This window comes from Capricornis sumatraensis, chromosome X (assembly GCF_032405125.1).
Source record: "Capricornis sumatraensis isolate serow.1 chromosome X, serow.2, whole genome shotgun sequence".
Classification (NCBI taxonomy): Eukaryota; Metazoa; Chordata; class Mammalia; order Artiodactyla; family Bovidae; genus Capricornis; species Capricornis sumatraensis.
Genome location: NC_091092.1, coordinates 56,000,480 through 56,144,658, shown reverse-complemented (window position 1 = coordinate 56,144,658; position 144,179 = coordinate 56,000,480). Strand labels below are relative to the sequence as shown.

At 41.4% G+C, this 144,179-nt stretch overlaps 1 pseudogene; it reads left to right on the top strand.

Moving 5' to 3' along the window:
- The first annotated feature begins 44,566 nt into the window (after nucleotides 1-44,566).
- LOC138071673 (pre-rRNA-processing protein TSR2 homolog pseudogene) lies at nucleotides 44,567-143,403 on the top strand (annotated as a pseudogene).
- The last annotated feature ends 776 nt before the right edge of the window (nucleotides 143,404-144,179 follow it).

Below are 144,179 nucleotides of genomic sequence, written 5' to 3'. Positions count from 1 at the left end.
TGGCAATTTGTGGCTACTGCTTCATCACTAGAGGCCCCTGTGTGTCTAGGGATGCCATGAGGAATGCACTGGTGGAGTAGGGGGGAAAGGCAGTTCCACCTTTCTCACAGCTAGGCTGCTGTGGAGGTGAGAACACTAAGAGCTAAGCAGTTGTGCTTACTATGCAGGCAGACTCTTCCCCAGCCAGCAGTCCTGATGCTGGGGCCTCCCACGCAGGCCTCAGCGGGGCTCGCCGTGTGACTGCAGCAGGGCTGCCGGATCAGCTCTTCCCCCCACCCCCTGGTCCTCCCCTCTCGCATCCAGTGCTGAAGTGAAGGCTCTCTGGGAAGCCAAGCTCCCAGCTAGCAGAGGTCATTTTAAAATAACCTGCAGAAGTCCTTTGAAGACATCGCTGTCGTGGCAGATAAAGGAAACTCAGGGGCTACAGCGTGCCTGGATTTTTAAAAAGCATCTGACAGTGTTGGGCTTGGAGATGAATGGGCAACATGGGTAATGGGGAAGGCCGGTAGGTGGTGTGAGGGCTGAATTAAAAATAGCACCTGGCCCTTTTGTAAGTGTGTCTTTGAAGGGTCTCTCCTACAAAATGCCAATGGCTACACTCAGTTTCTCTCAAGCCAGACTCATCTAAGAGCCCACTTAATTCGTGCCAATAGAACTTCAGCCTATTCAACACAGCTGCAGGGCTGGCTCCATAACCCTGACCTTGGAAAGGGAACCCCCGGGCACAGCATTTTGGACTCCCAGCTAAGACTCCCCCCATGCAGGGCTCCTGCTTCTGTGTTTCCCTCACCTTAACTATTGAATACAGTAGCGCAATAGGGATGCAATATGATGTTAAGCCTACGTATAACCATGCCTTCCCAAGATCTAATTAACACCTGCCAACTGATGCTCACTGTGGCAGCAAGTCTCAAGGGCCACATGGATTGGGGGCACGGGAAAGACCCCTCCACGTGATTGCACTTGGTCCTCCAGTATCTCCTGTTTGAGAAGCATGGCTGTCACTGACAGAGTGCTGAACTGGTGGTGGGAGAGCAGGGTTTGGGCTGTGTGCCATCATTTGTTAGGAGTGTGGCCTTGAACATATCACCTCCCTTCTCTCCACCTGGTTTCCTGATCTGTGGGGTGATGACTTCTGTGGTTCCTCTCGCTCCGAAGATCTGTGATTCCATCCTGACATTTCTTTCTGGACCTACCTGCATAAGAATCACCTGTGGGTAGAAACAGGCAGATCCCTAGATCCCTGGCCAGGCTCCTGACTCAGCATCTGAGGGCGGAGCTGGGGGACCTACACACCTAACAAATTGCCCAAAGAGTCACGATTTCTGTAGAATCAGAGAACCACTCTGCCCTTGCAGCAGTGTGGTGCTTTGTAACCTTTTGGACAAGGAAATCTCTGTAACGTGTTGTGAAGACCTCCCGGGGTGCTGCACAGCACCTCGTGTAATGTAGAAGTGTATTCACAGGTAGATTACTAGCTACAGTGGGTTCTGTTGCTTTATTGCCTGTGAAACTGGGGCTTGGCCTCCCTGGCTGGGTGTTGTGGGTTAATAGAGTGCCTACCCACTGGGCCATGTCTTTGTTCCCTTCATGCTTCCATCTTTTTCTTAAATTGAAGTATAATTGATTTACAGTGTTGTGTTAATTATTGCTGTACAGCAAAGTGACTCGGTTATACATACACACACACATGCACGCACACACATATACATTCTTTTTCATATTCTTTTCCATATGGCTTATCCCAGGATATTGATTATAGTTCCCTGTGTGATAGAGTAGGACCTTGTTGTCATGCTTCCATCTTTAAAGGCCAGCTGTGACCTTTGGTTTCCATGTAGATGTCTACTCATTGTGCATGGAGAAAGGATTTTGGGAAAGGCCTGTGCTGGTAGTGAGGTTCTTAGAAAGCTGTGGAAAAGGGAGCAAGCTGGAGAGAGAGTCACCAATGAAGGTTGAGGGTTCTTGGGAGGGGAGCCTCTTCTGATTTACTTCTTTTTTTTGCTTCCTTGCATGGTACTTGGTGCAAGGTGGGTGCTCACAGTGTGTTTGTTGAATAAGTGACCATATACACCATCATCACCCATACACTCACACACATACACACTTTTTCATACATTTGAGTTCTTGCTGCATGCCGGATGTTTCCAGGCCCTTTAAGAGCCACCCATGTCCTCCTTGGTGTTTGTGGGTCTCAAGTGAAGTTCCCTCCTTCCCTTCCTCCTCCCAGGAAACATATGACACCTTTACTGGGCATCCCAGGTTGGAGAAGGGGATGAGGGGCTGCAGCCATGGGAGCCCACCCTCTGCTCTCACCGTCCTCTCCCATCCTCTCAACTCAGGGGTGGCAGATGACCCCAAGTTTCCTGTTCCACGCCTCAAGATGCCAGGAGAGAGCAAGTGACTTTTGCTGTTCTTCTATTTATATTTTTAATTACAAGTAACTGGGGACAGGGTGAAACATTTTAGCAATTTAATCTTAGTGTAAAATCGTGTATTTTCACTTCATTAACTAAAAGGGAAATCAAATGGCTTATCAAAGGTTGAGCTTCCCATTGCATATGAGTCTGAGATTCCTGAAGCAGGATTTGTAACATCTATAAAAGGCCCTTGGCTGTCTCTGGGGATCACCGGCTTTATTATGCTGACTGCAGCATCATCCAATGACATTTGGACCTGGAGTCGGGCGGGTGCACTGGTGGCAGTCAGCCCTGCCTGCTGGCTGGGCTCCTGAAGCTGGTGGCATCAAATCTATTTTGAGTCACAGAGAAGTAAGCAGAGTCTCCAGCTGTGTATTAAGTATCTACAGAGGCAGAACAAAATCACCCCACAACCTAGTGGGTTCACACCATGAACAATTGTTATCTCACAATTTGTTTGGGTTAGGAATCGGGGTAAAACTTAGCTGGGAGCCACTAACTTGAGTCCTTTTAAAAAGTTGCCGTCCTGATTGCTACAGTCACGTCCAGCTTTGACTAAGGGGGCCAGTGATCCTCTTCTCCGCTCACTCACATGGACCTCTCCAAATGGCTGTGTCCTGGCAGGGCAGCTGCCTCCCCCATGAGGAGTGACCCAAGAGAGAGTGAGAGAGTATGAGAACTTAAAGAAAAGAAAACCACGATGGAAACTAGACTGTCAATGATCTAATCTCAGAAGTTACGTGCCATCACTTCTGCCACATTCTGCTCTGTTAGAAGTGAGTCGTTGGGTCCAGCCCAAATCTAGCATGAGGGTGTTATTCAAGGGACATGAATACCATGAGGAGGGACCACTGGGCGATATCTAAGAGGCCACCTTCCATATCACTTACTGCCATTTGCAAGGGGACCTGGGAAGAGAAGTTATCATTGAAGATGGAGGACTAATTGACACCCTCTTCAGACCTTCCTTCAAACAGTCGCCTTCTTTTCTTCTTGTAAGGACTTCTCCTCACCTCCAAAACATCATCACAGGGTGCCTCATCGATTTATGGTGGAAACAAATAAATCACTTTAAAATTTTTGACCTCATGAGAAACTCAGTTGTGCAGGTAGTGTCTGGTGATGGAAACTGACAGAGGCCTCAGTGTCTCAATGTGGCAAAGTGTGCAGCAGTCCCTAGAGAAGCATAGTCCCTAGAGAAGGGAGGAGAGAGGATGGGAGAACCACCAAGGCTGACCAAGAGCCGCTACTGGAGTTTCGTGAGAAAGAGGAGAGAAACGGGGTGAGTAGTGACCAAAAAGAGCAGGTTTCAGATGGAAAGGTGGAAAGATGACTCGGGGTATTTTGTTGCATATGCTATAGTATGAATTTTCCTCCTTGTCCCCTCTACTCTCTCCAGTCTTCTCCAGGGTCTCTTAGGAAAGTTCTGCCTTGCTCCTCACTTGATCTTAGCCAAAAGTCCGAGAAGCGATGCCTTGCTCCTCAAAGCATTCTGGAGTTTGGTATGTGATTTGTTCACCAAAACACTGGGCTGAGCTTAGCCTCAGAGTAAGCCAGTTTCCTTCCAATTATAGATTTCTTTGCTTTCATGATATGCCTTGAGGAGCAGATCTTAGTCATCACTCCACCCCCATGATATGGCCCAGTCTTGGCAAACCTGGACTAGGTATCATAGACTGGGGAATGTTTGTGGGGTCAGAGCGTGCACTCATATCCACATTTTTTTATGGAACATCTAGCAGGTACCAGAAACAGTGCAAGGCTAGAGGGGAAGCAAACAACACAAAACAGCTCTTGTCCCCTAGAGATGGAAGACAGTGGACAGAGGAGCTAAGAAACAAGAACTTGACATAATATAGCATGTGCAGAAAGGGTTAGGAGACGGTGTGAGGGTTGAGCCAGGGGTAGCATGACTTGTGGCTGTAGGTGGGGAGAGTGTGAGATTTCCTGGAGGCTGGACTTGCAGATGTCAAGGGAGCAGGCTTCAAAATCGGTGTAGAGACAGACACAAGCATATTATTGCGGGAAGCTGGGATCCTCCAGCTTGGAAGGCTTGGGGTCCACACTCAACTGTGGTGGGGGGCAGGGTAGCAGTGGCAGCATCAGTTTGAACTTCTATCCAGAAATGTTTGAAAGCCACACAAGGGAGCTTCATGAGTCTTCAGAGGGATTCAATAGGTCCATTGTGCTTTGCTCTGGGATATGTCTGGAAGCTCTGTTGAGGGGGGTGGCTAGAGGTTTGGTCATGATCGGTGTTAGCGGGACTAGACTCCTGGATCAGGAAAGTGGTCAGGGGTGTGGACAGGAAGGACTGGGTGCGAGAAGCAAAGCGACTGCTGACTCCCTGGGGCTTGGTAACAGGTGGGACAGGTGAATTAAGGAGGAAGGAGGAGGCCTAACTGTCAGGCTTGAAGCCAGGATTGCTGGGAAAAGGTGACTGCAGACAAACACAGGGAGCGCCGATCAGAAGGCCTGGGGGCTGGCCAGCTTTGTGAGGATGGTGCTGAGGATGCTGTTGGCTGATCTAGCAAATGCAAAACCAGGTATCCAGTTAAATTTGCTTTTCAGATAAACATTAAATAAGCTTTTGGTGTGTAGAAGTATAAGCCATACAGTATTTGAGATAAGCATAACTGTCATATATGTATACTCAGAATTTATTCTTCATTCGTCTGAAATTCATATTCAGCCTCCTGCCTTTTGCCTGCAGCCCTAGCTGAGCAGCCTCGTCACCTGGGGGTCAGGCTTGGCTTCCTGCTGTGCCTCTTTCTGGGGAGGAGGTCAAGCAGCAGTGGTTAACTGTGTGGGCCCTGGAGTTAGAGCAGCTGAGTTTGAATCCGCTATCTGCTGCTTATTACCTGTGTGACGTCATGAAGTGACTCAACCTCCCTGAAAGCTCAAGTAGGAAGTGGGGAGAATGAGTCCTGTCTTGACCACCTACCAGGGCAATTGTGGGGGCCAAATGAGGCAGCAGTGTGTGGTAGCACTTTGAAAACCATGCGGCATCTCGAGGCAGTGTGATGGTCCCCATGTGGGTTGGCTATGGATTGGAGAAGTAGGCTGAAGAAGATGAATACTTTAGCCTCATTAAGAAACCTGCTGGCTGGTGTGGGATTTGGGGCTCTAATTAATTCTAAATATCAAATACTGAGTGGCAGCTTTTTCTTTCTTCTTTCTAGAAGCTGAGGGAGGGAAGGAGAGGGGAGCAGACCAGCAATGTCCACGCACTCCCACCTCCGGGACTTCATCATGTCCGAGGGAGAAATATTCTCCAAATAGCTTGTGCTTCATTTCCCTGAAGCTGTCACGCAGCTGAGACCAGAGCTCCAGGTCCTCCCAGGTACCTGTGTCATTGTCACACTGCCATTCCCCAAATCCATTCCTGCTCCTCAGCTGCCTAACTCTGGCAGGGGGAGGGGCCAGGAGCCTGAATTCAGAGTGCATCTCTCCAAAGGGGTGGGGCCTTGGAGGCAGGCAGGGCGTCAGAACACAGGGATGAGACAGACACTCAACCGATCACAGCCTGGCACTTGAATAGAATTCCAGGGAAAGGGCATATTTATCAGAAAACAAATAGAGGGGTGGCAGGTATCAGCACAGAAAGCGTGCGTGTGTAATTGTGATTTTCCTCCAAAGCTTGACAACCAAGTCAGGGCAATGTGAAAGAGCCAAGGCAAATGATGGCAATTCTCATCCCTTTTATTGCTTGAGCTGTGCAGTGGTCACAGAAAAACCAACCACAAAACAAAGCCACAAAGCACAGAACTCCACAGCCTGTTAGCAGATGCAAAGATTCCCTATGTCAAAATGCTGGGACCCTAAACCTGCCCAGACGTGGTCAGATGGCTGTGTGTGTGGAGGGAGGGGCCATTTGTTTCTTGCAATAAATTCAGGAAGGAATTTTTCCTCTTTTGGCAGTACAATGCTGTCCCTGCTCTTTAGATTAACCTTAAAGTCTGGTATGGGCAGAATTATGACTCCTCACCCCCCAATCTTATGTTGAAGTCCTAATCCCCGGTAGCTAAGATAGTGACTGTATTTGGAAATAGGGCCTCTGAAGCAATGATTAAGATAAAGTGAGGTCAAGGAGAGAAGCCTCAAAATAAACCAAAATCGCCACCACCCTGATCCTGGACATGGATGGATCCAGCCTCCAGAACTGTGAGAAGATCAATGTCTCTGGTTTAAGCCCCCCAGTCTGTGGGCCTTTGCTCTGACAGCCCTGAACTAATACAGGACTATCCCTGCAGGCTCTTCCTAGTACAGTCGTGTCCCATACAGTTATTCAGGGCTTACAGGGATGTACTGGTCAGAACTTTGCAGTGTCTCAAACCACTGGATAAAGACTGGGCGTCTTCTTGGCACCATAATTGTATTTAGAAATTTCAAGGGAAACGGTTTAGATATAAACTCCCCATGAGCATATCTTATAGCAGAATGTCAAAATTTCACATGAATTTTTAAGACCTGGTGAGTTACCATGAGTTTGATGGTACACTGACTCAATGGACATGAGTTTGGGCAGGCTCTGGGAGTTGGTGATGGACAGAGAAGCCTAGCATGCTGCAGTCCATGGGGTTGCAAAGAGTCAGACACGATTGAGTGACTGAACTGAAATGAGTTACCCTAAACAAACTTGCTGCTTGCTTCTGGAAAAGTATTCAGATTTAAATCATGGAAAAGCTTGTAAGCCACTGTTAAATGTTGCTGTTCAATGGCTCAGTCATATCTGACTCTTTGCGAACCCATTGACTGTAGCATGCCAGTCTTCCCTGTCCTTTACTATTTCCCAGAGTTTGTTCAAACTCATGTCCATTGAGTCAGTGATGCCATCCAATCATCTCATCCTCTGTTGCCCCCTTCTCCTCCTGCCCTCAACCTTTCTCAGCATCAGGGTGTTTTCCAATGAATCAGCTCTTTGCATCAGGTGACCAAAGTATTGGAGTTTCAGCATCAGTCCTTCCAATGAATATTCAGGGCTAATTTCCTTTAGGATTGACTGGTTTGATTTTGCTATCCAAGAGTCTTCTCCAACACCACAATTCAAAGCATCAATTTTTCAGCACTCAGGCTTCTTTATGGTCCTACACTCACATCTGTGGATGACTATTGGAAAAACTGTAGCTTTGACTAGACTGATCTTTCTTGGCAAAGTGATGCCTCTGCTTTTTAATACGCTATCTAGGCTTAGCATAGCTTTCCTTCCAATGAGCAAATGTCTTTTAATTTCATGGCTACAGTCCCCATTCACAGTGATTTTGGAGCCCAAGGCAAACAAACAAACAAACAAACAAACCAAGCTGTCACTGCTTCTACTTTTTCCCCTTACATTTGCCATGAAATGATGGGTTTGGATGCCATGATCTTAGTTTTTTGAATGTTGCGTTTCAAGGAAGATTCTTCACTTTCTTCTTTCACCGTCATCAAGAGGCTCTCCCTCTCCCTTTTCACTTTCTGCCATTAGAGGGGTATCATCTGCATGGCATGGCTCGTAGCTTCATTGAGCTACACAAGCCCCTCCACGATGACAAGACTGTGATCCCTGAAGGGACAGTGTTAGGTGACTAGGTGATGAGGATGTAATGAAAGGTTTTGATTAGGGAATCTGACCTGGATTGTTTCTGTTCTGCAATATTCTAGGTGTGTGCTTGCTTCTTAGACAACATTTAATCAAAACATCAGTAATTTAAAACCCACAACTCCTACCTGAGATCAGGAATGGCTAAGGTAGGGTATGAGGGTGGGAGAGGAATTAGGCAGAATGTTTAGCTGTTTATTTTATTATTGGATTTCTTGTTGGTACCTGTGGTGATTAATTTTATATGTCAGCTTGACCGGGCTAAGGGATTTTCAGTTAGCTAGTAAAACATGATTTCTGAGTGTCCATAAAGGTGTCTCTTTTGGAAGACTAGTATTTGAGTCAGTGGACTTGAGAAAAGAAGATCACCCTCAACAATGCATGAGGACATCATCCAATCCTTTGGAGGCCTGACTAGAACAAAAACTCGGAGGAAGAATGAATTCAGTCGCTATGCTTGAGCATAGATACATTGAGGAAACATTGAAACATTGAGGAAACATAGAAACGTTGAGGAAACACGCATGGTTTCCTGTCATTGGACGTAGGTCCTTCCAGTTCTCAGGCTTTTGGACTCAGACCATGCCTTCATTGGGTTTGTTTTTTTTTTAATGTCAAGATTCTCAATCAGAAATAATCCACTTTACAAATGAATTTTCTTTATTTTTTCTTTTTTAATTAATTAATTAAATTTTAATTGAAGGATAATTGCTTTACAGAATTTTGTTGTTTTCTGTCAAACCTCACCATGAATCAGCCATAGGTATACATATATCCCCTTCCTTTTGAACTTCCTTCCCAACTCCCTCTCCATCCCACCCCTCTAGGTTGATACAGAGGCCCTGTTTGAGTTTCCTGAGCCATACAGCAAATTCCCATTGGCTATCTGTTTTACATATGGTAATGTAAGTTTCCATGCTACGAAAGAGTAATGTCAGCTTCTTGATTCTCAGGCTCTTTGCACTCAGACTGGATGACACCACCAGGTTTCCTTGATTTTCAGCTTGCAGACAGCAGATCACGGGACTTCTTGGCCTCCTGTAACAGTGTGACACAACTCTTACTTCATGTATATATATATATATATATATATATATATATATATATATATATATATATATGTGTGTGTGTGTGTATATACATATATATATATATATATATATATGGTTATGGTTATATGCTATTGATTCTGTTTCTCCAGAGAACTCTGACTAACACAGTGCCCATGGTTGTAGAAGGTGGTAAGTTATAGCAGAGAGTATGGCGAAGATGGATTGGATACTCAGCACTTCTGCTTTCTCTCCCTAGACACAGAGGAAGACTACATTTCTCAGGCAACTTTGTGGTTGCCTTGGGGCATATGACCAGGTTCTGGCCAACAGTATGTGGGCAGAAGTGACAGTGTGGCATTTCTAAGGCTGGCCATAAAGTTTCCTGGACAACTGTCAATGTTCTCCTTGCCCCTTGTTTAGAGACTGTGGAAGCTCTTTGCTGAAGACTGCAGCATCACTAGATGGAATTAACCCTCATCTCTGGATCACTATGTGGAAAAGCATCACCAATGAAAACTGCCCAGTCCACATATGATCTTGATGTCAATGAGGGATTCATCTTTACTGTGTTAAACAGCTGAGATTCAGGGGTTGTATGTCATAGCAGCTAGGTCTACCTGTCCTGAGCAATACAGGAACAGAGAGCTTTGATGACTCATCAAATAATTATTGAATGTCCATTATATTCCACCTACCATGTTAAGTGCTACTGCTGCTGCTCAGTTGCTTCAGTTGTGCCGACTCTTTGCGACCCTATGGACTGTAGCCTGCCAGGCTCCTCTGTCCGTGGGATTCTCTAAGCAAGAATATTGGAGTGGGGTGCCATGCCCTCCTCCAGGGGATCTTTCCGACCCAGGAATCGAACCTGCATCTCTTACATCTCCTGCATTGACAGGTGGATTCTTTACCACTAGCACCACCTGGGAAGCCCATGTTAAGTGTTAGGAATGAGCCAATCAGACATGATCCCTGCACTCTGAACGTCCAGTTCCACGATTGCTCAGATATATATAAAATTCCAACTGTGAAGTGATAAAACAGAAAGGTACATGGCTTGGTGAGAATGTATAATAAGGGGGTTTGATCTGTTCTGTGGGGGAGGGGACTAAAGACGACAGTGACAGCTGACGTGTCTGCCTTCAGACAGACAGAGAAAGCACTTCCCTCTTCCTTACCTGGGTAATGCCTAATGTGTAGGCATTACTTAGGTAAGGAAGAGGAAAGTGCTTTCCAGGCAGAAGGAGCAAATAGCTTGTGTGTCAAACTGAAAGGAGGCCAGAGGGGTTGATTCTTTGGTAATTTTTAGCTAGAGTAACCTGCTCATTAGTCAAAAACTTGCTCATTTGGTTCTTTTAATAGCATCCCTTCTTCATCATTAGGGCTGAGCTGCAGGAATGCCTTCATCCACATTTCTTATTTACCAGAGATTCTAAGACAGAGAGAAACAAATGTGGTGAGAGGGAACTTTCTAAATGGATCCCTTGGCATAATCAGGGTTCCATTTTAATGATAAACAGGAGCTTCTCATTTGAAGCTATTGTAGTTTATCACATCAGAGCCAAGGATTATTGACACTAAAACCTCAACAAGGTGTCACAATCTGCTTGGGGACCCCTTAATCCATGGGATATTGATACCACTGACCATAACAACTTCTTTGGAGGGGAAATAAAATAACTGTATGATATTGCTGTGGCACAATAAAAATGGAAGTTGTAAATTTGACAATGTGAAATAGTTTATTTTCTTTTTTATAGAACAGATGTTGTTTGACCTAGAAGAGGGAATAATATTATAGGAATTGTGATCAGTCTGAAGGAAAAAAAGGGATGTCTAAAAATAAAATACAAATAGCAGCTGCTTGAATTGTCTTCCTAATATGTCAGAGTTGACAGCTCTTACTTTTTCATTTGAGTAGGGATTTGCAAGAAGGCATTTGGTTGGGAAGATTGTTTCAGGAGGGCATCCACCATGTGTGGTGCATGGCCCCTTTTGGCAAGAAGAAGCTTCATAGTCACAGGACATCTCTGAAGGTCTGGAATTAAACCCTGGAACTGAAAGCAGTCTCAGATCCATGAATCAGAGACTCTCAAGAGCCCACTTCTTTTGCCATGGCATGCCCTGGCTTTCTTTCTCTTTCTCTTCCCTCTTGACCACTGATTTTGATGACACATTGACATGTAGATTTCCATTTTTACACATGGCCCCTATTCTCTACCATCATACTATTTCTTCTTCACTAGAGTATCTCAGGGAAAACTGGAAAGAGGAAGAAAATGTAATTATGAAACCACTATAGTTTGAGAACCATGGAGAAACCTTTCAATTTATGGTTTTGTTCCATTGAAACTTGCCATTAGTTACAGACAAATAACAGCTATTGGTTTACTCACAAGATAATGCAATCCTGTCTTGTTTTGTCTCCTCCAGCTGAATCTACTTTAGGAACATCACCTTGGGGCTCTGACTTGCTCTCGTTCCTGGGATTATCTTGATTGGAGCTATCAACATGGAACCACATGGTGTGATTCTGGATCCTATCCCTCAGCCCACAGGAACTGGCTATTCCTTGAGGACACAATTCATGACACCCTCAAGTTCCTGTCAGTTAGGTCTCCCTCCACAATGGTTATGCAGACCATGGCTTCCCTGGTAGTGATCTGTCCCCTTGAGTCATGCTACTGGCCTTGGCTTCCTTGGACTCCTTGGTAGAAACAATCTCTTGATCCATATCTGAACTTGTTTTTCCTCCTAAACCCTTCCCCCAGTTTCTCACTTCAGCCCTGTGGAATACAAACACTCAGCCTTGTTTCTTTTCCTTCACCCAACATGTCTTGCTGAATACAGCTCCTAAAATCCCTCTCACATCTGTCTACTTTCCTTCCATTCCCTGCTATCTCTACCTCAGTTCAGGCCCCCATTGTCTCTTGATGTTGTTCAGTCACTAAGTCATGTCCAACTCTTTGCGACCCCATGGACTGCAGTACGCCAGGCTTCTCTGTCCTTCACTATCTCTCAGAGTTTGCACAAATTCATGTCCATTGAGTTGGTGATGTTATCTAACCTTCTTGTTTCTTACTTGGACTATTTCAACAATCTTCCCATGTCGGTAGAGTATTTCCTCCTTTAATCCATCCTCTGCTCTTTCTGGAAGCCAGAGGGGTCTTTCTAGAATGAAAATCTAACCAGCTACTTCCTTGATTGAAACCTTTCTACAGCTGTCCATAACTGCAATGATAATTCAAACTTTTAAATGGGGTTTCTTGATCAGGCTCTGGCCTGTTTCTCCAGCCTCATTTCTCGTTTCTTCCTCCTCAGTCAGACTAGACTTGGCTTTCAAAGCAGACTAAACTTCATTAGGTCCCCAAGAATGTGTCTTGTTCTTATTCATCTCCAGGCCTTTGACCATGTGCTTCCCTTTGCCTGCAGTCTCCATTCTCCTTCATCTGACACAGTGTTGTTCTTTTCTCTGATCTCATCCTAGATGCCACTTCCCCCATCTTAAGTGCTGACTTAGCATCGTACCTATCTTGATTAGCATACTGATCATGATGAATTTGGGGCTTTCCTAGTGGCTCAGATGGTTAAGAATCTGCTTGCAGTGTGAGAGACCTGGGTTCAATCCCTGGGTTGGGAAGATCCCTTGGAGAAAGGAAATGGGTACCCACTCCAGTATTCTTGCCTGGGAAATTCCACGGACAGAGGAGCCTGGTGGGCTATAGTCCATGGGGTTGCAAAGAGTCAGACACAAATGAGCGACTTTCACAGTGAATTTTAATTGGGCTATATGTATCTCTTCCTGCTACTTTGTGATCTCTTTGAAGTCCAATGCCACATCTTCTTCCATGCTATATTCACGGTCCCTTACATGATCTCTGCCCACAAGGAGATCACAGAGTCACCTGCTACTTTGGGTACAGCAAATGTTTGTAACATTAATGGAGAAATGACAACTGAGGAGCAACTTCCAGGCATGACAATTGGATGCCCCTGTCCAGTGCCCTGGTGCTTCTTTTTTCTTCCTGTAGATGATAACATGGGTCCACAGGCAAGTTCTGCATTGAAGAAATTGGGAGGTCTGGTTGCCTTGCTGTTGGCAAAAGGCGTGGGGATCCTTTTGGAAGTTCATATATTTCCACTAGGAAGTCATGACAAACAGCCTGTGCTCTGCTGTAGTTGACATTAAAGAAGACCAGCAAGCCATTTTTTAGATGCCAGAGCAGCTGAAATTCAGATCACGGTAGAACAGATACCATCCATTTTTATTTTTATACAAATGTGCTGAATTCCATCCCTTTCTCTGGGCTGCCCTGTCACAGGGGAATTCATGATGTTCACTGGCCATTTATTTGTCTCTGGCCTTGCTCTTCCCAGAGGGAGGCACATCCTTTGGATTGATGGCACAATTGCTGCAAAGGGTACTATTTTGAAGTAATATCAGGAGGCTTTTGTATTCTGTGGCTCAGTGAAACCAGGGAGATGCAGCGTTGGTTACAGCGGGAAGGAAGCTCTGATGATTGCTAAGCAAACCCCAAGTAATCCTGCAGCCTCCTGCTAGGATTGAGGGTTGGGATTGGAACAGAGCCAGAGGGCGACTCTATTTGTTAGGTCCTGACCGCCTTGATGCCACAGGTATTTCCTGAATATCTGTTATGTGTCATTATGTCCTGTTCTCAGGAAGCCCCTTAGTCTTTACAAAATGCCTTTTCAACCCATCTCTCTCTCCCCAAAAGGAAGGTTTATTTTCTCTTCCTTCTTCCAGCAGAGTTGGCAACCAGAAGACCCTTCTGAGCACTCTGCAATTTGGGACAATCACAATAGGCCACTAGGGTAGCTGGAACCCAGTAAAGTTGATGGGAAAGTGGCACTGTCAGCTGCCTGGGAACCTGTGAAGGGAATAGCAACATGCTGACCCTTTCCACAGCTCCTGGAGATCACATGCTCTCTCTCTGCACCCATGGCCAGGGTTCATGGCTCCAGGTGGGATTTCCCTGAGGACTCTGCATGGGCTGCTAAGTAGAAGCTTCCACTGGCTGTTGCCCACTTAAAAGTGCTTGCTGACTTGTGCCTGTGTCTGTGAGTGGGAGGGAATCCTAGAAATTCTGAATTTAGGCAAATTCAGGTTAAACAGGTTCCTTTCAAATTATATATGGTTTATGCCAAACAAAACTTGGATTCATTCCTGGAAGAAAGGTTTGACTGTTTTCTTCTGTGTCCACTTGTACTATATTTCATCTGATTTATTCTTACCAATGCTCTGTATTTTTAACCTTTTAGCCTCTTTAGTGGAGTTACAGACCAGCCTGTATCAAAAAAAAGGAAGCTGAGTTTCCTGTTTGTTCATTCTGCACTCATTCATTCACAAATGTTTGTTGGACCCCTTTTATGTGTCAGGCACAGGCAGAGAGGTGAAAATAGTCAAGGTCCCTATCCTCAAAGATCTTGCATTTTTTGTGGGGGAAATAAATAATCAATAGTCATGGTAATAAATGTAAAATTGCAGTGATGACAAGTTCTGGTCCAAGGATCAGGAAGGGCTCTCAGAGGAAGTACTCTCATGATCAAATCTCAAATCCTCCAGGATCTTCCTCTAGGTAGCCAGAGATGCTAGGCCTGGCCTCAAGGACAATTGCATGGAGAAAGAGTTCAGTTTTATAGACAACATCACTGCTCTTGGCAAGCGAGGGGAATGGCCATGTGGCAAGTTTGTGGAGTAGCTTATAGCAGGTGTCAGCTTCATTTTAAGTATATAATTCCCTATTTGACATTCCATCTGATAACAACTTGAGCCAAACTTTTGGGAGTATTTATTCCCTGTGAAAAAGTGAGTATCTGTGGTGCTCATTTTCACCCTCAGCTGGTAACAACATTCCTAAATTTCCTGGCTTCTAATTTAGCAGGCTTTCAACTTGGCCTCTCCATGGAGGCCACAGGACATAGTGGAAAGAAAAAAAAAATTTTTTAATTAGGCAGGTCTGGATTCACATTTTGGTTCTGTAACTTCCAAGTGTGATCTCAAGCAAATTTCTTAACTTCTCTGAGTTTCAGTTTCCTCATGTGTTTTTTAAGTGTACAGTTCAATGATTTTTATTGAGTTTACTGTGTTGCACCACCATCACTATAACTCAGTTTTAGAACATTTTCAGCACATTTTCCTCATCTATTAAAGGATAAGAATAATACTATTAATATTAATAGGTTTTTATAAGGATGAAATGAGATCTTTATAAAAATAGATACTTCTGTGTTTGTAACACAGAAAATGTTTTTAAAGAATGGTATACAAGGTGACTTCAGCAAAATACCAGAAGAAGAAAATCTAAAACTCTGCCTCTTGAGAAAAAGAATGAAAAAATGACAGTACTATGAGAATCAACATTGGAAATATGCAAGTTAAATGTTTTCATCAACCTAGGGGAACACTTATTTTTAAAAGTACACAACTGAATCTCAGTAATAGCAGCAAGCTTTATGATGTTTTCATTGACCCTAGTCCAATCCACAACCACTCATTGCAGAGATAGTCTTGAAATTAACAGTCAATATTCCTGATTCTGGAGGGAGCAGAACAGATTTCAAGGAAAGAATTGTCATTATTTCATCTGTCTGGTGGTTCCTCGGAAGATCTACTCAAAAGCTTTCTGTTTATTTTACCTGACTCAGAAGTCACCCAGTGCTAAAGTTGCTACCCTGGAACATATATCAAAAACACTTACAGGCAAATATTTTTGTCTTTGCTGCTTGCGGCAATTGGTAACAACTGGGACAAACACTAGACTAACCAAAAATGTTTCGGGGAAAGGCTGGGGGTTGAGATGTCTATAAGTGTTGTATAAAACTCCCAAAATTGATATCATCCAGTTTTAGCAAAAAGAAGCAAAAATGAACAGGGCCGCAGAGACCTGTGGGCCACCATCAAGTCTACCAACATTTGCATAACAGGAGTCCCAGAAGAAAAGGAGTGAGACAAAGGAGCAAAAGAACATCCAAGGAAATAATGACTGAACAAATGCCCAGTTTTTGGAAAAACATTCACCTGTACATCCAAGAAGCTTGAAAGTGGCAAGAGAGAAGTGACCCTTCACATACAAGGGAGCCTCAATAAAATTAATAGTTGATTTCTCACCAGAAACTATGTGGGGCCAGAAGACAGTGGGATGAAATAGTCAAGGTGCAAAAAGAAAAACGTCTTTCAACCAAGGATTCTATATCCAGGAAAACATTGTTGAAAGAAATTTAAGAAGACCTAAATAAATGGAAAGACAGTCCATGCTGATGGATTAGAAGACATTAATAATATGGTTAAAATGACAATACTCCCCATATTAATGTAAAGATTCAGTGCAATCTCTACTAAACTTGCATCTATCACAGAAATTGACAAGCTGATCCTAAAATTCATATGGAAATGTAAGTGAACATTGATAGCCAAAGCAATATTGTAAGAGAAGGACAAAGTTGGAGAACTCACATTTCCTGATTTCAAAACTTACTACGATGTGTAAGTAATCAAGACAGTGTGGTAGTAAGTATAGAGACAGACATAAAGATCAATGGAAGAGAATCAGGAGCCCAGAAATAAACCCTTACAGTTACGGTCAATTGATATTTGGCAAGGATGGCAAGAAAATTCAATGGTGAAAAGTAGTCTTTTAAAGAAATGGGACAACTGGATATCCAGTTGGGAAAAGAATGAATGTATCTGTACTTCACACCATATACAAATATTTACCCAAAATCTATCAAAAACCTAAATGTAAAAGCTAAGCACACTATGGAGAAAGTGAAAAGGTAATTCACATAATGGAAGAAAATATTTGCCAACCATATACTTATAAGGGATTTGTATCCAGGACAAAATTTTGTAATAAAAAGACAGATAGCCAAATTAGCAAATAGACATATTAATCTTAGTAGACGTTTCTTCAAAGGAGATATGAAAATGATCAAGAAATACATGAAAAGATGTTCACCATCATTAGGGAAGTACAAATCAAAACTACAATGAGATATTACTTAATACTCACTAGGAAGGCTATAATTTTTGAAAAAAAGGAAAGTGCAAGCATTGGCAAAGATGTGTAGAAATTGGAATCCTTATACACTGCTGGTGGCTGTGTAAAATGATGCAGCTGCTGTGGAAATCCGTTTGGCAGTTCCTCAAAAAGTTAAACATAGAGTTACCATGCAACCCAGCAATTCGACTCCTAGGTATATATCCAAGAGAAATGAAAACATATGTCTGCACAAAACTTGTATGCAAATATTCAGATTACCATTATCCATAATAGTCCAACTACTCAAATGTTCATACAATGGAATATTATTCAGCCATAAAAGCATTAAGTACTGACACAGCTACAACATGGATGAACCCTGAAAACATTATGCTGAGTGAAAGGAGCCAAACACAAAATCCACATATTGCATGATTCCCATTTACATTAAATATCCACAATAAGCAAATCCATAGAGACAGAAGGTAGATTAGTGCTTGCCAGGGCATGGAGGTATAGGGAGGGGAGTAGAAAGTGACTGCTAACAGGTAAGGGTTTTTTTTGAGGTGGGGTAATGGAAATGTTCTGGAATTGGATTGTGATAATGGTTGTACAACTTTGTGAACATACAAAAAAAACCCACATTGAATTGTGTGTTTTAAATGGTGAATGTTATGTTATATGAATTTTATAGACTTTATTTTTTATTTAATTTTTTGTTTGCTATAACCTGTTTTTATTTTTATTATTTTTATTTTTTATTTTTATTTATTTATTTATTTTACTTTACAATACTGTATTGGTTTTGTCATACGTCAACATGATAAAATTTATATTCATGGAAAAACTAAGCAAAAGTACAGAGATTTCCCATATACTCCCTGTCCCCCACCTCCCAAAACATACAACCTCCTCCAGTATCAGCATCCTGTACCAGAGATGTACATTTGTTATAACTGATGAACTTACATTGACACATCATAATCACTCAGTCTCAGAGTCTATAGTCCATAGTGCAACCTATATCTCCTATAGTTTATAATAGGGCTCACTCCTGGTGTACATTCTATGAGTTCCAACAAATGTTAATGACATGTACCCATCATTAACAGAGCATAGAGAATGGTTTTACCATGCTACAAATCTGTGCTCTGCTGATTTGTCCCTCCCTAGCCTCTAATCCCTGACAATAGCTGTTTTACTATCTACATAGTTTTGTCTTTTCTAGAATGTTATACAGTTGAAACCATATAGTATGTAGTCTTTTCAGATAGGCTTCTTTCACTTAGTAAGCCATGTGAATTTTTTCTCAATAAGTTGCCCAGAAAAACGGGTAGAACAAATCATAGTAATGCCATGATGTTGGTGGTAGTTATTACTACAAAAACTTCTTGAGGAAAAGAAACTAGAAATAATTTTTCACTCATCATTTGTTGACTTACTACAATATGCATGGAATAATGTATTCAAATATAAATAAGGCAAGATGGCTCAAGGCACTTAGAGTTTAGTAGGGGAGAGAGACACATAAACAGAAAATTAAATTATCAGTTAGTCATTCAGCAAATATTCCTTGGATGCCTCCTAAATGCCAAACCACGTATAGTGTGGCAAGTGTGGTCATGGGATGTCCATCGGGGCATGTAAGCCCAGCGTGGGGGAGAAGACAGAACCCTGGTCAAATTCACCCAATGGTGGGGTCAGTGTAAACATGACACTCTGGGAGGGTTAAGGACATACTGGATGGAGCATGTCTGAAACAGTGGGTCAGGATGGAGAGGGTATATGAGGATACTTAACCCAGAAAAGAGAAGGCTCGGTGAGAACTAATTGCTTTTCACTAAGTGTCTGATCCCCAGTGAGCAAGGAGCAGTCTTAAGGGGTCAGGCTCATGGGGCCAAGGTGAGGCACTGGGAATAGGTGTGATGTGTCATTCTGGCGGATGGGCAAGGATCCGAGGGGCTGTACTATAAGGAGAGGGCCAAGATCAAAGCAGAAAACGAGTCTAAAACAGGGCAACAGCTTCAGGGCCAAGACATGAACAGAAGTTGAAATACAAAACCAAACAAGGGTGAAACCCAGAGTGGGTGAGGAGAAGGATTTGTGAATAGAGGGAGCAAAGTGACTCCACGATCTGGAGACAAATTTCCTTCATTTGAGTTTCATAGCAAGTTCGGCCACTTGCTAGCTTAATGACCTCGAGCAATTCACTTCACTCCTCTGTACCTCAGTTTCTCCAACTGGAGATAACAATGAAAGAAAGTGAAAGTGTTAGTCACTCAGTTGTGTCCAAGTCTGTGACCCCATCTACTGTAGCTTGCCAGGCTCCTCTGTCCATGGAGTTCTCCAGGTAAGAATACTGGAAATAGTTGCCATTCCCTTTTCCAGGGACTGACCCAGGGATTGAACCCACATCTCCTGCATTGCAGGCAGACTGTGCCTGACAGGAAGACACGGCCTGGATAATGGACCTCAAGGAGAGCCCAGGGGTTGCCACTTACCACAAATTTCTCTCCTCCTCTCCTAACAGTTCTACCAATAGAACTTTCTTTGGACGTCCAAGCCCCTCTCAGAATGTAAATCCATTTCACCAAGTCCTTCTAGAATCTGAAGATTACCGATGAAATTGGGGTTGCAACAGGGGCAACAGTGACTGAGTAGGAGGGTCTGTAACTGTGGTGGATCCGGAGGAATGCTTCCCAACCAAGGCTACACAATGGAAACACCTGGAGCTTTTGTACTATATGAATGCCTGGGTCTCACCTCCACAGATTCAGAATTAACTGTTGGTGTGGATTCTAGCCTGTTTTAAAAAAGCTCTCCAGGCGATTCTATTGTGTAGCCAGGGTTGAGGACCACTCAGCTAAAGATAATGGCAAAGCAAGAGCAAATGGTCTAGACCAAGTAGTCAACCTGGGAAACTTCAGTAGTCTCCATTTCTTTCAATTCACCACTTTTAACATGTGATATGCATGACACTATCCAGAGCTGTGACCCAACCAGCCTGGATACATGGGCAGGCAAGTACCACCAAGCTTCAGATACACAAGAGCTTCTGACTGTGGAAGTATGGGCTTTCCCTCGACAATGTCTGCCGCAGAGAGCCAGGAGCCTTGCTGGGTGCTTCCATGCAGATAGTGGTTTACAGGATTAGCTCTTTGAGTGAGTAAATAATGAATTTGTAATGTTAATTTGGAAAAGGATTTGTTTTGCTGAATTTATTTATTTTGGATTATTTGCCTTAAAATGTTGGAATGTGTTTAAAACAAAGAAGACTAGATCTTAACCCCCTTTTAATTTATTAGGCATATAATTATTTTGGGTGGTCAAACAAAGCTTGATTACCTGATGTGGTATAATGTGGCCATAATCTGATTGCCACAATCTCCACAAATGGTGATGTGATATATGTGTGCAACCATCAGCTACCAATCTTATAAACATGAGCAAATGGACAAGAGCAGGATTTTGGCCTCCAATCTACAAAAGCATTAAGTGTACCAACTTTCTAAGCCAAGGAAAAAGCAACACATGACTTGCCAAGATTCACAAAATTGACACTCTGTGCTGTCTATAAAATTATGCTAAGATTAGCCTGCAGTCATCAAAATCTTAGATGATAACCTATCTGAAAATTGCCACTGGTGGCTCTTGGAAAAAAAAAAAAATGTTTGCCATATGGCTGAGGGTGCCTTGCCAGTTTACTACAAATTTCCCAGTCAAGGAGGCAGATGAACCACTAAAGTCCCCTCAACCATCTCAGTAAGAGCTCAGCTTGTCAAGGCATGGAATTGCTTAGGATCAGGCTACTTCTGTGATGGAATTATCCTTGAATGTGGCTGTCGTGCCCAGCAATTATAATGTGGGGAGCTGAGAGAGCACTTAATCTTAGAGATGTGCAGTATGGGTATATAGGGTCATGACCTGGCTCCTATTTCTGGATCTGCCCACCTGTGTCTCCATATATGAATTTGGAACTCCCCTTTCTTCCATCCAGCAACTGTTATGAAGTGCCCACTAAATGCAAGGTATTGAAGGTTCAAAGATGAGTGTAATACGACCACTGTGTTTGAGGACCTCATAGTGCAGCAGTAAGTTTAGGCATATAGATCAATGTAATAGAACAGAGTCTAGAACTTGACACCCTCATATACTGTTCTCTACCACTAATGTTTTACCTTGTGGAGTATGACACATAAATGGATATACCTTTAAGATTCATCCACAGTGCTTTTAAGATTCATCCAAATTGGCACTTATATCAGCGATTGATTCCTTTCTGTTGCTGAGTAGTATTCCACTGTATGGATGTCTTGCAATTTGTTTAGCTTTTCACTTGCTAAGGGACATTTGGATTGTTTACACTTTATGACTATTATAAATAAAGCTGCTTTAAGCATTAATATACATGCTTTCATATGGACTTAAAATCTAATTTCTCTGGGAAATTTTCTGTGTAAGCAATCACATCATCTGCAAATAAGCTCAATTTTATTCCTTCTTTTCAATCTGCATGCCCTTTAGTTCTTTTTCTTTCTTTATTGCACTAAATCTTTCAGTATGATGTTGGATAAGACTGGTAGAAGCAGACATTCTTGCCTTATTCCCAACCTTAAGGGGAAAGCATTCGGTCTTCCTGGAGAAGGAAATAGCAACCCATTCCAGTATTCTTGCCTGGAGAATTCCATGGACAGACCTGGCAGGCTGCAGTCCATGGGGTTGAAAAAAGTCTGACACAATTGAGCGACTTCCACTTTCATTTCACTTATTCCGTCTTCTACTGCTGTGCTGTTAACTGTAAGTATTTTTATGGTTGCCCTTTATCAGTTCAGGAAGTTTCTATCACAAATGTATGCTGGAGTTTGTCAAGCAATTCCCTTGCATCTATTAAAAGAATCATGTCGTTTTTTTCCTTAGGGTGTTAATATTGTGAATTTTATCCAGAGATTATTGATTATTGAACCAACTTTGTGATTTCAGGATAAATCCCACTTGCTTGCAACATTATTACTTTTACATATTACTGAGTTTGATTTGCTAATATTTTGTTGAGAAATTTTGCATTCATGAAGAATATTAGGCTGTACTTTTCTCATAATTACTTTCAGCCTCATAAAATGAATTGGAAAGTATTTCCTTCTCTTCTAATTTTGGGAAGAGATTATATAAAATGGGCTTTATATCTTCTATAAGTATTTGGTAGAAGTCATCAATGAATCCATCAAGGACTACTGATTTCTGTGGGGGAAGTTTTTAAAATGCAGGTTCAATATCTTTCATAGATATAGCTATTTTGATTATGTATTTTATATTTGATGAGTTTTGGTAGACTGTAATTCTCAAGGATTGACTCATTTTGTCTAAGTGTTTATGGGGTTCTCAGTTTAAGAATGCTGAAGTGGTTCCCCATTCCTTTCTCCTGTGGACCACATTTTGGAATGTTCAAACTACCAAACAATTGACTCATTAGATATGCTAGCAAAGTAATGATCAAAATTCTCCAAGCTAGGCTACAACAGTACGTGAGCCTAGAATTTCCAGATGTTCAAGCTAGATTTAGAAAAGGCAGAGGAACTGGAGATCAAATTGCCAACATCCACTGGATTGCAGAAAAAGCAAGGGAATTCCAGAAAAACATCTACTTCTGCTTCATTGACTACATGAAAGACTTTGACTGTGTGGATCACAACAAACTGTGGAAAATTATTGAAGACATACCAGATAGCAGACCACCACACCTGCCTCCTGCAAACCTGTATGCGGGTCAAGAAGCAACAGTTAGAATCAGACATGGAACAACAGACTGGTTCCAAATTGGGAAAGGAGAATGTCAAGACTGTATATTGTCACCCTGCTTATTTAACTTCTATGCAGAATACATCATGTGAAATGCTGGGCTGGATGATGCACAAGCTGGAATCAAGATTGCCGGAAGAAATATCAATAACCTCAGATGTGCAGATGACACCACCCTTATGGCAGAAAGCAAAGAGGAACTAAAGAGCCTCTTGATGAAGGTGAAAGAGGAGAGTGGAAAAGCTGGCTTAAAACTCAACATTCAAAAAACTAATATCATGATATCCAGTCCCATCACTTCATGGCAAATAGATGTGGAAACAGTGGAAACAGTGACAGACTTTGTTTTCTTGGGCTCCAAAATCACTGCAAACAGTGACTGCAGCCATGAAGTTAAAAGATGCTTGCTCCTTGGAAGAAAAGTTATTACCAACCTAGACAGCATATTAAGAAGCAGAGACATTACTTTGTCAGCAAAGGTCCATCTAGTCAAAGCTCTGATTTTTCCAGTAGTCATGTATGGATGTGAGAGTTGGACTATAAAGAAAGCTGAGCACCAAAGAATTGATGCTTTTGAGCTGTGGTGTTGGAGAAGACTCTTGAGAGTCCCTTGGACAGCAAGGAGATCCAACCAGTCCATCCTAAAGGAAATCAGTCCTGAATATTCATTGGAAGGACTGATGCTGAAGCTGAAAGTCCAATACTTTGGCCACCTGATGTGAAGAACTGACTCATTTGAAAAGACACTGATGCTGGGAAAGATTGAAGGCAGGAGCAGAAGGGGATGACAGATGTTGAGACAGTTGGATGGCATCACTAACTCAATGTACATGAGTTTGAGTAAACTCCAGGTGTTGGTGATGGACAGAGAAGTCTGGCGTGCTGCAGTTCATGGGATCGCAAAGAGTCAGACACGACCGAGTGACTGAACTGAACTGAACTGAGGCTCGCTCAGGCCTTCCATGCCCTGGTGTCTTGCTGTCTTTCTGACTTCATTGGCCACCACTCTCTTCCTCATTGCCTCCACTGCAAGCATGCTTGCCTCTGCTGTTCCTCAAATAAGCTGATCCTCCCCTTGCCTCAGGGCCTTAGCAAGTGCTTTTTCCTTTGCCTCAGTTCAGTTCAGTTCAGTCGCTCAGTCGTGTCTGACTCTTTGCGACCCCATGAATCGTAGCACGCCAGGCCTCCCTGTCCATCACCATCTCCCGGAGTTCACTCAGACTCACGTCCATCGAGTCCGTGATGCCATCCAGCCATCTCATCCTCTGTCGTCCCCTTCTCTTCCTGCCCCCAATCCCTCCCAGCATCAGTCTTTTTCAATGAGTCAACTCTTCACATGAGGTGTCCAAAGTACTGGAGCTTCAGCTTTAGCATCATTCCTTCCAAAGAAATCCCAGGGTTGATCTCCTTCAGAATGGACTGGTTGGATCTCCTTGCAGTCCAAGGGACTCTCAGGAGTCTTCTCCAACACCACAGTTCAAACACATCAATTCTTCAGTGCTCAGCCTTCTTCACAGTCCAACTCTCACATCGATACATGACCACAGGAAAAACCATAGCCTTGATTAGACGGACCTTAGTTGGCAAAGTAATGTCTCTGCTTTTGAATATACTATCTAGGTTGGTCATAACTTTTCTTTCAAGGAGTAAGCGTCTTTTAATTTCATGGCTGCAGTCACCATCTGCAGTGATAGAATCCTCTTTCTTCTGGTTTCTCTTCCCCTTCTTCATGAAAGTGAAAGTAGCTCAGTCATGTCTGACTCTTTGAGATCCCATTGACTATACAGTGCATGGAATTCTCCAGGCCAGAATACTGGAGTGGGTAGCCTTTCTCTTCTCCAAGGGATCTTCCCAACCCAGAGATCAAACCCAGGTCTCCTACACTGCAGGAAATTCTTTACCATCTGATCCACAAGGGAAGCCCACCTTCATGGTTTTCCTCAAATGTTAATCCTCTTAGGGAGGATTTGCCTGCCCATCGTGTTTAAATTTATAATCCTTCCCTCTCCCAAACCTTTATTTCCCTTCTCTGCATCATTCTTTCTAATAGTAGTTTTCACCAACTAACAAACAATGTAATGGCTTGTTGACTACATTTCATTTTCTGCCCATTCCCCCACCTACCTAGAAAGCATATTGAAAAGCAGAGACATTACTTTGTCAACAAAGGTTCGTTTAGTCAAGGCTATGGTTTTTCCAGTGGTCATGTATGGATGCGAGAGTTGGACCGTGACGAAAGCTGAGTGCCGAAGAATTGATGCTTTTGAACTGTGGTGTTGGAGAAGACTCTTGAGAGTCCCTTGGACTGCGAGGAGATTCAACCAGTCCATTCTAAAGGAGATCAACCCTGGGTGTTCTTTGGAAGGAATGATGCTGAAGCTGAAACTCCAGTACTCTGGCCACCTCATGAGAAGAGTTGACTCATTGGAAAAGACTCTGATGCTGGGAGGGATTGGAGGCAGGAGGAGAAGGGGACAACAGAGGATGAGATGGCTGGATGGCATCACCGACTCGATAAGCATGAGTTTGAGCTCTGGGAGATGGTGATAGACAGGGAGGCCTGGCACGCTGCGATTCGTGGGGTCACAGTCAGACACAACTGAGTGACTGAACTGAACTGAACTGATACCCCCATTGGAATGTAAACTCACAAGCAGGCAAGGATATTCATTTTGATCATCAGTGTATTCCAAGCACCTATCAAAATGCCTGATGCTTGAAAAATATTTGTTGAATAATGAATGGATGAATGAATTCTTTTTACTACTCTTTGATGCCTCAACAAAAATAACATTTTTTTTTTGTAATAAAAGCTACTGTTTATTGAGGGTCTTCCACTCAGATGCTGTGTGTGTTTCATCTTGTTTAACTATCCAAATTATCTGAAAGATAGGCTGTATCATGTGTATACACTTCTTCCTTCTTACAGAGGAAGAAGACTGCTACTAGAGAGAATACAAAACGAGAGAGAGGTTAATAGCAGCGACCATTTGTTGAACATGTGCTACTAAGTATCAGCTATTATCCCAATAGCTTACCATGCTCTATCTCATTTAATCCTCCTAAAAGTCTAAGCGTTATTATTTTTCTCATTTTGCCAATGAGAAAACTGAACCATAGTGATTTTGAATGACATGCCCAGGGTTACACCACTGCTTCAAAGTGGCCTTGGGGTTTGAACGCTGCCAATGGATTTCAGGGCCCAGGCTCTTCTCTTGTACGCCCTAGTGTACTCTCAAGAAATGAGAGTCAAAGATAATGATGCCTAAGTTTCTGGCTGGAGCAGTTGGGGAGATGTTGATGTTATTACAGATGTGGATATGGCTTTGAGAGGAATCCATTTGGAGAAAGAAGAAAATCAAGTGTAGTTTGACTCATTCAAAGATGTTTATGAGATGTTCATGATGATGTTCATGAGAACTCCCAGGGAAGATGTAAAGACAGCAGTAGACTGGAGACCTCAATTTGTAAACCATGTGCAGAGAGCTGGTATTTAAAGCCATAGGGATGGATGTAATCATGGTCCCTTGTGTGTCTGTGGTATGCACACATGTGTTGTAGCTAAAGGCGGCCTGGGAAAGAGAGAATCCATCCCAAATGTATGAATGAAGCTGCCCTTGGAGGTGAGTCCAAGCCCAGCTTGCATGGGATCCCCTAGCTACCACCATGCTGAGCTGGAGATGGATCGTTTTTCTGTCGGCATTGAAAAGCACCTCCCCTTCTTTCCAGCCATCTCTCAGAACCTCTAGTTTCAATTATCTGCGTTACAGTTCCTGTCAAAACCCAGAGGAAGCCATTGATATTCAAGAGTGCCAGTTTTAGGGAATTCCTCCAGTGTTTCAAAGCTGTATCCCTATATCATTCCAGAACTCCAGGAAGCTACAGACCTGGTCTCTATCACTCTGTCCCCCAGTGGAATTGCCTTCACAGAACTATAGCTTAACATTATACATTTGGATTTTCCTGAGGGTCTACATAATAGATAGCATATGTGGACTATTGGTACATTTCTTGGGTAAAAAGTTCTGTTAAATATACCATCCATTATGTGACTCAAGTTCCCTTAAGCAAAGACCTAGGCAACAAATTTTTCTGAAAGTTCTGAAATGAGAAACAGGTTTTCTACTTGTTTTTGTGACCTGCTCGAGGTTCTCTAGGCCATCACCTGTTCATCTTCACCTTATCTCTCAGGTACCTCAGAGTTTAATTGGTGCTCATTTTAAACAGTTTCTCTTCATCTAGGTCAGGAGTCACTAACTGGGACCAAATATTGCATATAGATGATTAACATTCAGCTAGCTTTGTATTTAAAAACAATCACATGGCTTTGGGGATGAATATATCTACATGTAGAATATATATACATTTAAGATATCTCTCGATTGTCTTAAATGTATCCTGATTTGCACATCTATGCTGCCTGCCTGGTGCCTGTAGAGTTTGCAACCTCTGACCCAGATCTTTCCATGTCATCATTTTTCCTCCCCTCAATTCCTTATTAATACCTGGCCCTTCTAGTTCATAGCTCTTATTTAAAAATTTTTCATTTCATTGTATTGCCACTCAAATATTGTGTTTAGGTTGCCTAAAATCCTTCTGGAGAAGTAGATTACCAAAGAAGAAAGCAAGGGAGGAATAAACTGGGAGGTTGGTATTAACATATATACACTACTAGATGTTGGTGTTGTTCAGTCGCTAAGTCATGTCTGACTCTTTGCAACCCCATGGACTGCAGCACTCCAGGCTTCCCTGACCGTCACTATATCCCAGAGTTTGCTCAAAATCATGTCCATGTAGTCGATGATGCCATCCAATCATCTTATCTTCTATTGCCCTCTCCTCCTTCTGCCCTCAATCTTTCCCAGCATCAGGGTCTTTTCCCATGAATTGGCATATTGAATTGGGTGGCCAAACTATTGGAGCTTCAGCATCAGTCCTTCCAATGAATAATCAGGCTTGATTTCCTTTAAGATTGACTGGTTTGATCTCCTTGCAGTCCAAGGGACTCTCAAGAGTCTTCTACTGTGCATAAAATAGGTAATCAACAAAGACCTACTGTATAGCACAGGGAGCTTTACTCAGTACCCTGTAATAACCTATATGAGAAAAGAATCGGAAAAAGAACTGATGTATGTATAACTGAACCACTTTGCTGTACTCCTAAAACTAACACAATTTTATAAACCATCTATGCATGTGCTGTGTGCTTAGTCATTCCGTTGTGCCCGACTCTTTGTGACCTCATGGACTGTAGCCCTCCAGGCTGCTCTGTCCATGGGGATTCTCCAGGCAAGAATACTGGAGTAGGTTGCCATGCCCTCCTCCACGTGATCTTTCCAACCCAGGGATCAAACCCAGGTCTTCCACATTGCAGGTGGATTCTTTACTGTCTGAGCTACCAGAGAAACCCAAGAATACTGGAATTTGAAGGCTATCCCTTCCCCAGGGGATCTTCCTGACCCAGGAATCGAACTGGGGTCTCCTGCATTTCAGGCTGATTCTTTAACAGCTGAGCTACCAGGGAAGCTCTAAATCAGCTATACTCCAATATAAAAGAAAAATTTAGAAAACTCAAACTTTGTTTACATTTCCACATGCATTTGTATTTCCAAGGCTAATTATTTGAGGGATTGCTTCCATCTCATCACCACATGAAACTGCGTTGGAATTCCCATGAAGGCTCAGCCAACAAGCACTTTCAGAGCTCACAGTGTTCAGGGTTGCCAAAGAACCAAAGGAAATGTGGGGGCCCCATTCCTTGGAAGGATGACAGGGATGTGAAATGGAGGTAGTTTAGTTGAAAGGGCATTTCTCTTAAGGATCCTATTATGAAACTGGAGGGTGAATATTAAGATTTATTAGTTAGACTAAGACCCTGTGCCTTCTGAAAGATGGTCAGCTGATGACAATATTAATAGGTCCTGTGTCAAGGTGGGTCATCTCGCTTTTGTCCCCTGGACATTTTTGCAACTGTGTTCAGTGCTAAGCTGGGTATCCAGGTTAGACTCTCTGCTCCTATTTTCCTCTATGAACATTTTTCTACCTTGTCTTAAAGGGCAAGAACATGGAAGTCTGCCATCAAATTAGTGAGCTTTGTGAAGTGGGTAGTAAATAGCCTGTGGATTAGGAGGCTCAAAGAAGGATTTACAATGATTTGTGAGTCATTGATCTCACCTCTTTTCAGTTAGCAAGGATCAATCAGGGATTTCTTTACAACATGTGTCCCACCCACTTCACACATGCTTTCGAGGTGGCCAGGTCTGAACAGCTCAGCGGCAGCAGGGATGTTGGGGACTATGGAGTCTAACTCCCACCTAGTGTCTGAATACCTGGCTGTTTTCATCTTACTCCTGTTGGAATGCCACAAATGATAGAGATTTCACTACCTCGTGAAGTGTGGATTCCAGTGTTGCACTTCTTTAAATGTTGAGTGTCTCTTCTGTCAAATTAAGATCTAAGTGATATAATGGAAAGAGCCAGCGTAGAGGACAGAACTGAAGTCAAGATTCAGTTTCCCTTGCTTGACTCTTGGCAAATCCCACTGTCTCTCCAAGGCCCAGTTTTAGAGAAGAATAATTGTACTTCTTCATGGCATGGGCCTGAGTATTCAAGGAGACCATATAAGTGTATGTCCATTGTTTGGCACGGTAAAGGAATTCAATAATACTTGGTTTAGACTCTGCATTTCCAATGCAGAGGGTGCAGTTTCAATCCTTGGTCACAGAGCTAAGATCCACATGCCATGTGGCGCAGCCAATAAATAAATAAAACATAAAATCTTTACATGTAGTTTGAGCTTTTCCTCTGGTGACTACATACAATCCCTTCTCCTTGTGATGTCCCCACTAATAAACTAAACACACTGACAGCACACCCATCTGGAACCATCACCCCAGTAGCTGAAACCCTGGCCATCCTGAAAGGCTTTCCTATGCTGTGAGTTCAGACCCTTCCTTTCTGATTGACCTTCTCTGGACTTGGCCTACTTTCACACAGCAACCCTAAAAGCGTGGGGCCCAGCCAGGGTCCCCATATGTCATGCAGAAAAGCCTACCCACTAGCCAGAGTCTGTCAGCTCCAGTCCCAGGTCTAGCTAGCTTAGGAGCCCATGCTTCCACAGAGCCCCTCTCTCCTTGTTGAAAAGCTCTTCAGTCATATTACGGCCTGATGGCAAAATGGCCTGCAGCCTCCAGGGATAGACCGCTTGCCAGCCTATCTTTAATTTTAATACTTCAATTATCCTCTAGTGCCTCTTTATGACTGCCATCACTTTCTGCTAATTTCTTGATTATTCTGCCCAGGCAGTAGAAGAGCCAATCTTCTTCCGCGTTCCCAATTTTCATATCCTTTAACTGTAATTAGCCTTTATCAGACTCTAGATACGTCTCATCAGAATCCAGTCTTTAAATCGCAGAACTATTGGGGAATGAGGGGCTCAGGTTCTGCAGCCCTGATATGGAGGCCCTGTGGAAACCTGGCCGATTCTATGCCAGTCACTCCTTACAAAGGGTGTGAGGTTGGTGGAAATATCTGAGTCTAGGGGCCAGGCCACTTTCCTGTGACCTTGGCTGGTTGGGTAGCCTTAGGTCAAAAAATATCTCTCTCTGTGCAACTTGCCTCACCTGTTCTAAGATTTTCTATGAAGACAACAGTGAATTCACTGATGGAGAAATGCTTTGAAAACCACAAGTTCTGAATTTATGCCAGGCTTGTATTACCATTAATGATCACCAGCGAGCATCTGACGGGCTGTCTGTGAGTATGGCTAGGATGTTTGTTCATATATGGGCCACTAGGCGTGAGGCTGGGGCCTCAGCTGGTCTGGATCTACTAGTGCTGCTGTGGGTCTAGGGTTCCAGGCATAGCCTTTTTGGTGAGGGCTTACCCATTCAGTCTTTACCTTACCAAGCCTACCACACCAGTGTGTTTAAGATCTAATCTTTCCTATCCATACTGTTGTTAACCTGCCACTGGCTTTACCCAGGGCACAGCCACTTCTATTCTATCCAGAACCTGAACTCCAGGGGTTCCCCTCCCATTGTTGGGACCCCATTTCTCTGACTACTTCATTAGCAGTCAGCACCTTCTCTCTGATTTCCTCGTATCCTGACCCATCCTGCACCTAACATACATCTTAACATTCACGATATATCAAGACACATCCAGAAATGATGTGAAAGCAGATATTTGGAGCTTCCATGGCCCAGTCAAGTTGACACTTGAAATTAGCCATCACAAGTCCACCCCTTGTCAACCTGGCACCTACACGCATCTTTGTAAACCATACTTAATCTTCAAATGAAGAAAATATTAAGATTGTCATTCTGTTTTCCATGATACAACTATCCTGCACACAAGTGAACATGTGTCAAGTCCTTTCCCAGAAGAGGAGGTAAAGTCCTTGAGTGATGTTTACTGTCCTTCACACACTGTCACTGAAATACTATGATGGAAAATTACAGCAGTGGTAACCTGTGCAAGCCAGAGCTTTCACGTGACATCTATGTACTATGCAGTGCTTTGCTGCTGCTGCTGCTGCTAAGTCGCTTCAGTTGTGTCCGACTCTGTGCGACCCCAAAGATAGCAGTCCACCAGACTCTGCTGTCCCCGGGATTCTCCAGGCAAGAGTACTGGAGTGGGTTGCCATTGCCTTCTCTGATGCACTCCTTTATGTTCTACCAAAGGCTTTCGCTCACATGTGAAACAACATCTAGTCCACTTCAGAATGAGCTAGAATGCCAACTTCTAGAGAAGGCGTTTAGTGATGTGAATGCCAAATTTTCTTTGCCTTTTGATAAGCTGGATAAGATCCTATTAGAAGCTTCCTGTAGGAACCAACAGATGCTGTGCTGAAGATTTTGCAAAGCAGAAGCACAGTGCTCCCTGGGGATGGGTGACACTCACCTCAAATCAGACTGATAACAAATGAAATTTATTTCAGTGACCAAACTCAGGGTCTCTGGGTTTCAGGAGGGCTGGTGGGAGATGGGTATACAAACAAACGGACAACAACGTGCAGGTCTGTGTACCCTTTAATTTTCTAACTCTTTGTTTCAATATTATCTTATCAAAGCCGATCCCTTTGTGACTGGCCTTGCTGTTGTCATGTTTTATGTTGTCTTAAACCTAGCTACTATAAAATTCTCAGAGATCAAAAAAGTGGCAGATCCTAATACTGTAGGGAAAAAACGAGCCCCTGGCTCAGATGGTGCGTTTGAAAGGGTCTAGGGCTCTAGCTGTTGGAGTTTCACAACTTGGCAACTAACCCAGCTTTTCTGTTAGTGGGGGCCTCATCTACCTAGGTTCCTACTGGAAATGTGGCCAGTTTCCCCGTCCAGAGTCTGGTTTGGGGAAGATTATGTATCTGGAATGCCCATGCCTCAGTTGACAAGATTGAGGCTAGTGTCAATTTGCCACAGCAGAGCCATCAGCTTGCAGAGCTGGTAGTCTGCAGCGGCAATCCCTTTGCCTTCAACCCAGAAATTCATAAGCTCCAGTGGTGTTTTCAGATCTCCAGGTAATTCTGAGCATTCTTGGATCCTGAAAAATGATGCATGTTCCATATTCTTCCCCAGAATCCTTTATTTATGCCAAGTGCAATTCTTGGTACAGCAAAGGGAACATTATCATACAGTTAGATTTTTCTGTGCTCCTTTTGTGGTCGGTAACATATACAGTTTCTCCTTTAGCCCAGATTTAAACTCTACCTTAATTTACACATTATTGAAAACATTACAAAGCATAAATCAGTTCAATTTTGAAAGTTCCTGTATGATATTTTGAGAGCAACCAAATTCCCCTGCTTGTCTGGACTCTTTCCCACCACCTGCCCCAGCTCATGGCAGGCTAAATAACTGTGGAGAAAAAGCAGATTTTCAGCTGCGGCTCAGATTACTCTGTCACCCTTCCTGCATGGCAGACAGATCCCTGCTGACATGGAGAATGAAGACAAGAAAATTACTTCATTATAGTGTGCCCTGATCAATTACAAACATCTAGGAGTTGTGTCTGTCCATCTGCTGCTCTGAACTGGCCCTGGACATAGTTCTGGGTTATGAAAACAAGGGTTGTGTTGCCTTAGCCCCCAGGAATGAGCAACCGAGAGGTTTTCATATTCCCAACTGGGGTTGCTATGCTGTGGCGTGTTCCTGTTGGAGTCAATGTGTTCAAGCTGGGCAGCTTTTAGAAATTGAATTTACCCATTTCCTTCCAAAGATCCAGAGGAGGGAGGGCAAGTGACATGCTCAAGGTCACAGCATAAAATGGTATTGGAGTTAAGTCTAGAACACAAAGAATGCATCAGGTCTCAAATATTATACCCTCAAGAGATGGCAGTTGATGTTTAGTTTTACCAGTAACCACTTCCTCTTGCTCCCTTCCAGAATCCAGAGTCCCCAGGGTCCAGAGTCCAGGGTCCCCAGTAGCACTCACCTCCTTCATAATGTCTGAGAGCTCTAAGGATGTAGGAGCCTGGCTTCCTGGTTTATGCCAGTTGTCTCCAGGTCATTCTCCATACTGTCAAGCACCTTCTATCCCTGGATGTATGTTTGTTCACTTAATTTACACAGCAACCCAGTTATCTTCACCAGTGCTTAGAGAGGTGACATAACTTACCCTACTAAGTCGCTTCAGTCATGTCCGACTTTGTGTGACCCCATAGACAGCAGCCCACCAGGCTCCCCCATCCCTGGGATTCTCTAGGCATGAACACTAGAGTGGGTTGCCGTTTACTTCTCCAATGCATGAAAGTGAAAAAATCAAAGTGAAGTCGCTCAGTCGCGTCTGACTCTTAGCGACCCCATGGACTGCAGCCTACCAGGCTCCTCTGTCCATGGGATTTTCCAGGCAAGAGTACTGGAGTGGGGTGCCATTGCCTTGTCCTAACTTACGCTAAGTTACACAGATATTAGATTATGGAAAGCTTGGATTAGAAACAGTCTGTCTTCAGAACCCACCTTTTGAACCACTGTGCTACACATGTCCACAATCCCTTACCTAAGAGCCAGGTGTGGTTCAAAGAGTTATGTTTCAAATGTTAGAAAGATAATATATTGCACTATTTTGTATATTACCTAATACTAGGGCAGCACCCCATCATCAAACAAGTGATGCTTCTATAGTAAAATGTGTGAATATTCACATTATGTGGGATAGATGAAGATTATGAATCTCCCTGGCCTCAAGTTCAAGTTGGATTTTGCTTTAGTTATAGAGAAACAATACATGCTTGGATCTATTTAAAAGTGGATGATGCAGACAGGCAACTGAGGACTGGGGTTGCTGATCTTAGTGTAGCTCTCACAGTTTCCTCTCCCATTGTCCCTACAGCTAGCTGCTTGAGTCCGGGCCACCATCATTTCTCACCTGAATGTTGCAATATCCTGTCCTCGGACCACAAAGCTGACAATGAGGAGACTTCTAGAAGGTAGGAGACTTGCTGGTATCACAAGGGCCTTTCTGGTCTTTGAGTATGTTGAGTCAGTCCCTCATATCCAGATTTTCCCAAGCTCTATGCTCTTCCCTTAGAGAATCATTCTTCCTATATCCCAGGATGTCAGTTGCCAAGCATGTGTTTCATCACTGGACAAAAAGAGGCCATCGACTTAGCCACTGTCTGATTCAGTTTGCTCTTAGGTCATTGAGTTGCATTCACCGGCTTCAAGTGAGATGGGTCTGTACCACAAACAGATACAGGGTGAAGGGGGCTGGGTCATAGTTGTGTGGCTTGGTGAGTCATGAAACACATCAAAAAGCCCTGGCTGTGAGCAAGAGAAACCTTTGCAGAACTCAGCACCTGTGATCTGAGACGGGTGTCCACCACTCTGAATTTAACAGCATGGTGGTGTCTTCCTGGATGCTGCCATCTTTGGCCTTCTGAAGCTGAAAATGTGATTCCTCTTGCTGACAGTATGAGTGGCTTAGGTAAAAATGATTCTTCACATGGGGAGAGCACTGTCCAGAGCACAAAGACTGTCTCTTCATAGCGGCATGTGATTCTCACACCAGCCCTGAGATGGACATAGGCTTTGGCAACCTCCCTGCAGACAGCTCTGAGGTACACTCAGAAACACTGTATTATCCATAGAGGAAAAACATTAAACTGCCACACATGCTAAGTCACTTCAGTCATGTCCGACTCTTTGTGTCCCTATGGACTGTAGGCTCCTCTGTCTATGGGATTCTCCAGGCAAGGATACTGGAGCTGATTGCCCTTTCTTCCACCAGGGGATCTTCCTGATCCAGGGATCGAACTTGAGCCTCCTGCATTTCAGGCAGATTCTTTACCATTGAGCCACTGGGGAAGCCCTAAACTGCCATACCGAAATTCTTCTATTTTTCAGTTAGTACACTAGTAGTTTAGTACTTAAATTATTTCCTGAAGAAGACCTACTAAATTGGGAAAATTCAAAGTATGGTTGTACAGTGGTTATGTTTTGATGGTAGATGAAATGATGTGGGTAGTAAAAGATTATAAACAGATCACAATTATTATTATAGAGATGACAAAAAATAAACATCTATAAACTGATAAAGTGAAATTGTGTGCAAAAATACTCTTATTTCATTTATTTATTTGGCCATATGGTGTGGCTTATGGGATCTTAGTTCCCTGACTAGGGATTGAATCTGAGCCCTTGGCAGTGGAATAGTGGAGTCCTAACCACGGGACTACCAAGGAAGTCCCCCCAAATGCTTCTATTTTACACAGAGTTAAAACTAATGAAAACCTAAATACAAAGTCAATAGCCTCAAAGAGCAAAGTCTTCCTGAGCGGGCTACACAGGAAGAAATATAAATCTATGATGAGGAAATGTATAGAAGTTTGACTTAACAGATGAAGCAGATATAATATAAAAGTATTGCAACATTTAAAGCATTTTATCTATTCAAAAATAAGAGTATAGTTTAAATAAATGCAATTTATTGTATCTCAATTATACCACAATTACAAGACATGAAAAGGAACTTATAGCAATGGTCAATAATCCATAGAAGCTCCCTGAGGACACTTCAATAGGAGTGGACCATTCTAGTAGGAGCAATTAACACATGACACTCCAGCCTTCAAGGCAGCCCAAGGGATGCTTGGACATGAGCCAGCCACCACTTATAAATGACATCCTCCACAACCTATGAATTTGAGCTCTCTACAATTTTTTTCTGAGGACATAGTAGTTCATCTAAAGCCTTTGCACTCAACTGTATTGCATTTTTAAAAATTAATTACTTTTTATTTATTGAATTTGGCTGCACTGGGTCTTTATTGCAGTGTTCAGGCTCCCCTAGGTGGGGAGCATGGGCTCTGGAGTGTGCAGGCTCAGTAGTTGTAGTGCGGGCTTCTCTAGTTGCATATGCGATCTTAGGAATTGAACCTGTGTCTGCTGCACTGGAAGCCAGATTCTTTACCACTGGACCATCAGGGAAGTCCCACCTATATTGCTTTGATTTGTGGTTTAAGACATGTGTCAGGGCAGGACTATGACAGTGTGTTAGGGCATAAGCCTGTCACAATGTCTTCCTTGCATACTGTAAGTACTCAATCACCATTTTTTTTCTTTTTCTTTTTGCTTGGGAGGAGAGTTGAAATGTTTCAATGTTTGCTCATTTAAAGCCATTCATATTTTACTTCATAAAATAACAAACTAACCTACAAAGGTTACATTATTTTTACTTTTACAGTTAATCAATGTCACTGGAATAGTTTTTAAAATATTTTTCCCCCTGATTACAGGAATGTCAGCCCTTTCAAATGTTTTCAGTGTTTCCTCAGGCTAACACCTCAAAATTTACAGTGTGGTACATACGCACAATGGAGTATTACTCAGCCATTAAAAAGAATACATTTGAATCGGTTCTAATGAGGTGGATGAAACTGGAGCTGATTATACAGAGTGAAGTAAGCCAGAAAGAAAAACACCAATACAGTATACTAATGCGTATATATGGAATTTAGAAAGATGGTAACGATAACCCTGTATGCGAGACAGGAAAAGAGACACAGATGTATAGAACAGTCTTTTGGACTCTGTGGGAGAGGGAGAGGGTGGGATGATTTGGGAGAATGGCATTGAAACATGTATAATATCATATATGAAAAGAATCACCAGTCTAGGTTTGATGCAGGATACAGGATGCTCAGGGCTGGTGCACTGGGATGACCCAGAGGGATGGTAGGGGGAGGGAGATGGGAGGGGGGTTCAGGATTGGGAACACGTGTATACACGTGGCTGATTCATGTTGATGTATGCCAAAACCAATACAATATTGTAAAGTAATTAGCCTCCAATTAAAATAAATAAATTTAAATTTAAAAAAATTACAGTTTATACCATCCTGTCATTTGCTTTTGATGAAATGACTACAAAAAATAAAATAAAAAGGATTGGCATATTGTTTTTTACTGAAACCAAAGGAATGGATTCCTTTGGCAAGCAGAAATCTATTACTAATGCATTCATTCATTTTGTACTTCTCTTCCCCAGGAGAGTCACTGGGGGCCCTGGATTCTGTGCAGACTTTCCCTACCTGTTAATGACTTGTTCCAGAAGTTTGAGCAGCTGAACTATAACAGAAAATACCACAATCCAACCAGGAAGAGGAGTAGCTATTTCCTGTTCTTGTGGAAATCTATTGCTATGGCTCGTTCCCTCATCACTTTCTCCCTGAGCCTCAGTGAAGAAAGGGGTAAGGAACAGAATTAAGTGTAAAGCTGATTTGGGTTCCCATACCTGCTCCTCCACTTGCTCATTATGTGATCTGAACTGAGTTCTGAATGTCTTGACATGTCAGTTTCCATCCAAGTACAATGGGGTTTATATTGGTAAAGACTCTGTGGGCTTACATGAAATAAACTTGTGTGGAGAACTTGGCCCTGTGCCTGGTGCTAATGGTGGGTGCTCTTGTTGGCAGGACAAAGAAGGTCATGTTGAATTTGTCTAGTCAGGCCTTTTGGTCAATGGATAGGTCTGGACTGTGTAAGCATCTGCGTGGGCAAGTTAATTTCCAGTAGTGTGAAATTGCTGGGCCAGAGGGTATGTGAGTTTCAAATTGCTATAGATAGTGCCACACTGATCCCTAGAAAGATGACATCTCTTTACACTTTGACTAACTCTGTATGAGAGGCCTGCTTCCACCTGGCTGCACCAGCGTGGAGTATAACAGAGCCTTGTGTTTTGCTGATCCACTAAGCAGAAAATGATATTGTATGGCTTTGAGGTACATTTCTGTGTTTGTTTGGGAAACTGAGTGTATTTTCTTGGCCCCACATTAAGAGAACCATTCATTCGAGTACTCTTGTTGTATTCAGATGCCACTCTACTGGGTTAAGTGTGGAGGATGCTAGACCAAGGTTGTCTTGGGGGCAGGACAGCTGTGTGTGCCTGGGGACCTCAAAGGCCTATAACAGAACTATTTCCCACCTAGTCAGGCTGAGTGTGTCTCAGCCTGTGCCAGCTCTCTTGTCTCTGGTCCTGGGGGGAAGGTGGGGAATTAAGGGAGAATTTGAAATTACTCAGCTGAGAAGTCACAGAAATGGCCTGAATTCTCATCTCTGCCATTTACTTGGCATAGGATTGTGGGCAAGCCACCCATGCTTTCTTAGCAAAGCCATGAGGGCATAAAGGGGCTAGGCCATCTCCTTTTGGTGGTCCTCTCTACCTAGGGCTGTCAGATAAAATACATGATGTCTACTTAAATTTGGATTTCAAATAAACAATGAATAATTTTTTAGTGTAAGTTTGTCCCATATAATATGTTTTATTTCCTTCTTTCTTCCTTCTTTTTTTTTTGGCTAAGTTTGGAAACCCAAGCTATAGCACCATTTCTATGTACACTTTTTGTATCCTCATTTCAGTCTCTCTGAGCCTCAGCCTTCTCCTCTGGAAAATGGGACTAATAACATGAGCCCTGAAGCCCTCACAGGAATATTGCAGGGGTCAGATGTGTTGCTGCACATGACACTGGCAAATTATAAATATCAGGTGGCCTTACCAGGATTTATATATGGTGTATTATATACTATAGTATCCAGCAGAGCTGGCATTAGAGAGGGGGTCCTGCAGTGACAACACCCTTTGCTCCCTTTGTCCTCACCAAACAATATATAGGAAGTGTTTGGGAAAAGTATGGATTGTATCTCATGGACTATGGTATATATCTCCAATACAAACACAACAGAGTTTCATATTTTACACTAAATAAGCACTTGGGTTTAAATATAACTTTCTGTTAAATCGATATTTTTAAAAAATGTTGGCATGGGATAATTATTTTCCCTAAAGAGCACCAGGAATCCATTGCAGCCTCCTTCCTGCTGAACAGTGTAGAGTAATAAAAGGTCTATCACCCTCAGAATGCTTATTACGGTGACAAATCACTAGGAGAAGGGGAAAATGATTTAGTACCTGCTCAACTCCATTTATTCAGATCCTGCACATTCCAAATCTGAGGCACACAGTCCTGGTTGGAGGGCAAGTGGGAAGCAATGGTTTGGGCAGAAAGGTACTGGGTCAGTTTTCCACCTGGATATCGTTTTCAAATTGTAGCCGAGCAATTAAATTTTTTATTACCAAAGTTCGATCACCTCCCTCCTGCCACCTAACTCTCCCCAAATAGCAATTCTCTTGTCTTCTCATCGAAGTGAGCTGTGCTATAACTTTAAGAGCATGAAAGCGAACGTGGGGAGGAGGTCAGTGTGCAGGGCACCCAGCAGGTTTGATGTGTCAGTGGATAAATGATGGGACCACATCTGGAACAGTTTGGTGAATAAATAAAATGTGAAACCTCATATATCACTACCCACCTTCCAATCTGTAAGGGAAAGAGCAAATACATTCTCTAATGACCTTGTAAAGCACATAAAAAGTATTGAATAAACTCTAGAAATTTTGTGGCTCAAAGTGTCCATCTTATATAATGAATTGAAGAGTGGGAAAATCCTTGAAATATTAGATGAGCCTTCCTCATAAAGTGCTGCTTTAGTTTATGTGTTATTTACTAGTCCACACTTGCAGAGCGCTGAATAATGTAATTTAGATTTTAACTTGGTATCATAGAAGCACTCTTCCTGCAGAGATGTTCCCAGAGGAGTTTTTCGATCTACACCTAGGGAAGATTCTTCTAGATTTTTATGGCTTTGCCTGCTACAAGATTCTGTCATCTACAGTCCTCATTAATTGGTGCATATTTCCAGTGCCATTAGCTTTAGGAAATCTTTGGGACAACACAAGTACAGGAAATTCCATCTGACAAATATTCATCAGAACGGAGGTGCTCCTCAGGACAGGTTTGAAAGGGGGAGGAGGCCGGAGGTGACATGTCTTGGCTCTGTCAAGGATCCATCACACATACCTGCCTAATATTAGACAGCAACCAGTAAGCACATGGCTTCCTGCCCCCTGCCCCAGGAGACCAAGATTCTAGTCTTGATCTTGCCCCTAACTTTCTGTGTAACCTCAGACAAGCCTCTTCTCTCCCCCACTTCTACTTTTTCATCTGTAAAATAAATGAGGGTGGCCCTAGTGCTCGCTAAGGGCCCTCCCAGCTCTGGCATTTCTCGACTCTCTGATTTGTCAGGTGGGACAGGCAGCAGCTGACTGACCAACAGGTAAGTACTGAGAGACATATGGGCAGACAAAGCCCTTTTGAGATTCTTTCAGTGACCGTAAAAGAAAAGACCGTCTGAGCCAAATCTTGGGCATCTCTGTCATTTTTAAGTATCACATGCTCCCAGACAGTTCTGTGGGTAGATCTAGCAATTCAGAGCCACAGTCATCTTTCAGTTAATATTGTTAATGAAGGCAGGGTTGCTCTGGAAGATCTGACTGAACTTTACATGTGTTGGCCTAGTGCTATTGTCTCACGCCTGGTCTGAGGACGTGGGAGGCCAGTTGCCCTCCATTCTCCTTCCCCAGCTCAGGACTTTGGGTCACTTCTCTTGCAGAAAGTGTGCCTGGTTGTGGCTGACCACTCCAGAAGCCTGGCTCAGGCCCTTGAAGGAGAACCTGACCTGCTCTCTTTTTCTCTCTCATTCTCTGTCCCACTCCCATTCTTCTCTCTGTCTCACTAGGATGGCTGATCTGGGGGAAAGCTTCTGACTTGCGGGTCTCTTCTGGGCTGTTGAAGAAGGATTTACTAATGTGATAATGAAGCCCTTGGTCATGACTCCAAGTGGTTTTCTCTTTTACACGTATTGAATACATCTGCAAATAATCAGTAAAGGATGCAATTAGATAGTTGTTTCTCCAAATGACAGATGGTCTGCTCACTCCCATAATTGTACCAGCAGTTGAGTATTTACAGGTGTATTCTGGACATTTCCCATCAGACTGCTGTAGGAACCACAGATATATCCAGAGAGAAAGTTTGGTGGGAACCTTTAAATGGCCCATTCCTTAATTCCTCTGTTGCTCATATCCTGTGCTTCCAATTGGAAAATTCCTATCTGAATTGCCCTAAGACTCTGGGCATGTCTCTGGACAGACATCTTAGGATTTGGAAGAAAACCCCATCTACTAGTGAGACAGGACTGGTGTGGCTGTCTTCTCACTCAGCACCGTCTTAAAAGCACAATAACCTGGAGCTGTTAGGCCATGTGGAGACTCTTGGTAAGAGAGCCAAGTACAAGTGCTAGCTCTGCTTCTGGCTGTCCATGTGAACTTGGGCAAGGCAAGTGACTTTATCTCCTTGTCTATCTAAAGTGGAGATAGAGTCAAGCAGATTAATTAGGGTGCTGTTTGTAACATGTTGTCTTAAGTGTGAAATGCTCTTCTAGTACTTTATATGTGGCCACTCCTTTACAGAAACTGTTGCTACATCCTCACTTACTCTGTGGGAATTTCTCTCATATGAAAATTAGAGTGGTTTCTGTCCAGATGAGGAAATAATGTATATAAAAGCAGATCCTGCTATAATAGGAAACCACGTGTTGGTTGAATGCATAAACAAAGCATTATTTGTTGGATTAAAAATAAATATCGGAAGATGACAGAGAATGCACATTTTTCACAGTTTTACCTTTCCCCCAACGGAATGCACCCCATTATCTCCCAGTATGACCAACTGCAATGTGCACAAACTCAGTGAAAGGGAAGGGAGAGGGCAGTAAGGGACAGGGTGATGGTGCCAGTGAGAAGCATTCTTCAAGTACCAGAGTTAGGTGCATTGTCTCCACTCACTCTCAATGTCCAACCTTGGTGTGGAGGTTTTTTACAGGGCATAGACTGAAGTGTATTTGATGTTATTATGTTTTTAATTTTGTTTTATTATACTTAATTTATAATGTGTTAATTTCTGCTGTACAACAAACTTACTTAGATATATGGAATTCTCCAGGCCCAAATACTAGATTGGGTAGTCTTTCCCTTATCCAGGGGATCTTCCTGATCCAGGGTTTGAACTCAGGTCTCCTGCATAGCAGGCAGATTCTTTTCCATCTGAGCCACCAGGATGCCCATAAGATACATTATTTTACATATCCTTTTTCATTATGGCTTTAGTTCAGTTCAGTTCAGTCACTCAGTTGTGTCCAACTCTTTGTGACCCCATGGGCTGCAGCACGCCAGGCTTCCCTGTCCATCAGCAACTCCTGAAGCTTGTTCCAATTCATGTCCATTGAATCAGTGATGCCGCCAGTCATCTCATCCTCTGTCACCCCCTGCTTCTCCTGCCTTCAATCTTTATTATGGCTTATCAAAGGATATTGAATATAGTTCTCTGTGCTATACAGTAGGCCCTTGTTATTTATCTATTTTATATATAGTAATGTGTATCTGTTAATCTCAAACTCCTAATTTTTCCCTCCCCACATTTCCTCTTTGGTAACCATAAGTTTGTTTTCTATGTCTGTTGATCTATTTCTGTTTTGAATATAAGTTCATTTGTGTCATATTTCAGATTTCACACATAAATGATATCATATGATAATCTCTAGGTCCATCCATGGTGTTAACTGCAAATGGCATTATTTCACTCTTTTGTAAGGCTGAGTAGTATTCCATTTTATATATGTACCACATCTGCTTTGTCCATTCATCTGTTGATGGACATTTAGTTTGTCTCTATTGACCAGTTGTTTTTTTTTTTATTTTAATATGAATTTTATTATGAATGAGTTTGAACCCCTTCATTTATTTATTTAAATTTTTATTTTTACTTTATTTTACTTTACAATACTGTATTGGTTTTGCCATACATTGACAAGAATCCGCCACAGGTGTACATGAATTCCCAATCCTGAACCCCCCCTTCCACCTCCCATCCCATATCATCTCTCTGGATCATCCCCGTGCACCAGCCCCAAGCATCCTGTATCCTGTATTGAACATGGACTGGTGATTCATTTCTTACATGATAGTATACCTGTTTCAATGCCATTCTCCAGTTGTTTTGAAATCATGCTCTTTGCCCAAGTCCAGGGACAATCATTTCTTGCTAGAATGAAGAATCAGGTTTAGCCCTTTTCTGGCCCACTGAGGGGCAGAACTCAGTCTACACAGGCTGACACCACAGCCCAGGAGATCATGTAGCAAACCTCCTGTGGGATTACTAAGAAGGGCCTGGACTTGTGGCTATGGCTTGGTATTGATGGATGGCATGATTTTAGTTCCTCCAGCATGAGTGCTGCTCCTTTCTTGAGTCAAGCCTGTGAGCAGCATGCTATTACAGAACAGCTCTGAGTTGCGCTGCTCTGGTGATGAGTTTGTATTAAACTGTTCAGCCTTGGAGGTTAGCCTTTCTGGGACGAACAGTGCCATTTATTGTGAGGTAAAAGGTCTTAGTGTTTCCCAGGTGGCACTAGTGGTAAAGAACCTGCCTGCTAATGCAGGAAACACAGGAGATGCAGGTTCAATTCCTGGGTCAGGAATATCCTCTGGAGAAGGAATGGCAACCCACTCTAGTATTCTTGCCTGGAGAATCCCATGGACAGAGGAGCCTGGTGGGCTATGTCCATAGGGTCACAAAGAGTCAGACATGGCTGAAGTGACTTAGCATGCAGGAGGTCTTAACCTGGTTGTGCCCTGGCTCCCTTAGTGGTCTGCTGAAGCCTATAGTTTCAGAAAGATCTTTAAATGTATAAAGTACATGAGATTAGAAAAGGAAGCAATAATGTTGAAACATAGTTATAAAATGTTTTAACACACAATATGTACTTCTTTATCAAGGATTTTTGAACAATGACCATAACTTTAGAGGGGAAATAGCTATCAAATTACATGAGTGATGATTTGATTTATGGATTTCTTTTTGAAGGCATAGCAAAAGATTTAGTGACTTGTTTTTAGATAGAAGAATGCCCTGTAAGATCATAATGAGTAATGAGCTGCCTCATTCCCAGGTCCTGGTAACAGGGATTCTCATTTGTTAAAAACACACACAAAAAAATACAAGAAAATATAAATATCTAATAAGGAAATTCCAATTCAGTTATTGCAATGCCAACCTAAGAAGAGGGACCAAGGTAAGCCAAGGACCTTTTGCTTTCATGTCTTCTTGGCTTTCAAAAGCCTCAGGATGTACCAGTGATTTGCAGTGTTCCCTTCCATTGCAGAGCACAGTTACCAAAGATCATGAACTCCTCGCTTCAGGAGTCCCAGACAGATTGCATATTGCCTATATTTCCAGATGGATTGCTAAGGCTTACAGTTTATAGGTTCCCCCCTACCCCCTCAGCCCAGAAGAAAGACCCCCTTTAATCTTAGCACAGCCATTCCTACCACCATCACCATGCCCACCACAGTCGCCATCCTCATCTCCATCATCATTCCCACCACCATGACCATCCCCACCTCCATCATCATCCTCACCACCATCACTATCACTAAACCACCACTGGAATATAAACTGCTGCTATGTTCATCCTCAGGGCCAGACCAAGCTAAGTCTTTCTTTCTCCTAGAAGCTCCTCAGTTTACTATTTGGCAGAAAAAATAGCATCGTCTGGGGCTCCTGGATTGTCAACACAAGAGGAGAGTGCTTTATGGCCACTCACATTTCTCACAGCAGCCAAGGAATGGACTGAAATATGAACATTCAAATCAAGTCTCTTTTGCTCTCTTCAAAAGTGTGGCTGGGGAAGGAGAAGGATTATGCTCCTGAGAATCATCCCTTTTAGGCTGTATTACAGTAGAAACATTGTCCTGGTCAGGGGCCTGTTTCTAAAATATTCCCAGGACTTTAAATTTTGAAACCCAAAAATGTGAAAGAAAGTTTCCTGTTATAGTTGTCCAAGGCAAACACATGGCCAGGCCCCCAGAAACTAGAAATCACACAATCATACAGACAGACTCAAGGGGATCACCACAGACCCTAAATGGAAAATTGCTTGCTCATGCAGAATGTGAGACTATGGAAAGCAAATGTGGTACTTTCCCCCAACACCTCCTGACCTCCCTGATTGGGAAGATTTATTAAAGCATCAGGCAGGGAAGAACAAAATTGCCTTTAGGGACCAGCTAATTTCATGTTTTTGTTGCTGGTAAATAAGTCCATGCTAGATATATGTACCCATCGTGTGCTATGGAAGTTTCATTGGTAGAGGAAGAAACACCAGTTCTTTAAAATGTTTAGGAGATTTCTGTGTCAAGTCCACTCTTTCTCGCTATGTCTGGGCATCCGAGGTGTCTGAAGAGGTCTCCAGAGTCTAGGGCCTGTTTGAAATGACCTTGAGAAAGTCTTGCCTGAGAGGACCTGTGCCGGGGTCCAGCCCTGGTGGATCCAGGGTGATTCAAAGCGTGGACAGCATAGGCGAGAAGAAATTTATTTATTTATTAATATAAGATTAGATTATGAAGAAATAGTGTAGTAGGAAAATTAAGTGGAGAAAGGAGGCTGAATAACTTGGCTTACGGGGAAGACCAACAAAATCTCAGGACAAGAGATTTGCACCATCTACATTGGGCCACCGGTGCCCACTTGAATATCAAAGGGTGCCCCACCTTAGGCTCCCTTTCGCGGGGGTCTTAGAAGCCAGGACAAGTAAGTAGACTTGGTGAGCCACCCTGCTCCAGATGGGAATTCAGCCTGAAATTAGAGTAAAGAGGAGACATGGGGGAAACCAGTCCAGCGACTGGCCCGTCCTCTATTGTTCAGAAGGCCTTTTATACTTTTTGATTATACATAGCTATCAATGGGTGACACAAAGTTATGCAGCGTTAGCAGCCCAGACTCTTACCAAAACCAGGCTTTTCTCTCTGCATACAAGTCTTAGGTGATTTATATCATCTTCCGGCCAAAAGGGCCAATTAACATTTTACAGCCTTTTTTCTGATAAGGGTTTGTCAACCAGAAGACTTATTTGTGTTGATCTTCCCCAAAGTCTGGTGCCACTCTCAGAAAGCACTAAATAAAGTTACATTCTTGCATAGCAAGGACACAAGAGAAATGCAGTGATATATAACAAAAGAAAAGTAATTAACTCAAAAGTCTAGTGTTGCGAACATCAAAACTACTATATATCTCTTTCCATATCCTGTTTACATTGATTAACATCCTCCCAGGTGCCTAAAAGATAAAGAATATGAAGGCCTGGCAGCAATCATTGAGTCAACAGTGAAATCCGTCACCAATATGATTTTTAGCTCTTTAGAAAAGGCTATATATCTTTAAGATGCTTTAAGCTTTGTGCCTCTCATGGTTGAGGGGCTGTAAGCAATTCACAAGCTGTGAGAGGTCCGGGGCCGGGGGAACCTGTTAGGCAAGCTAGAGAGCTATCAGAGGGGGTATGAGTTGAAACATGCCTTTCAAATGCAGAAGACTAAAGCCCCAAGTTGACTTTTTCCAGAGAATATTAGAAGAGTAGAAAAGCAGAGTACAAAGGCTGGCAGATTTTTGCTTTTTGGGGGTACATGCTCAGGAAATTCCAGGGGGAACCCCTGAAGCCTGATCACGTCCTTGTGTTTTGTCAGGCTTCCTTCCTCATGACCTTGTCACAGGCGGGGATTCCTCATGCTGGCCCCCGGCAAACCTGGTCAAGTATTTGTTGTCATCCAGAAAGGGGTCAGTGACAGAAAAGTAATCGTTTCCTATCATGTCAGCAATCAGGCCATTCAAGGAATATCATTCCTCCCTCCCCAAGCCCAACCCCATATCGAACTGTAGCTTCTGGCTGGGTCATTTTGGAGAACTTTGCTTGGCCCACAAAGAAGAGATGTCTGTGGGACTGCCACCATCACTCTGTTGATGAGATTTCTTCTGCTTCTTGCTTAATGGTAGACTCTTCGAATCTACTTTGCTCAGTTCAAAAGTCACATTCTTCCTTATTGGTCCTGGACCAGTAAAATATGCCTCACAGGGCCAGACTGATGGCCTTCCCAGCCCCTGATTTCTTTTGTTTAAAAAAAAAAAAGCCAAATTATTTTTTAACTAAAGTATAGTTGATTTACAATGTTGTGTTAGTTTCAAGTGTACAGAAAAGTGATTCAGTTATTCATATGTGTGTGTGTATTCTTTTTCAGACTCTTTTCCCTTATAGGTTCTTATAGAGTATTGTGTAGAGTTCCCTGTGTTATACAATAGATCCTTGTTGATTATCTATTTTAAGTATAATAGTGTGTATGTGTTAATCCCAAACTCCTGATTCATCCTTCCCCCACTTTTCCCTTTGGTACCATAAATTTTTTTTTTTCTATTTGTGGGCCTATTTCTATTTTGTATTAAAGTTCATTCGCATTTTTTAGATTCTGTATACAAGCAATATCTTATGGTATTTGTCTTTCTTCTGACTTACTTCACTTAGTCTGGTAATTCCCAAATACATCCATGTTGCTGCACATGGCATTATCCCATCTTTTTCTTGGTTGAGAAGTATTCCATTGTGTATATGTACCACATCTTCTTTATCCATTCATCTGTTGATGGACATTTGGGTTGTTTCATGTCTTGGCTATTGTAAACAGTGCTGCAATGAACATTGGGGTGCATGTATCTTTTCAAATTATGGTTTTTCTCTGGACATATGCCCAGAAATGAGAATGCAGGACCATATGGTACTTCTGTTTTTAGTTTTTTAAGGATCTTCTATACTATTCTCCATAACCAGCCCCTAATTTCTGACATGAGTACCATGTGGGTCCAGGGTTGCTGAAAATTTATGTAGATTTTATAATACACCATCCTAGTGGCTGCTCTTCCTTTAGTAGATAGCAAAGATTATACATTTCTTCGAATGTCTAGTGAAAGGAGTGCCTTTTCTCATGTTTACATAAAGGCTAGCAACGTCCTTGGGATAGATCATCCCCCATAATGCAACTGTGTATCCAAGCTGCCCATCAAACCATATGACACTAGAATGAAAAGGACTTATCTGCAGGGAAATCAGAGGCCTAGCTGGGAGAAGAGAGGTGCCCACAGTTGCACAGCAGAGCTGGAGTTGGCACTCTAACCTGTCTCCCTGTCCTCTACCCTTTCCACTGTACCCATTCAGTACCTCTCACCAGTGCCTGTACTCTAGCCCTTTAGTGTGGTGGATCTGTACCAGGGAAATGTGGATCATAGACTTGACCCCAAACCAGACCTTTTCACGATTTAAGACTCTGAGCCAGTGCACTGGTGGAGGGAATACAGGAGGCTGGCACAAGGTGGAGTCAGACCATATCCTAAGAGAAAAGGGGATGCTTTGAAGAGTTTTATGCACAGAGATGACACTGTCTGGTTGGCCTGTGATTGCTTCTGCTCCCGTTACCTCTGCCATGTGTCACAGTGGAGGGAGCCAGGCTGAGCATGGACCTGTCCTGAGCTTATTTGATTGTTGGCACCTTCGTCCTCTGGGCCCACTTCCATATGTTGTGACCAACAAATTCCTGACCCACTTGCCATCTGAGTTTCTTCCCGTTCCCAGGAGAGGCCACTTGCCTCCACTCCCCCTGCTCTGTCCTAATGAGGCAGCTTACAAAAGGCCTCTTTCCCTGTGAATGGATTGTGATTCCTCTTGCACTGCCTCTTCTCCCTGAGCCTTTCCTGCCCCAAATGGAGCTTGGCTCTGGCTTCCTTTTCTTCTGACAGCTCCTCTAACTCTGGTTTGTCTCAGACCTGCCTCCAGGTGAAGCCTCGGACAGCACTGATCCCACCTTTATATGCCTTGTGACTTGTCAGCCTAGAACATTTTGCTCATTATTCCCACACCCAATTAGACTGTTTTGAATTGTAACCTCTGCAGACCAAGACTTTGGCTTTTGGTCCTTGAAAGTTGTGTTTACATCTATTCCTATCTCTAAATGACTGCTTCCAGCCATAGGCACAACAGTTCCCACACTTACATTGAAAAATCGCTGCCCAAGCCCTTCTCTGTGTTCCTCTCCTGACTTTGCAGGGGCACAAAGCACCCTTGACGGGTCCTGAGGCTCTGGCTTGTGAAAGCCTTACTGGCAGCAAGGCTGACTTTGGCCAATTATATTCTCAGAAGGACATTTTTTAGCCCTTAGTGAAGTGAAAAGTCGCTTAGTTGTGTCCGACTCTTTGCGACCCCATGGACTATACAGTCCATGGAATTCTCCAGGCTAGAATACTGGAGTGGGTAACCTTTCCCTTCTCCAGGGGATCTTCCCAACCCAAGAATCGAACCCAGGTCCCCCACATTGCAAGTGAATTCTTTACCAGCTGAGCCACAAGGGAAGCCCAAGAACACTGGAGTGGGTAGCATATCCCTTCTCCAGCGGATCTTCCCGACCCAGGAATTGAACCAGGGTCTCCTTCATTGCAGGCAGATTCTTTACCAGCTGAGCCACAGGGGAAACCCTTACAGATCTCTAAATTAGAGTTTAACATTTCCTATTGATGTACAAAGAATACAAACCATTAAAAGATGCTCATTGTTATCTATTTATATAGTGAAACTTCAGGAATAAACATACCACCCAAGAGGGGAGAAATGGCTTGATGCGTTTTGGCACATCCACTTAAGAGAGCACACTACCTTAAAAAATGATGATAGTGATGATGTAGAAAGAGGCAAGCAAGTCCACAGTAAGTGCAAGTGGCAAGCAATGAACTTCTGTGTATGACTATCATAGCTGGGAAAGGTTGTATGCCTGTGGGCAAGATCTGGAAGATAATATAAAAGGCAAAAATAATTATGACCAAAGTACCCAATAACCTACAGTTATGGTACTTTTATGCACATTATTTTAGTGAACGTTAACAACAACACTGAGAGGTCACATGGCTAGGAAGTGACCTAGCTTATTCTGCTCTTCTGCTTATTCTGCAGCTGCACAGTGCATTTCTAGGAAGTGGCAGGTTCAGGTCTCAAAATCTAATTGTCTTCTGGCTATAGAATTCTCTTTTATTCCTTTTGCTGGTGGAATCACAGGAGAATTATTTTGCTTTTGATTTCTGTAATGTTATTGGCACAACAATAGTCATAATAAGTTTAAACAAATACCTGGAGAAAAAGGAGATCAGGGACATCCTCCATCAAAGAATTCAGTGAGTGTAACCCAGCAACCATGACTAGGAGAATATTTTGTGAACTTTGTTTTTTCCCCCATGTTGCTTATTTCTTATCCACTACCCCTCCCCCAATCTATTATAGTGATGAGCAGGGAAGTCCTTACTTAAGAAAAGAAGGAAGGAAGGAAAGGAGAAAAGAAAGAGGGAAGGAAGGCTCAAGGGAAGGGAAAAAAGAAGAAAAAAAAATGTGAGAACTTGTAGCTTACAAGGTTATAACCAGGCTCACTTCCTAGCCATGTGACTTGCTGTAGGTTATATGGGGAGGTGGCAACGGAGCTAGGGTAGAAAGCACCTTTAAACTAAGTGATTTGAAGAAAACCCTAAAGACTATCCTTTTTCAAACTTTAGAAAATAACATTTTATATAGAAAATATATCCGTGAAAACCAATCAGAAGCCATTTCTATCATGGGGGTAATAATGTACAGCATGGTGACTATAGTTAATAATACCGTATTATATTTTAAAGCAGACAGCTCAAAATTCCCCAAGCCAGGCTTTAATATTATGTGAACTGTGAACTTCCAGATGTTCAAGCTGGATTTAGATAAGGCAGAAGAACCATAGATAAAATTGCCAGCATCCGTTGGATCATTGAAAAAACAAGAGAGTTCCAGAAAAATATCTACTTCTGCTTTATTGACTATGTCAAAGCCTTTGACTGAGTGGACCACAACAAACTCTGGAAAATTCTTAAAGAGATGGGAATACCAGACCACCTGACACGCCTCTTGAGAAATCTGTATGCAGTTCAGGAAGCAACAGTTAGAACTTGACATGGAACAACAGACTGGTTCCAAATAGGGAAAGGAATACATCAAGGCTGTATATTGTCACTTTACTTATTTAACTTACATGCATTACGTATATCATGAGAAACGCTAGACTGGATGAAGCACAAGGTGGAGTCAAGATTGCCAGGAGAAATATCAATAACCTCAGATAGGCAGATGATACCACCTTTACAGCAGAAAGTGAAGAAGAACTAAAGAGCCTCTTGATGAAAGTTAAAGAGGAGACTAAAACAGTTGGCTTAAAACTCAACATTCAGAAAACTAAGTTCATGGCTTCTAGTCCCATCACTTCATGGGAAATAGATGGGGAAACAGTGGAAATAGTGATAGGCTTTATTTTGGGGGTGCTCCAAAATCTCTGCAGATAGGGTCTGCAACCATGAAATTAAAAGACGCTTGCTCCTTGGAAGGAAAGTTATGACAAACCTAGACAGCATATTAAAAAGCAGAGATATTACTTTGCTGACAAAGGTCCATCTCGTCAAAGCCATAGTTTTTCCCGTCATGTATGGATATGAGAGTTGGACTATAAAGAAAGCTGAGCACGAAAGAATTGATGCTTTTGAACTGTGGTGTTGGAGAAGACTCTTGAGAGTCACTTGGACAGCAAGGAAATCCAACCAGTCCATCCTAAAGGAAATCAGTCCTGAATATTCATTGGAAGGACTGATGCTGAAGCTGAAAGTCCAATACTTTGGCCACCTGATGTGAAGAACTGACTCATTTGAAAAGACACTGATGCTGGGAAAGATTGAAGGTGGGAGGAGAAGGGGATGACAGAGAATGAGATGGTTAGATGGCGTTACCGACTCAATGGACATGAGTTTGAGTAAACTCCGGGATTTGGCAATGGACAGAGAGATCTGGTGTGCTGCAGTTCATGGGGCCATAAAGAGTCAGACACGACTGAGTGACTGAACTGACCTGAAGACAGTAAATCTTCGAAGTTATCACAAGAAAAGACTATACATCTGCATGGAGATGGATGCTAACATGTTGGTCATTTTGCAACATATACAAATATTGAATCATTATATTTTATGTCTGAAACAAATATAAATACTATATTAATTATACTTCAATAAAAAGAAATTCATGAGTCAAAAATTTATAAATCCTTTCAGCAGCCTGATCAGCTTCCCTGATAGCTCAGTAGGTAAAGAATCCACCTGCAATGCAGAAGACCCCGGTTCGATTCCTGGGCTGGAAAGATCTGCTGGAGAGGGATAGGCTACCCTCTCCACTATTCTTGGGCTTCCCTTGTGGTGCAGCTGGTAAAGAATCTGCCCACAATGTGGGAGACCTGGGTTCGATCCCTGGGTTGGCAAGATCCCCTGGAGAAAGGAAAGGCTACCCATCCAGTATTCTGGCCTGGAAAATTCAATGGACTGTATAGTACACGAGGTCACAAAGAGTTGGACACGACTGAGTGACTTTCACTTTCACTTTCAGAAGCCTGATACCTAATAACATGTAACAAAATTGAATCTGCTTTATTAAAAAGAAGACTGTCTAGATTCGCAATTGGAGACCTCTTTAATTTCATTTAAAAAACTTATTAATTTGCCTAAGTAAACAAAATGCCCAATAGAAAAGGAGACCTTTTCCTATTTGACTCAGCATCATAGCTCTTTTTGCCCTTGCACAGAATTGCCTCAGATTGCATGATTCTCCTTTTCCTTGACTGCCAGTTGCATAATAGGGTGCAGATGCCAAGCACACAGACTGGTGCTCAGATTATTCCTCTTTCAGAATCCAGTTCTGAAACTTTCTCATTGTGCATTTTTGGGGAATTCATCTAATCTGTCTAAGTCTCAAATTCATTGTCCCTTAAAAGATACGGTGTTAGAAGATGATGGAATAAAAAGCCCCAGACATTGTTCCCATACAGAGATGACAACCTTACAACAATATCTGATCCAAAAAGCCTTTATGAGAATTCCAGAAATCAGTTAAGAAATTGCAGTACCCTCAGGCAAACATGAATCCAAGAACAGTCACATTAAAATCAGTGAGAAAATCCATTGCATTTAATCAGAGAAAATACTTAACTTATAGCTTCTCCCTTGAGAGGGAAAGAGAAAAGTGCGTCTGATGTTCCAGCTTTTGGGAGAGCTGCCTGAGGGACTGGTTTCTGATGTGTCTGATTCAGAGCAACGATGGAGAAATGGCATACTTTGGATGTCTGAGAGCTTCTAAGAACAGAGGGCTCAGTGGGTTGTTGCCCCAACAGAGAACCTGCAGTACTGCACACAAACGCTAGAGGCAGCAAGGGATTATGAGCTTCTAGAAAGGGAACAAGCTAACCTCTCTAACTGGGAAATTTCATACAAATGCCCAGATAAGATGCATCCTCAGAAAAGGCTTGAAAGACATATGGAATCTCTCCAGGCTGATGGCTGAAATTCTTCCCCTGTGTGAAGCCAGTCCATAAAGACCTGGAGAGTTGGCTGTTTTTTCAAAATGTACAAATCCCAGCAAAAAATAAATAAATAATGAAGCATATAAAGAGACAGGGAAACATAGCCCAATCCAAGAAACACAATAAAACCCCAGAAAATGACCCTAAAGAAAGAGATCTATGAATAACCTAAAAAAGAGGTAAAAATAATCATCTTAAAGAAACAATGAACTATAAGAGGTCATATATAGACAATTGAATGAAATCAGGAAAATGATGCAGGAACAAAATGAAAAAAATTAGCAAAGAGGTACAAATTATTTAAAAAGTAATAAATAGAAATTATTGAGCTGAAGAATACAATAACTGAACTGAAATTTCACCAGAGGGATTTAATAAAACTTGATCAATCATAAGAACCAGCAAGCTCAAAGACAAGTCATTTGAAATTATCAAGTCAGAAGAACAGAATGAAAAAGGGACAAAGTGGAAAAAGCCCAAGGAACTTATGTGACACTATCAAATTGGTTAATACATACATTAAGGCAATCCAGGAGGAAGAGAGAAAGAGAAAGGAACAGAAAGCTTATTTGAAATAATGGCTGAATATTCCCCAAATTTAAAAACAGAATTATTGCAGGATAATTGCTTTACAATATTGTACACATTTCTCAAATGTGAAAATGGAAATTCACATCTAAATTTTAAAAAGTCAAAGGACTGCAAAATAGGATGGACACAAAGAGGCCTACACCAAGACACATTATAACCAAACTGTCAAAGTCACAAAGAGATAATCTTGAAAGCAGCAAGACAAAAGTGACTCGTCACATACAAGGAAGGTCCCATAAGATTGTTAGGGAATTTCTTGACAGAAATATTACAGTCCAGAAGGGGTGAAAAGGCATTTTCAAAATGGTGAAAGGAAAAAAGCGATGCTAGCCATGAATATCATATCCATCAACAGTTCCCCTCAGAAATGAAGGAAAAATAAAGATATCCATTCTTCCCAGATAAAAGCTGAGAGTCTATTATACCTAGAACTGCCTTACAAGAAATGCTAAATGGAGTCTTCCAAGTTGAAACAAAAGGATGCTAGCTAGAGAGCAAAAAGCATACAGAAATATAAAACTCTCTGGTAAAAGTAAATACATAGGCAAATACAGAATCCTGTAATCATATAGTAATGGTGCCTAAACTACTTTTAATGCTTGTGTAGAATTTAAATTATAAAAGCATAAAATAGCTATAATGATAAATACATGCTAATGGTGTTGAGCAGAAGCAATTTCATAGAGCATCAACATCATAAAATACATTCTGTGACTCTGGTAGATCAGGACAAGATCAAAACTACTTGTAATCAAATCTGAGCACAGGCAGAAGCAAGAGCATTGTCCAAACCACTAAATGGACTGAACATCTCACTATCCTGGGGGACATGAATAACTGCTGCTTAAAAAAAATTTTACAGCCTTAGCCTCATTCTGTTTTTCCCACCTTCTAGATAAATATTATTATTCTCAGTCATAAAATTACCCCAGTTTACTGATAGCATCCAATTCATAGCAGAGTCCACTTCTTTGAACCTATCCCCAAATTACCTAATGAAATCAGAAATGTTATAGTGACCGCTATCTGTCTCTTACGTTACACCACACAGATCCCTATGGTATGTGATCACCTCATTGCAAAGAGTCAGTAACTCTGATTTCTTTAACTGTGGATGTGCTCCTGATGGTCTCTATTAGAGGAAATCAACAGGATTGACCCTGCCAGGAGCAGCAGTCCAGAGGTGTCTCTAATGACAGTGTTTTTCATTGAAACCTACCTCCTCCTCAAAGTCTTTCTGGATTTACCCAGTTGGAAACAATCTCTCCCTGCCCCCCCACCCCACCCCACAGCATTGTTGCAGGCTACTCCATTGTCACTCTGGTCTCATTCTCCCTGGAATATATTCTGGGAGACATCAGAGCCTTATGGGTGTTAGAATCCCAGGATTCTGGGTTCAAATTCTAGAACTTCCCTGCATGAGCTGTGACCTTGGGCAAGGTACTACATCTGTCAAACCTCACTTGCTTCTGCTATTAAGTGAAGAAAATGATCGTGCCTAACTTGTTTGTGTTGTGAGGATTAATGAGATAATGTGCACAAAGCATTTCAGCAGTGCCTGCACACAGTAAATATTAAATGAATTGAAGCTGCTGTTATTATGTTTACTTACACAGAATTCTTCATTCCTGAAGATTTTTAGACTCATGGGAAAAAAAATGGGTTAAGGGGACTGAGATCAGGAATCATGCTCAGGGCCTCTTCAGGTTGATCTAAGGCTGTAGAGACTCCCACCAATGGGTTCCTTGCCTCATTAGACAACTTCCATTTGCCCTAATCTCCACAATGGTAGAGGTATCGCCGATGCCTCTGTAAATATAGAGCCTTAACTGGCCTTGGCTCTGTGTGGGGTAATAGCAAGCCCAAACGTACTGATCTTGACCTCGCTTAACCCTTGGCTTCTTTCCTTTCTCCCAGGCTTCCTTACCAGACTCTCAATTATTTTGTCTTTCTCTTTATCTCCCCTTTCTTTTCACTTCTGCTGATTTCCTCTTTTCTGGTCTCTTTCTTTCACGTTATTGTCAGTAGGAATGACCCCTGATACAGATGCACTGGAGCTAAAACTAACACTGATGCTAAAAAGGCACAATGAATTTGCATTACCTAGAATGGTATATGAAGTGTTAGATTTGGGAGAGATAGCTGTGTACAAAGCTGGATGAAATAAGCCCTCAAAAGTGGTTTAAGCATAGTGCCATGGGAGCTCAAAGGAAGGAATGTGAGGTGCAGTTCATGGTGGCTACATAGCGAAGGCAGTCATTGGACAAGCTGGTAGATGAATAGAAGAGGCCAGAAAGAAGTCTTTGGAAGGCTTTTGCAATAGTCAAATCAAAAACTGTTGAGAGACTTAGGGAAGTGAGTGCAGGTAGGAATGGAAAGGAGGAAGATAGATAAGAGAGGCTTGAGGTACAGAATCCACAGAATATAGTATCATGCTTGATGGGCTCGAGCCTAGAACTGAGCTCTGAGATCAAATGTTATGAGGTCTATACCTCTCATAAGTTGGGTGCCGTTGGGCATTTTACTTCCCCTCTGGTGCCTCAGTTTTCTTATCTGCAAAATGGGGACAATAAGTATCTACTTCATAAGACTACTATGAAAACTAGATTTGAGGAAACATTCTGTTTTCTTATCTTTTGATGTGATAATTCTGTCAAAAGTATATTGATATTGTTACCAGGACAACAAAGTTAGTGGCAATGATTGCAGCAGTTGGAAGTCTCAGGCTGCTTGAAACACAGGATCAGTCTGGAAAGTTCTCACTCAGTGGAGGCATTCCTGTCCTGTGGGAGACCTTCCTGGAGCATCTTCACCCCAGGGCTGTGGAGGATGTTAAAAATCTTGGAACAGGACTCCAGCAACTTGCCATACCCAGACTGAGACCCAAGGAAGGTTTCAGCCTGGAAACAGTTCTGTCTGTGGAAATGAGGGGGGGGGGGTTCATTTCTGCAGTGGCATCTTATGAGAGAGCTCCCTAATCAACCCACCTCCTCAAATTCTCTAACTCTGAAAGGGCAACATTCACACATGATACTTTAAAAAAAAAAAAAAAAAACTTTAGAACTATTAAGTGGCAATAGAGCATGCACCTTCTTTATTCTGAGTTCCTTTTCCTGCATGACTAATTGGGACTTGAGAGAAGCATTGGGCAGCACACCTGTTTCATCTGCTGTGGTGATCTCTTCTCCCCAGAGATTGTGTTCACTGTGCGTGAAGAGGAAAAATATGGAAATTGGCATGCGCAACTGCTTATCATTCCTCTCCCCAAATCAGGTCTAGCCCCAACCTAGGAAAGAATATGCTAAAATTCATTAGTGTTGGTTTTTAAGAGGGAGTAGCAAATAGGTTGTTTTAAGTTGTTATGACCTGGGGCTTCCACTGCCAAATATTGTGAAATATGCACACAAAACAATAATAATTAATAACTAGAACCCACCACCTACATTATGCCATGGAACATTGCCTGTAACTTAGAGGCCCCTGTATTCCCTGTCCCTCCACTTCTACCCCAGGAGTAAACTTTCTCCTAAATTTTTTGTCATTCCTTTGCTCTTTTTCATTTTTGCGTTTGTACACTGGCACTCTAACCAGTGTATTTTTTAAATTTTAGATTTATTTTTTTATTAAGATAACATTCATTTATAACTAAAATGGGCTTCTCAGGTGGCGCAGTGGCAAAGAATCTGCCTGCCAACCCATGAGATGCAAGATACTCAGGTTCAATCCCTGGATCAGGAAGATTCCCTGGAGTAGGAAATGGTAATCCACTCCAGTATTCTTGCATGGAAAATTCCCTGGCTGGCTACAGTTCTTGGGGAGGAGGAGCAAATGTGCAAAGGATCTATTGAGGGAATTCTTAGGAAGGGAAAAGGGGAAAGATCAGAGAGGTGTAATCAGAGAGAGCCTTCAGACCTCAATGTTGCTCTGGACTCTGTGAAAGGAGAGAAAGGAAGAGAACTGAGTAGAAAGAGTCTCAGACTAATGAGGTGTTCCACAGTTAGAGATGTCCTGCCTCTAAACAGGGATGGTCCACCACTAGTACCCCTGTAATGCTCAGCCATCGGCCATGCTGTCTGCAGCAGGCTGTCCTGAAGGGATATTGAAAGGCACACTTCTATGGTTGCCACAGTCATTGGATGCACCAATGTATGCTCCCACCAGTGGATGAGAATTCCTATTTCTCTACAATCTTGTTGACAGTGTTGTCAGACTTTCTAATATTTACCAGTGGTTTGTGTGTGAAATGATAGGTCCTTGTGCTTTCAATTTGCATTTCTCTGATTACTAATGAGAATAAGCATCTCTACATATGTGAGAGAGATACTTATGGGTCATTTATATTTAATCTTCTGGAAACTGCCTGTTCAGTTCTTTCCCCCATTTTTAACCTATTCAGTTGTGTGTATTTTTTATGATTGATTTATAAGAGTCTTTTATATGTTTTGGATATGAAGTACTTGTAGGTAATAGCAGTTTTACATATCTATAGATAGATATCATTAGGTAAATGTTTTTCTACCTTCTTTACTGAACCAAAGATCTTAATTTCTATGTATTTATTAGTTGATTTCTTTATAATTTGTGCCTTTTGTAACTTGTTTGAAAATTTCCCTACTCTGAGGTTGTAAAGATATCAATATTGTTATCAAAAGTTTGCATTGTTTTACAGTTTGCAAAAACTAAGATCATGGCATCTGGTCCCATCACTTCATAGCAAATAGATGGCGAAACAATGACAGACTTTCTTAGGCTCCAAAAATCACTGCAGGTGGTGACTACAGCCATGGAATTAAAAGATGCTTGTTCCTTGGAGGAAAGGTACGACAAACCTAGACAGGGTATTAAAAAGCAGAGACATTACTTTGCCAACAAAGGTCCATCTAGTCAAAGCTATGGTTTTTCCAGTAGTCATGTATAGATGTGAGAGTTGGACCATAAAGAAGGCTGAGAGCTGAAGAATTGATGCTTTTGAACTGTGGTGTTGGAAAAGACTCGAGAGTCCCTTGGACTGCAAAGAGATCAAACCAGTCCATCCTAAAGGAAATCAATCCTGAATATTCACTGGAAGGACTGATGCTGAAGCTGAAACTCCCACACTTTGGCCACCTGCTGCAAAGAGCTGACTCATTAGAAAAGACCCTGATGCTGGGAAAGATTGAAGGGTGGAGGAGAAAGGGATACAGAGGATGAGATGGTTGGATGGTATCACCAACTCAATGGACATGAGCTTGAGCAAGCTCCAGGAGCTGGTGATGGACAGGGAGGCCTGGCGTGTTGCAGTCCATGGGGTCACAAAGAATTGGACTACTGAGTGACTGAACAACAACAGTTTCCAAGCAAGTCTTTATTACTCCACTTGGAATTGATATTTTAGTATGCTGAGTTAAGGATCTAATTTTACATTTTTATTTATTTGAATAGCTAATTTCTCTGTACTAGTTGTTTAATGATATTTTTTCCCAATGGTCTGCAATGAACATTCAGTCATATATCATTTTAACCTATGTGTCAGTTGGTTCCTGGGGTATCTACTGTGTTCCACTAGCATATTTGCTTATCTTATCGCTTCTTGACCTTTTGGTTAAGATCAGGTATAGTATATTTGCTTACCATGGGGCCAATCCTAAACTTATCTTTTATAGTGTAGATTAAAATTCAATCTTGATATCAGGTAAGTCTCCCTACCTTGTTCTTCTTTAGGAGTGCATTGACTATTTTAAGATATTTGCTCTTTTCATATAAAATTTAGAATCAATTTAACTTCCCCTGGGAAAAAATCAGAAATTTTATTGGAATCACCTGGAATCCATACACATTTGATCAAAACTGCATTAAATTCTTTGCAAATCTCTTTAATGTCTGGTTTAATAACAGATAGTTTGTCATAACTGCTTTTGTATTCAATCTGTTGCAGTATAGTGTTTTGGCTCAAGTATATATAAAAGAAATCTGGCCTCACACAGATACATAGTTGGAAAACTGATGTATATTCTAATAGCTTTTTTATGTAAATGTGGGTATTCTTTTATATTTCACCAAACTCAAGTTGTAGTTTCTTAAAATTTAAAATGTGTATTCTGAAACCGTATTAATGAATCTTTCATATTCAATTATATCCATTGATCGCACCAACAGTGCACAAGGTTTTCCTTTTCTCTATTGCCTCACTTACACTTGTTATATGTTGTCTTTTTGATGATAGCCATTTGACAGGTGTGAAGTGATATCTCATTGTGGTTTTGATTTGAATTTCCCTGGTGATTAGTGATGTTGAACATCTTTTCATGTGCCTATTGGCCATCTGTATGTCTTCTTTGAAAAAATGTCTATTCAGGTCCTCTGCCCATTTTTTATTCAGATTGTTTGTTTTGTTGACATTGATTTGTATGAGTTTTTTATACATTTTGACTGTTAACAACTTATCAAACACATGAGTTGCAAATATCTTTTCCCATTCAGTAGGCTGCTTTTTGTCTTGTTAAAATCTAAATTAATAAAGGTGGAAGATTATAATACCTAGAGGTGTATATGAATAACATGTTTCATATGTTTCTGTTTCTAATTTCACACTTTCTTTACCAGAGGTTTACTAGATACAGCTCAAGATTGTGGCTCTGTAATATCTTCAGTATTCTGTTTAGTTGATTACGGTAAGAATGATATAATTTAGCTTATAGACAAGTAGATAATGTTATTAAAGCTAATTTTACAGACCAGTATTTTTACCCAGATAAAAGTTCACCTTTTAGGGTAAAGTGAAAGTGAAGTCACTCAGTCGCGTCTGACTCTTTGCGACCCCATGGACTGTAGCCCACCAGGCTCCTCCGTCCCTGGGATTCTCCAGGCAAGAATACTGGAGTGGGTTGCCATTTCCTTCTCCAGGGCATCTTCCCGACCCAGGGATCAAACCCAGGTCTCCTGCATTGCAGGCAGACGTTTTAACCTCTGAGCCACCAGGGACTGGCCAAGAAAGCTGTGAGTGAAGTCACTCAGTCATTTCCAACTCTTTGCGACCCCATGGACAGAGAACCTGCACCAGACTACTCCATCCATGGGATTTTCTAGGCATGAGTACTGGAGTGGGTTGCCATTTCCTTCTCCAGGGAATCTTCCCGACCCAGGGATCGAACCCAGGTCTCCTGCATTGTAGACAGGCGCTTTACCATCTGAGCCACCAGGGAAGCCTGGGTAAGGGAGAGATAAATTAGGAGTTTGGGATTAACAGACACAAACTGCTATATACAAAGTAGATAGCAATAACCTACTGTATGGCACAGGGAACTATAATCAATATCCTGTAATAAACCATAATGGCTAAGTACATGAAAAATAATATATATATATGACTGATTCACTGCGTTGTACACCAGAAACTAAGACAACATTGTAAATCAACTGTATTTCAATAATAGTAACAAGTTCTCATTTTAGACAGAATTTTGCTCACAATGCTGCTCATGCTATGGAATAAGTACTATAACTGCCTTCATTTTATAGATTAGAAGATTAAGGCACAGATATCTTAAATAAGTTACCTAAGGTAACATAGCTAGTAAGTAGCAGAGCCAAAAATTGAAGTCAGATAATCTGGCTTTGGCATCCATGATTTAACCGTGATTCCTTCTTCACAGTGGGCTTCCCAGGTGGCGCTAGTGTTAAAGAACCTGCCTGCCAATGCAGGAGACATAAGAGACATGGGTTCAATCCCTGGGTCTGGAAGATCCCCTGGAGGAGGGCATGGCAATCCACTCCAGTATTCTTGCCTGGAGAACCCCATGGACAGAGGAGCCTGGTGGGTTACAGTCCATGGGTTACGAAGAGTTGGACATGACTAAAGCAGCTGAGCATGTTCTTCACAGCTACTTCATCTAGTTCCACAACCTAAGCCACAGCAGAAATTGGCCTAGAAGAGTTTCAAAGTGCCGTCAGCCATACAAAACACTCATTCGTGTTATTTGAATAAGTTCTGAGGATCTAATATGCAGCATGGTGACTATAGTTCACAATACTATCTTGTGTACACGAGAGTAGCTCTTACCTGTTCTCACCAAAAACAAAACTAAAATTCACACTAAATACACGAGGTGATGGAGGTGTTAACTCACCTTACTGTGGTATCATTTTGCAATATTCACATGTATCAAATCATCACGTTGTACACATTACACTTTCACATTATATGCCAATGGTATTTCAATAAAGCTGGGAAGAAAGTAGAATGGAGTAACTTATGGAGAGTAACGATTTAAATTTGAGTTGTTTTCTCAAAGTTCCTCAGAGCTGTGGCAAAATGTTAATGGAGAAATGGCATAAAGAGAGATGGCCTTCTTTTCCTGGCGCTGACAGTATTTACATGCAAGGCTTTCTGGAGATTTCCCAGGTCCACTTGGTTTTCCAACTAGCTGTTTTCATCACTGATGATTCCACGCAGGCTCTGCAAGGACGACTGTGCCCATTTCCTGGCTGCAACCCCTTCAACCTGCCACCCACATCCAGGGCCTAACCCCATGGGACTGCGTGTGGATGTTTACTGCATGGAATGAGAAATGACTTTTGCTGTGATAGTTTCTCTGGTGCCTCAGCATAGGACAACACCTTTCCATAGACCCATAAATTCGGGAAGAAGGCAGCCTCTCTTAGAGTTCTGAGTTACTTCCTAACTAGGGAAACTGAACGAAGGATCACAAAATTGCCTACAAAGCAGAGCATCATGAGTTGCAATTGTAATAAAGAGCAATGACTCAGCAGACCACAACCCACGCACACAGGCATAGAGGCCCCTGGCAGGGCTCCTCAGAGGGCGGGCCTGGCTCTGGGACCCACAGGGAAGATCCAAATTGGCCTTAGGATATTTTCTGATAGATTTTGGCTTGAACCTACTCCATGTGACACCCTTGTTGTGTTTTATATGCAACATCAGGATATAGAAGACCGAGCAGACAAGCCCTAATCTTTCAAGTGTGCCTGTTCCGAATGCCATGACAACCAGCCCAGGAAAACATTTACCCTTTCTCACCTTGTTTCCCAAAGTGTGCAGGTGATTTACCACTGACAACACTCCTATTGGAGCCTATCCTTTTTCTGGCCAACATGTTTGAAAGCTGCATTGAGTCACTGCCCTGGATCTGGTCCCCGGCAAACACTCTCTGAGATGAATCAAATATCGGTGGACTCTAAGCCATGGATTTTTGCTCCACTGTGCCAGCGTGGTACTTCACAAATTATAAGGTCAAATGCATTTATCAGCTGATTCTAATGATTTTGGTAGATGCTCGTCCTACTACGCATGAGAAAACTAAGTGAGCTATTGCAGTCAGGGGGAGAAACTAGTGTTCCAAAGAAGTGAACTTCATACTTCTGGAAACTAGAGATTTTCAGACAGATTTTGCTCCTTTGGGGTTTGCTATTGGAGATGTATTGACAAGAATTGTTTCAATTACACGATACAGGCACTGCACCATGAGACCTGCTTTGTGATAAGTTTTCAAGAATCAGAGGGCTAAGGTTGTAATACGGTGGTAGCTTCCTCTCAATGCCAGAATATTCTTATGGCAGGGGATTCAGAGCCTCCCTGGGAGTAGATTGGGAATTGGGCTTCAATATCAGTGGTTTTCACTTGTGGGAGGGGTTCAAAAAGAAGAAGCTACCAGTTACTGAGCTCCTACTACATGCCAGGCACGATGCTAGCCCCTTATGTGTATATTATTCAACTTAGACCTTAAATTGACACCACAAGGTAGATATTATTTTCCTTATTTAATTACTGCTTTTAAAACAAATGATAATCCATCACAACAGGCTAAATTTATTCTTATATTTTTGCATTCAGTTAATTTTTAAAATATTAATGTATTTATCTGGCTGTGCCAGGTCTTAGTTGTGGCATGCAGCATCTTCAATCTTCATTTGGGCAAGCAGGACTTTTACTCATAGCACATAAATTCTTAGTTGTGGCATGTGGGAACTAGTTCCCTGGCCAAGGATCAAACCTGGACCCCCTGCTTTGGGAGTGCAGAGTCTTAGCCTCTAGACCACTAGGGAAGTCCCTAGTTAATTTTTAAATTGAAGTATAGTTGATTTACAATGTTGGGCTAGTTTCTGGTGTACAGCTGATTCAGTTTTACAATATGTGTGTGTGTGTATATATATATATATATATATTTTATGATATTCTTTTCCATTATGGTTTATGATAAGATATTGAATATGCTGTCTCTGTGCTATATAGTAGGAATTTGTTGTTTATCTATTTTATATATAGTAGTTTGTATCTGCTAATCCCAAACACCTAATTTATTCCTCCCTACCCTTGTTCCTGGAGTAATGGACAAATTTGGCCTTGGAGTACAGAATGAAGCAGGCAAAGGCTAAAAGAGTTCTGCCAAGAGAATGCACTGGTCGTAGCAAACACCCTCTTTCAACAACACAAGAGAAGACTCCACACATGGACATCACCAGATGGTCAATACCAAAATCAGATTGATTATATTCTTTGCCACCAAAGATGGAGAAGCTCTATACAGTCAGCAAAAACAAGACTGGAAGCTGACTGTGGCTCAGATCATGAACTCCTTATTGCCATTTTCAGATTTAAATTGAAGAAAGTAGGGAGAACCACTAGACTATTCAGGTATGACCTAAATCAAATCCCTTATGACTATATAGTAGAAGTGAGAAATAGATTCAAGGGATTAGATCTGCTAGACAGAGTGCCCAAAGAACTATGGACAGAGGTTCATGACATTGTGCAGGAGGCAGTGATCAAGACCATCCCCAAGAAAAATAATGTAAAAAGGCAAAATGGTTGTCTGAGGAGGCCATACAGACAGCTATGAAAAGAAGAGAAGTGAAAGGCAAAGGATAAATGGAAAGATATACCCATTTGAATGCAGAGTTCCAAACACTAGCAAGGAGAGATAAGAAAGACTTCCTCAATGATCAGTGCAAAGAAATAGAGGAAAACAATAGGATGGGAAAGACTAGAGATCTCTTCAAGAAAATTAGAGATACCAAGGGAAAATTTTATGCAAAGATAGGCACAATAAAGGACAGAAATGGTATAGACCTAACAGAAGCAGAAGATATTAAGAATAGACAGAACAACTATATAAAAAAGATCTTCATGACCCAGATAATCAAGATGATGTGATGACTCACCTAGAGCCAGACATCCTGGAATGCGAAGTCAAGTGGGCTTTAGGAAGCATCACTATGAACAAAGCTGGTGGAGGTGATGGAATTCCAATTGAGCTATTTCAAATCCTAAAACACAATGCTGTGCAAGTGCTGCACTCAATATGCTGGCAAATTTGAAAACTCAGCAGTGGCCACAGGACTGGAAAAGGTCAGTTTTCATTTCAGTTCCAAAGAAAGGAAATGCCAAAGAATGGTCAAATTACTGCACAATTGCACTCATCTCACATGCTAGTAAAGCAATGCTCAAAATTCTCCAAGCCAAACTTCAAAAGTATGTGAACCGTGAACTTCCAGATGTTCAAGGTGGATTTAGAAAAGGCAGAGGAGTCAGAGATCAAATTGCCAACATCTGTTGGATCATCGAGAAAGCAAGAGAGTTCCAGAAAAACATCTACTTCTGCTTTATTGACTATGCCAAAGACGTTGACTGTGTGAATCACCAAAAACTGTGGAAAATTCTTAAAGAGATGGGAATACCAGACCACCTGACCTGCCTCCTGAAAAATCTATATGCAGGTCAAGAAGCAACAGTTAAAACTGGACATGGAACAACAGATTGGTTCCAAATTGGGAAAGGAGTACATCAAGTACATCATGAGTACATCATGAGAAATGCCAGGCTGGATGAAACACAAGCTGGAATCAAGATTGCCAGAAGAAATATCAATAACCTCAGATATGCAGATGACACCACCCTCATGGCAGAAAGTGAAGAAGATCTACAGAGCCTCTTGATGAAAGTGAAAGAGGAGAGTGAAATTTTGGCTTAAAACTCAGCATTCAGAAAACTAAGATCATGGTATCTGGTCCCATCACTTCATGGGAAATAGATGGGGAAACTGGAAACAGTGTCAGACTTTATTTTTGGGGGCTCCAAAATCAGTGCAGATGGTGACTGCAGCCATGAAATTAAAAGATGCTTGCTCCTTGGAAGAAAAGTTATGATCAACCTAGACAGCTTATTAAAAAGCAGAGACATTACTTTGCCAGCAAAGGTCCATCTAGTCAAAGCTGTTGTTTTTCCAGTAGTCATGTATGGGTGTGAGAGTTGGACTATAAAGAAAGCTGAGTGCCGAAGAACTGATGCTTTTGAACTGTGGTGTTGGAGAAGACTCATGAGAGTCCCTTGGACTGCAAGGAGATCCAACCAGTCCATCCTAAAGGAAATCAGTCCTGAATATTCATTGGAAGGACTGATGCTGAAGCTGAGACTCCAATACTTTGGCCACCTGATGTGAAGAACTGACTCATATGAAAAGACTCTGATGCTGGGAAAGTTGAAGGCAGGAGGAGAAGGGCACAACAGAGGATGAGATGGTTGATTGACATCACCAACTCAATGGACATGAGTTCGAGTAAGGTCCAGGTGTTGGTGATGGACAGGGAGGCTTGGCATGCTGCAGTCCATGGGGTGGCAAAGAGTTGGACATAACTGAGCAACACAACTGAAATGGACTGAACTGAACCCTCTTTCCCCTTTGATTACCTTAAGTTTGTTTTCTATGTCTGTGAACCTATTTTTGTTTTGTAAATAAGTTAATTTGTATCATATTTTACATTCTATATGCAAATGATATCATAAGATATTTGTCTTTCTCTGCCTGAGTTTATACCTATTAGAATGGCCAAAATCTAAAACATTGATACCACCAAATGCCTGTGAGGATGTGGAGCAATAGGAACTCTCTTTCATTGCTGGTAGGAATGCAAAATGCATCTTTGGAAGACAGTTTAGTACTTTCCTACAAAACTAAATATAATCTTATTTAGCAACCCAGCAGTTACTTCTTGGATATTTGGAAGCTTCTGTTCACATGAAAACCTGCACAGGGATGTTTATAACAGCTTTATTCGTAATTGCTAAAACTTGGAAGCAACCATGATGTCCTTTAGGAAGTGGATGGATAAACTGTGGTCCATCCAGGTGATGCAATGTTATTTTGTGCTAAAAAGGAATGAGCCATCAAGACATGAAAAGGCATGGATGAAAACTAAGTGATTTAAGATGATTTGAAGAGGCTATATACTGTGTGATTCCGACTATATGACATTCTGAAAAAGGCAAAACTATGGAGACATTATAAGATCAGTGGTGTCAAGAGTTAGCGGGGAGGGAGGGATGAGTAGGAAGATCACAGAAGATTTGCAGCGTAGTGAAACTCTTCTTTATGATACTTATGATAGTGGATACGTGTCATTTTACATTTGTCAAACTGTTTAGAATGTACAACACCAAGAGTGAACCCTAATGCAATCTATGGACTCTGAGTGACAGTGTTGTGTCAGCATAGGTTCACTGATTGTAACAAATGGACCATGTGCTTTGGGAGTTGGGAGTGTATGGAGGCAGGGAGTATTTGAGAACTCTGTGCTTTCTACTTGATTTTGCCGTTAACTGTAAACTGTTCTAAAATATAAAATAAATTCAAAAAAGATTATAGTGAAGCAATAAATGAGACAGGAGGGCAGGAAATTTAAGAAACCTCCCCATGTTTACACAGTAAGTATTGTTTAGAAGTCAAACTACTGGTAAAGATCATGGAATGGTCTTAATTCATGTAAGGTGAGCCTGCTGGCCTGCGTTCTGGCTTCAACATGGGGAGAAGGGTCTGTGAACTAATCAAGGTTGTTCAAAAAGTTGTGTAAAGATATATGTTCATTGTTCCGGAGAGAATCCACCTAGCTTTCATAAAAATTCCCCAAAAGTTAAGAATCACATTGAACTCATGATATGGGGAATAGCTCCATGGATAAAGGCAGGAAGCCAACTTTGGAAACTATTTAGTATAATCAGTTTGAGAGTAATGGTTACAACATGTTCCAACCTGTCTAGGTTAGGAATGCTTAGAAAAGTAGAAGTGTATTATTCCTGTTTGTAGCTGGGGAAGCACACTATAAGATGAGAACTTCCTAAGGTTGATGTTTTCAGGGCAAATTATATTTTCTGAATATACAAGAGCTTCTTCTGTGGTCATTGGAGACATTACTTTGAGAAATTCAAGTTAGATTTGTTAGAGAAGAAAAGGATGTTAAAATTCCACATCTTTTAGTGTACACAAGAGACAGTGATTCTGAGAGATGAAGAAGAGCTTGCCCATCAAGCAGATTAGTAGCTGAGTCAGAAATGAACCAAGGTCTCTCACCTCCCAGGCTAATATTCTTTTCAGAGAGGTACATTCTCTCATCCATTATATATTACTTCTCTGACCAATTATATCCAAATGCTTATTGGAGATTTCTACTCAGATACTCCTCTCAGGCAGTTCACACACAGCACACCTAAAACCAAACTCATCATTACCCTTCTGCACCTCTCAACACATCCTCTGTTAACTTTTATCTCCATTCTCTCTTGTCCCCACAATCCCTTAAGCTGCTGTCAAATTTCTCTGCTATCCTTATGTTCCAGTTATCTATTGCTGCATAACAAATATCTCAAGATAGTGGCTTAACATAACAACATTTATTTTGCTCATAAGTGTGCAGTTTGAGTAGGGTTCTGCTCTACTTGGCCTCAGCCAATTGCCTCAAAAGCTAGAGGCTGAAATCTTTGGAGGGCCTATTCCCTTACTCACAATGTCTTGCAGTTGCTCACAAGTAGCCTTTCCATGTGACCACATGGCTTCCTCACATCGTGCTGGCTGAGTTCCAAGAGCAAGCATCCCAAGAAAGGGATGGAATGGGCAGGTGGAAGTCATATTGCCTTTTAGGACCTGGCCTACATTGTGAAGGCAGTAACAAAAGCCTGACAGGTTCAGAAAGAGGGGAAATACACTCCACCTTTCGGTAGGGGAGCAGCAATGTCCTGCAAGAGCATATAGTCCAAAAATATGGTAAATTATCTTGAGATCATTCTTCAAGGCACTAGTCTCTGAGAGCTACTTCCTATTTTGACATTTGGAGACTACTTGTTTAGTTTTCCAGAGCTCAAAAACGAAAGTGTGTGGTAGTATTACAGAATGGCAGTGCTAATCTGATTTCCTCATTTTTCTCCATAAGATCTAATGATATACCCGCTAGAACAGCAAAGAACCTTACATATACTGTAACATCTAAGTTACATAGTACCAGTATCATACAATCATACCAGTATCACACCATATGGTACCAGTACCATATTATAATCACTACTACCAGGTGGAGTAGAGTAGAAGAAAAGTTTGATTATACATACATCTAAAGTCTCTTATAGCCCTGAGATTCTCCAATTTGTGAAGTGAGCAAATGGCTTTTGGTCCATCAATTTTCACAATTTTAGTTCAATCAGAGAAACACTGTATTGAATCCAGTGTGTTTAAGTAGGTATCAATCTCACTCTAGCTGCTCAGAATCTTACAGGTTTCTTTCAGATAGGAAAATATCTATACTGCTGCTGCTCTAGATCAACTTAATCATCTCCAAAAGTTTGGTGAAGGCTCCCCAAAGCACTGGAGCTATGATTCAGTGAAGGTCAAGAGAAGGAAACTGAGCAAAGTGACCCAATTGGCTTTCCAGGTTCCAGAGGGAAGCCATTCACTAGCCATGCATTCCTCTACTTTAATACATGCCAGGGAGATGGTCTTTAGCAGATTATATTCCATTTGTGCAAATCCCCCACACTATGAAGTCCACAAAGGAAGACTGGTAGGTCGACAGTTATTTTGATCTCTATTTTTCATAAGGACTTTACTCTCAGAATGTCAGTCTATTAGCAGTGTTGCTAGAGATTTAAACAGCTCAAGGATCATTGAAATTTAGATTGCATATTTATCTAAAGTATCTCTCCAAAACTTTGTAAAGATGGAAAAGAGCAACAACTGGGTAGCAAAGGTGAATTTGTAAAACACTATAACACTGACTGGTTCAAGCTAATTTTCAGAGCTATTAAAATTTCTGTTAATGGGATTTTTATTTAAATGGAAGTTTAATATTCTGGATTGTCTCCCTCCCTTGCTCCTAATCGCCCACCACACCCCCACCTCCATCCCAGACAGAGACAAACACCCTCCTGCCTCACAAAGACTGAAATTGATTAGTTGAGCCCTGCAAATAAATACGTTAACCATATTAAGGCCAACTTAAAGAAAAAGTGTTTCTCAAACTGCAGGCCTCAGACCACTAATGGGTCCCTGATGGTCTCCCTCAAGTGGTTCTGAAAGAGTATCATAGATTTATGGAAAAGGCAATGAAATTAATTCATTTACATATACTCCCAAGATTAAAAATATAAGATCAATTATAATGGTCACAGAAATTCTTTAATGTTCCTAAAGATCATCACAGTCTTAAGGGACAGAATTTATCAGCTTGTCTTGCCTAATCATTCAGTTACAAGATGGCTGTTTGTTTTTGTATGTTATTTTGTGGATGTTATATTTTTTGTTGTTCCTGTTGTTTATTGTGCTCATATGGCCTCAATTCAAAAAACTGAATCAATGATTCTAAATGGTCCAATGAAGTATAAAAGAACTCAAGAAAATGGTAACATACATATAACCAAAAATAGTGTAAACTTAGTGAGCAGGACTCAATTACAAATATAGACTGTGTATCTGTGTGTTCTGTAACAAGTAAATGTGTGATTTTGATTTTCACATAAGCAGCCAAAAAAAGAGAAAAGTGTGACTAGGAAATATGCTGATGACTAAGTTTAAAAATAAAATTTTGCATGAGGGTTTGCATAAAGGTATCACAGCTTTTGCGTCCTTTTTTAACAAATCACACAATATTGACTATTTCCAATGAAAGTATATTATAATGCTTTTTTAGTAACAAATTAGTATTTTTTCAGTAAAGCAAAGAACATGCCAAACTAAAGATGCATTATTCAAGGATTTCCACCATATAGCAGAATCAGGATGTGACAGAGGCTCCTAGAGGTCATTCAGATCCATGTTCCCCTTTCATTTGCAAAAAGAGAAATTGATGTGTTAGTTGGGTACATGGACAATCACAATAAATACACAAGCGTTCAGTTTCTTTGAAGCCATGTATCATGTGACTGAATTTTAGCCAATGGGATTTGAGGGAAAGTGATGCATGCAACGTTTAGGTTGTGTTTTTAAAGGGACACCCTTCATCTCTTGTCTGAGATTTGAATGTGGTGGTGAGCCATCTTGGACCATCTAGGTGAGGCCAACACTTGAGAGAAGGCAGGATAATAGGCTAGGAGGAGCCTTGATCTTTGGATGACTCGCTGAAACAGAGCCTCCAGGGCAATCTTGAACCTTCTAAAAGTCCAGACTATTATATGAGATAGAAGTCAACTACTACTCTGTTGAAGCCTCTGTTAATTTTAGTCCTTATTTCATGGAGTTAAGCACATACTCAGACTTAATACCCAGGTATAGGCTATTTGCCCAGAAGATTGCACTAGCAGCTGCAAATTTAATGACAAATATTCTGTTTAGAAAGAAAGAATAAAAAGGTGTTAAAGAACACTGTTGGATGTTACAAAACATCAATTGCAAACAAAAGGAAGAGCAATTACTATCACGTGTACCTGAAAGCAGGCATTTCACACTAAAGTTAAATGAAACCACTGATCTAGAGCGTAAATCAACTCTTGGCGTATGTGTGGGGCATATATGATTGTTGCAATCAATGACTTTTATTATTGTTCTGTTTATCACTGACAACCCAGAGTAAAGAAGGAGAGTGTTTTTTCTTCATTTAGTTAGTGATTATTTTGTGAGTGATGATTTTAACTGGAGAAAACAGTGTATCTGGGTGAGTCTTGATAGAGAATCTGTGATGTGTACAGCAAGGAAGGGTGTTGGAAAACAAAGAAATGAGAGGTTGTGCCTGAACTCCCAAGCAGATTTATTCATGGAAAACAACTGATGGTTAACAACCTGTTTCCTGATTGTGTCTCAGTTTTTAAAGGAAGTGTGACAATCAGAAATATGATCAAAACATGGCCTTGGATTTCACTTCCTTCTTGGCTATTGTGAGAAGAATTAAGCAGTGAATTCAAGACACTGCTTTTCTAAGTTGAAGTATGATGGCTGTCAAGGGACAAGATGCTACATGTGTTAAAGAATGTATATCTATGTATAACTGAGTCACTTTGCTGTACAGCAGAAATTAATGCAACATTATAAGTCAACTATACTTCAATTTTAAAATAAAGATGCTACATGTGTTTTTGCAACAAAGGATGGGCTCTCTTCAGGACACGAAAACAATGCCAGTGAAGACCATTCTGACTTTGAGAGACCTGCTCAAGTGGGGCATTTTAGTGATTGGTTCTTTAACTAGAAGAGTCTGAATTGACCCCCTTCAAGGTGAAGTTGGCATTATGTTTTGTGTGAAGATTAACATCCAGAGATTCCTTAAAGCAACTGTATAGCACAGAGAACTCAGCTCAGTGCTCTATGATGACCTAGATGGGTAGAAAGGAGACTCAAGAGGGAGGGGATATATGTATATGTATAGCTGATACACAGTGTTGGACAGCAGAAACTAACACAACACTGTAAAGCAATTATATTCCAATAAACTTTTAAAAACTCTTATCAGAATTTTAAAAAATTATTATTTTTATTTTTTATTGTAGGATAATTGCTGTACAATATCATGTTGGCCTCTGCCATACATCAACATGAATCAGACAAGGTATACATATGTCCCCTCCCTCCTGAACCCTCCTCCCATCTCCCAACCCACCCCATTAAGATTTTGATGAGAACTGAACCAAATATATAGATTAATTGCAGGAAAATTCACATCTTTATAATGTTCACTTTTTCTTTCCAGGAACATGGTACATCTTTCTTTCCATCATGTCTTATTTGTACTTTATTTTTGCATATTTTTCTACATATAAGTAGAAACTTATACAACTAACTGTAGTGTTGGATAAGACTCTTGAGAGTCCCTTGGACTGCAAGGAGACCAATCAGTCCATCCTAAAGGAAATCAGTCTTGAATATTCATTGGAAGGACTGATGCTGAAGCTGAAGCTCCAATACTTTGGCCACCTGATGCAAAGAGCTGACTCATCGGAAAAGACCCTGTTGCTGGAAAAGATTGAAGGCGGGAGGAGAAGGGGACAACAGAGGATGAGATGGTTGGATGGCATCACCGACTCAATGGACATGAGTTTGAGTAAGCTCCAGGAGTTGATGATGGACAGGGAAGCCTGGCGTGCTATAGTCCATGGGGTCACAAAGAGTCGGACATGACTGAGTGACTGAACTGAACTGATGGACTATAATCTTTGTGCTGTATTACTTATTTTGCTGAACTACAGCATCAAGAATTTCAAAAGTGACTGTGGATTGAAATCTTTCTGAGTCCAAGTATGCCTGGAAATTATTTTACCTTTTTGCATCAAAGCTTATTTGGCTAGGGATAAGATTCAAACTCATTTTCATTTTCATTATCTCATTATCCTCTAACTTCCAACATTATTGATGAGAAGTCTGATGTGAATCTGATTCTTGTTCTTTTGTGTGTACTCTCTGACAGCTTTTAGGGTTTTTCATTTATCTTTGGGATTCTGAAATTTCACCAGGACACATCTAAGTGAGTGTTTTTTTCATTCATTCTCTCTGATACTTTGTATCACTAAAGTGTCATGTCTGTCTTTAGCTCTGTGAAAATTTCTTCCATTATTTCTTTATTCTTTTCCCTCTGTCATCTTTCTCATCTCTTTTTTCTAGACTTCTTATTGGAAACAGTTGCCCAGTTAATTACCCCAAGAGTTATCCTGGAGCCCCTCCAGCTACTTCTGTCTATTGTCTGTGAGCTTGGAATGATCTCATGTGCATATATTGGCTTTAGTTTCAGTCCAATCTGCTTTTTATCTTCCAGAGATTCCTGAACATTTCTGGTCTCCTGATGGCAATCTTTCTTGTTTATCAGCACTGCTTTACATTTATTGCCTTCCTATAAAACATATTCTTCTGTATTTTCTAATGATGTTAGGCAGAAAGGGTTGAAGAAGTATGTTCTTAATCTGCTATCTTGAGCCAAGCCTCCACTTTATTTTTGTCTTATTGTAGAGGATATGATTTATGTTGGCTCGTGACCTTTGGAGAACTAAGCAGTTTTAAAATAACAAATACATAACATGAGTAAACAGCATAGAAATTATCAAGATATTGCCTGTTCATTTTCCACTAACCCCTGAAACTTTGAAAGCAGCTAGTTCTGTGTTATATTGTGAACTGTCTGGGGGCTTGTGTCCCAAACCACAGAGGCTCCAGAGGAGGGATATGGTGATCTCTGTGTGGCAGAAGATTATTCCAGATTCCTCAGGCCCACAAGTGGGAGGAAGAGGTAGATTTATAAGACTCACCCATCAAGGGATGACATCTATTTGTTTCATTGGTCTATTACTTGTCCCAGAGCCATATCTATTGCTCAAAGACTGAGTGGAAAAAAGCACTTGTTGCCCAGCAAGAAGGTACCAGTTACGCCTTCATGCTTCTCTTTTCCTGCTCCTCTTTTTCTTTTAATGTGGTCAACTGGTTTCTTTTTTTGTTATTATTTTGTTGAAGTATAGTTGATTTGCATCCATTCTTGCTCTTATATTGATATCAGAAGGATATTTTGACCAGTAAGACCCTGTGGATGGGTTTCCCAGGTGGTGCTAGTGGTAAGGAACCCACCTACCAATGCAGGAGACAAAAGAGATGCAGTTTGATCCGTGGGTCGGGAAGAGCCCCTGGAGGATACATGGCAACCCACTCCAGTATTCTTGCCTGGAGAATCCACATGGACAGAGGAACCTGTTGGGCTATAATCCATAGGGTCGCAAAGAGTTGGACATGACTGACGTGACTTAGCATGCACACACCCTGTGGATACAATCTCAGAGACAGCCATGTGTGAATTCCTCTTCCAGCAGTAGTCAGGGTACTTCCCCTATCCATTGGCAAAAGGCAATAGCTAAACATTCACTTAGTGCTTACTCTGTGTCACCTTGTGAGTGCTTTATATGTGTAACCTCATTTTATGTTTACAACAATCCTCTCAGGCAGGTGTTGTGATGCTCTTCAGTTTACAGATGAGAAAATTGGAGGTTGGGAGCGGATTCGAACCTAGACAGTTGGGTTCTGAGATCCATATGTGGAACCTGTATGCCACCCTGCCTCCATGTCAGATCATTTTTAGTACCCTTTCTCCACCTGGTCTTTTAAAATGTCTTTAAGCCTGTCTGTGGAGCACTGACCTTGATTCTAGAGTCTCTTGGGGCATGGCTTCTATTAGCCAGTTCCAAGAAGTCAAGACACTGAGTCAGATCTGAGCCAATGCACTGTGGCCCATTGCAATGTTCCCTCCAAAGAAGCTGTCTTGCATGAAATATTATGGAGATCTGGTTGTAAATTCTCCTCATAAAAATTTGCAATGAATGGAAACAATTTCTGAAGTTATTATTAGTAAGAAAAAGTCACTGAATCTGGGTTGCACTATCCTTTAGAAATGATATGATACCTCTGTTTATTGATTTATGGGCCACACATTTGTGCATAAATGATTTTTTAACTCTGTCACATACCTCATAAAATGAGCAGGACCAATTTACAAATGATGTAACGGTCTCTCTTCTCCCAGAGGAGCTTTCTCCTTCCTGCCTGACAGACTCAGTGCCTTAAACCCAGCAGCCCATCTCTTAAGCATTCATTGTTGGCTGTGGTTATTTTTTCAGGATTGTGCTCATCACTTTTAACCATATTTACAAGGAGCGAGATATTATATTAAACCAGAGCATTGATGCAGTATTTAGATTAAAAACATTCCATTTTTGGCTCCATTTTGCCATGTTTCAGCCAAGTATACATATATCTATGGAATGCAATTTAGATTTTCGTTCACTTCTTGCTGGTTTTCTGCTAATTCATTTTCCCTTTGCTTTGTGGAAGATTCCCTTCTGTCTGGAAATTTTTAACTCTTGAGAATTCCAGTAATATATGCTCTAAGAGAGGCAAATAATCCCACAGATGAGTCAGGTGGTCACATTCAAGGACAACAATCGTTAGAAGTTACAGCACAGTGTGTGTTGTGAGGATGCCATCTTGGCCAACTCATGATAGAGGAACAACTAACTTCACGCTTTAAGGATCTGAAAGGGCTGTTCCTGTGCACAGCCCTGTTCCTTAGATTTACAGATTGGAAACTGGGGAGGGAAATGTGTCTTGCCTGGAAAAGGTTAAAATAGATTTGTAACCAAAGAGATATGTCTAAGTGAGATTTTTTTTTTTCATTTGAGACTTAAATAAGCTAAAAAAAAAACCCTGCCCTTCACTTAGATGGATTGAGTCCAGGTTTTCCCTTTTTAAAAAATAATTGAAACTGGAGACCCCCACCTCTAAGAGCAAAGGTCTGCTCTGAGGAGCTCTGTGTATGTGAGATCAGGTTTCCCTTGCAAATAGGATTGGATTGGAAACCAGCCTGAACAGACCTCCCATCCCCACCTCACCCTGCCCCCAACCTGGAAATGAACCCAGGGAATCACTTCAAAGTCTCAAATCTTCAGTGTAACTAAAGTACAATAGCCCTCCCGTCACCAAAAAAAAAGTGGGCTATCTCTAACACTCTTAGACACTGAGCTAGCTCCAGCTGGCTGGAAGCTACATTTGTTTGGACTAAATATATGGAGAATAATATCAGTTACAACTGAAAGGAAAATTTTACATGTGGGCTTCTTGAGTGTATAGCTTTCATCTATATTGATCTGACTAACAACTATCCACTTTGCAAAAGAAGTAGTAGATTTTACTCAGCAGGATGAGGGAAGGGCAGACTTACTCTAAATGGAACCTACAGATCCTTCGTGTGTGTCTGTGTGTGCATGTGTGTGTTGGGGTGGGTGATGTGTGTGGAGGGTGGGCAGGATGGAGATAGTGCGATTTGAGTTAAATCTCTTGCAATCATTTTCAACTTGACAACAAGATAACATATCACTGAAGAGCCTTGAATTTTAGCAGAAGCTAAATTACACAGTAGATGGGCTAGGGCCACTCTGTCTTATCATCTTCTCTCTGCAAACTCTGCATTTTAAAAGTCTTCCAACCAACACAAAGACTACCTCACTGCTACTCAAAAGCCACTTCAGTGATGAATTTCCTGAGGGACAGTTTCTGCTACCTCCTGCCCCCCCATCCCCCACCTCCACCACACACAACAGGCTTCATGATTACTCATGTTGTTAGCATCTGGAAGGCAAGTGAACATCTTCCAAGATGAAACAGGTCTTGGGGTTTTGGTTCCATAAGTGAATTGTTAACTGACTTTGTCTTTTCAATCCACATGCCTAAGATGTAAATGCAATAAAGACATCTGTCTGCCGAGTCAGACTCCAGTCTCTCATACCCACTGCTCCCAGGGACTTCAGGGTAGCTACGTGTGTTCTTGAGAACAGAAATCTTTTCTTGTTCCTAATTTTTTATTAATCTGCTTTCAAAACTTGAATTTCTGATTCAGGGCCTAGAAGTCTTAACAAGAAAAGTACAAAAGGCAGTGGAAATATGAATCTGTGTTTCCACCACACAGAACAAAAAGATTCAGGTTGAAACTGACTCAAAACGGAATCCCATTTGAAAGTAGAATCTGCAGTAGGTACCAACGGCCTTTGAGTATCTGTGGGGAATTAATTTTTTTTCCAAGTTACAAATAAGGGGTTCTTTGGATAAACAAAGATTTGAGGGAAAACAAACTGAAACTGCTATAAATCCAAGACAAAAATATTCAGAGTGGTAATGAGAGACATTTGGAAGAAATAGCATTGCAGATCTGAGTGCTTGATTTTAAGGAAGCAATCTATTTTTTTTTTCTCAAAGAAAACCTTTTGAACTTTCAGAACTCCATTCATTTGTGTTGATCCAATTTTTCAAGGCTAAAAAGGCCGTCTGGGTGAAATTGACACTCGTTTCTGGGCATATATTACATGTCAGAACCAGATTACTGTTTTCCTGAACCCTCTCCACTGTTTCTTCCTCACTGATGAGTCATTACATTGGGAGTTGCCACCTCAGGTCACCCGAGAAAGTCTCCATAGATCACTGTGGCTGGAATCTGTCACTTTTGACTGGCCCTTGTTTTGAAGTTTGGGATCTGGTATTAGGGATGTCGGCGCCTGTTGATCTTTCTGCTGGAAGTCCTGGCATGGACTACTTGTTTAGCTTTTAGAGCCTTTTGGTTGATTAGACAGAGTGATTAAATCTCCCGGATATGTTCACTTACATTTAATGTTCTCGGACATTAATTTTAATGCTCTCTAAATGACTCGGCTTGATAAGGTGTTAAGTGACCTAAATGGATAGAAAACAGCTCAGGAACCTCAAACAGGCTTTCCCCTCGACTTGGGTGGGGGAGTTTCTGAACCAGAGACCTTGCGGGGAGAAGTCATCAGTATATTTTTCCATCTCTTCTTACTGGCAGGAAGCTACTGGTTACTTGGTTTATGGGAAGGTTGTGAGTGAGCATGGCGTGATGTGAAAGGGCAAACTGATTGTCAAAGGGGCAAGCTTCAATCGCAGTGCATCCCTCAGAAATTATTCAGGGAAACATTTCATTTCTGAAGATAAATCTTGTTTAACTACTAAAAAACAAAGCAATTTCCCTAAAGAGAAGTCATTCCGTACGTGGCTATTTCTTTTCTCTGCTGACCCCAAAGAAGGCAACAATTTTTAATCTCCCAAAACAGCACGGTTTCTGTGACTTGCCTTTCAGAATCAAGTATTTCATATTCAGCTCACATCTCTGGGCCAGTTGTACCTGAAAATCACATCTGAAGAGGAAAATGTCAATTGACCCTTAATAATTGGCATTAGTGAAAAAATGATTTCTAATCTATGGTGACTCTACTACCTAGAGTCCTCATTAGAGCACCATCAATACATATTAAGATGCACGTTAAAATCAAGATCATCCAAAAAATATTTTAATTCTTATTTAATGACATTTGAATCATTGTCACACATGATAAAAGAATGAGGGTTGTGTGATTCAGCTAATGACATCTTTATTAATTTGAAAAAATCTTACAAAAGAATTCCCAGCTAATGATGATGGACTTGCTTTGTCTTGATAAGTAAAACTGTTGTCAGAAAAAGTTGATAGAGAAATCCTGTTTCAAAGTTACACTCTGTTGATTTTATATAAGCATGTCTTAAGTTTTCTAAAATCTATGCTACATAAAATGACATTTGGAGGACAAATTATGGGTCTTTTGGTTTAAGAAGCATTCACTGGGTAGCCACTCAGGACGGTTACTAGAGATGCTGACAGGGAGAGGACAGAATTATGGAGACTAGTGCAGCCAGCAGGCAGGCACATGAATAACGATGTTTTAAAATAGAAAAGATACATGCAATAGGGGGAGTGTATACAAAGTGTTAGGAACACATAGAGAAGGAGAAGGTACGTTCTATGGTGGAGATAACATAAGAGGTTGGTATGAACCAGAATAAGATGGCAGGGAGCCCAAAGGACAAGGGAGGAAGTTACAGGAGTAACCAGTAAGAACAAAAGTATAATGACATGAAAATTGATGATCTATGTTATAAAAGAAGGCACTGTGATGCGAAGCTGGATAAGTAGCTTGGGGGTCAATTGTCGGACAATGCTGGATGTTGGCTGATGTGAAAATTGAATGTTACTCTTCCAGCCCTGCAGGCATACAGTCAAATAAAGTCAAGGAATGTGATGGGTCTATAATACTAGGCCCAACATGGTCAGTTGGGGGAGCTGGAAGGAAAGAGGGAAGTAAGGCTGGCAAGAGAGAAGGGAAGCTGGTGGGGTCGGGGGTGGTAGGGATTAATGGAAATGTAACTTGGTTTTGTTTTTTTTTTCTTTGTTTATTGAAGTATAGGTGATTTACAAAGTTGCATTATTTTCAAGTGTACCACAAAGCGATTCATACATATATAAACAATTTTTTTTTCAAATTCTTTTCCCTTACAGGTTGTTACAAACTACTGAGTAGAGCTCCCTATGCTATACAGCAGGTCCTTGTTGTTTATCTATTTTATGTATAGTAGTGTGTATATCTTTATCTGTTTTATGTGTGCATATGTTAATCCCAAACTCCTAATTTATCTCCCACCCTTTTCCCCTTTGGTAACCATAAATTTGTTTTCTATGTCTATGAGTCACTTTCCAACTTCTATGTAGATTCATTTGTATCATTTCTTTTTAGATTCCACATATAAATATTAGAAATATTTGTCTTTATCTGTCTGACTTACTTCACTTAGTATGATAATCTCTACGCCCATCCATGTTGCTACAAATGACATTATTTCATTCTTTTTAATGGCTAAATAATATTCTACTGTATATATGTACCATGCCTTCTTTATCCATTCCTCTGTCAATGGACCTCTAGGTTGTTTCCATGTCTTGGCTATTGTAAACATTGCTGCTATAAACATTGGGATGCATGAATCCTTTCAAATTATGATTTTCTCTAGATATAAACCCAGGAGGGAAAAATTTAGGCAAAAGAAGCAGACGCCTGACATTTTTTATGGTGAATGATCAGCACAGATACTCATCCATCCATCAACCTAGGTGATGGCCATGTACCTTGTATGTGCCATGCACTGGACTCAAAGCTGCAGAAGTAGAGGAGAGTAATAAAACAGTGCCCCTAGACCTCAGGGGCTCACAGAGTGTGAGACCAAGACATGAACAATCCATTCCCATGCAAAGGGGTCAGTGCTGGGCTCTGGGGCCTGTAAAGGTGGCAGCAAGGAGGGCAAGGGTTGAGTTTTTCTCATGTAGGCTCAGGAAAGCTTCTCAAGGGGGCAGAAACATGAGCTGGATCTTATCTCTGTGAAAAGCAAAGGTTTGCCAAAGATCCAAGTGTTTACAAAGAGGAGCCTCCAAACCACCCTAAGTGAAAATCACAGCATATGTGGCCCTGCAGAGTCGGGACTGTAGATAGTAAGGAAAGGAGAGGGGCTTGGAGGAGCTTCAGATAGGGTGGGCCCAAGGATGAGATGGAACTGGATGGGAAGGAGAGGCTGGGCATTGTAATAAGGAAGCCAGAAAGCAGAGAATATATCTTTCCTTTCTTCTCAGGGCAAGAAGCATCTGACCAGATATTACCAATATCTATTTTGAAGGCTTGGAGTGAAGGATCATGGAATCCATAGTTATTTTAAAAATTTTTTTTCATTGTGATAAAATATACATAACATAAAATTTGCCATCTTAACTATTTTAAGTGTATAGTTGAGAAATATTAAATTCACTCACGTTGTTATGCAACCATTACCACCATCCACCCTGTAACTCTTTTCGTCTTGTAAAATTGAAACTCTACACCCATTAAACAATAATTCCCAATTCTCCACTACCCAAGCCCCTGGCAGTCACCATTCTAATTTCTGTCCTTATGACTTTGACTACTAAGTAGCCCATTCAAGTGGAACCACACAGTATTTGTATTTTTTGACTGGCTTATTTCACCTAGCATGATGTCCTCAGGGTTCATCCATCTTGTAGCATGTGTCAGAATTTCCTTCATTTTTAAGGCTGAATAATATTCCATTGTGTGGATGGACCACATCTTGTTCATCCATTCATTGGTCAATAGATACAGATTACTTCTGTGTTTTAGCTATTGTGAATAATGCTCCTATGAACCTGGTCATACAACACTTTTTCAAAACAGTTGTCCATTCTTTTGGGTATATACCAGAAAGCAGAATTACTGGATTATATGGTAATTCTATTTTTAATATTTTGAGGAACTGCTATACTCTTTTACATAGCAACTGTATGATTGCCACCAACAGTGCATAGGGGTTCTAGTTTCTCCAAATCCTCATCAATACATTGTTTTATGATATTTTGATAGTAGCGTCCTTAGGGTGTAAGGTGGTGTCTCACTGTGGTTTTGAGTTTCATTTTCCTGATGATTAGTGATGTTGAGCAGTTTTTCATGTTATTGGCTATTTGGATATCCTCGGGAAAATGTCTATTCCAATCCTTTCCCTATTTTTGAATCAGGTTGTTTGGAATTTTGTGGCTGAGTTTTAGGGGTTATCTACATAGTCCAGATACTAGACTCTTATAATATATATAATTTGCAGATATTCTCTCATATTCTGTGGGTGACCTTTTTATTCTGTGGACGGTTTTTTGATGCATGTGCATGCATGCTAAGTTGCTCATTTGTGTCCAACTCTTTGCAACCCCATGGACTGTAGCCCACCAGGCTCCTCTGTCCACGGAATTCTCCAGGCAAGAATACTGGGATGGGTTGCCATGTCCTCCTCCCGGGTATCTTTCCAATCCAGATCTCTTATGTCTCCCACTGGCAGGTGGGTTCTTTACCACTAGTGCCACCTGCAAAGCCCTTTTGATATAACTATAATTCTCATGAAGTCCAGTTTGTCTGTGTTTGTTGATGTCATTGTTACCTGTGCTTTTGGTATCATATCCAAGAAATCATTGCCAAATCCAATGCTGTGAAGCTTTTGTTCTGTTTGAGGTCTGACATTTAGGTCCTTGATCCATTTTGAGTTCATTTTTGTATCTGTTTTAGGTAAGAATCCAATTTTGTTCTTCTGCAAGTAGATAGTCAGCTTTCCCAGCACCATTTGTTGAAAAAAGAGGCCATGACTAGTGTCCTTAATTGTTAAAATGGATTTTAACCAGTCGTGACCCCCACCTGTTTCTGTGTACTTTGGAAGAACAAAAGAGGGAGCATATTTCTCAACCCATCCCAATCCATGTGACTAAAAAGAAATGACTCTGACAAGATTTGAATAACTCACAAAGATGGTTTGAGGAAGACATTCTGAACACTACACCCTGCTTTTTTCAGGTTACCCATCACAGCCCTTGGACCTTCTGTGTTCTCTTCTTTCCCCAGCACTCCTGCAGAGCTCCTGCAGCTCTCCCCATGGGGAATTGCTATCCATCTCTGCTCAGTGTTTGTCTGCAGTCCTAACTAATTGCTAGTGGCAGACCTGAGATTGGGCCTTGATTGCCTAGAAACGTGTTGGTTATTTGATGAAGCAGGAGGAGTTAACCCTTGGGCATCTGTAGCCTAGCCGTCAGGAATGTGTGTAGGAACCAGCCTCATATCTGTTGGTAAGCACAGCCACAAGGCTTCACCTCTTGCAGCCCCTACCATTGACATAGATTAAAACTGGGGTGTCAATTAAAGCTCCAGTGAAGGGGACTCTCAGGGGTTGAGGCTGAGGCCTGTTGAAATAAAGGTAGGTAATCTCCAAGATGTCAAACAAGCCCAAGTGTATAGAAGGGTCACTGCTGCTTTTTACTGACCCCAAAGATACAGTCCTCAAATAACAATGTTTGTGAAATGGAATGAAAAACTTTTTTCTTGGCAATTAATAAGGATAATTGCTTGCTAAATAAAATACACAAGCCAGTTGTTAGACTGCAGCATCAACTTCCAAACTGCACTCAGCACTCTCAACACAAGACACTTGATAGGGTTTAAATAAACAGTAAAGAAATAGGGTGCTCAAATAACATGCTTTTTGTAGTATATGAAGGTAACAATAGGCTGTCCTTCCAGCAGCACACAAGTCTTGGGTTTGGCGTCCTGCTGCATCATGTTACTCAGCAATAAAATAATGACAAATCAACAGTTCCTATTCCTTGAGCGCCTACTAAGCTTATACAGTAAAATGGAAATGCATGATTTTACTTAACTGTTTCAGCAGCCCTCAAGGTAGACATTCTTCTTTTTCCTTTTTACAATGGGGGGAAATGAGAAGAGAGAAGTAACTTGTCTGCATTCACACTGCCAGCACGTCCAGGTCTCACTGCACTATCCTAGGCTGTCATTGAACTATGTAACTAGAGACAGACCAGCCTGACAGTTAAGAATCATATGCTCATGGCCTAATCATTGCTCTGTGTCTCACCTTCTATACTGATGGCCTTTTAGATGTTTCACCCCTTCCTGATCTGGCCTTTTGCAAAATTAATCCTCCCTAGAGTAGAGAGTAGGGTTAGAAGGGGACATGAGGAAGACCTTGGGGATCCATGAAGAAGACCTTGGGGATCTAGGTAGTCTTCTATTTCTTGACCTGGATGGAGTTCACTTTGAAAATCCATCAGTTCTTATAATTTTGTATGTATGTCATTTTTGTTTAGTTGCTCAGTTTGTCTGACTCTTTGCAACCCCGGGCTACTGTATTTGTGGGATTTCCCAGGCAAGAATACTGGAGTGGGTTGCCATTTCCTTCTCCAGGGGATCTTCCCGACCCAGGGATGGAACCTTCATCTCCTGCATTGGCAGGTGAGTTATTTACCACTGAGCCACCAAGGAAGCCCCTTTGTATGTATACTGTACTTTTAAAAAATCCTACTCTATTTTCCTCTGATCTCTGTCTCTTTTATTCCCACTTTGATTCAATCATTCAGTTTTCTGCTAACTGGCCAGAAGAAAGGTTCTATGACAAAGTAGCAGGAGACTGGATGCTACATAGCCAAGTGGCCCACACGTAGATAAATCTGGAACTTCTGCTGAGTATCGTGTGCTTTAAATTATTGAAATAAATTAAGCTGTCCCTACAATGTGGCCAGAGATCAAATTGCCAACATCTGTTGGATCATCGAAAAAGCAAGAGAGTTCCAGAAAAACATCTATTTCTGCTTTATTGACTATGCCAAAGCCTTTGACTGTGTGGATCACAATAAACTGTGGAAAATTCTGAAAGAGATGGGAATACCAGACCAGCTAACCTGCCTCTTGAGAAACCTATATGCGAGTCAGGAAGCAACAGTTAGAACTGGACATGGAACAACAGACTGGTTCCAAATAGGAAAAGGAGTACGTCAAGGCTGTATATTGTCACCCTGCTTATTTAACTTCTATGCAGAGTACATCATGAGAAACGCTGGACTGGAAGAAGCACAAGCTGGAATCAAGATTGCTGGGAGAAATATCAATAACCTCAGGTATGCAGATGACACTACCCTTATGGCAGAAAATGAAGAGGAGCTAAAAAGCCTCTTGAAAGTGAAAGAGGAGAGTGAAAAAATTGACTTAAAGCTCAACATTTAGAAAACAAAGATCATGGCATCCAGTCCCATCACTTCATGGGAAATAGATGGGGAAACAGTGGAAACAGTGTCAGACTTTATTTTTGGGGGCTCCAAAATCAGTGCAGATGGTGACTGCAGCCATGAAATTAAAAGACGCTTACTCCTTGGAAGAAAAGTTATGACCAACCTAGACAGCATAATGAAAAGCAGAGACATTACTTTGCCAACAAAGGTCCGTCTAGTCAAGGCTATGGTTTTTCCTGTGGTCATGTATGGATGTGAGAGTTGGACTGTGAAGAAAGCTGAGCACTGAAGAATTGATGCTTTTGAACTGTGGTGTTGGAGAAGACTCTTGAGAGTCCCTTGGACTGCAAGGAGATCCAACCAGCCCATTCTGAAGGAGATCAACCCTGGGATTTCTTTGGAGGGAATGATGCTAAAGCTGAAACTCCAGTACTTTGGCCACCTCATGTGAAGAGTTGACTCATTGGAAAAGACTCTGATGCTGGGAGGGATTGGGGGCAGGAGGAGAAGGAGACGACAGAGGATGAGATGGCTGGATGGCATCACTGACTCGATGGACGTGAGTCTGAGTGAACTCCGGGTGGTGGTGATGGACAGGGAGGCCTGGCATGCTGCAATTCATGGGGTCTCAGAGTCGGACATGACTGAGCGACTGAACTGAACTGAACAATGTGGCCCTATCACAAACTGGTCTTTTGCATCAAATCCAAATGATTGACTCCAAGCCCTGGATGTGCTCTGGTCAGACCTATGAGCAAAGCCTTATCATTTGTATGAAGTGGCTTCTAAAAAAGAAAATTGGCTCTTTTCAATACTTCAAAGCACATCTCACTTAGAAAAGGTCAGAAAACAACTTACTGCATTGATTTACCCCAGGACCAAAGTCAGATAAACGTTTATGTAAGGGTAAGAGTGTTTCTTTCCTCACTCCTCATTTCCCAAAGAGTATGGAGCGGTGCAATGAATTCCTTTGGCCCCACGAAACTCCCAGGGCACATAAGCAAAAGGGTGGTGGTAACTGATCCTCTGATGTTTGTTGAATATCACATATGTGCTTGGGCTTCCCAGGTAGCTCACTGGTAAAGAATCTGCCTGTAATGCAGGAGACCTTGGTTCGATCCCTGGGTTGGGAAGATCTCCTGGACAAGGAAATGGCAACCCACTCCAGTATTCTTGCCTGGAAAATTTCATGGACAGACGAGCCTGGTTGGCTAGAGTCTACAAGGTTGCAACAAGTCGGACTTGACTGAGCAATTGAGTGCACACACGCAGTGTTAGTCACTCAGTCTTGTCTGACTCTTTGTGACCCCGTGTACTGTAGCCCGCCAGTCTCCTCAGTCCATGGAATTCTCTAGGCAAGAATACTGGAATGGGTTGCCATTTCCTTCTCCAGTGATTCTTCCTGACTCAGGGATTGAACCCAGGTCTCCTGCATTGCAGGCAGATTCTTTACCATCTGAGCAACAATATTTGCTTAGCAAATATATTCTCCTCTTGGTCCTGGCTAGGTAAGCACATTTATGTCCATTTCACAGATCATGAAAATGAAAACCAGAGCAAGAAAGTAGTTTACCAAGATCGTGTAAGTTGAAGGTGGCAGAACATAGTTTAAAACTTAACCTATGGTATTATATACCCAAATCACTTAGAGGGAGGATATATGTAGATGAACTGAGTCAAATAACTAATTATCATTCAAATTAAAATTTGTCTCTCTTAATGCAAATTAAAAACTACAATGAGGTACCATCTCACACCAGTCAGAATGGTCATCCTTCAAAAGTCTAAAAAATAACATGCTGAAGAGCATGCGGAGAAAAGGGAACCCTCCTACATGGCTTGTGGGAGTGTAAGTTAATATAACCACTATGTAAAACAATATGAAGGTTACTCAAAAAAGTAAAAATAGAGTTGCCCTATGATCCATTCCTTGGCATATATCCTACGTTCACAGCAGCACTATTGACAGTTCCCAAGACATGGAGACAACCTAAATGTCCATCAAAAGATGAATGGATATAGAAGATGGTATATATATATATATATATATATATATATATATATATATATGCATGCATACATACATGGAATTTCCGGGTGGCTCAGCAGTAAAGAATCTGCCTGCAATGCAGGAGATACAGGAGATGTTTGATATCTGGATCGAGATCCCCTGGAAGAGGGCATGGCAACCCACTCCACTATTCTTGCCTGGAGAATCCCATGGACAGAGGAGCCTGGCAGGGTATAGTCCATAGAGTCGCAAAGAGTCAGACACAACTAAAGGGACTTAGCATGCATGCACACACACACATATGCACAATGGGATATTACTCAGCCATAAAAAAGAGTGAAATAATGTCATTTGAAACAACATGGATAGACCTAGAGATTATTATACTAAGTGAAGTGAGTCAGAAAGACAAATATCATGTGATATCACTTATATATGGAATGTAAAATATGATGCAAGTGAACCTATCTACAAAACAGAAACAGACTCAGACATAGAGAACCAACTTGTAGTTGCCAAGGGGGAGGGGATGGGAGAGGATGGTTTGGGAGTTTGGGGTTAACAGATACAAACTAGTATACAAAGACTGGATAAACAACAAGGTCCTAATGTAAAACACAGGGAACTGTATTTAATATCCTGTGATGAACCATCATGGAAAAGAATAGGAAAAAGAATGTACATGCATATATATATATATATATATATATATAGAGAGAGAGAGAGAGAGAGAGCTAATATATAACTAAATCACTTTGTTGTACGGTAGAAATTAACACAACATTGTAAACCAACTATTGTTGCTGTTCAGTTGCTTAGTCGTGTCCGACTCTTTGTGACCCCATGGACTGCAGCATGCCAAACTTCCCTGTCCTTCATTGTCTCCCGGAACTTGCTCAAACTCATGTCCATTGAGTCAGTGAAGCTATCTGACCATATACTTCAACTTAAAAAAAAAAAAAAGGAAAAGAAAAGAGTCTGTCTCTCTTGTCAAAAAGAAACTTTGACCACATTTGTTTTACATATTGACAAGCAGGAATTATAACGACCTGGAATTGGAGGATTTAGCTCCTGACTTTGCCACACACTGTGGAACCCTGGATAAGTCCTTTTATCATTTTAAGCCTTAATTTCTTTATCTGTAAAATAGGGATAGCAAAGCCTACCTATCTCACAGGGTTTTTAAGAAGATCATATGATATACGACAGTGTTTTAAAATAAAATAATGTTGTATGTGAAGGAGGAATTATGTGAATACAAGCTAAACAGTGACAGCACACAACAGGGGCAAAGAGCAAGTATTCCAGGGGGAGGGTCAGAAGAGGGAGCAACCACCTCTGGCTGTAGAATACAGAAGACTTCCTGGGGGAACCAACCTTTGAATGGAGTCTTGAAGGATGGAAGAGATGTGAATATGCAGCAGTGGTTTGGGGTCTGGATGTGAAAGAGGGAAGGATGAGCTTAAGCAGCAAGTTAAGACTTGGAAATCCTGTGATGTGTATGGGGAACAGCAAGTAGCTTAGTTTGGATGGAAGAGATACTACATGAGGAGGGGGATGGTAACAGCAAAATACTGATACAGAAAGGTGGTGTTTTTGAGCTGTCTGGACTCCCGTGGAGGATGATTTTGAATGCCAGGACAAGGCGGTAGGGCTTTTTTTTTTAATTGCAAACTAATTGAAACCTTTGAAGGTTTTGCCATGGAAGTGGTAAGTAAGGAGGCCTGTGCATAGGGCTGTATTTCAGGAGAAGCACTCAGCCATCGTGTGGTGGGTGGCAGCACAGATTCAACCATTGGGTAGAACAGAGGGGTGCAGGGACACTCAGGGAGATCACTACAGTATTCCCCCAGGGGGTGATGCTGAATGCAACAGCCACAGAAGATGGAGCAGTTAGTAACATCTATACAGCTTAGAAACAAGATGAGATGCAGAGAACAAAGAATAGGAAGGAGCCAAAGATGGCTCACATCCTGGGGCCAGAGGAACAAGCAGGGTGATGACGCGATGGTCTTTAGTACACAAGAGACTTTAGACCCACTGCTAGTGTCTGGAGAACTGAGTCTCCCAGTCTGGGTATGCGGGTGAAACAGCTTCTACTACTACATGGGGACAAAGACGTAAAAGATCACTTAAGCTTGGGTTGAACAAAACCTCTGTAAGCAGAGCTTCTCCATTTTATGGTTGTTAATAACATAGTCACAACTTCATCTATTGGAATAGTATGATGTGATCATTAATCTAGAGCCAGACATCTTGGAATGTGAAGTCAAGTGGGCCTCAGAAAGCATCACTATGGACAAAGCTAGTGGAGGTGATGGAATTCCAGTTGAGCTGTTTCAAATCCTGAAAGATGATGCTGTGAAAGTGCTGCACTCAATATGCCAGCAAATTTGGAAAACTCAGCAGTGGCCACAGGACTGGACAAGGTCAGTTTTCATTCCAATCCCAAAGAAAGGTAATGCAAAAGAATGCTCAAACTACCGCACAACTGCACTCATCTCACATGCTAGTAAATTCACGCTCAAAATTCTCCAAGCCAGGCTTTAGCAATACGTGAACCGTGAACTTCCTGATGTTCAAGCTGGTTTTAGAAAAGGCAGAGGAACCAGGGATCAAATTGCCAACATCCGCTGGATCATGGAAAAAGCACGAGAGTTCCAGAAAAACATCTATTTCTGCCTTATTGACTATGCCAAAGCCTTTGACTGTGCGGATCACAATCAACTGTGGAAAATTCTGAAAGAGGTGGGAATACCAGACCACCTGACCTGCCTCTTGAGAAATCTGTATGCAGGCCAGGAAGCAACAGTTAGAACTGGACATGGAACAACAGACTGGTTCCAAATAGGAAAAGGAGTACGTCAAGGCTGTATATTGTCACCCTGCTTATTTAACTTATATGCAGAGTACATCATGAGAAATGCTAGACTGGAAGAAACACAAGCTGGAATCAAGATCGCCGGGAGAAATATCAATAACCTCAGATATGCAGATGACACCACCCTTATTGCAGAAAGTGAAGAGGAACTAAAAAGCCTCTTGATGAAAGTGAAAGAGGAGAGGGGAAAAAGTTGGCTTAAAGCTCAACGTTCAGAAAACGAAGATCATAGCATCCGGTCCCATCACTTCATAGGAAATAGATGGGGAAACAGTGTCAGACTTTTTTGGGGGGGGCTCCAAAATCAGTGCAGATGGTGACTGCAGCCATGAAATCAAAAGACACTTACTCCTTGGAAGAAAAGTTATGAGCAACCTAGATAGCATATTCAAAAGCAGAGACATTACTTTGCTGACTAAGGTCCGTCTAGTCAAGGCTATGGTTTTTCCTGTGGTCATGTATGGATGTGAGAGTTGGACTGTGAAGAAAGCTGAGCGCCGAAGAATTGATGCTTTTGAACTGTGGTGTTGAAGAAGACTTTTGAGAGTCCCTTGGACTGCAAGGAGATCCAACCAGCCCATTCTGAAGGAGATCAGCCCTGGGATTTCTTTGGAAGGAATGATATGGAAAAGACTCTGATGCTGGGAGGGATTGGGGGCCGGAGGAGAAGGGGAAGACCGAGAATGAGATGGCTGGATGGCATCAGTAAGTCGATGGACGTGAGTCTGAGTGAACTCCGGGAGATGGTGATGGACAGGGAGGCCTGGCGTGCTCGATTCATGGGGTCGCAAAGAGTTGGACACGACTGAGCGACTGAACTGAACTGAACTGAATATATTTGTGTGTTAGTCAGTCAGTCGTGTCCCACTCTTTGCGATCTCATGGACTGTAGCCTGTCAGACTTCTCTGTCCATAGGACTTTCCAGGCAAGGATACTAAGTGGGTTGCCATTTCCTTCTCCAATCTGCAAATCGCAGGTTCCAGCATGAGTGATATTGTAGCTTACTGCTACACAGTCCACTGCTCTCTGGGGGTTAATACTCTGTGAAGACACTTCTGCATCTTTAAACAGACGAAACACATTTCCTCAGACCTCTGGCCTTGTCTCAGTCCCGCTGTTAATTTGATAGACTCAGCCAAATGCTATCAGAGACATATGATTTATATATGAAAGATATTGTCAGAAATGGTTGGGAAAAATGCATGAGGGAAAGGGGCATTTCATTTGTCTTCATGTAGCTGTTTAAAACCAGCGAGAGTAGCAAGGTGACTGGATTCTTCAATAAACCTTTGAGAAAGCATTAGGAAACTGACATGACATCTCTTGATGGACCATTACTACCTGCTTCGGATGCCAAGTACTTTCATCCACTCCAAAGGTATATTAGATTAACGAGGCAGGAGAGGTGGACCTGGGAAATAAAAGCATCATCTAAGTATGGCTTTTATTCTTTGTTAATCATCCCCTTTTTCTTTTTTCTCCTTTCCATTTCAAAAGTTGATCTGGGCAGAGTGAAGCCTGCTGTAGTTTCAGGAATAAGAAACACATGCTATTGGCTCCCCCTGGGTCTCCCTGATTTTTTTCCCCCTCCCAGCCCAAGTGATGACAGTTTGAAGTTGTTGTTGGTTGGCTTCTCCCAGGTGCTTTCCTCCTTCCAATATCCTCTTTTTTCTGGGTTTCATACGGGTAAATGAGGAGTCAGTGGGCATGTTGTGTTGTTGAAATAGAAACAATGGCTTTTCGAAGGCGTGCCACCGAGGTTTGGAAGGTGGCCGAGGGGCATTTCTGGGACCAAGGATATTTCAGCAGTGTGTGGTGAGGGGCTCTGTTCAACAGACCTTGGGCAGCATTCAGGAGACTTTCAACTCCAAACTTTGGCATTTATTTCATGTTAAAGGGGGCAAGAAAAGAAATCGGGAGCATTCTTCAGATGCGAGTCACCAGGAACCCTGCCTGTCTTCTGCACAGAAGCCTGTGTTAATCCGTTAAAAATTGATTTATGTCACTGTCGGTGATGTGCTCGTGTGGAGACCAGAGAGAACCCCATCGAGATGAAGGGCTGCTCTTCATGCTGCATTTGGATGAAGAACTTAACACCAGAATTGCCCTGCTCTTCTCCCTGGCTCCTTTCTTCTGGGAAAGACACATTTCTGGTGTGTTACAGAATAGTGTTTGCTTAATGATGCCCTTAATGAAAATCCTTGATCAATGATGATTTGTGGGCTTCTCATATAGGAAGCTTGAAAAGCACAATCATTTAGCTAGTAACTATTTTCTCAGGCAAAAGGGGGGAAAAATCGATGCTTCAGGTCTGGTGAATATGACAGAAAGCTATGGATGGATGAATGCTAGCTAAACAAAAGCTGTTCATGAGGATGGGCGAGGGGGTGTAAACCAAAGTGATCATTGGCCAAGCAGAGATGAAAAATAGTAAGAGTGAGTGCCAGTATAAACAAATGGGTGAAATGCAATGAGAGAGGAAATAAAGAGTGGATTGGGCGGCAAGGGCATATGCACTAAAATCAACAAGTTGGAGACCAAACTGGAAAAAGCACAATATGGAGATCAAAACCAAAATTAAATTGTCTATAAAGGAAGACAGCAAAACAAGGTAAATGGTCATTAAGTCATCAGACAGTTGGCAGGCAGCAGGCAGGAATTCAATCAGGAATTCAGTGGGGAGGGAATGCTGTGGCAGGGGGAGGGCTGCAGGAGAAATCCCTCCTCTAACCCCCATGTGACAGGCAGGGACCTCAAGAAAGGAGGAGGGAGTCATCTCCAGCACACAGTCCACCAGAGGCTCCGAGGGTTGAAGTAGTGGCCAAGAGATCTGCAGCCAAGCAGAGCATCCTCCACTTTTTATGAATAAAACCCAAGAGCCTTTAAGTCAACACATAGTCTGCTGCTCCTCCGACCCCTACTTTACCTCTAAAATTGTGTATATGTTCTCATGAGTCCAGAAGGCTTCAGTAACTTTGCATTCTGCAGTTTGCAATAGAAAGCCCATAGGTTCCCCACTCCCCACCTTTTAAATGTTCAATTATAATATTTAAAGTGTTGTTGTTCAACTGCTCAGTCTTGTCCTACTCTTTGTGACTCCCATGGACTGCAGCATGCCAGGCTTCCCTGTCCTTCACTGTCTCCGAGAGTTTGTTCAAACTCATGTCCATTGAGTCAATGATGCCATCATGTCATAATATTTAGAGTGTCTTTTCAAATTCCACAACTCCAGAATCTGACATGCCCCCACCTTGGGGGAATGTAGCCCCTAGTCCTCACTGAAAGTCAATGACCTAGTGTATCTTTGAATAGATCCTAAGAACCAATTAACATGAATCTTTAAAGACAGATTCTTAGTTATCAATATCCCTAGTATAACATTTCCCTTTATTTTATTTTTTTTTACAGATTATTTTTATTTTTATTTTTATTTTTTACTTTATTTTACTTTACAATACTGTATTGGTTTTGCCATACATTGACATGAATCCACCACGGGTGTACATGCGTTCCCAAACATGAACCCCCCTCCCACCTCCCTCCCCATAACATCTCTGTGGGTCATCACCGTGCACCAGCCCCAAGTATGCTGTATCCTGTGTCAGACATAGACTGGCGATTTGATTCTTACATGATAGTATACATGTTACAATGCCATTCTCCCAAATCATCCCACGCTCTCCCTCTCCCTCAGAGTCCAAAAGTCCGTTATACACATCTGTGTCTTTTTTGCTGTCTTGCATACAGGTCGTCATTGCCATCTTTCTAAATTCCATATATATGTGTTAGTATACTGTATTGGTGTTTTTCTTTCTGGCTTACTTCACTCTGTATAATTGGCTCCAGTTTCATCCATCTCATCAGAACTGATTCAAATGTATTCTTTTTAACAGCTGAGTAATACTCCATTGTGTATATGTACCACAGCTTTCTTATCCATTCATCTGCTGATGGACATCTAGGTTGTTTCCATGTCCTGGCTATTATAAACAATGCTGCGATGAACATTGGGGTACATGTGAACATTTCCCTTTAAAAATGGAGAAACTGAGGCTAATGGTGATGTCTAAGCTCAGACTTGCAGTTAAAGGCTGAATCCTGAGCCCCAATTGGCTATTTCTGCCTCTTTTCATTAATTTCCAATTCACCTTGGGCTGAGTTGAAATATAACTGGGCTTGATCTGGAAATAACAAGTCAGTTAAGCCAAAAAGTCTTGTTGCCTAAATTATAGAGGAAGAGATGGCATCTGTCTGCTTCAAGATCTCAGTGCAATACAGGAGCTGGGCCTCTCACCTGGCACAGAAACTAGCACATTCTAAAAGTGCAGAAGATGTCTAGCAAATAAATGATGGATAAATTCAGAAGTCATCATGAGCAAGCTGCCTGGTTTAGCACATGGCCCATGGCACCCTGTTTCTTGGGTGAGCCACAGTTTTCTAGTTGGTTCAGAAAGAGCAATGGTGTTCCATCTCAAGCAGTCCTTGTGAGGATCAAATGCATGTGGAAGTGATTTGTAAACAGGGGAATGAGAATATTATACAGAAGAGCCCTGTGAATTTGCTTGATAAGAAGCCCAGAGAACAGAAATAAAGTCTCCCCTTCATCCCCACCCCCCGCCCCCGCAATGGAATTATACAAATCCTCTTCCCACTGTGAATTCCCTTCAAGCAAAATTGTACTGTACCAAGCTTTATCACTGTATACTTACCCATAAATCCGTGTGAGTCATTCCCGATAGAGGTGGGGAATGTGGGGAGAATGGAGCCTTTGGGGTAGGGAATGAAATGGAAGAGTTAGAACTATGGAAAACAGCTCTAAAATGTGAAGCAAAAATTTAAAGGCAAAGATATCAAAATGAACCACAGTCCCTCACATCTTGATAACACCATGCCTAACATGATATTTACATGATGATTTTCTGAAGTGTTAGTCCTCTTGAAAAGAAAAAGCAAAAAGGGGAGAAATGAACCTTTGAAGAATTAGGCAAAACAAGAATAGACAAGCACAGTTACCTGTAAATAAACTGGAGTAAGGTGTGAATGAGCTATTCTTCTTCCTTTACCCTAGACATATTTATTTAATTACACACATGCCTATATTAAAATACTAGTGTGTGGCATTTGCAAGGCAAGCATATAATAATTATGGCTTGGTTTGCAACAAAGCATTGGTTTGATGACGAAGGGAACAGAAATTAACATGTGCCTTGATGTGGGTGTTGGGAGCTTGGGCAAGACCCAAAACGTGGAAGTAAACCACATGACTTTAATAAATGAAAGTTCTTGAATGGAGAACCAGACATAAAAATACAATTACCTCCTCCATATCACATATAACACAGCAGCACAAATGTAGAAACCTTTCATTGGCAATGCTGGGAGACTGAGATTCATGGAATTTCCAGTTAGTAAAGGTTGGTGTGTGTAAATGAATTACCCAGTCTCATGTCTCTCATTTGTGATGTATAAACTCCTGTTGAGATCTTTATTTAGTGGTCTGTCTTAACTGCTTTATTTTTGTGAAAACAGAAAGTAATGGTAAGGGTCTTTCATTGCTACTTTGGTTCCTTGAGGCTGTTTTAGGGTAGCATCTGTCAACCAGTAACCTCAAAAAAGAACCCACCATCATAATAATCTGCTGATCAAGTAAAGTCTGATTTAAGGTAGGTTATGCAACGCAGAGGCATGATTAAGGTTGGACATAGTTTGTGATATATTAATATATCACAGTTTGGACATATTAATATGTCCACAGTTTGGAACTGGTGGACACAGTGAGGTGAGAGTTTTGAAGCAAGCCTTGAAGAATAACAATCATATAAGTCTATTGAAAGACCTATCTTTTTGAGAAAGGAAATATTACTCCAGTGAGGATTACTTGAGTATTCCTTTGTTCAAATAAATGAATTTTCAACCCTTGAAACTTTCAAAAAGCTATATTTAATTTCATCTTCTTGGATAAGAATTTCATGGAAAGTAAATCATGTTCTTAATTCAGTTAAATTGTATGCCTGTAGGTAGTTTCAGTTCTCCAGTGGCTGAATTGAGGCTGAGAGTCTTGGTTTCAGGTAAGATGGAGTCACAACACTCCACCCTGTCTCTCCTATTGACTGTAGCTATAAAATTTAGACATAATACATGGAGCAGCTATTTTAAGGTTTTGTTAAGTAAATAGTCTTCTGTCATTCCATGGAGCAGTGACCCAGAGCACTACTCAGTTTCAGCAAGGAGAACATATCCCCTGACAGTCCTTCTTTTATAGAGCAGACATGAAAGAGTAGTCTTGTCCATGGAGGGGGTGCTGCAAAAGACACTGAGCAACAGGCAAACTGGAGTTGGGATGCCAATGGTTTACAAGAGTTTTCTGGGACTGCCAGCTGCCCAAGGAATATTACAATCTCCACTGCAGGAGTAAAGAAGATACCAGTCTCATGGAAACCTAGTTTGGGTACAGTCCCTTCCCTTCCAGGAGAAGAGGGAGCCCTCATTCCCAGGTAGTTCATTCTTTGGGCAACTGAGAATAAACTATTAAGGTCATAGTCTGACAGTTCTGCTCCTTGCACTGCAGGGGCTGCTGCAGTGGCCTAGACCAGGGATTAACCAACTTTTTCATAAATGGCCCAACAGAAAAGAGTTTTGGCTTTGTAAGCCATATGGTCTCTGTCACAACTGTGTAATTCTGCTCTTGTAGCCTGAGAGGAGTCTTCAGCAATATCTAAACAATTCATAAACAAGTGACTATCTGTATAGTCATTCCACTAAAACTGTAGATACAGAAATAGATGGGGGCCAAATTTGGTCCATGGCCATAGTTTGCTGATCTCTGGTCTAGGCAAGAGATTATGTTGCCAATTTACTTTTCACAACAGTGCAAAAACAATTAAGTGGAGGAAGAATAGCCTTTTCAACAAATGGTGCTGGAGCAATTGGACATACATAGGCAAAACAATAAACTTTGACCTAATTTTTCTACTTTATATAAAAATTAACTGGTATCATAGATATAAATGTAAAACCTAAAATGGCAAAAGCTTTGAAAAAAAGAAAAATTGGACTGAATTTAGGCAAAAAATTCTTCGTCACAACACCAAAAACACAATCCAAAAAAGAAAAAAAAAAGATAAATCAGACTTCATTAAAATTAAACATTGTTGCTTTGCCAAAGCCCCTGTCAAGATAATAAAAAGGCAATCACAGACTGGGAGAAAATATTTTTAAACCACATATCTGACTAAGGGTTTGTATGCAGAATACACATTGAATTCTCAAAACTCAACATTAAGGAAACAACCTAATTGGGGAAAAAATGGGCAAAATACTTCAACAGAAGCATCACTAGTGAAGATATATAGATAGAAAATAAGAACATGAAAAGATTATCAACATCATCAGGCATTAGTAAAATATAAACAATAATGTTTACAAACCTATTAAATGACTAAAATAAAAAAAAATAACAATATGAAGTACTGGCAAGAATGCAGAAACACTGGAACTCTTATGTATTGCTGACAGAAATGCAAAATTGTAGAGTCAACACTGAAAACCAGGCAATTTCTATATAGTTAAACATATTCTTTCCATATGATTCAGCAATCACCTTTCCCTAGAGAAGTGAAAAGTTATGTTTACACAGCACCTCACACTGGTCAGAATGGCTATCATCAAAAAATCTACAAATAAATAATGGAGAGGGTGTGGAGAAAAGAGAACCCTCTTGCACTGTTGGTGGGAATGTAAACTGATAGATTTAATAGTCACTATGGAAGACAGTACAGAAATAACTTAAAAAACTAGGAATAAAACTACCATATGATCCAACAATCCCACTACCAGGCATAAACCCTGAGGAAACCAAAATTGAAAAAAAAAAAAAAAAACATGTACCCCAATGTTCATTGCAGCACTATTTACAATAGCTAGAACATGGAAGCAACCTAAATGTCCATGAATAGTTGAATGGATAAAGTAGCTGTGGTACATATATGCAATGGAATATTACTCAGCCATAAAAAGAACACACTTGAGTCAGTTCTAATGAGGTGGATGACTATAGAGCATATTATACCGAGTGAAGTAAGTCAGAAAGAGAAAAACAAATGTCGTATATATGTCATATATATGTTGTATATATATATGTTCCACACATATATATGGAATCTAGAAAGATGGTACTGATGAACCTATTTGCAGGGCAGCACTGGAGATGCAGACCCAGAGAACAGACTTGTGGACACAGGAGAATGGAGAGGGTGGGACGAATGGAGAGAGTAGCATAGATACATATACACTACCATATGTAAAATAGGTATCCAGTAGGAATTCGCTGTATGATTCAGGGAACTCAAACCAGGGCTCTGTGACAACTTAGAGGAGTGGGAGGTGGGAGGGAGGTGCAAGAAGGTGACATATGTATGCCTATGGCTGATTCATGTTGATGTATGGCAGAAACCAATGCAATATTGTAAAGCAATTATTCTTCAATTAAAACTAAATAAATTTTAAAAACCCAACCAAACAAAAAAACCCAAAAAAGTTCTGTTCACACATCACACATGACCTGCACATGAATGTTTGAATCCATTTATAATCACTTGGGTAGTCAACTGGAAACATAAACTAGCCCTTCAGTGGGTAATTGAAAGAAATTGTAGTGCACATACACAATGGAATATCACAAAGCCATAAAAAGGGAAGATCCATTGATAGACACAACTTGGATGAATGGCAAAGGCATGCCAAGTGACAGAAGCCAGTTTCAAAAAGGTTGTATGTTATGTGATTCCATTTATATGACAGTCTTGAAAAGATAAAACTGTAGTAGTAGAGAACAGATCAATGGTTGCCAGGGTATAGTGTCAGGGAAGTGTCATTATAAAGGGATAGCAGGGGTGAGAGGAGCTTTATGGAGTGATAGAATTGTTCTGTGTCCTGATTATGGTGGTAGTTACATGAATTTTTATGTGTGTTAAGGTCTTTCCTGGTGGCTCAGTTGGTAGAGCCTGCCTACGATGTGGGAGACCCAGGTTCAATCCTTGGGTTGGGAAGGTCCCTTGGAGAAGGAAATGACAACCCACTCCTGTATTCGTGCCTGGAGAATTCCATGGACAAAAGAGCCTGGTGGGCTACAGTCCATCAGGTCACAAAGAGTCAGACACAACTGAGTGACTAACACTTTAACTTTCATATGTGTGTTAAGATTCACATAGCTCAGTTCAGTTGCTCAGTCATGTCCCAGTCTTTGTGACTGCAGCATGCCAGGCTTCCATGTCTGTCACCAACTCCCAGAGCTTGCTCAAACTCTTGTCCATTTCACATAACTATACACCCCCAAAGTCAATTTGACTTTAACTTAAAATAAGCACCAAGTTTGCGATTCAACGTATAAAGCATGTTAATGCTTGTATGATGATTTTTTAAATAAATAAATTTATTTATTTATTTTTGGCTGTCCTGGGTCTTTGTTGCTGCAAGGGCTTTTTTCTAGTTTCAGAGAGCGGGAGCTACTCTCTAGTTTTGGTGCATGGGCTTGTCATTACGGTGGCTTCTCTTGTGGCGGAGCATGAGCTCTAGGGCCAGTGGGCTTCATAGTTGCATCCCCTGGGCTCTAGAGCACAGGCACAGTAGTCGTGATGAAGGAGGAAACAGACAGACCTGGACTCCATCTCAGGCAAGGCTGTGAACATTAGGCTATACACATGGTCACCCTCCCAATGGACTCTGAACTTTGTGCCCAGTCTATAGAAATGGCATACCAATAGAAAACCAGACCCCTGGATAAAAGAGCCTCAGGACTTGTACTTGGACTCTCCGTTGTCTAAAAGAATATGCTAATTATCTCTGTAACAGAACAAAGTGGTAAATTCCATTATGTTTATCAGGATATGACCACAGGCCTATTGATAAATGTCTACTGTTTATCTAGTCTTGTGACACATGAATCATGGGTTAACTTTGATCCTATCTCTCTTTTACCTTGTCCAGACTAGTTTCAGGGAATTTGGGGAGGTGGGTTTGAGCAAGTACACTTAGGGTATATAAGGTTTTCACAAAAACTGATCGGGATCCTTGGCTGAGAGGAGACACTGCCTTGGGCCCGCAGGTGTAACAAATTGCACTCCACTATCTGCATTGTCCTTCTGAGTGAGTTTGTTTCCTAGAACAAGTGGCTACAACAGTGACACACAGGCTTAGTTGCCCTGTGGCATGTAGGATCTTCCAAGACCAGGGATCAAACCCTTGTCCCCTGCAGTGGCAGGCTGATTCTACATTACTGAAAAACCAGAGAATTCCCTATATGATCATTTTTGCTATAATATATCTCAATTGCTTTTATTTGTTAGCAAGCAGTCTCCAAGTTAATAATTTTTTAAATGACAATAGCCAAGACCTTTGGGAGGTTTTCAATAAAATTTGGAGGAAAAAAAAAAGTGAAAGCAAAAGTCACCCAGTGGTGTCCGACTCTTTGTGGTTAGCCATTCCCTTCTCCAAGGGAATGTTCCCTTCTCCAAGGGATAGAACCCAGGTCTCCTGCATTGCAGGCAGATTCTTTGCCAGCTGAGCCACAGGGGAAAACCAAGAATACTGGAGTGGGTAGCCTATCCTTTCTTCAGTGGATCTTCCCAACCTAGAAATCAAACCAGGGTCTCCTGCAATGCAGGCAGATGCTCTACAAGCTGAGCTACCAGGGAAGCCCCATAAAAATTTGGAGAGATTCTGCAAAAAGAAAAATCAAAATATTTGAGTCTGAAGGACATGGAGTAACTTACCCAGCTCCCAGTTCCTTCCCAGGCATTTTGTTGCTATCACTGAAACTGAGCAGGACCCTGTGGGACTCCTGGGCACAAAGGCCTTTCTGTGTCCCCCTTTTCTTGTTTGTAGGGAATAGGCATCAGCCTCCATGAGCATCCCTGAGTTCCAAAGGGCAGATCTGAACTATCTTAATCAGCGAAGGGAGCGGATACAGAGACAAGTGAGGAGCAGTCAAGAAACAATAATGCGACCTTGGGCAGGGTCCTAGTTCCACCTCAAGGGAAACACCTAAACATATCTTTTGTGCTCTTTATAGAACTAAAACCCCCGATAAATGGAAGATGTCAGCATTCTATTCCAGAAAACCTTGATAAACTCATCAGGAGACCAACTGAGGCCAGATTAAAGGAGTGCAGGCCCTGATCCTTATCAGCAACCTCACCCTTGAAAATTTCAGTAAAACTCCTCATTATGTCCCCATCAGGTCGGGACACACAGTTTTGAGGGGCACTGTGTCCCTCTTCAATATCACAGTAATCCAAGTCTATGCCCCAACCAGTAATGCCGAAGAAGCTGAAGTTGAACAGTTCTATGAAGACTTACAAGACCTTTTAGAACTAACACCGAAAAAAGATGCCCTTTTCATTATAGAGGACTGGAATGCCAAAGTAGGAAGTCAAGAAACACCTGGAGTAACAGGCAAATTTGGCCTTCAAATGCAGAATGAAGCAGGGCAAAGACTACAGAGTTTTACCAAGAAAATGCACTGGTCATAGCAAACACCCTCTTCCAACAACACAAGAGAAGACTACACATGGACATCACCAGATGGTCAACACCAAAATCAGATTGATTATATTCTTTGCAGCCAAAGATGGAGAAGCTCTATACAGTCAACAAAAACAAGACCAGGAGCTGACTATGGCTCAGATCATGAACTTCTTATTACCAAATTCAGACTCAAATTGAAGAAAGTAAGGAAAACCAATAGACCATTCAGGGATGACCTAAATCAAATCCCTTATGATTATACAGTGGAAGTGAGAAATAGATTTAAGGGCCTAGAGCTGATAGAGTGCCTGATGAACTATGGAATGAGGTTCATGACATTGTACAGGAGACAGGGATCAAGACCATCCCCATGGAAAAGAAATGCAAAAAAGCAAAATGGCTGTCTGGGGAGGCCTTACAAATAGCTGTGAAAAGAAGAGAGGCGAAAAGCAAAGGAGAAAAGGAAAGATATAAGCATCTGAATGCAGAGCTCCAAAGAATATCATGAAGAGATAAAGCCTTCTTCAGCAATCAATGCAAAGAAATAGAGGAAAAGAACAGAATGGGAAAGACTAGAAATCTCTTCAAGATAATTAGAGATATCAGAGGGACATTTCATGCAAAGATGGGCTTGATAAAGGACAGAAATGGTATGGACCTAACAGAAGCAGAAGATATTAAGAAGAGGTGGCAAGAATACACAGAAGAACTATACAAAAAAGATCTTCACGACCCGGATATTCATGATGGTGTGATCACTCATCTAGAGCCAGACATCTTGGAATGTGAAGTCAAGAGGGCCTTAGAAAGCATCACTACGAACAAAGCTAGTGGAGGTGATGGAATTCCAGTTGAGCTATTTCAAATCCTGAAAGATGATGCTGTGAAAGTGCTGCACTCAACATGCCAGCAAATTTGGAAAACTCAGCAGTGGCCACAGGACTGGAAAAGGTCAGTTTTCATTCCAATCCCAAAGAAAGGCAATACCAAAGAATGCTCAAACTACCGCACAATTGCACTCATCTCACATGTTAGTAAAGTCATGCTCAAAATTCTCCAAGCCAGGCTTCAGCAATATGTGAACCGTGAACTTCCTGATGTTCAAGCTGGTTTCCAAAAAGGCAGAGGAACCAGAGATCAAATTGCCAACATCCGCTGGATCATGGAAAAAGCAAGAGAGTTCCAGAAAAACATCTATTCTGCTTTATTGACTATGCCAAAGCCTTTGACTGTGTGGATCACAATCAACTGTGGGAAATTCTGAAAGAGATGGGAATACCAGACCACCTGACCTACCTCTTGAGAAATCTGTATGCAGGTCAGGAAGCAAGAGTTAGAACTGGACATGGAACAAGACTGGATTCAAATAGGAAAAGGAGTACATCAAGGCTGTATATTGTCACCCTGCTTATTTAACTTATATGCAGAGTACATCATGAGAAATGCTGGGCTGGGAGAAGCACAAGCTGGAATCAAGATTGCCAGGAGAAATATCAATAACCTCAGATATGCAGATGCCACCACCCTTATGGCAGAAAGTGAAGAGGAACTAAGAAGCCTCTTGATGAAAGTGAAAGAGGAGAGTGAAAAAGTTGGCTTAAAGCTCAACATTCAGAAAACGAAGATCATGGCATCTGGTCCCATCACTTCATGGGAAATAGATGGGGAAACAGTGGAAACAGTGTCAGACTTTATTTTGGGGGGCTCCAAAATCAGTGCAGATGGTGACTGCAGCCATGAAATCAAAAGACACTTACTCCTTGGAAGAAAAGTTATGAGCAACCTAGATAGTATATTCAAAAGCAGAGACATTACTTTGCCGACTAAAGTCCATCTAGTCAAGGCTATGGTTTTTCCTGTGGTCATGTATGGATGTGAGAGTTGGACTGTGAAGAAGGCTGAGCGCTGAAGAATTGATGCTTTTGAAGTGTGGTGTTGGAGAAGACTCTTGAGAGTCCCTTGGACTGCAAGGAGATCCAACCAGTCCATTCTGAAGGAGATCAATCCTGGGATTTCTTTGGAAGGAATGATGCTAAAGCTGAAGCTCCAGTACTTTGGCCACCTCATGCGAAGAGTTGACTCATTGGAAAAGACTCTGATGCTGGGAGGGACTGGGGGCAGGAGAAGAAGGGGATGACAGAGGATGAGATGGCTGGATGGCATCACTGACTCGATGGACATGAATCTGAGTGAACTCCGGGAGTTGGTGATGGACACGGAGGCCTGGCGTGCTGCGATTCATGGGGTCCCAAAGAGTCAGACACGACTGAGCGACTGAACTGAACTGAACTGTGTCCCTCTTTGCCTGGCAAAGCAATAAAGCCATTCTTTTCTACTTCACCCAAAACTGTCTCTGAGATTCAATTTGGCACCTGTGCACAGAGGCTGGGTTTTCGGCATCATGAGGCACAATGTCTCCCCAGCTACCATAAGGGTCAGGTAACACACCAGTTAGTTACCTGGGCAGGAACTCGGCCAATCTGTTGCAGGGATCAAGCTTTCCTGCACAGCGTGCTAGTTCACCCCTCCACCCTTGAGAAACTCAGTACCTTCCTTTCCCCTGCTGATAGCCCTGACTGAGTACATCCCTCTGAATCACCCAGTAAACACACTTTTACAGTGATTGCTTGCTACTCCAAGGAGAAAAAATAATCTCTTAGAGCTCATTTTAGAGCAAATTAATAACATCAACAATAATAATTACTAATAGACATTGCTATTCTTTTAAGTCAAATTATATTTTGCTATAAACCAGACCTAAAATATGACTTTCTCTTCTAGTGAAAGTCTTAATTAAAATGATGCATTGTAATATACTTTGCTATAAGATATAAATTATGTTTCTTCCATTCTTGGATTCTTCCCTTTAACCATCTTTGCCGTGCAGCATTAAGGAAGAAGAAAACTGGTGATTAATAAAGGTGTGAACAGGTGGCCACACTACTTCCAAAAGATCAGTAGTGTCATAATTTCTTAATTATTATTATACTCTGTAAAGGGTTTTAAATATGTGATGCATTTCTGTCTTCTACTTCTGGCACCCTCTGCTCCTGGCATTCCATTTCATTTGGAATAATAATTAATGAGAAAGGAGGTGGCGTTGTACATTTTATTCCTCTGGTTTGCGTCTCTGAAATAACCTTCCTATCACATTTGCTATGCAAATGCACCGGAGCTGCCTGTATTTTCAGCAATATGGGAGGCTGCCTCTCCAAATGACTTGAAGTACTTTTTTGGAATTAACATTTTATTCCTGAAAGCAGAATTTTCCATATGTCTTTCAAAGAAGCAGATGAAAGCTGCATAATTGCTCTGTTTTCATGAAGGTGAATGAACCAGTGAAACATTGAAAGTCTCAGACAATGGAGGGAAAAAAATCAACTTGTCTTTCCTCTGGAGCTGGTGTCTGTGAAAGGGTACTCCACATATGATTAGCTACAGAGTACCTGCTATCCCAATAACCACCCACTTAGTTGGATAAGTGTCCCGCCTGTCCAGATAAGGCCTGCACTTGATTAAGGAAAAATCATTCCTTGTAAATACTGGCCTGGGCAGCCAATCAAATGCGGAGTCAGACTGTCTATTATAGATCTGTCAGTCTTGTCTGTTTGCTTATTAAAGTTTTTTTGGCAAACCCAGTGGGCTCCCTTTGGTATGCTAAGTAGTCCTAAAGGATGCTTACATCTTGGAGTGAAGTTACAGGCCTTTGAATGACTCTAGGAGAATGGATGGTCTTCCCCAATTTACCATTTTGTTCCAAAAGTTTGTTTGTAAGTCAGTTGCTTGGAACTGGAGAAGCATTTTTCCCATGGAAACAATGTTACAAATGATGAGAAGGTTCACAGGCCAGTTGGTAAAAGCCTATTTAACCCAGAATATGGCTGGACTATAGGGCCCATAGCACTAGGGAGCAAGGCGCCATTAAAATAATTGTTCTTATGGGAAAATGTGCTCCCCAAGCTATTTGTGGATGCTGGGAACAATTCCTCAGCCCTTTCTAGCCTTTGGCAGCTGGAGCTTAAACTCCTCAGTCCCTCTTTCCTTCAGCTGGAAGGTGGAAAGTCCTGGAGGGAATCAAAGAGAAGGGGCGTGGGAGGTTCAGCGGCTTCCACAGGAAAGTTCTATGATAGATTGGGTGGCCAGATGAGCAAATAAAGATTTGGGGTGTCTAGTTAAAGTCTACTTTCAGATAAACAATGAATACTTTTTCATATGTGTCCTGTGCAAGATTTGGGAAATTGTTACACTTTAAAGAGTATTTGTTATTCATCTGAACGTCAATTTATCCTGAGTGCTATATTTTATCTCACAACCCTAGGTAAGGATCACAAGCTTGGTGTGTTGCCATGGCTGCAAGGATGCTGGAACAGAAAGGCAGGGGTTTAAGAAGGAAGAAGGGAATCTTCAGGGGTCAAGGAATGCCTCTTCAGAAGCAGTTGAATGCTGCTTTTCCATAGAAGGAAACATTGCAGATAACTCAAGTTTATAGGATTCAGCTCAAGAATGCTTTTTATTTGATCTCTTTCTGTTGGAAATGTTTCTAAAGCATAGTACTTGCTTCCTTGCCTTCTTAAAAGGATGAATATAAATTCATCTTGATGATTTCAGAGTGACATTATGACCTTGGGAAAGTTATTTAACCCTCTGTGCCTCAAATTCTTCATCTGTAAATGAGGATATTAATATTATCTTCCTCATTGTTTTGTTATGTGGGCTGGATCTCTTAATCTGTGTAAAGGGTTTACAATGGTGTTTTGTGGGTATTGTTTATTGTTATTTTATTGTCTTCTAATTTACCTACACCCAGCAATGCACTCAGTGGAATTTCTTGCCTGAACAGTACATAGTCCTAGATAACTTTTTCCTTCTCTCTCTGTCTCTCAACAGTGCCATTTTCAACGCCATGGATAGACTTAGACACTGTCTTACAGAGTGAAGCAAGTCAGAAAGACACGTTTACCACTTCCTTTAATTTATATATTAACTGTTGCTTTTCTCTTTGTGTAAAGGCCTCAATGCTGCTAAGCTGGTGCCTTACTTTTTATGACTGATCACATGAAAGCCTGAAGTTTTCTCTGGCTTCCCACAGAGTATAGAACAAGTAGAGAGATGTATAATAATTCCCCCCAACCATTTCATAATGTAAATGCTCCTCAGATTTTATATATTTTTAAATATTTTATAATGTAAATGTTCACTTTATAGCAGACCCCCTATAGCATGTAGCCTTCCAAGATAACCCCTCTCCAGTGATCCCTACATTCTGATATTGAGGATCTTGTATAGTCATTCCCCTTAATTTGAGGGTGGGCTGGACCTGATCACTCACTTATCATTTGTAGAATAGGGTTAAAGGGATTAGGTATCATTCCCAAGATTAGATCACAGAAGACCATGACTTCTGTCTTGCTAGCATTCTCTCCTGCTCAGTCACTGCATCACCCTGAGGAAAGCCAGTCGCCTGCCTTGTGGTGAGCCACCCTAGGAAGGAGCCCATGTGACAAGGAACCAAGGGAAGTCTCTGGCCATTAGTCTGGGAGGAATTGAATTCCATCAGAAACCTCTTGAATAAACTTGATCCACCCTCAGTCAAGCTTTAAAATGCCTGCAGTACTGATTGGAACTTGGTGACAGACTCTGTGCCAGAAGACCCCAGCTACGCCATGCCCTTATTCCTGGCTCACATAAGCTTAGAAATAATGTGTGCTATTTTAAGACATTAACTTTTAGAGTTACTTGTTTACACAGCAATAGATATAATGTATCCCATGTATGTATATTCTACAATTAATCTTTTACTATACTTACTTTATCACTATACTTGCTGTATCCACCCATCTATCTATCCTTCTATTCATCCATCCTTCTACTCATCCATCAATTCATCTTATATGGTTTGTTGTTGTTGATGATCACTGTATACATAGCTATTTTCACTTCTAGATTTATGGCTGTGTTCCAGATGCCTGAGGGTGAACACTGACCTTTGGATAATTAAATAATAGAGTGTTTGACTCTTCCTAAACTCTGGGTCAAGGACTTTCCTGGTGGCTCAGTGGTAAAGATTTCACCTGCCAATGCAGGAGATATGGGTTTGATCCCTGGGTCAGGAAGATCCCCTGGAGGAGGGCATGGCAACCCTTTCCAGTATTCTTGCCTAGAGAATCCCATGGGCAGAGTAGCCTGGTGGGTTACGGTCCATGGGGATCACAAGAGTTGGACATGACTAAAGTGACTGAGCACACACGCATGTACAAACTATGGGTCAAATACTAATAGTCTTATAACCCAGGGGCATTATCCAATAAATTAACCTTGAAAATGAGGCTTTTGCTGGCAAGCCATTTTTCCCACTCTGCCTTGTGAAACTTTATATAATCTATTCATTTATTAATTCATCTTTCAACATTCCATATTAAGATGTGGCCACCTTTCAGTGCTTCAGCCAAAATATTCATTCTCTCATTCTGTTCCAATTACTACTACTGCATAGTAAACTACCCTAACCAACCTATGAAACAACAACCAGTCATTATTTATGCTCATGGAGTCTGTGGGTCAAGGACTTGGACAGGACACAGTGAAGATTGTTCCACATTTTCTAGGGCCTTAGCTGGGAAGACTCATATGACCAGGGAGACTTGAATAGCTGATGACGAACTGGAATTACCTGGAAGGTTCTTCACTCACACATCTAACCCCTGGGCTATGATGTCTTCAAGGGTAGATGCAGCTGGGACAGGTGACTAGAGCACCTACATGTGAACTGCAACTCATCATATGACAGCTGTTTTCTGAGAAGGAACACCCTGGGATGGAGCTTTCAAAGAAAGCAACTATTTCAAAAGAGGGAAGATCCCCTGGAGAAGGAATGGCAACCCACTCCATTATTCTTGTCTGGAGAATTCTGTGGACAGAGTCTACAATAGTCCATGGGGTTGTAAAGAGTCCGACATGACTGAGCGACTAATGCTTTCACTTTCAGGCAGAATCTACCTGGCCTTTTATGAACTGGTCTTAGAACACAGTGTCACTTCTTCCATACTCTCTAATTGTCAAAGAAGTCACAGGCCCACCCACACTTAAAGGGGGCATGGACTCCATATCTCAATGGGAAGAGCGTAAAACAATTCGCAGCCATCTTTTACCACCATCGTCTTAATTTCTTTTGACAGTTTTTTTTTTTTTTTGCCCACTAGTAAGATATCTTGGAAGACTGTCTGCCAAAATGGTTCGCACACCACTTTTAGACAATCACAGGAAACAACAGCTGACTCAGTAAACAATGTAATTTCCAAACTGCAGATGTTATATGATACTTGAGAAAATCGACAGAAGTAACTGATTACTCATTTGCAAATTTAGGGGAATAAAAACTTGTTGACATTACAGAACATATTGCCATCTCTATCTTGACTGTGAAGAAAGCCACAGCTGAAACACAGAAAACTGTTCTCCTGAATCATATTTCTATGGGACCTTAAAGTATATATGTACATAAGAGTCTTGCTATGACCTCAGGCTTCTCTTTTCGATCCTAAATCTGCTCATTCAATGGCTTGACCCACATCCACTTATTCAAGTAGTCCCTTCAAAAACATTTGTTGTAGAGAACAGAATTGTGGTTGCCAAGGAGGAGAGGAGTGGGGGAGGGATGGAGAGGGAGTTTTGGGGTTAACAGATGCAAACTATTATATAGACAATGTGTAACCAACAATGTCCTACTGTATAGCACAGGGAACTATATTCAATATTCTGTAATAAACCATAAGGGAAAAGATTATGAAAAAGAATGTATACACACACACATAGGTATATGTGTGTGTGTATATATATATCTGAATCACTTTGGTATATGCAGAAATTAACATTGTAAATATACTGTGAAAGTGAAAGTTGCTCAGTCGTGTCTGACTCTTTGTTATCCCATGGACTAAACAGTCCCTGGAATTCTCCAGGCAGAATACTGGAGTGGGTAGCCATTCCCTTCTCCAGGGAATTTTCCCAACACAGGGATCGAACCCAGGTCTCCCGTATTGCAGGCAGATTCTTTACCAGCTGAGCCACCAGAGAAGCCCACTATACTTTATAAGTCCAATACAAACAGAAAGGCAGTGGACAAGTAAAATATCTGATATATACAACGAAAATATATACTAAGTATGAAGGAAAAGGCCAGGGCATTCTAAGAGATAATAGGGAGACCTGCTTAAATAAGATGGTCAAAGAAGTCTTTTCTGGGGTGAAGACATTGAAGGTGAGCTCTGAAGGATTAGAGTAAAAGGGTCAAGTGAAAAGTGAAAGAGAGACAGAGTAAACAGATTCTCATAGGTCCTTTATAATGGACAAAAGATAATGGTACTGAATGAAGTATAAGCTAGGGTAAGAAGTTTGCAAGGTTTTAAGTAAGAAACAGACTATTTCTTTCCATATCAGTAAACAAGGATGTCAGTCGTGAAGGATTATAGCTCTCCAAAGTGAGCCGGTGAGCCTGAGAAAACTCAAGAAAGAATAGAATATCTGTCATCTAGCAGCCATCAGAGTGCAGCCACTCCCTTTGGAGAGCCCTGAGGAAACTCAGGATGTGAAAACAGAAGAAACTGGCCCCAGATAGCTGAGGTGCATATCAAAGGAATGATTTCAGTGAGCCTAGACTCTTACACTTTTCTTTAATTAACAATAATCTTTTGACATTCAGACTACCTGCCCTTTGTTGCAAAAGTCCTATATATCCTAGCTCTCCCCTTGCGTTCTCAAAGCAGTTTCTCAGAGACGCAAAACACTGTCTCCTAAGGTGCAGTCTTCATTTTGCCCCAAATAAAACTGAACTTGCAGTTCTCACATTGTGCATATTTTTCAACATAAGCAAGGGAGTGATATAATCTGATTTCTATGTTTCAGTGATCACTGTCTGCAATATGCATAATAGAGTAGAAGCAGTAAGGGTGAACACATTGCTTGCCTCTTTACTTTTAATGAGGTCTTTTCATATGGCTCAGACAGTAAAGAATCTTCCTGCAAAGCAGGAGACCCAGGTTCAATCCCTGGGTCGGGAAGATCCCCTGGAGAGGGGAATGGATACCCACTCCACTATTCTTGCCTGTAGAAATCCATGGACAGAGGATCTTGGTGGGCTACATACTATGGGGTCACAAAGAGTCAGACATGACTGAGTGACTTACACTTTCACTTCACTTTTCATAAAAATCAGTTGTTTGCTATGTTCCAACTTATCTTTTCCTTGATTGTTTAGTGCTTTTTGTGTCCCATTTTTAATTATTTTGAATTCTCAGTCTATGAAGATACACTCCAATATTAATTTCTAAAAGCTTTATTATTTGCCTTCAGATTTAACTCTATGACACACTAATAATTGACTTCTGTGCATAAATGAGAGACAGGCCCAATTTTTTCTTTTCAAATATATATCACGTTGATCCAACACCATTTATTGGAAAAACTGTCCTTTCTCCGGTGCTCTATAGAGCCGCTTTTTACAGAAAACAACTGTCCAAATATAAGTGGGTCTATTTCTAGGCTTTCTATTCTGATCACTTCATTTCTGTATGTGTTCATGCAACACTGTCTTAACAACTGTAGTTTGATAACACGTCTTGATATATAATATAGAAAATCCCCCCATATTGTTCTTTTCAATTCATATTCTTGGCCCTATGCATTTTCATATGCATTTAGAATCACCATGTCAGGTTCTACACCTCCTCCCCACACACAACCCTTTGTTGAATAGAATTGGCACTGAATCTACAGATTGTTTTGGAGAATTAATTAATACATTTGTAATGCAGAATCTTTCATTCCATGAACGTGGAATATCTCCCCATCTGTTTCCATATTCTTCAATTTATCTCAATATTATATTACAATTATCTGCACAGATGACTTCTATGTTTTTGTCAGATTATTCCTACCTTTTGTATAACTTTAATGATTTTTTGGAAAGTTATGTTTTATTTGGAGGGAATTTTTAGGAACTTCAAGCCTGGGAGCATTCCAAGTTACCTTGAGAGAACTGCTCCGAGGAGGCGAGCAGGGAGCTGGGATATATAGGAGTTTGCAACAAAGGACAAGTAGTCTGAACATCAAAAGATTATTGTAAATTAAAGGGAAATCAGATATCCCAAGTTAAGGAATTTAGTGCTTTACTATGTATGGGAAGATGCAAGAGTTTAGGCTCACTGAAATCATTCCTTTGATATGTACCTCAGCTATCTGGGGCCAGTATCCTGTGTTTTCCCCAGTGAAGGGGGCCTCAGCTACCTTTGGGGACTAAAAATTTTGTCTCACATTGGGATCACCTGAGGATTGTTTAAAAAAAAATTCTCATGCCTGGCACTGACTTCTAGGCTTTCTGATTAAATTAATTTGGAGAGGATATGCTCTGCTCACTATTCCAGATCATTAGCTCATTTATACCTTGAAGTCTTTGCACTTGTTGGGTCATCTGACTGTAATACTTTCCCCAGATCTTCACAGGGCTGGCTCCATTGCCAATTTCTCTGTTCTGTTCAAAAGCCATATCTTCATAGACACTTTCCTTGACCACTCTCTCCAAAAATGGCGCCTCTACCATCAGCCTCACTTACTGTGTCACTCACTGACCCCTCACCCTGATTCATTTTGTTTCATGGTGCTTATCGACCTAGGATATTATATAGCTGTGTTTTTTTACCTGTCTCCTGACTAGACTGCAGGCTCCTTGAGGGCAGGATCTTTGCCCAATTTGTATCCCCTGTACCAGGTTGGGTAACTAGCTTCTAGAAAGCTATAACATACGCCACCCTGATGCCTGCTTCAGTGGGGATTTATCACCATTACTGCCATGTTATTTATGCATACCCTTGAATGTCATACAAACTACAGGATGAGATTATAAATTAGTGCTCTGTGCCTGGGGTTAATGGATGTTCCTGATCTCCTTCCATCAATCCTCCTACCCTTCATCCCAGCACTCAGAGTCCCACTCCTCCCTTTGGCCTTCAGGCCAAACATTTCTCTAAAGGATATTGATGTAGATCAGAGTTCCTGTAGGAGTCATGGAAGTGAAAGTCACTCAGTCATGTCTGACTCTTTGTGACCCCGTGAACTATACCATCCATGGAAATTTCCAGGCCAGAATACTGGAATGGGTAGCCTTCTCCAGGGGATCTTCACAACCCAGGAACTGAACCCAGGTCTCCCGCATTGTAGGCAGATTCTTTACCAGCTGAGCCACCAGGGAAGGCCATAGGAGTCATATCCATAACTAACTGTTCACACGCAACCTGATTAAATTCTGAGTAATTGAGCAATTCCAGGCTAGGATCTCTTCTTCCAGTGCCTGCATGCTAGATGTTTTTCCTACAAAAGCCAGCCGCAGCCCTTGGCTAAGATCTGCTTAGTGGAATGTAATTTTTATTGCATCCCCATACCTGCTTGAGGAGGGCAGGATACATGTCAGTTCTCCTAACTACCATGACACCATACATGATTTCTCATGTTTAGGAGATGAGGCAAGTTATATAGCTTTTTTTCAATTGTCATGTCAGGAACTAAAAGAAAACATTTACTGAGCATCTTGTCTGTGCCAGGCATTGTGCCAGATGATTTTACACATGTTATTCATCTACTTTTCAAAACCAACTGGAAGTTTGAAGTTCATTTCACAGGTGAAATAACTTGCTGCAAGTTTCCCAGCTAAGAAGTAGTTTCTCAACTTGGATCTAGTATAATTAGGTTCTAATGAATATTTTTGACTGATTGACAGAGGTGTGGAGGTGGGATGAGAGTCTAGGCCCAACCAGCCCCTAACCTCAGACTCTGTTCAGCTAGAGAAATGTTTGGAGAAACCCCAGGGTCATGGGGGCAATGGCATGAAGGAGGCCTGTGATCATTTATGTTTTCCATCCAAAGAAATCATGAGGCCCTAACTTGGCAATAATTATACATTTTTGGCAAAGGTTGATTGAGAAAATATAGAATGACAATAAACTACTTCAGACTAAGTTTTATTTTGAAACAAATGTATGTTTTATTTATTATAATAGTACCATAGACAGTTGAAAATGTGTGATATGCATGTAATAGTGATCAAATTATTAATAGCCTTCACTTATACTGACTCTTGGGTACATATGATTGTTTATCTCTATTATATGGGTGAGGGAACTGGCATGGCAAAGTGAGGAACCTGCTAAAATAACAGAACTGAGATTGAACTCAGGGGTTCAGCTTCAAGGCCATGCTCTTGACCACCTAGTATAGTACCTTTATGAAGCACATATGTGATGTATTCAGTCCAGGATTGATGCCCACTTTCCATGCTGAACCCTCTGCATTAACACCAAAGACCCACAGTTTTGTAGGTTGGGAAACAGTGGTCTCAAGTCCAGGCCAATGAATCTTCTTCCTTTGTGCATCTCCAGTCACCACCCTCTGTCACTTCCTCTGGGCCCAGCACAGTATCAGGCCCACACACAGTATGTGCCAATGTGTGGGGGATGATGCACAAGGGGATAGAGTCATGAATGACAGACATGAGCTCAGTCGAGTAATCTTTTCTGGCTAGGAAGTGTGGGACCATCCTCAGCAACCTTAGCCATCTCAGCTAGAAGCTGCCTGGAAATCAGCTGGCTGCAGTCTCAGCAGAACTTGGAGATCCATGGGTGAAGTCCAAGGTCTGGGCTCTGCACTTTATTTCCAATCTTCTCTTACACCAGTGTCTCCCCTTGGAGCCTGCAGGGGTCTACGTTGCACTTGAGTTGTGTTTGAAAGCATGGGTGATTCAAGTGGCCTTTCTCCAAGCTTCTACACTTCTAATCTGCCTCGTTTAAGGGGAAGAATGATGTCTCCTAACCAATCATGAAAAGTAGGGGAAGAGGGCAGGGCAGTGGGACCCACTGGTTTGGGGAATATCATCTGCTATAACATGAAATTTATCCTCTTAAAATGCTCATTGAACACTACATTATTGTCTTCCACGGCATGATGGTGGACAGCTGATCCAGAGTTTTGTTATATTGCATGACTGAAACTCTGTTGCACAACAACCCATTTCCTATTCCCCAAGCTCTACTTCCCCAAGTGGAATAGCACCCACCATTCTACTTTCTACTTCTGTGAGTTTGACTACTTTAAGTCCCTCATAGAAGTAGAATCATGCAGTATTTGTCCTTCTGTGACTGGATTACTTCACTCAACACGATGTGTACTGTGCTAAGTCACTTCAGTCATGTCTGACTCTTTTGCAGCCCCATGGACTCTAGCCCACCAGGCTCTTCTGTTCACAGGATTTCCCAGGAAAGAATACTGGAGTAGGGTGCCCCTTCCTCCTCCAAGGGATATTCCCCACCCAGGAGTCAAACACGCATCTCTTGCATCTCTTGCTTTGGCAGGCATGTTTTTTACCACTAGTGCCACCTGGGAAGCCCCATTTCACTCAGCATAATGGCCTTCAATTTCATCCATGTTGTCACATAGGATAGGCTTTTCTTTTTTAAGGCTGAACAATATTCCATTTTATGTATAGACCATTTTTAAAAAATCCATTCATCAATTGCTAGATATTTAAGTTGTTTCCACCTCTTGGCTATTGTGAATAATGCTGCAGTGGACATGGGAGCATAAATATCTCTCTGAGATCCTGTGTTGAATTCTTTTGGCTATATACCCAGTAGCGGCATTGCTGGCTCCCATGACAATTTATTTCTCATTATGAAGGGAGTCTCCATACTATTTTCTATAATGGCTGTACAAATTTACATTCTTAGCAACCATGTATAAAGTTTCTAATTTTCCACATCCTTGCCAACTCTTGTTATTTTCTGGGTTTTTGAGTTTATTTGTTGATTTTTAAAATAATGACCCTAGTGCTAGTGGTAAAGAATGTGTCTGCCAATGCAGTAGACATAAGAGATTTGGATTTGATCCCTGGGTTGGGAAGATCGTCTGGAGAAGGGCATGACAACCCACTCCAGGATTCTCACCTGGAAAAATTTCATGGACAGAGGAGCCTAGTGGGCAACAGTCCATGCTGTCGCAGAGTCAGACATGACTGAGCACCTGAACATAGCACAAAATAATGACCATACTAGGAAGTGTGGTTCAGTCTTATTATTATTATTATTATTTGCCTACTGCATTTTTGCGTATTGCAGGAGTGGGGCAAGATCCTTAGAGGCAAGAGAGACAAAGTACCAGTGGGGACACCACATGATTTCATGGCTTTTTTGTCTTTGAAAGGGATTTGTGTTCACTTTTCTGCTTTCCCAGTGTGAAGCATATTTATTTGTACTGTGGCCTTATTCCTGATAAGGAATAGAATAAGAATCAATTGCCCTTTGGAGATTCATGCACTTATGGGAACTGGTCTCTCTGATGAGAGAAAGCTGTGCTGAGGGTTGGAAAAAACTGGCCCAACCTGCCTCAGAGATTGCTCTCTGATGACTGATATTGGATTGTCTTTTCAGTTAAATGGGCCTCCTCCTGTTGGTGAGAAATGGTGACAATAGTGTTTCACAAACCAGGTTCAAGGGTCCAACAACTGAAATGGGCTCTTTCCTTTTCTTTCACGTGAAAAGTCAACCACTCCTGTGAATGCGCCTCTCTGACTACAAGCCATAAATGAAGAAGCCGAAAGACTGATTCATCCAGCACTCCCAAGAACACTGTCACTGGTCAGAATTGAAATGCCCGCTAGAGACAATACGACCAATGGTCACCACTGCCAAGCCCACTGTCATGGTGCTTCAGCTCTAGACACTGGGGGCAGGGAGGTGGGAGAGAGGGACAACAAAATCCATTCTCTTCCTAATTTCAGATGTTCCTGCTCAACTCATTAAGAGAAATGCTGAAATAGAAGCAGACATGGGAATTCTAGTATGAGCTAGTGCTTTTGTGCCAGGAGCCACATAAGAAGCAGGACCCTCAAGCTCCTCCTTCACCTTGGAAGAGGCTTAGTGGAGGACACAGTGCAGAGGGAGCTGCTCCAGGGGAAGTGTCTGACAGGTGCAAGCTGTGCATTTCTGTAATTGGGTCACTTTTAACTCACAACAGAGAATAGAGAACATGGCTTCTGTTCTGCATGGCGGGTGAGAGCGCCAATCTGTTAGAAAATGAAAAGTATGAAAGGAGTAGCTGTGGTGCCTTGAACATCATCCTCAAGGCTGTGTGGTCATTAGAGTCTTAAATCTGCTTTCTCCTATCCCAAAGGCTGTCAGGATGGATGGTGAGAAATGGGCTTTTCAAAACGGGCAAAACACTTGCATGTGGCTTGAACTGCACATGGGTGAGTCCAGGGCAGTTTCATCTGGGTTCCCCACAGCCTTGATGGTTTTGGAGTCTGACTTGCTTATTTTGCTCATTCCCTTTCCTCATGTTAAAATGTGTGAGTATTGAGGCGAAATTTCATCCAGATGTAGCGGAATTATTTAGCATGATAAAAAGGTCTAAGGGCCTTGTGACATCGTGATAATTGACAAAACCTTCACTAACCCCTTTTTTTCTGACTCAGAAGGAGAGCCACCACTGTTTTGGCTTCATTTCCGAAGTTTGAAGTCCAGAGTCTTCAAAGCGCACAACTCTGGCAGGAGGTTCATATTGTCCTCTTGTAGAGCTGCCCTGGGTTTCAAGATATGGGTTCAATCGGTGAGGGAAGAACAATTTCCAGATACATCAGGAGGCCCCAACACCTGGTGTCCTGGTTTTGCATGCCTGCCAGATTGGGGAAAACAATAGAATGGGAAAGACTAGAGATCTCTTTATTTATTTTTTTAATATAAATTTATTTGTTTTAATTGGAGGTTAATTACTTTACAATATTGTATTGGTTTTACCATACATCAACATGAATCTGCCACAGGTATACACATGTTCCCCATCCTGAACCCCCCTCCCTTTTCCCTCCCCGTACCATCCCTCTGGGTCATCCTAGTGCACCAGCCCCAAGCATCCAGTATTATGCATCGAACCTGGACTGGCGATTCATTTCATATATGATATTATACATGTTTCAATGCCATTCTCCCTAATCATCCCACCCTCTCCCTCTCCCACAGAGTCCAAAAGACTGTTCTATACATCTGTGTCTCTTTTGCTATTTCGCATACAGGGTTATTGTTACCATCTTTCTAAATTCCATATATATGCGTTAGTATACTGTATTGGTGTTTTTCTTTCTTTAAAAGAATTGGAGATACCAAGTGAATATTTCATGCAAAGATAGGCACAATAAAGGACAAAAACAGCAAGGACCTAATAGAAGCAGATGACTTTAAGAAGAGGTGGCAAGAATACACAGAAGAACTGTACAAAAAGCTCTTAATGACCAAGATAACCATAATTGTGTGGTCACTCACCTAGAGCCGACACCCTGTAGTGTGAAGTCAAGTGGGCCTTAGGAAGCATTACTGCAAACAAAACTAGTAGAGGTGATAGAACTCCAATCAAGCTATTGCAAATCCTAAAACATGATGCTGTGGAAGTGCTGCACTCAATATGCCAGCAAATTTGGAAAACTCAGCAGTGGCCACAGGACTGGAAAAGGTCAGTTTTCATTCCAATCCCAAAGAAAGGCAATGCCGAAGAATTTTCAAATTGCCACACAATTGCACTCATTTCACATGCTAGCAAAGTAAGGGTCAAGTCCTTCAAGCAAGGCTTCAGCAATATGTAAAATGAGAACTTCAAGATATACAAGCTGGATTTAGTAAAAGTCAGAGGAACCAGAGATCAAACTGCCAACATCCACTGGATCATAGAAAAAGCAAGGGGATTCCAGAAAAACACCTACTTCTGCTTCATTGATTCCACTAAAGCCTTTGACTGTGTGGATCATAACAAACTATGGAAAATTCTTAACGAGATGAGAATACCAGACCACCTTACCTGTCTCCTGAGAAACCTGTATGCAGGTCAAGAAGCAACAGTTAGAACTGGACATGGAACAATGGACTGGTTCCAAATTGGGAAAAGTATGTCAAGGCTCTATATTGTCACTCTGCTTATTTAACTTATATGCAGAGTACATCATATGAAATACTGGGCTGGATCACTCACAAGCTGGGATCAAGACTGTCAGGAGAAATAACAACCTCAGATATGCAGATGATACCACTTTAATGGCAGAAAGTAAAGAGGAACTAAAGAGCCTCTTGATGAAAATGAAAGAGGAGAGTGAAAAAGCTGGCTTAAACTCAGCATTCAAAAAACTAAGATCATGGCATCCAGTCCCATCACTTACTGCAAATACAAAGGGAAAAAGTGGAAACAGTGACTGATTTTATTTTCTGGGCTCCAAAATCACTGCAGATGGTGATTGCAGCCATAAAATTAAAAGACGTTTGCTCCTTGAGAAGAAAGCTATGACAAACTTAGGCAGTGTGTTAAAAAGCAGAGACATCACTTTGCTGACAAAGGTCCATCTAGTCAAAGCTATGGTTTTTCCAATAGTCATATATGAATATGAGAATTAGACCATAAAGAAGACTGAGCACCGAAGGATTGATGCTTTCGATTTGTGGTTCTGGAGAAGACTCTTGAGAGTCCCTTGGACAGCAAGGAGATCAAGCCAGTCAGTACTAAAGTAAATTAACTCTGAATATTCATTGGAAGGACTGATGTTGAGGTTGAACCTCCAATAATTTAGCAACCTGTTGTGAGGAGCCGACTCACTGGAAAATACCCTGATGCTGGGAAAGACTGAGGGCAGGAGGAAAAGATGGTGATGGAGTATGATATGGTTGGATAGCATCACCCATTCAATGGACATGAGTTCAAGCAAACTCCAGGAAATAGTGAACGAAATGACACGCTGCAGTCAATGCCGTTGCAACTTACCGACTGAACAACAAAAACAACAACCACAGGCATAACAGAAGGAAAGGTTTGTGTACTTGAAGACTTTGCAATAGGAGCCATCTAGAATGAAACACTAAGTGTCCATCAATGTATACAAAGGATAATACACCAAGATCAAGTGGAGTTTGTACCAGGAATGCAGGGTTGGTTACACATTTGAAAATCAATATAATTCATGTCATTAACAAGCTATAAATCAAATGAGTATGATCATATCAATAGATGCAGAAAGAGTATTTGACAATGTACAATGCACATTCCTTGGGCATCCCTGGTGGCTCAGTGGTAATGAATGTGCCTGCCAATGCAGGAGAGGGAGGTTTGATCCCGGGGTCGGAATGATCCCCTAGAGAAGGAAGTAGCAATCCACTCCAGTATTCTTGCCTGGTAAATCCCATGGACAGAGGAGCCTGGTGGTCTGCAGACCAGGGGGTCAAAAAAGAATCAACCATGACTAAGCAACAAACATTCCTCACAGAAACTCTTAAGAAACCAGAAATAGATGAGAAAATTCTCAGCCTAAACAAAGCAAAACAAAAAGCCTAGACAATAGAGCTGAATTATAAAGGTTTTAGGCAATAAAATCTCTCCAAAATGTTAAGTGTATTCCACACAAGAGAGAGGAGTAACTTTTAATACCCATTCAATAGAGCAATTTTCTATTTATAATTCAAAAAATAAAGAAAATAATAATGTCCAGAAAATAAACATAGTATAAAATCTATTGATCATTTTATATCTAATTATAATCTGTAAAAGTGTAAGGAATTTTTAAGAAAAAATAACTGCAAAAGATACAGTTTAAGCAGCCCCAATTAATGTAATTTTATTTTCTTTGTTCCATAGTCTCAAAATAACTGACAATTAATGAATTTCACTATAAAGCATATTTTTATGTCGGAGAGTGTTTTGCCTATGTTCTCCTCTAGGAGTTTTTTAGTTTCTAGTCTTATGTTTAGATCTTTAATCCATTTTGAGTTTATTTTTGTGTGTGGTGTTAGAAAGTGATCTAGTTTCATTCTTTTACAAGTGGTTGACCAGTTTTCCCAGCACCACTTGTTAAAGAGATTGTCTTTTCTCCATTGTATATTCTTGCCTCCTTTGTCGAAGATAAGGTGTCCATAGGTGTGTGGATTTATCTCTGGGCTTTCTATTTTGTTCCATTGATCTATATTTCTGTCTTTGTGCCAGTACCATACTATCTTGATGACTGTGGCTTTGTAGTAGAGCCTAAAGTCAGGCAAGTTGATTCCTCTCTGACATAAATCACAGCAGGATCCTCTATGATCCACCTCCCAGAATACTGGAAATAAAAGCAAAAATAAACAAATGGGATCTAATTAAAATTAAAATCTTCTGCACAACAAAGGAAACTGTAAGCAAGGTGAGAAGACAGCCTTCAGAATGGGAGAAAATAATAGCAAATGAAGCAACTGACAAACAACTAATCTCAAAAATATACAAGCAACTTATGCAGCTCAATTCCAGAAAAATAAATGACTCAATCAAAAAATGGGCCAAAGAACTAAATAGACATTTCTCCAAAGAAGACATACGGATGGCTAACAAACACATGAAAAGATGCTCAACATCACTTATTATCAGAGAAATGCAAATCAAAACCACAATGAGGTACCACTTCACACCAGTCAGAATGGCTGTGATCCAAAAGTCTACAAGCAATAAATGCTGGAGAGGGTGTGGAGAAAAGGGAACCCTCTTACACTGCTGGTGGGAATGCAAACTAGTACAGCCACTATGGAGAACAGTGTGGAGATTCCTTAAAAAATTGCAAATAGAACTGCCTTATGACTCAGCAATCCCACTGCTGTGCATACACACTGAGGAAACCAGAATTGAAAGAGACGCATGTACCCCAATGTTCATTGCAGCACTGTTTATAATAGCCAGGACATGGAAACAACCTAGATGTCCATCAGCAGACGAATGGATAAGAAAGCTGTGGTACATATACACAATGGAGTATTACTCAGTCATTAAAAAGAATACATTTGAATCAGTTCTGATGAGATGGATGAAACTGGAGCCAATTATACAGAGTGAAGTAAGCCAGAAAGAAAAACGCCAATACAGTATACTAACACATATATATGGAATTTAGAAAGATGGTAATGATGACCCTGTATGCAAGACAGCAAAAGAGACACAGATGTAAAGAACAGACTTTTGGACTCTGAGGGAGAGGGAGAGGGTGGGATGATTAGGGAGAATGGCATTGAAACATGTATACTACCATGTAAGAAACGAATCGCCAATCTATGTTCAATACAGGATATGGGATGCTTGGGGCTGGTGCACGGGGATGATCCAGAGAGATGATATGGGGTGGGAGGTGGGAGGGGGGGTTCAGGGTTGGGAACTCATGCACACCCATGGCAGATTCATGTCAATGTATGGCAAAACCAATATAGTATTGTAAAGTAAAATATAGTAAAAATAAAAATTAAAAAAAGAAAGAAACAATGAAATATTAAACACTCAAAAAAAAATAAAGCATATTTTTCAAAATCAGCAAGATATTTATGTTCAAATATAAGAAGATGTTTTACTTTTCAAGCTCAAAAACTTTGTACCTTGCAGTGAATACTTTGTTTCACTGATTTAGACATAAATAAAAGCACATTGTATGTCTTTACCTTGACAATTTTTATGGTATCACTGTGTATTTAGAATCAACTGTTTGAACGTGGGCTGTGTCTGAGTATCTTCCCTCAGGGACTGCAGGCTGTGCAAGAAGTGGTCTCAAGGCCTTTCAAACCATTAAGGATGCTCTGTGGAATGGAGCAGTGGTAACCATGGTGGCCTGTGTTGATGGCAACTATCTAACAGGGACTTCTCTTAACTAACTCCCTCATAGAAGATAATGAATTTTTAAAGATAACTACTAAAACTGTGGTTGTATGAAATTATATATACATATATATGGAATGCGGAATGAAGCAGGGCAAAGACTAATAGAGTTTTGCCAAGAAAATGCACTGGTCATAGCAAACACCCTCTTCCAACAACACAAGAAAAGACTCTACACATGGACATCACCAGATGGTCAACACCGAAATCAGATTGATTATATCCTCTGCAGCCAAAGATGGAGAAGCTTTATACAGTCAACAAAAACAAGACCAGGAGCTGACTGTGGCTCAGATCATGAACACCTTATTACCAAATTCAGACTCAAATTGAAGAAAGCAGGGAAAACTGCTAGACCATTCAGGTATGACCTAAATCAAATCCCTTATGATTATACAATGGAAGTGAGAAACAGATTTAAGGGCCTAGATCTGATAGATAGACTTCCTGATGAACTATGGAATGAGGTTCATGACATTGTACAGGAGACAGGGATCAAGACCATTCCCATGGAAAAGAAATGCAAAAAAGCAAAATGGCTGTCTGGGGAGGCCTTAAAAATAGCTGTGAAAAGAAGAGAGGCGAAAAGCAAAGGAGAAAAGGATTGATATAAGCATCTGAATGCAGAGCTCCAAAGAATAGCAAGACGAGATAAGAAAGCCTTCTTCAGCAATCAATGCAAAGAAATAGAGGAAAAGAACAGAATGGGAAAGACTAGAGACCTCTTCAAGAAAATTAGAGATACCAAGGGAACATTTCATGCAAAGATGGGCTCGATAAAGGACAGAAATTGTATGGACCTAACAGAAGCAGAAGACATTAAGAAGAGGTGGCAAGAATACACAGAAGAACTGTACAAAAAAGTTCTCATGACCCAGATAATCATGATGGTGTGATCACTCATCTAAAGCCAGACATCCTGGAATGTGAAGTCAAGTGGGCCTTAGAAAACATCACTATGAGCAAAGCTAGTGGAGGTGATGGCATTCCAGTTGAGCTGTTTCAAATCCTGAAAGATGATGCTGTGAAAGTGCTGCACTCAACATGCCAGCAAATTTGGAAAACTCAGCAGTGGCCACAGGACTGGAAAAGGTCAGTTTTCATTCCAATCCCAAAGAAAGGCAATGCCAAAGATTGCTCAAACTACCTCACAATTGCACTCATCTCACATGCTAGTAAAGTCATGCTCAAAATTCTCCAAGCCAGGCTTTAGCAGTATGTGAACCGTGAACTTCCTGATGTTCAAGCTGGTTTTAGAAAAGGCAGAGGAACCAGAGATCAAATTGCCAACATCCGCTGGATCACAGAAAAAGCAAGAGAGTTCTAGAAAAACATCTATTCTGCTTTATTGACTATGCCAAAGCCTTTGACTGTGTGGATCACAATCAACTGTGGGAAATTCTGAAAGAGACGGGAATACCAGACCACCTGACCTGCCTCTTGAGAAATCTGTATGCAGGTCAGGAAGCAATAGTTAGAACTGGACATGGAACAACAGACTGGTTCCAAATAGGAAAAGGAGTACTTCAAGGCTGTATATTGTCACCCTGCTTATTTAACTTATATGCAGAGTACATCATGAGAAATGCCAGGCTGGAGGAAACACAAGCTGGAATCAAGATTGCCGGGAGAAATATCAATAACCTCAGATATGCAGATGACACCACCCTTATGGCAGAAAGTGAAGAGGAACTAAGAAGCCTCTTGATGAAAGTGAAAGAGGAGAGTGAAAAAGTTGGCTTAAAGCTCAACATTCAGAAAACGAAGATCATGGCATCTGGTCCCATCACTTCATGGGAAATAGATGGGGAAACAGTGGAAACAGCATCAGACTTTATTTTGGGGGGCTCCAAAATCACTGCAGATGGTGACTGCAGCCATGAAATCAAAAGACACTTACTCCTTGGAAGAAAAGTTATGAGCAACCTAGATAGTATATTCAAAAGCAGAGACATTACTTTGCCAACTAAGGTCTATCTAGTCAAGGCTATAGTTTTTCCAGTAGTCATGTATGGATGTGAGTGTTGGACTGTGAAGAAGGCTGAGTGCTGAAGAATTGATGTTTTTGAACTATGGTGTTGGAGAAGACTCTTGAGAGTCCCTTGGACTGCAAAGAGATCCAACCAGTCCATTCTGAAGGAGATCAGCCCTGGGATTTCTTTGGAAGGAATGATGCTAATGCTGAAACTCCAGTACTTTGGCCACCTCATGCGAACAGTTGACTCATTGGAAAAGACTTTGATGCTGGGAGGGATTGGGGGCAGGAGGAGAAGGGGAGGACAGAGAATGAGATGGCTGGATGGCATCACTGACTCGATGGACGTCAATCTGAGTGAACTCTGGGAGTTGGTGATGGAAAGGGAGGCCTGGCATGTTGCGATTCATGGGGTCTCAAAGAGTCGCACACGACTGAACGACTGAACTGAACTGATACATATATTATATATTTATATATATATACACACACATATATATATATACTAAAATTTTGTACCTTGTGAATAATATATAAAATATTAAAAGGACATAAATGACAACAACCTTTAAAACTTAAACCGACAAAATTTGGTTTTGCAGAGGAAAAGTATTTAATTGCTGACATTATTTTAGAGTACTGGAGTATGGAGATGGTAATTAAAACAGAAACACCTTTGACTTGGTTTTATTCTTGTAATAAAACTCTTCGTGGGCAAGGGACCCCAGTATTGCCTGCACTGGATGTGGACCACTCCCCCTGCCCCACCTGTGGGAGTCCACTGCTTCATTCTAAATTTCTTAGCTAAAAAGGGCCTAATCAATGTTGGCTTTGTGACCTCCAAAAATGCCACTATTTTCCTTCCTTTCTTCCCTCCTTCCTCCCTTCTCTGTCTTTCTTTTCCTTTCTTATTATACAATTGTTAAAGTTTATCTTCCACTTATAGTTATTCCAAAATACTGGCTCACTTTCCCATGTTGCAGAATACATCCTTGAGCTCATCTTACATCTAACATTTTGTGCCTCCCACTCCCTTGTCTTTATATTGTCCCTCCTCCTCCTCCTCCCCTCTGGTAACCAGTAGATTGTTATCTTTATCTCTGAATATCCATTTTTGTTATATTTTCTACTCTACTGTATTTTTAGGTTCTATGAGTGATATCATAGAGTATTTGCCTTTCTCTAAGTTACTCTACTTAGTATTATACCCTCCATGTTGTTTCAAATGGCATTATTTCATTATTTTTATGGCTGAGTAGTATTCCATAGGTCTTTCTTGGTGGCTCAGTGGCAAAGAATCTGCCTGTCAAGCAGGAGATGTGGGTTCAATCCCTAGGTAAGGAAGATCCCTTGGAGAAGGAAATGGCAACCCACTGGAGTATTCTTCCCTGGAAAATTCCATGGACGGAGGAGCCTGGATGGGGGTCACAAAGAGTGGGACATAACTTAGTGACTGAACAACAAAGAGTGCCCCATAGTACATATATACCATGTCTTTATCCGTTCATCTATCATATGATGAACAGTTAGGTTGCTTCCAAGTGTTGGTGAATGGTGTGCTTCAAGGAACATTGGGGTACATGTATCTTTTGAATTAATGTTGTGGGTTTTTAAAAAATATATAACCAAAGTGAAATCGCTAGGTCATGTGCTGTTCTATTTTTAGTGTTTTAAGAAATCTCCATACTTAAAACCACCATTATTTTACCCCTAAGGACTATCTTTCAGTAAGCAAGATTGAGTTTTTGAGGCTGTTAGTTGTCGACATCATATCTTGAGGTGTAATAAACACTACTATGAGGTAGGTGCCCTAGGGACAACTACTTTGTATGCCTTTTTAGGAAATGGCACTGCAACCTCACACATGACACGGCTCCCCAGCTAAGTTCCCACCTCTGCACTCTCACACAGGAACACCAAGTCCTCTGCCTCTTCTCCCATAGGAAGTATATCTTTGGGGCTCAGTCTGGACCCAGTTCTTCCCCCTGCTTTCTGGCTAACTGGACCTTCTGGTCCCATCTCCAACTCCACAGGACCCATCTCTCTCCCTCTTCGCACACATACCTTCCCTGCCCTCTCTGCGCCACACTATCAATCAAAGAGCTCAGAGACATACATAATTTAACAGCAGGTTGAATTTATTTACTTTTCTTTATTAATGCATGCTGTTGGTATAAGTTTCAATGTCTGTACTGTTGGCCATTTCTTAACGGTGAGACACCTACAGATTTCTGAGGTCTTTAGCCATGCTCTGAGGTCCCTGGCTGCCCACTGGGCCAGCTGGGTCGGCAGGGGTCTCCATGATCTCTGGGACCTCCTCCAGTTTGTTCTGATTCAGCTTTCATTCACCTTGAAACACTTGCTACAGAGCTTTAAACCTCTGATTTTCTTAAGTTTCTTTGAGGTGGCAGTTTTTTGAGAAGCTTTGTTGGCCACCTTTTCTTGAATGTGCTTATTCACCTTCATGGTTGCCCTAGTCACCTGGAGAAAACAAGAGAGGGAGCACAGAATGGCATTGGTTTAGGGAAGAGGGTGAAAATGGATGGGAACGACAGCTTCAGGAGGAGAGGTGTGGGCAGAGAACAGGTATGTGCCAGGCAAGGACAGGGGAGGGGGTCTTATGGGGGTGGTGTCAATGGGCAAGAGGAGCTTGGGTGGGTTCAGCTCACCCTGACACTTCCTTTGGACCTCAGTTGGCAGGAGGTCTTCATCTTTTTGTCCTGGGTATCTGGAGTTGGCTGCTCCATAACCTCTCTAGAGCTTTGTGGGTTCCCAGTCACCTTGGTCATTTTGAAGGCTCCCAGTGGTCTTCTGCAGAGCCCCTGAGCACCCATATATATATACTCCTCCCCAGGGGGCCACACCCTTATGCTTTATGAGGTCAGCAAATCATTTCCCTAGCCAATAGTGGCCCTGGGTGGGCCTTGACATCACAAAGCCCCATCCTGACACCTCTAGGGGAGGATGGAGAGTAACTCAGATGTTTTGGTGGGAGAAATGAGGCATTTTTAATGCCCCTGAAGAGCCCTCCAAACTCAACTGCCATCCTCATCTCTCCAAGTCAACTCTGATGGGTCACATAGCAGGGAGAGTGTGTCTCCTCCAAACCTTGCCTCACAGCCACAGTATTCAGGGTTTCATTCTGTTCTCTCTCACCTTTCACCATTATCTAGTTTTTAATATTTTGCCTAAAATCCCTCCATGGTAATTAGGCTGTATTTAAGTGTCTGTGGAAATGAAAATCATTCCACTTTCCTCCTACAAGGTGGCCTTAATGCACCTTGAAGATCATTTAATTCTGGGCCACCTACCAGAAACCTTTTCCATCCTACCTCCTTCTCTCAGTGTTCACGTAGCTCTCCTCAGTTTTCTAGTTTCCAGTCTAAAACCCCTGTCTTCAGGCTGTGAGACTGCACTGAATACACTTGCTCTTGCTCCATTTGCAACTGTCTTGTTTCAAGTCTAGGACTCATGGTCACCTCACTAGGGGTAGTACCCAGGCTTGGGTTTTAACCCAGGGTGATGGGGATGAGGCAGATAAATGCATGCTTCAGGTTGTTCTGGGTGATCCCATGCAGGAAATGACAACCTGAGACTGATTAGTATTCCCAGAAAGGGGTGGAGCTTGCCCAGAGGTGTGTGAGCCTTGTGTGCAAAGATTTTCTCAACATGTGTCTGCACAAATCTCTCTTTTCACCTTTTTTTCCTGCTGGCAGCTCCATTGGAGCTTACCTCACAGAATTCATTTCCATGAAGAGCTACCACAAGCTTCCAGCTTCTTGGAGGAAACACTGAGTCCTGCCCATCTAGTTCCCAAGGTCTCTCTTTGAGGTTGTTGGCTCTGGAGGAAAGGGGAATAAATTTGTGTGCTTCACCATACTTCTTGTGTTCCTAATTGGCTAGCAGGGTCAGCCAGCCTGAGGTGTGCCCCTGGGAACAGTTTTTTGGCTTAGTAGGACTTCCTGGGTTTCCTGTGAAGTGCTCACTTCCTAGTATCCACTGGTTGCTTATTCATCCAGGATACATCACAGTGTTTAAAATTTTTAGAGGTAGAACAAAGCATACCAAAAGCAAGCCCAAAAGATGACTCTTAAAATTTTTAGAACAAGGAAACTAAAACCTGATTAAAAAAATGTGAAAAACACACAAACCACAACAGTTTATAAGAAAGATGTAGCACTGACCTTTAACTTTATTAAGAGATGTTTAAAAGGCATGAGCAGCCAATTCACAAGAAAGGTATGGAACTAGCCCCTAATCACATTAGAAAGATATTTAATCTCAGTAAAGTAAGAAAAATCAAATTAAAATTCCCATGAAAAATCAAACTGACCCAGAATAGGCCTATGTTTTAGAATTTGCAGACAGAGACATTAAATACTTGGAATAATTTTGTTTTGTATGTTCTAAAATTAAATAGAGGCCTGGAAATCATAAAATAGACCTAAATTGATCTTACAGATATGAAAGCTGTCATGTCAGATGACAAAAACAGTGGATAGAATAGATGACAGATTAAACAGGGAAGCTGGTGAAAACTGTGCACTTGAAGAGGTAGCAATAGAATGTGTCCAGAATGAAGCACTAAGTCCATCAATATATACAAAGTATGACACACCATAATCTATTGAGTTTTGTCCCCCCACCCCCAAGAATGCAGGATTGGTTAAACATTTGAAAATCATTCTGTCTAGTTCATCTTACTAAAGAACTAAACTGATACTGAACCTGAGCTCCAATATTTTGACCAATTGATGTGAAGAAGTGACTTATTGGAAAATACCTTGATCCTTAGGGAAAGATTGGAGGTAGGAAGAGAAGGGGATGACAAATGCTGAGATGGTCCACCAGCCATGGACATGCATTTTAGCAAGCTCTGGAAGTTGGTGATATATTGAGAAGCCTGGTATGCTGCAGTCCCTGGGGTTGTAAAGAATTGGACATGACTGAGAGACTGAACAGAAACAAACAAAAACAACTAAAAATGAAAAGCTGCAGGGTTATCTCAATAAATGCAGAAAAATAATTTGATAAAGTCTAACATCTTCCTCTATTGGGAAGATCTGCTGGAGAAGGGATAGGCTACCCTCTCCAGTATTCCTGGGCTTCCCTGGTGGTTCATATGGTAAAGAATCTGCTGGCCATGCGGGAGATCTGGGTTCAATCCCTGGACTGGAAAGATCCCCTGGTGGAGGCATGGCAACTCACTCCAGTATTCTTGCCTGGAGAATCCCCATGGACAGAGGAACCTGGTGGGCTATAGTCCATGGGGTCACAAAGAGTGACATGACTAAGTGACTGAGCACATTCTGTATAAAAACTCTCAGCAAACTAGAAACGGAAAACCTCCTCAAACTGATGAAGATAATAAACTAATATCACACTTTGTGGTACTGATGGCTTATGGTAAGTGATGTCAGATACGTGATCTCTGAAGAAGATTTAGTTTCAGGACCAGGGACCAGGTTTAATCACTCAAGAGCTTTTGTGTAGCAGAGTTTTATTAAAGTGGAAGAGGACAGAGAAAGCTTCTGACATAGACATCAAAAGGGGGACAAAGAGTGCCCCACTGCTACTCCTAGAAAAGGGAGTTATGTACTTTTTCAATTGGTTATTACACTAAATCGAAAGAATGTCTCAAGGATGTAAAGATCTTACTGGATCCACTCTCACAATTTACATTTTAAGATGACAAGATTAGAACTAACAATAGAAAGATCTTACCAGACCCACTCCCACAGTATACAAGTTTTAAGATAACAAGATTAGTCAGAAGGTTTTTGTTAAGGAGAAACATATCCTTGAGCAAGATACAAAGCAATGTAGAAAAAAAAAAAAATGTTTGTCCTTTTCTCCTTGAGAGCCTCAGACTCCTTTCTACTTCTTGAGGGCCCTGGGCCCCTTTCTCCTCCTTGGGGACCCTGGACTTCTTATCAACCTTCCTAGGAATTGACTCTCTCATTCCCCCCTTTCCTTTTAGGAGAATTATTTTACCAAGGGAAAGGGGCATTGTTTTCATTCCATAATTACTTCCTGCTGCTGAGGGGCATTGTCCCTAAATTTTTGAAGCAACATATTCTTCTAACCCTCGTATTGAGGATCTCTGATCCAGGGGTCCCAAATAATAGTTGAAGGAGGCTGTAGCACTCATAGGAACTTGAACAACCATTTGTAACTTAGAAGCTTTCAAACGGTTAGAAACAAACCCCGTTATACGGTTACAGATGTAAGGCCAAATAGTCATTAAACAAAGTTAAAACATAATTAAAATTAAAAGTTACATTATGTCCATGGTTACATCAGTCCATCTTAGGATTGTTAGATGTCATCAGATCAAGAAGAGGGGTCACATGTGATTGGTGTTGGTGAAGGTATATGCAGAGTTGAAGAAAGTCCTTTCCTTGAAGCAGAGAAACCCACCATGTAAAACCTTTAATTGATGATGAGGGGAGCATTCCGCAGACCCAGCAGTTAGACCAATTATGGAATGCAGCATAAGAATGAGCCCAGGACAGGAAGGCATTGTCTTGAATGTCAAATGGCAGACTCAGGACTTTTGGAGTCAGCAGATGCAAGCCCACATAGATTATCAGGTCTATTTGAAAAGTAAAAGGTGAATGCATAGAGGATAAAGAATAAAATAACATTGTTTTAGTTTTGGTCAGGGTGCCAGCTTTTAACTCAAGTGTGGTGCACCCAGAAGTCAATTCCTGGCACCTTGACAGCTGTGGGAGAAGAAATAATAAACTGGTAAGGGCTTTCCCAGAGGGCTTTAAAAGATTGCCCTCCAGATCCCAGAGGTTTTCATCAGGACCTCGGTGCCTGGCTCAAACAGCGGCTTGTTTGACTCAAAGACTGGGTCAGGAGTTAGCCTCCTGGGAATGTCTGTTGAAACGCTAAAAGTTTAGTCACAGAGTTAATTTCAAGGCTTCAGGATCTATGAAGGATCTATGATATCTATGACAATATCTGTGCACAAAAATGGTCTACCATAGAGACAATCCCTTCTCAGGAAGAGTTCGCCCTCATTAAAGCTATGGGTAAAACTTTAAACCAACTGTCTTGTGTTTCCTGAGTTAGCTTACACAGATGCCTCTTAATAATGTCATTAGCCTTTTCAACCTTTTCTGAAGATTGGGGTCTCCAGAAACAGTGTAAGTGATATTTTATTCCTAGAGCTTTTGACACCCCTTGAGTCACAGTAACTTTAAAGACAGAGCATTATTGCTCTGAACTTTAGAGTGTTTTAGATCCCATTCATGAGAAGTCAGTACAGTAAGATTTGCCCATTAGTAAACTTATGAGCTTTAGGCATTAGCAAAACAATAGCAGCGATTACCCTTAATGTAGCCATAGCCTTTTTTCACTAAACTAAACTCCAATCCTGTGGGCAAGCTCAAAGTTGGAGCCTGCAAGCGAGCGGTTTGAAGAGTCTTAAAAGCCTTTTGAGTCTTGGGAGACCAAACCAGCTTGTTGGTTTGGCCCTGCTGAGTTTCAGTTATAAGTTTATATAAAAGCCGGGCAAGTTCCCCATAAACTGGAATCCAAATGCAGCAATAGCCTGTGATCCCCAAAATCCTCTCAATTGTCTTAAAGTTATATTTGGCTTGTTTAGGAATTTCAGACAATAAAGTATAAGGATTAGGCACCTATTATTTGTATATCTTGAGCAAGTCTCCATTTATCATTTGACTTTTTCACACCCAAAATAAGAGTGTTGGATGGGTTATTATAGGAAATTAATAGCCCCTGTTCCTTTAAATTTTAAATGATGGGTTTTAACCCTTAACCTCAGGATTTAATGGATACTGCTTTTGATGTGAAAATAGATGAGGGTCATTGAGCTTGATAATGATAGAAACATCATTTTGTGTTCTACCCAGTTTTTCCATCAGTCCACACTCTAGGATTTACATTTTGTCCAATTTAGGGGAGAGAAAGAGCAGGCTACATATTCATGAAAACAGAGGCCTGGACCTTGCTCAGTATAGCCCTCCCTAGAAGGGGTGAGGTAGACTCTGACATGATTAGAAACTCAAGAAAATAGTACAGAGTCCTAGTTGCAGCTTAAAGGACAACTAAAATAATAACATTTGGCTTATCCAGACAGTCCCATTATGGTAGTGGATTGGGAAGAAAGCAGACCAGGGGCTTCAGTGAGCACAGAGAAAGTTACTCCAGTGTCCAGAAGAAATTAACTGATTGGCAGCCCACCCCCCACAGTAATTAAAACCCAGGGTTCCTCAAGTGTAATTATGATGGGAGGTTGTTATGGGGACCCTGGGGCATCTTCAGTCCCAATTGTCTTGAGAGTCTTACCCCTGGGGCCTACACTTTGGAGGGCAGTCTCTTCTTCAGCATGGTCCTTTGCAGACCAGACAAGAAGCTGGGGCAGCTTAGATGCCTGAAGGCAATCCCGCTTGAGATGCCCATCCTTTCCACAGTAATAACAAGTCCACCCCTTTTCACCTGGCTTCCCCTGGATATTTTTCCTCAGGCTGTTTCAGAGCAGGTCAAACAGCCATTGTTGTGGCTTCAGTCTATTGCCTGGTTCTTTTTTTTTTTTTTTGCTCTTATTTTCCTCCTCATATTCTCTACCATAATATACTGTCTGAGCTAGCTACAACAGTTTTTCTAAAGACTGATTTGGTCTGAATGCCTGTTTTAGTAGCTTACAGCCGATATCTGGAGCCAACTGAGAAATCTATCTTTCAAGATTATTTTTCCCTCTAACTTTCAGAATCAATGCCAGTAATCTTATGGAGAGCCTCCCATAGTCTGTATAGGAATTTACCAGGAGTTTCCTTCTCTCCCTGTTCTATGTCAGCCAATTTAGCATAGTTTAAAGTCTTAGCATGCGCTTGCTTAAGTCCTTCAAGAATACATCCAGCAAAGCAGCTCTGTTATTGAAACTGTTTGGCTCCCAGTAAGGAGGGCTATTTCATGTTCCCTCTTTTTCCTTGCCTCACACTTAAATCATTCATCTCCAAAAGCATTTCAGTTAGTTCAGTCACTCAGTCGTGTCTGACTTTTTGCGACCCCATGGAATGCAGCACACCAGGCTTCCCTGTCCATCACCAACACCAAAAAGAGTAGCTTCCCCTAAAACTTGAGTTTTTGAGTCAGGAGTTAGCATCTGCCCCAAGGCATACATTACATTTCTCCAAGAAAGGTCATAAAGTAAAATTAGTCCCATAAAGGCTTCTATGAACTTTTCTGGATCCTCTAGATAGTGTTGACCACAATTGGTACTGCTTGCATTTCTACCAAGACCAAGGCAACCCCTCCTGAAAGGGTGCCCCTATTCTCAGCCTGTTCAGTTGGGAGCCCCAAATACAGGGGCAGAGTAAGAGGACAGGAGACAACTGCTGTAGGTTTCACACTCAAATCTGTATCCTTAGGACATAACTCTGGCATGTCTTGCAGAGAGATAATGAGCAACACATATGGCCCTTCTATCCATTTCTCTTGTTTTCTACAGAACCGGTCTAGTTGTAAAACAGTATTATAATTAAGAGACCCTTCAACTGGCCAGTTTCCCGTCTCACAAAGGATATTGTGGCCATTCAGTATCACAGAATATCAGGCGTGTCTTTTTAAATTCTGAGGATCAAACTTGTCCCAGTTTTTTATAAATACATTTTAAAGGATTGCTTCTGGAACTTCTAGCTCACATCTGTAAGAGAGAAAAATGTGACATCCACAGCCATGGCTTCTTTCCACCAGAGGTGTCCCTCCCTGCTTTAGATGGGGGTGTAGACAGACTTTCCACCAAAGCTTTCCTTCCCTGGCCAAACTTAGTCTGTCCCTTACTGACGCAGGCACCTTACTCATCCCTCCTGGTTCTACCACTGAGGCAGGGTGGGGATGCATCAAGGGTAGACCTGATGGCATCCCAGATTGATTTTCAGTTCCTTACCACCATGACCTTTGTTTAATTTGCCCTTTTCTTCTGATGCCACTCAGGTTGGAGCAGAGTAGCTTTCCAGGATGTTTCCCAAGCTCGGACTATGAGGGGAAGCATCCGTCTTACATGTGCCCATGCACATTCCTGAGTACCGTCCTGACCATAGTAGAAGTGGTGAGTCATAAAGGGATGAACAACAACCAAGATGTCCCTTATGATTGTCACCACAGCAGTATATATGAGGTCAGGCAGTGAGGAAAAAGTGATTTTTGTCCTCAAGCTACTAGGGTCAAAGCTTCCAGTTCATTTCCACAGCTTTCAAAAAGAAATTTCTAAAAAGTGGAGACAGAAGCCATTTGAGAGCTTTCTCTGATCTGCTAAGAGCTAGCACTACCAGATGGTCAACACCAAAATCAGATTGATTATATTCTCTGCAGCCAAAGATGGAGAAGCTCTATACAGTCAACAAAAACAAGACCAGGAGCTGACTGTGGCTCAGATCATGAACTCCTTATTACCAAATTCAGACTCAAATTGAAGAAAATAGGGAAAACCACTAGACCATTCAGGTATGACCTAAATCAAATCCCTTATGATTATACAGTGGAAGTGAGAAATAGATTTAAGGGCCTAGATCTGATAGATAGAGTGCCTGATGAACTATGGAAATGAGGTTCGTGACATTGTACAGGAGACAGGGATCAAGACCATCCCCATGAAAAAAAATGCAAAAAAGCAAAATGGCTGTCTGGGGAGGCCTTACAAATAGCTGTGAAAAGAAGAGAAGTTAAAAGCAAAGGAGAAAAGGATTGAAATAAGCATCTGAATGCAGAGTTCCAAAGAATAGCAAGAAGAAATAAGAGAACCTTCTTCAGCGATCAATGCAAAGAAATAGAGGAAAAGAACAGAATGGGAAAGACAGATATCTCTTCAAGAAAATTAGAGATACCAAGGGAACATTTAATGCAAAGATAGGCTCAATAAAGGACAGAAATGGTATGGACCTAACAGAAGCAGAAGACATTAAGAAGAGATGGCAAGAATACACAGAAGAACTGTACAAAAAAGATCTTCACGACCCAGATAATCACGATGGTGTGATCACTCATCTAGAGCCAGACATCCTGGAATGTGAAGTCAAGTGGGCCTTAGAAAACATCACTATGAGCAAAGCTAGTGGAGGTGATGGCATTCCAGTTGAGCTGTTTCAAATCCTGAAAGATGATGCTGTGAAAGTGCTGCACTCAATATGCCAGCAAATTTGGAAAACTCAGCAGTGGCCACTGGACTGGAAAAGGTCAGTTTTCATTCCAATCCCAAAGAAAGCCAATACCAAAGAATGTTCAAACTACCGCACAATTGCACTCATATCACACACTAGTAAAGTCATGCTCAAAATTCTCCAAGCCAGGCTTTAGCAATGCGTGAACCATGAACTTCCTGATGTTCAAGCTGGTTTTAGAAAAGGCAGAGGAACCAGAGATCAAATTGCCAACATCCGCTGGATCACAGAAAAAGCAAGAGAGTTCCAGAAAAACATCTATTGCTGCTTTATTGACTATGCCAAAGCCTTTGACTGTGTGGATCACAATCAACTGTGGAAAATTCTGAAAGAGATGGGAATACCAGACCACCTGACCTGCCTCTTGAGAAATCTGTATGCAGGTCAGGAAGCAACAATAAGAACTGGACATGGAAGGACAGACTGGATTCAAATAGGAAAAGGAGTACATCAAGGTTGTATATTGTCACCCTGCTTATTTAACTTATATGCAGAATACATCATGAGACACGCTGGACTGGAAGACACACAAGCTAGAATCAAGATTGCTGGGAGAAATATCAATAACCTTAGATGTGCAGATGACAGAACCCTTATGGCAGAAAGTGAAGAGGAGCTAAAAAGCCTCTTGATGAAAGTGAAAGAGGAGTGAAAAAGCTGGCTTAAAGCTCAACATTCAGAAAACGAAGATCATGGCATCCGGTCCCATCACTTCATGGGAAATAGATGGGGAAACAGTAGAAACAGTGTCAGACTTTATTTTTTGGGGCTCCAAAATCACTGCAGATGGTGATTGCAGCCATGAAATTAAAAGATGCTTACTCCATGGAGGAAAAGTTATGAGCAACCTAGATAGTATATTCAAAAGCAGAGACATTACTTTGCCGACTAAGGTCCATCTAGTCAAGGCTATGGTTTTTCCAGTAGTCATATATGGATGTGAGAGTTGGACTGTGAAGAAGGTTGAGCGCTGAAGAATTGATGCTTTTGAGCTGTGGTGTTGGAGAAGACTCTTGAGAGTCCCTTGGACTGCAAGGAGATCCAACCAGTCCATTCTGAAGGAGATCAACCCTGTGATTTCTTTGGAAGGAATGATGCTAAAGGTGAAACTCCAGTACTTTGGCCACCTCATGTGAAGAGTTGACTCATTGGAAAAGACTCTGATGCTGGGAAGGATTGGGGGCAGGAGGAGAAGGGGATGACCTAGGATGAGATGGCTGGATGGCATCACGGACTCGATGGACGCGAGTCTGGGTGAACTCCGGGAGTTGGTGATGGCCATGGAGGCCTGGCGTGCTGCGATTCATGGGGTTGCAAAGAGTCAGACACGACTGAGCGACTGAACTGAACTGAACTGAGCACTACCAAAAGAAGAAGCCCACTGCACTTCCAATCTGACCAAGTCCTGCAATTCCCTCTCTGTGTCCTCAAAAACCTCATGGTTACCTGCGATGCTTGTATCCACACAGATCAGAAGCACAGCCATGACGTATACTCACTTTTAGGTTGCTGGCCCTTGAGACAGGCAGCCAAGAGATGGGCCTCTAGTCTGAGAGACGTTCCTGGAGCAAGAGCTCTGCCTCACTCCCAAACGTGCTCTTGTAACTTTTGGCTCCTAGCAAGGCTAGGCACTTCTGTACAAGGGGTCTAAGTAAAAGTACACAGTAACTTCATAGATCACAAGTCCCTTGGAAGTCTATGTTCTGACAGAGTAGGTTAGTAGTTCTAATTCCCCACGCAATTATGAAATGGTCAAAGAGACCAGGAAAAGGTGATCAAGAAAGTAAAGTTTGGACCACCTGCTTCGCCCATTTCTGGCCACTCCTTCACAGGGACCTTGGGTGTCTCTTGGCATTGGCAGGTCCTTATAAACCCCTGACAAAGCTCCCCTTTTGGGGGCTGCCTTCAGTCATTACAAGGCACCTCAAAACCGCAGAACAGGACTCATCACTTGCTTCACGCAGGGCATGTCATTCATTCACACAAGCACACCAAAGAGTTAGTAAAGTAAAGCAGAAAACGTGTATACTGAGAAAGCAGGGAGACTAGAGCTCTGAATGTTCTTACCTTGTCCTGAAGATACCGGACGAGCCAAGATGATAGATTACGGAGAATGATGTTGGATTTGTGATCTCCGAAGAAGATTTAGCTTCAGGACCAGGGACCAGACTTGATCACTCAAGAGCTTCTGTGTAGCAGAGTTTTATTAGGGTGAAAGAGGACAGAGAAAGTTTCTGACATAGACATCAGAAGGGAAACAAAGAGTGCCCCACGCGCTACTCTTAGAAAAGGGAGCTATACACTTTTTCAATCGGTTATTACAGTAAATCAAAAGAATGTCTCAAGATTGTAAAGATCTTACTAGACCCACTCTCACAATTTACATTTTAATATGATAGGATTAAAACTAACAATAGAAAGATCTTATCAGACCCACTCCTGCAGTATACAAGTTTTAAGATAACAAGATTAGTCAGAATGTTCTTATTAAAGAGAAATATATCCTTGAGCAAGATACATTGTTATATTAACTAAGACAAAACAATGTAGAAAAAAATGTTTGTCCTTTTCTCTTCCTTGAGAACCTGGATGCCTTTCTCCTCCTTGGGTACCCTGAACTTCTTATCAACCTTCCTAGAAATTGACTCTCTCAGTAGAAGACTGAGTGCTTTACTTCTAAGATCAAAATAACAAAAAGGTGTCTACTCTCATTGTACTGAATTTCTGTCCCTGAAATCATATCAGAAAATGTATGAAAAGTTATCCAGTTTGGAAAAGAATTAAACTGTTTTTATTTGCAGGCAACATCAGTGTAGAACATCCAATGAAATCTACAACAACAACAACAAATAACTAAAACTTATGACCAACCTAGACAGCATATTTAAAAGCAGAGACATTACTTTGCCGACTAAGGTCCGTCTAGTCAAGGCTATGGTTTTTCCTGTGGTCATGTATGGATGTGAGAATTGCACTGTGAAAAAGGCTGAGTGCCAAAGAATTGATGCTTTTGAACTGTGGTGTTGGAGAAGACTCTTGAGAGTCCCTTGGACTGCAAGGAGATCCAACCAGTCCATTCTGAAGGAGATCAACCCTGGGATTTCTTTGGAAAAAATGATGCTAAAGCTGAAACTCCAGTACTTTGGCCACCTCATGCGAAGAGTTGACTCATTGGAAAAGACTCTGATGCTGGGAGGGATTGGGGGCAGGAGGGGAAGGAGACGACAGAGGATGAGATGGCTGGATGGCATCACGGACTCGATGGACGTGAGTCTGAGTGAACTCCGGGAGTTGGTGATGGACAGGGAGGCCTGGAGTGCTGCGATTCATGGGGTCGCAAAGAGTTGGACATGACTGAACGACTGAACTGAACTGAAGAAGTAATTTAAGCAAAGTTGCAAGATATACAGTTGATATATGAAATCCAATTAATTGTTTTCTATATAGTAGGATAGACAATTGAAAATTAAAATAAAAATAGTAACATTAACAATAACATTTAAGTATGAAAAACTTAAGAATCTTGCAAAATATATGAAAAGCAACAATGCAAAAAATGGACAAAAGATTTGGGCAGGAAATTCACTAAATAAAGATACACAGATGACAACTAAGCACTGCACACCAAAATGATGGCTCTAGTGAGAGAACAGACAAGAATAAGTGTGATAAGGATGTGAAAAAATTTGAACTTTCATACACCATTTATGGGAATACAAAATAGTATAGCCCTGGTGGAAAACACTTTGGAAGTTGCTTAAAAAAGTTAAACATTGGGTTACCATATGACCCAGAAATCCCACTCTTAGGTATACACCAAAAAGAATGAAAAAAATGTTTACCCAAGGACTTGAACATGAATGTTTATAACAGTCCTCTTTCTAATAGTCAAAAAGTTGAAGCAACTCAAATCTCCACTAACTGGTGATCAAATAAATAAAACATGCAATGTAATATTATTTGACCATAAAATGAATGGAGCTCTGATACATGCTATACCTCTGAAATGATTATGTTAATTAAAAGAAGCCAGGCACAAAAGGCTGCATATTGCATTATTCTGTTCATATGAATGAATATGTCCCAGATTAGGTAATTCTCTAAAGACAGAAAATAAAGTAGTGGATGCCCGGGGCTAGATGAAGGGAGAAATGGAAAATGTTTGCCAACTGGACAGCGTTTCCCATTAGAGTGATGAAAATATTCTAGAATATGGTAGCGGTTATGATTATGTAACTTATGAATAAATTACAAATCAATGAATTGTACATTTTAACTGGTAAATTCATGGTACATAGACAACATGTCAATAAATAAAAAGCTAAAAAATCTCACTAAACTTGACTTCTATGTCCAGGAAAATTACCCTTCAAAAACAAAGGAGAAATAAATATTGTCATATGAACAAAAAATAAGAAAATTTACTCTCAACAGTTATCTTGTCTGTAAGAAATGTTAAAAGAAGTTATTTCCACAGGATAAGAAGATATTAAACAGAAACTATGAGTTAAGAATGAAAAAGTGTCATAAAATAAATAAATAAATGAAGGTAAAATAAAATGAAGCATTTTTCTTATTCTTAATTGGTAAAAGATAAATGCTTGTTTGGGCTTCTCCATTTTTATTTTTCACTGATTATGAATCTTCATAATTAAAGTCAGTTTCCTGTACACAACATATATTTTGGCTCAGCAGTAAAGAATCCACCTGCAATGTAGGAGCTGTAGGATACTTGAGCTCCATCTCTGTGTCAGGAAGATCCCCTGGAGGAGAGAATGGCAACCCACTCCAGTATTCTTGCTTGGAGAGTCCCATAGACAGAGGAGCCTGGAGGACTACAATCCGTAGGGTCACAAAGAGTTGGACATGGCTGAAGTGACTTAACGTGCATGCACAAATGTTTGTTTAAAGCAATTACAGCATCAATTGTTTATAACAAATGAACAAGTATATGGCTGCAATATCACAAGACAAAGAATGGAGGAACTGAGAATACTCCACTAATTTTATGAGAATTGATATAATGTCATTTGAGGGTTCAGTTCAGTTCAGTTCAGTTGCTCGGTCATGTCCAACTCTTTGTGATCCCATGGACTGCAGCACGCCAGGCCTCCCTGTTCCTCAACACTCCCGGAGTTTATTCAAACTCATGTCCATTGAGTCGGTGATGCCATCTAACCATTTCATCCTCTGTGGTCCCCTTCTCCTTCTGCCTTTAATCTTTCCCAGCATCAAGGTCTTTTCAAATGAGTCAGTTCTTTGCATCAGGTGGCAAAAGTGTTGGAGTTTCAGCTTCAGCATCAGTCTTTCCACTGAATATTCAGGACTGATTTCCTTTAGGATGGACTGGTTGGATCTCCTTGCAGCCCAAGGGACTCTCATGAGTTTTTTCCAACACCACAGTTCAAAGCCATCAGTTCTTCAGCACTCAGCTTTCTTTATAGTCTAACTCTCACGTCCATAAAACCATATCTTTGACTAGACAGACCTTTGTTGGCAAAGTAACATCTCTGCTTTTTAATATACTGTTTAAGCTGGTCATAACTTTCCTTTCAAGGAGTAAGCATCTTTTAATTTCATGGCTGCAGTCACCATCTGCAGTGATTTTGGAGCCCCCAAATATAAAGTCTGCCACTGTTTCCACTGTTCCCCATCTATTTGCCATGAAGTGATAAGACCAGATGCCATGATCTTAGTTTTCAGAATGCTGAGCTTTAAGCCAACTTTTTCACTCTCCTCTTCCACTTTCATCAAGAGGCTCTTTAGTTCTTCTTCACTTTCTCCCATAAGGGTGGTGTCCTCTGCATATCTGAGGTTATTGATATTTCTCCCAGCAATCTTGATTCCAGCTTGTGTTTCATCCAGCCCAGCTGATGTACTCTACATATAAGTATAGTACATATATGTAAAGCACATCTACATATAAGTACAGTACATATATGTAGAGTACATCTACATATATGATGAACTCTACATGTAAGTTAAATAAACAGGGTGACAATATACTGCATTGATGTACTCCTTCTCTTATTTGGAACCAGTCTGTTGTTCCATGTCCAGTTTATTGTTCCAATTGAGGGTAGACATATATTATTTTAAAATGTATAATATAAGGCATATTTAAACACTAAAATTTTTTTGTTATGAAATATATGGTTTTATCAAAAAAGGATCTAAACTATAAATATAAAAAAATGTTCAATTAAAATAGGAGAAAGCAGAAAGAGACAGAAAGAATCAAAGAAAAAATTTAAAGTAATGAATAGAAACCAGTCGCAAAGATGCTAGATCATTAATTACTCTAAATGTGAATTCTCTACTTATACCAGTCCAAGGCAGAGGTTGTCAGAATAGATAAAACACAACAATAGCAACAACAAAATACAAAACCAAAGCACATTCTGTGTACAAGAAACCCGCTTTAATTATGAAGATTCATAGTCAGTGAAAAGTAAAGATGGAGAAAACAACATCATGCCAACACTAATCCAAAGAAAGCTGGAGGGCTATCTTAAATTTAGACAAAGCATACTTCAAAATAAAAAAGATTAACAGGGGATAATGAGGGACATTATATAATGGTAAACACGTTACTTTTACAAAGACACAAAGCAATCCTTAACATTTATGTACCTAACAGCAGAGCATCAAAATACATGAAGCAACATGATAGAACTCGAAGGAGAAACAGTCCACCACTACAGTTGGAGACTTCAACCCCTGTGTCATTCATTGATAGATCCAGCAAGCAGAAAATCAATAAAGATATGGATGACCTGAAGGGTACTATGAATCAACTTGATCTAAGTGACATTTATAGCATAATCCATTCAACAACAACAAAATAATCCATTCAACAACAAAATAGACATTCTTCGGAGGTTCACATGAAACATTCACCAAGGCAGACTACATTCTAGGTCATAAAACATACCTTAAGAAATCTAAAAGAATAGAAATCATATAAAGTATATTCTCTGACAAAAGTGTAATTAAACTACAAGTCAATAATAGAAAGAAGGCTGGAAAATCCCCACGTTTGGAAATTAAAATACACACTTCTAAATAAACCATGGGTCAAAGAACAAGTCTCAACTTATTGAACTAAATGAGAATGAAAATACAACCTATCCAACTTTGTGATAGAGTTAAAACAATGTTTAGAGGGACATTTATAGAATTACATGCAAATATTATAAAAGAAGAATAATTAAAATTAATAACCCATTTCTATTTTAAGAAATAAAGAAAGAGGCTCTTAGGGACTGTGGTCTGTGCATCGCTGGAGGCCTGGCCCACCTTGCAGATCGCTGTGGAGAATGGCTTTAGGGTTGTGCACAGCCAGGAGAAGGATGAATGGCTGGGGGGTGCAGCGGAAGAGTACTTCTTCCACAATGCTGACTTGGAGTTAGATGAGGTGAAGGACTTCCTCAGGGAGCTAATGACAAACGAGTGTAATACGGTTGTGGGGGGTGAGAATCTGCCCCAGGTGAGTCAGCAGCTACAGACTATATTCCACTACTTCCAGAGGAGTAATAGGGCTGCTCTGAAGGTGATGGTCTCTCTCATCACCCAAAGAAAGTGTAAGGTCAGAGTCAATGGACTGACTACAGCCAGAGAGACTGATGAGGATGATGGTGCAAATAGCATGAAGGAGGTGAAGACTGCAGCTATGAAAGATGGGGCGGGATCTGCCCACAACCTGAGCACTTTGGTCCAGACTCCCAGACTATTAAGGAAGAGGATACAGTGGAGGATGGCCAGACCAGAGAAAGAAATGAGTGGGGCTGGAAACGGTCTGGATCCTTGTTTGCTTAGGACTTGTTTGTAGGGTTTTTGTTGGAGGGTTGCAGACCTCTGAACTGGTTATCTCATCTCCATCCTCACCCCATTCCCTTATCCAGCTTCTTCCAGGGGGTAGAAGAACCCAAGGGTCCTTGGTCTTGAGGTGAACTGAGTGATAAGGTCTGGTTTCCTAGCAAAGTGTCTCTTGGGTACAATTAGTGTGAAGAAGGAGGGATGAGTGGTATGGGAGTGACTGGGGGAGAAGCTAATCACTGGTAGGCAGGGGAATAGTAGGCAGGGGAATGTGTGAAAGGAGAGGACCAGAAGGAGAACCAGTGTTCCTGCTGGGTAAGGCATGGTGAGATGAGCTTGCAAATGGAAGAGAGATGAGTTGAAGATGTGAACCAAAGTAGGTGTCACACCTCTCCCTTCCTCCCAGTCCCCCACCCTCACACAGAGCAGCTCTATGTTCCTGCCCAGAAATCGGAACCTCCCAGGAATGTTCCCTTCCTGTGGCCCAGTATCCAGCTCTGGGTTCCTTTAGGATGTCTAAGTCCTTGCCTAGGCAGTGGCCTCAAGGTCCCTCGGCTTTGTTTTCTGTCTCCTCCAACCTCTTTCCAAATGCCTCATCCCGTCAAAGTGCGGGGATGAGGCTTAAGACCTCAATAAATAATGCCTTATTGTATTTTAAAAAAAGAAATAGGGAAAGAACAACAAATTAAAGTAAGCAGAAGAAAGGGAATAATAAAAAAATAAGTCAGAAATCCATGAAATTGAAAACATAAAAATATTAGGGAAAATCAAGAATG